Source organism: Ylistrum balloti, unplaced genomic scaffold (genome assembly GCF_031769215.1).
Source record: "Ylistrum balloti isolate Yb309-2 unplaced genomic scaffold, AGI_CSIRO_Ybal_v1 Utg371088, whole genome shotgun sequence".
Classification (NCBI taxonomy): Eukaryota; Metazoa; Mollusca; class Bivalvia; order Pectinida; family Pectinidae; genus Ylistrum; species Ylistrum balloti.
The window spans coordinates 494,604-638,782 of record NW_026782600.1 but is presented as its reverse complement, the minus strand read 5'-3'; the positions used below and the strand labels follow the sequence as shown (position 1 = coordinate 638,782).

The window sequence follows — 144,179 nt, the reverse complement described above, 5'->3', positions numbered from 1 at the left end:
ACCCCAAACTTACAGGTAACTTTCTGTATCTCCTGGTAACCTCAAACATACAGGTAACTTTCCATATCTCCTGGTAACTCCAAATTTATAGGTAACTTTCTACATCTCCTGGTAACCCCAAACTTACAGGTAACTTTCTGTATCTCCTGGTAACCTCAAACGTACAGGTAACTTTCCATATCTCCTGGTAACTCCAAATTTATAGGTAACTTTCTATATCTCCTGGTAACCCCAAACTTACAGGTAACTTTCTATATCTCCTGGTAACCCAAAACTTACAGGTAACTTTCTACATCTCCTGGTAACCCCAAACTTACAGGTAACTTTCTGTATCTCCTGGTAACCTCAAACCTACAGGTAACTTTCCATATCTCCTGGTAACTCCAAATTTATAGGTAACTTTCTATATCTCCTGGTAACCCCAAACTTACAGGTAACTTTCTATATCTCCTGGTAACCCAAAACTTACAGGGAACTTTTCTAGATCTCCTGGTAACCCCAACTTAACAGGTAGCTTTCTATATCTCCTGGTAACCCCAAACTTACAGGTAACTTTCTATATCTCCTGGTAACCTCAAACTTACATCTCCTGGTAACCCCAAACTTACAGGTAACTTTCTACATCTCCTGGTAACCCCAAACTTACAGGTAACTTTCTACATCTCCTGGTAAGCCCAAACTTTACAGGTAACTTTCTACATCTCCTGGTAACCCCAAACTTACAGGTAACTTTCTACATCTCCTGGTAAGCCCAAACTTTACAGGTAACTTTCTATATCTCTCACCCTCCCAAGTTCTGGTTACCTTCTATATTTGCTAGTCACATTCTGAATTGATTTGTCACATCTTAGCTTCACTTGTCACCTTTTACTGGTAATTTTCTAATCAATCTCAGTGTTTAATAAGATAGATTGATTGCAGAAGGGATAACACTTTAGCTATCATTTTTATGACAATTGTAATCCTGTAATTTATTTGCTCAGCCGAGAGCAGCAATACCATTGCCTTCCGGGGTATTAAAATGACAATCCATAAAGATACTACAAACATTACAACTAGCCATCGATTGCTTGAATAGGGAAATGATATTATATCTAAGGAATTACCTAAAGCAAGCTAACACTAAAACTACATTAGTAACAGGATTATCGTTTCCATGCATTTACAACACATTTAACTCCTTCTAAACCTTGTCCACTACAACATAATGATATACAGACTTCAATGGGTTTTTTTTACCTGCTCCAGTGTTTTAAGGTCACTGGTGTAGTTATCCTGATCATTATATTGACCAGGCAAACAGGTAAGGACCTGTACTATAATGAATGGACCTCTCCTTGCCACACTTTACAGGACAATGGCCTGAGAGGGTAAGTATGGAACTACCACACTCCAGTGTATACACACATCTCCTCTTTCATCCAGTTCCTGTAATTTGTATCTCACTAATTATCCCAGTAAAGAGTAATTACTTTGGTCAAACATGTGATATCATCTGATAGCCAATCACTATACATGTAAAACTTCATGGGTAACCATGGTAATTAGTATCCATGGGGCATCAGACTACACTTATCGGGTAACCACAGTGACCAGGAGGGCATCAAAGTACAATTATGAAGTACCCAAAATGACCAGGTGGCATTGAGGAACACTTATTTGGTAGCCACAATGACCAGTGGCATTAGGGGAAAACTTATTGTGTAACCACAGTGACCAGTGGGCCTAAGGGGTAACCACAGTGACCAGTGGGCCTAAGGGTATATCTATCTGGTAACCACAGTGACCTGGGGACAATGTATTAGGGTACATTTATCAAGTAACCACATTGATTAGGGGCACTAGGATACATTAGGTAATCACAGTGGCAAGGAACATAAGGGTACTCTTAAGCAAGTACACAGTGGCCTCTATTGAACTATCACCAACAGGGGAGCTAGTGTAATATTGAGCCGAGTTATATCACCAACAGAGGGAGCTAGTGTACTATTGAGCCGAGTTATATCACCAACAGAGGGAGCTAGTGTACTATTGAGCCGAGTTATATCACCAACAGAGGGAGCTAGTGTACAATTGAGCCGAGTTATATCACCAACAGATTGAGCTAGTGCACTATTAATCTTATCAAGTACACAGTGACCTGGGGGCATTAAGTACACACAGTGACCTGGGGCCATTAGGGTACTCTTATCAAGTACACAGTGACCTGGGGCCATTAGGGTTTTATTACCAAGTACACAGTTACCTGGGGCCATTAGGGTATTCTTATCATGTACACAGTGACCTGGGGCCATTAGGGTATTCTTAACAAGTACACAGTGACCTGGGGTCATTAGGGTATTCTAACCAAGTACACACAGTGACCTGGGGCCATTAGGGTACTGTTATCAAGTACACAGTGACCTGGGGCCATTAGGGTATTCTAACCAAGTACACACAGTGACCTGGGGCCATTAGGGTACTGTTATCAAGTACACAGTGACCTGGGGCCATTAGGGTACTCTTATCAAGTACACAGTGACCTGGGGCCATTAGGGTACTGTTATCATGTACACAGTGACCTGGGGCCATTAGGGTAGTCTTATCAAGTACACAGTAACCTGGGGCCATTAGGGTACTCTTATCATGTACACAGTAACCTGGGGCCATTAGGGTATTCTTATCATGTACACAGTGACCTGGGGCCATCAGTACACAGTGACCTGGGGCCATTAGGGTACTCTTATCAAGTACACAGTGACCTGGGGCCATTAGGGTACTGTTATCAAGTACACAGTGACCTGGGGCCATTAGGGTACTGTTATCAAGTACACAGTGACCTGGGGCCATTAGGGTACTGTTATCAAGTACACAGTGACCTGGGGCCATTAGGGTACTCTTATCAAGTACACAGTGACCTGGGGCCATTAGGGTACTCTTATCAAGTACACAGTAACCTGGGGCCATTAGGGTACTCTTATCAAGTACACAGTAACCTGGGGCCATTAGGGTAGTCTTATCAAGTACACAGTGACCTGGGGCCATTAGGGTACTCTTATCATGTACACAGTAACCTGGGGCCATTAGGGTACTGTTATCATGTACACAGTAACCTGGGGCCATTAGGGTACTGTTATCATGTACACAGTGACCTGGGGCCATTAGGGTACTGTTATCATGTACACAGTAACCTGGGGCCATTAGGGTAGTCTTATCAAGTACACAGTAACCTGGGGCCATTAGGGTAGTCTTATACACAGTACCTGGGGCCATTAGGGTAGTCTTATCAAGTACACAGTAACCTGGGGCCATTAGGGTACTGTTATCATGTACACAGTGACCTGGGGCCATTAGGGTAGTCTTATCAAGTACACAGTAACCTGGGGCCATTAGGGTACTGTTATCATGTACACAGTAACCTGGGGCCATTAGGGTAGTCTTATCAAGTACACAGTAACCTGGGGCCATTAGGGTAGTCTTATCATGTACACAGTAACCTGGGGCCATTAGGGTACTGTTATCATGTACACAGTGACCTGGGGCCATTAGGGTAGTCTTATCATGTACACAGTAACCTGGGGCCATTAGGGTACTGTTATCATGTACACAGTGACCTGGGGCCATTAGGGTAGTCTTATCATGTACACAGTAACCTGGGGCCATTAGGGTACTGTTATCATGTACACAGTGACCTGGGGCCATTAGGGTACTGTTATCATGTACACAGTAACCTGGGGCCATTAGGGTAGTCTTATCAAGTACACAGTAACCTGGGGCCATTAGGGTACTGTTATCATGTACACAGTGACCTGGGGCCATTAGGGTACTGTTATCAAGTACACAGTGACCTGGGGCCATTAGGGTACTGCTATCAAGTACACAGTGACCTGGGGCCATTAGGGTACTCTTATCATGTACACAGTGACCTGGGGCCATTAGGGTAGTCTTATCAAGTACACAGTAACCTGGGGCCATTAGGGTACTCTTATCAAGTACACAGTAACCTGGGGCCATTAGGGTACTGTTATCAAGTACACAGTAACCTGGGGCCATTAGGGTACTGTTATCAAATACACAGTGACCTGGGGCCATTAGGGTACTGTTATCAAATACACAGTAACCTGGGGCCATTAGGGTAGTCTTATCAAGTACACAGTAACCTGGGGCCATTAGGGTACTGTTATCAAGTACACAGTAACCTGGGGCCATTAGGGTACTGTTATCAAGTACACAGTGACCTGGGGCCATTAGGGTACTGTTATCAAGTACACAGTAACCTGGGGCCATTAGGGTAGTCTTATCAAGTACACAGTAACCTGGGGCCATTAGGTACTGTTATCAAGTACACAGGTACTGTTATCATGTACACAGTAACCTGGGGCCATTAGGGTAGTCTTATCAAGTACACAGTAACCTGGGGCCATTAGGGTAGTCTTATCATGTACACAGTAACCTGGGGCCATTAGGGTACTGTTATCATGTACACAGTGACCTGGGGCCATTAGGGTAGTCTTATCATGTACACAGTAACCTGGGGCCATTAGGGTACTGTTATCATGTACACAGTGACCTGGGGCCATTAGGGTACTCTTATCATGTACACAGTAACCTGGGGCCATTAGGGTACTGTTATCATGTACACAGTGACCTGGGGCTATTAGGGTACTGTTATCATGTACACAGTAACCTGGGGCCATTAGGGTAGTCTTATCAAGTACACAGTAACCTGGGGCCATTAGGGTACTGTTATCATGTACACAGTGACCTGGGGCCATTAGGGTACTGTTATCATGTACACAGTAACCTGGGGCCATTAGGGTAGTCTTATCAAGTACACAGTAACCTGGGGCCATTAGGGTACTGTTATCATGTACACAGTGACCTGGGGCCATTAGGGTACTGTTATCATGTACACAGTAACCTGGGGCCATTAGGGTAGTCTTATCAAGTACACAGTAACCTGGGGCCATTAGGGTACTGTTATCATGTACACAGTGACCTGGGGCCATTAGGGTAGTCTTATCAAGTACACAGTAACCTGGGGCCATTAGGGTACTCTTGCCACATAACAACTGTGATCAAGGAACATAAAGGTTTATGTCTCAGATAACTTTGTTCCATCATGTATCTAAAATTGGTTTTGCTTTCTGAACGATTCTTCAGATTGAATTTGGTAAAATTATCTGCAAAGTCATGATGAGACTGGATAATTATAAGAAAAATGGTTGGTAGACCACAAATGCCAGATCATGGCATTAGCTCACTGGGTCAAATTTCTTCACAATATCAGACCTTAGAATATTAAAGTAATGCATTCCTGTAGAAGACAATTTTGAATGTCAGTTATTTTGTTTACTTCCCTTTACAATCTCAATAAAAGATGTCTAGTAATTGCAGTAAGCAACCTTACATATGAAGGGACTTCTCATTGCCATGCCCATTGAAAATACTGATAGGAAACTTATCTGGAACTTGTCACAATTTAATTTCCAATCTGATGTTTGAACATCTAACTGGAATCCCTGCTCTTTCATATCCAATACACACCAATATTCACCTGTTGTATCCCCATGATATTGAACAGTCATGTCATTAAGTCTATCTGTAAATTGATCTTATTGAGTATACAATGTAAATCTCAATATGTTAGCAGTTTTACAAATTAATTAATTGGTTCACATATAAAACATATCACACAGATTAATTTGAATGGCATAATTCAATTTCAGTAGAAGAGTTGATTGGTAAATAAGGACTATAGAGAGGTTTGTCCTGATGGGCCTGGCACTCCCTGGAAATTGATTACATAAACACAAATGAGAATGGGAAATGAGAACTCCAGGAAGTAGATAGGATTGTGTGTTAAGGTGGTAGGGGACACCTTGGCACTGTGTTTGGTATCTGGTTGGTAAATGTAATAAGGCTGCCTACTACTGGACTTCTCCAGAATATGATATGTACTTTATCCATGTAGTGGTATTCCTACATTCATGACCTTATATGAAAGCTGTTAGGAAATTTTTTCAAAGAGACTTTTATAACTTGATGCATGCAGTTCTTGTAGAAATGACTTGTGTGGTGCTTGTGCTAATTTTAGATCATGTAGTGCATTTCCAATACTTTGTTTATATAATGTTGATCCAGTACATTGTTTAATGGTGTTGTTCCAATACTATGTTTAATGGTGTTGTTCCATACTTTGTTTAATGGTGTTGATCCAGTACATTGTTTAATGGTGTTGTTCCAGTACTTTGTTTAATGGTGTTGTTCCAGTACTGTGTTTAATGGTGTTGTTCCAGTACGTTGTTTAATGGTGTTGTTCCAATACTTTGTTTAATGGTGTTGTTCCAGTACTGTGTTTAATGGTGTTGTTCCAATACTTTGTTTAATGGTGTTGTTTCAGTACTGTGATTAATGGTGTTGTTCCAGTACTGTGTTTAATGGTGTTGTTCCAGTACGCTGTTTAATGGTGTTGTTCCAGTATTTTGTTTAATGGTGTTATTCCAATACTTTGTTTAAAGGTGTTGTTCCAGTACTTTGTTTAATGGTGTTGTTCTAGTACTTTGTATAACGGTGTTGTTCCAATACTTTGTTTAATGGTGTTGTTCCAATATTGTGTTAAATGGTGTTGTTCCGATACTTTGTTTAATGGTGTTGTTCCAGTACTGTGTTTTTATGGTGTTGTTCCAGTACTTTGTTTAATGGTGTTGTTCCAATACTGTGTTTAATGGTGTTGTTCCAATACTTTGTTTAATGGTGTTGTTCCAATACTGTGTTTAATGGTGTTGTTCAAGTACTTTGTTTAATGGTGTTGTTCCAGTACTGTGTTTAATGGTGTTGTTCCAGTACGTTGTTTAATGGTGTTGTTCCAATACTTTGTTTAATGGTGTTGTTCCAGTACTGTGTTTAATGGTGTTGTTCCAGTACTTTGTTTAATAGTTGATCCAGTACATTGTTTAATGGTGTTGTTCCAATACTTTGTTTAATGGTGTTGTTCCAGTACTGTGTTTAATGGTGTTGTTCCAGTACTTTGTTTAATAGTTGATCCAGTACATTGTTTAATGGTGTTGTTCCAATACTTTGTTTAATGGTGTTGTTCCAGTACTGTGTTTAATGGTGTTGTTCCAGTACGCTGTTTAATGGTGTTGTTCCAATACTTTGTTTAATGGTGTTGTTCCAATACTTTGTTTAATGGTGTTGTTTCAGTACTGTGATTAATGGTGTTGTTCCAGTACTGTGTTTAATGGTGTTGTTCCAGTACGCTGTTTAATGGTGTTGTTCCAGTATTTTGTTTAATGGTGTTATTCCAATACTTTGTTTAAAGGTGTTGTTCCAGTACTTTGTTTAATAGTTGATCCAGTACATTGTTTAATGGTGTTGTTCCAATACTTTGTTTAATGGTGTTGTTCCAGTACTGTGTTTAATGGTGTTGTTCCAGTACTTTGTTTAATAGTTGATCCAGTACATTGTTTAATGGTGTTGTTCCAATACTTTGTTTAATGGTGTTGTTCCAGTACTGTGTTTAATGGTGTTGTTCCAGTACGCTGTTTAATGGTGTTGTTCCAGTACTGTGTTTAATGGTGTTGTTCCAGTACGCTGTTTAATGGTGTTGTTCCAATACTTTGTTTAATGGTGTTGTTCCAGTACTGTGTTTAATGGTGTTGTTCCAGTACTTTGTTTAATGGTGTTGTTCCGATACTTTGTTTAATGGTGTTGTTCCAATACTTTGTTTAATGGTGTTGTTCCAATATTGTGTTAAATGGTGTTGTTCCAATACTTTGTTTAATGGTGTTGTTCCAATATTGTGTTTAATGGTGTTGTTCCAATACTTTGTTTAATGGTGTTGTTCCAATACTGTGTTTAATGGTGATGTTCCAATACTGTGTTTAATGGTGTTGTTCCAATACTTTGCTTAATGGTGTTGTTTCAGTACTGTGATTAATGGTGTTGTTCTAGTACTGTGTTTAATGGTGTTGTTCCAGTACGCTGTTTAATGGTGTTGTTCCAATACTGTGTTTAATGGTGTTGTTCCAGTACGCTGTTTAATGGTGTTGTTCCAATACTTTGTTTAATGGTGTTGTTCCAGTACTGTGTTTAATGGTGTTGTTCCAGTACTTTGTTTAATGGTGTTGTTCCAATACTTTGTTTAATGGTGTTGTTCCAATACTTTGTTTAATGGTGTTGTTCCAATATTGTGTTAAATGGTGTTGTTCCAATACTTTGTTTAATGGTGTTGTTCCAATACTGTGTTTAATGGTGATGTTCCAATACTTTGTTTAATGGTGTTGTTCCAGTACTGTGTTTAATGGTGTTGTTCCAGTACGCAGTTTAATAGTGTTGTTCCAATACTTTGTTTAATGGTGTTGTTCCAGTACTGTGTTTAATGGTGTTGTTCCAGTACTTCGTTTAATGGTGTTGTTCCAATACTTTGTTTAATGGTGTTGTTCCAATACTTTGTTTAATGGTGTTGTTCCAGTACTTTGTTTAATGGTGTTGTTCCAGTACTTTGTTTAATGGTGTGAATATAGTAATGTGTTTAATGGTGTTGTTCCAGTACTGTGTTTAATGGTGTTGTTCCAATATTGTGTTAAATGGTGTTGTTCCAATGGTGTTGTTCCAGTATTTTGTTTAATGGTGTTGTTCCAGTACTGTGTTTAATGGTGTTGTTCCAGTACTTTGTTTAATGGTGTTGTTCCAGTACTGTGTTTAATAGTGTTGTTCCAGTACTGTGTTTAATGGTGTTGTTCCAATACTGTGTTTATATATTGCTGTGTCAATACTTTGTTCTGGTGGTTCTGGTCAAAACCATGTGATACCTACATATATATGCTTATGTGAATACCATACTTGTGCCTTCTGTGCTCATCTTCTTGTCAATACTACACTAGCTCACTCTATTGGCGATAGTTCAATATTTGTATTAATACTACTCTAGCTCCCTCTGTTGGTAGTAGCTCAATATTTGTATTAATACTACACTAGCTCCCTCTGTTGGTGATAGTTCAATATTTGTATTAATACTACACTAGCTCCCTCTGTTGGTGATAGTTCAATATTTGTATTAATACCACACTAGCTCCCTCTGTTGGTGATAGTTCAATATTTGTATTAATACTACACTAGCTCCCTCTGTTGGTGATAGTTCAATATTTGTATTAATAGTACACTAGCTCCCTCTGTTGGTGATAGTTCAATATTTGTATTAATACTACACTAGCTTATTCTGTTGGTGAATCTATATTTGTATTAATACTACACCAGCTCCCTCTGTTGGTGGTAGTTCAATATTTGTATTAATAGTAACTAGCTCCCTCTGTTGGTGATAGTTCAATATTTGTATTAATACTACACTAGCTTATTCTGTTGGTGAATCTATATTTGTATTAATACTACACTAGCTCCCTCTGTTGGTGGTAGTTCAATATTTGTATTAATAGTACACTAGCTCCCTCTGTTGGTGGTAGTTCAATATTTGTATTAATAGTACACTAGCTCCCTCTGTTGGTGGTAGTTCACTATTTGTATTAATACTACACTAGCTCCCTCTGTTGGTGATGATTCAATATTTGTATTAATAGTACACTAGCTCCCTCTGTTGGTGATAGTTCAATATTTGTATTAATACTACACTAGCTCCCTCTGTTGGTGGTAGTTCAATATTTGTATTAATACTACACTAGCTCCCTCTGTTGGTGATAATTCAATATTTGTATTAATACTACACTAGCTCCCTCTGTTGGTGATAGTTCAATATTTGTATTAATAGTACACTAGCTCCCTCTGTTGGTGATAGTTCAATATTTGTATTAATACTACACTAGCTTATTCTGTTGGTGAATCTATATTTGTATTAATACTACACCAGCTCCCTCTGTTGGTGGTAGTTCAATATTTGTATTAATAGTACACTAGCTCCCTCTGTTGGTGATAGTTCAATATTTGTATTAATACTACACTAGCTTATTCTGTTGGTGAATCAATATTTGTATTAATACTACACTAGCTCCCTCTGTTGGTGGTAGTTCAATATTTGTATTAATAGTACACTAGCTCCCTCTGTTGGTGGTAGTTCAATATTTGTATTAATAGTACACTAGCTCCCTCTGTTGGTGGTAGTTCACTATTTGTATTAATAGTACACTAGCTCCCTCTGTTGGTGATAATTCAATATTTGTATTAATAGTACACTAGCTCCCTCTGTTGGTGATAGTTCAATATTTGTATTAATACTACACTAGCTCCCTCTGTTGGTGATAGCTCAATACGCGTGTCAATAGTAGACTCGCTCACTCTGCTAAAAGGCTGGAGGTAACTCAATGCACCCATTGTTTGAACACTTGTATCATCTACAAGTGGAACACTAGTACTTAGCTGGTGGTTTCCTGTGTTCCTTCTATCTACTGGTTCTCCAATGCACCTGTCAGTTGCCTTGTACATATCCCTCTCAGCCAAATCTTGCCTGATATCACCAGTATGACACAACCAATTTGGCAGCATTTCCAAATTATACCAATCCATATGGACAAATGTTCAGGTCTTGTACTTGCCATGTACTAGACAGAGTGCATTATGTTTGCAACACTCTGAGATATTTCTTTGCAAGTGCAGTTTTGAGTCCAAGACTGAAGTAACTTGAACTGCTGTAAAATATTAGATTTAATTTTCAAACTTTTCAAGAATAGTAAACCATTCACCAATTTCTAGTTATCCATACATATCAATATCTAAGAGTGTGACGTAGGTCATCAGACATTATAATGATGGTTCTCACTGTGATGTCTGCTGGGTTAGCTTTTCCCCCCATAGGGTTTACTCCTCAAACACCCAAAACAATATTATTCATTCCCTTAGCAACATCCGAAGCTCTACAGAGCTAATGATCAGCACCTTGTTAAGCTTAGAATCATACTCTTTTTCATTATCACTATTATATTTTTCAAGTCACCCAGATCACAAGCAGATTGATTAGATAATATCTTTTTCAATTAAAAAGGAAGGCGAGCAACTTTCAAGCTGTATGTTCTTTTTCTTCTGGAATTTTTCCAACTGAAGATTTTCCACATGTGGTTTTGAATGATATTTTTGATAGGATGTGATACTAGAATGATACCCAGTGACAACATGATGGCACGCTATAGCCGGAAGCGTTTACCACAATGAAATCATATTTCTTAAAACAACATCATTGCGCTGATTGGCTATCACCTGATCACTGATTGGCAGTTAACCTGACACATTACTTTTTCAATTGTGACAGGTGGCACTGTTTACATTAGCACCACATTAACCGTCATTGCTATGGCAACATCGGAAAGGAGGTCTTCTGTATGTTTGCATTGGTGGTGTATCACGGTAGAATCAGCAATCTTCTTATCTACCTAGACTATACAAATGTCTTCGCACGCAATTGTGACGTTAGCCTGATAGTTATATTCGATTCAATCATAGGAAAACCATTTCAAATCAGAAGTGTGTGTGACAGGCTATCATAATCACAATAGAAACATCAGATACACTGATAACACCACTGGTCCCTTAAATAGCGCAAAATTGTCACATCGGGACTATAGAGCTTATAACTTTATATTGTACTTTAACTGTTGACCTTGTTATTACATCAACCACCTGTCTATAACAACAATTGTTTGCCTACTGCAACAATGGGCTTCTTAAAGTTGTTCAATAAAGTAGCCTTGAGCTGCCACATGCAAGGAGACTCTGATTCAAAAATGACCCTAGCTGTTCACATGGCAATAAATCCTGCAGAACACCTAATACAACAACCAAAGTCTGTTTCTAGTCTCTAAATACCACCTGTCTATAACAACTTCCTTTCTATTACCGCTTCCTGTCTATAACAACTTCCTGTCTATTACCGCTTCCTGTCTATAACAACTTCCTGTATATAACAATTACCTGTCTATTACAACTTCCTGTCTATAACAACTTCCTGTCTTTAACAACTACCTGCCTATAACAACTACCTGACTATAACAGCTTCCTTTCTATTACCATTTCTTGTCTATTACAACTTCCTGTCTATAACAACTACCTGTTTATAACAGCTTCCTTTCTATTACCACTTCCTGTCTATTACAACTTTCTGTCTATTTCAACTACCTATTTATTACAACTACCTGTCTATAACAACTATCTATTTATAACAACTACCTGTCTATTACAACTACCTGTCTAATACAACTACCTGTCTATAACAACTACCTGCCTATAACAACTGTCTGTCTAATTCAACTACCTGTCTATAACAACTACCTGTCTATTACAACTACCTGTCTAATACAACTACCTGTCTATAACAACTACCTGCCTATAACAACTGTCTGTCTAATTCAACTACCTGTCTATAACAACTACCAGGCCATCACAACTACATGTCTATAACAACTTCCTATCTATTAAAACTACAAACATCGAACACTTTTCTATTGCAAGCACCTGCCAATGACACATGCAACACTGCTGGACATGCTGAATAATAAACAGGTCATATCTATGAATTCACTTGCTCAAATTAACCAAAACAAGACTGGTCATTTAAGTAAATATTACAGGCTACAGGTTATCACAGGCCAAAAAGTGTTGAGAAAACTAGCAATCCAAAATTGTTTTGATGAGTATATATAAGTTATCCAATCTAAACACGATTAAGGCCAGCAATGACAAGTATTGGAAGATTTTTATTATGTTTCAAAAAATATCTCTTTTGAAAACATGTGCATACAGCTGAAAATCAGGAAGCAGTTTTCAGTTTTCAGATAGCATAACATGCAGTCAAAAGTTGATAAGAACAATTTTCTCACATAGTGAAGCATCATAAAGTCCTTTGAGAATGTAGTTTTCTCTTGACTAGCCTTTCAATATTTGTACAAACATATCCTCTGGGTACCTTTCTGTCCTTTTTTCCCACTGTTATAAACTGTTTGATTACAAAAATGATCTTAGTAATTAACAAATACAATTTTCTATAATGGACAATATCTAATGCACCAACAACAGAGGATTTAATCCGTAAAGATGATTGCAGTACAATTAACATATTGAGAGATAATCTTTTACTGGTTAAAAATAAAGGGCTCAATGAGAATTTAAACTTATCAATTATATCATACTACACTTACCTCTAATGATGATTGCACTTATCTCCAATAATAATTACACTTACCTCTAATGATGACTACAATTACCTCTAATGATGATTACAATTACCTCTAATGATGATTACACTTACCTCTAATGATATTACACTTACCTCTAATGATATTACACTTACCTCTAATGATGACTACACTTACCTCTAATGATATTACACTTACCTCTAATGATGACTACACTTACCTCTAATGATGACTACACTTACCTCTAATGATGACTACACTTACCTCTAATGATATTACACTTACCTCTAATGATATTACACTTACCTCTAATGATGATTACACTTACCTCTAATGATGATTACACTTACCTCTAATGATATTACACTTACCTCTAATGATGACTACACTTACCTCTAATGATGATTACACTTACCTCTAATGATTACACTTACACTTACCTCTAATGATATTACACTTACCTCTAATGATATTACACTTACCTCTAATGATGATTACACTTATCTCTAATGATGACTACACTTATCTGTAATGATGATTACACTTACCTCTAATGATATTACACTTACCTCTAATGATATTACACTTACCTCTAATGATATTACACTTACCTCTAATGATGATTACACTTACCTCTAATGATATTACACTTATCTCTAATGATATTACACTTATCTCTAATGATATTACACTTACCTCTAATGATATTACACTTACCTCTAATGATATTACACTTACCTCTAATGATATTACACTTACCTCTAATGATATTACATTTACAATGATATTACACTTACCTCTAATGATATTACACTTACCTCTAATGATATTACACTTACCTCTAATGATATTACACTTATCTCTAATGATGATTACACTTACCTCTAATGATGACTACACTTACCTCTAATGATATTACATTTACCTCTAATGATATTACACTTACCTCTAATGATATTACATTTACCTCTAATGATGATTACACTTACCTCTAATGATATTACATTTACCTTATGATGATTACACTTACCTCTAATGATATTACACTTATCTCTAATGATGATTGCACTTACTCTAATGATATTACACTTACCTCTAATGATATTACACTTACCTCTAATGATATTACATTTACCTCTAATGATGAGTACACTTAACTCTAATGATATTACAATTACCTCTAATGATGATTACACTTACCTCTAATGATATTACACTTACCTCTAATGATGATTACACTTACACACTTACCTCTAATGATGATTACACTTACCTCTCATGATATTACACTTATCTCTATTGATATTACACTTACCTCTAATGATATTACACTTACCTCTAATGATATTACACTTACCTCTAATGATGATTACACTTACCTCTAATGATATTACACTTACCTCTAATGATGACTACACTTACCTCTAATGATATTACACTTACCTCTAATGATATTACACTTACCTCTAATGATATTACACTTACCTCTAATGATATTACACTTACCTCTAATGATATTACACTTACCTCTAATGATATTACACTTACCTCTAATGATGATTACACTTACCTCTAATGATGATTACACTTACCTCTAATGATGATTACACTTACCTCTAATGATGATTACACTTACCTCTAATGATATTACACTTACCTCTAATGATATTACACTTACCTCTAATGATATTACACTTACCTCTAATGATATTACACTTACCTCTAATGATGATTACACTTACCTCTAATGATATTACACTTACCTCTAATGATATTACACTTACCTCTAATGATATTACACTTACCTCTAATGATGATTACACTTACCTCTAATGATGATTACACTTACCTCTAATGATATTACACTTAATGATATTACACTTACCTCTAATGATATTACACTTACCTCTAATGATATTACACTTACCTCTAATGATATTACACTTACCTCTAATGATGATTACACTTACCTCTAATGATATTACACTTACCTCTAATGATGATTACACTTACCTCTAACGATGACTACACTTACCTCTAATGATATTACACTTACCTCTAATGATGATTACACTTACCTCTAATGATATTACACTTATCTCTAATGATGATTACACTTACCTCTAATGATATTACACTTACCTCTAATGATATTACACTTATCTCTAATGATATTACACTTACCTCTAATGATATATACACTTACCTCTAATGATATTACACTTAATCTTACCTCTAATGATGATTACACTTACCTCTAATGATATTACACTTACCTCTAATGATGATTACACTTACCTCTAATGATATTACACTTACCTCTAATGATATTACACTTACCTCTAATGATATTACACTTACCTCTAATGATATTACACTTACCTCTAATGATGATTACACTTACCTCTAATGATATTACACTTACCTCTAATGATATTACACTTACCTCTAATGATATTACACTTACCTCTAATGATGACTACACTTACCTCTAATGATATTACACTTACCTCTAATGATATTACACTTACCTCTAATGATATTACACTTACCTCTAATGATATTACACTTACCTCTAATGATATTACACACTTAATGATATTACACTTACCTCTAATGATATTACACTTACCTCTAATGATATTACACTTACCTCTAATGATATTACACTTACCTCTAATGATATTACACTTACCTCTAATGATATTACACTTACCTCTAATGATGACACTTACACTTACCTCTAATGATATTACACTTACACACTTACCTCTAATGATTACTACACTTACCTCTAATGATATTACACTTACCTCTAATGATATTACACTTACCTCTAATGATATTACACTTACCTCTAATGATGACTACACTTACCTCTAATGATGACTACACTTATCTCTAATGATATTACACTTACCTCTAATGATGACTACACTTATCTGTAATGATGATTACACTTACCTCTAATGATGATTACACTTATCTCTAATGATGACTACACTTATCTGTAATGATGATTACACTTACCTCTAATGATATTACACTTACACACTTACCTCTCTAATGATATTACACTTACCTCTAATGATGACTACACTTATCTCTAATGATATTACACTTATCTCTAATGATATTACACTTATCTCTAATGATATTACACTTATCTCTAATGATATTACACTTACCTCTAATGATGACTACACTTACCTCTAATGATATTACACTTACCTCTAATGATATTACACTTACCTCTAATGATGATTACACTTACCTCTAATGATGACTACACTTACCTCTAATGATATTACACTTACCTCTAATGATGATTACACTTATCTCTAATGATATTACACTTACCTCTAATGATGATTACACTTACCTCTAATGATATTACACTTACCTCTAATGATGATTACACTTATCTCTAATGATGACTACACTTACCTCTAATGATATTACACTTACCTCTAATGATGATTACACTTACACTTACCTCTAATGATGATTACACTTACCTCTAATGATATTACACTTACCTCTAATGATGACTACACTTACCTCTAATGATATTACACTTATCTCTAATGATATTACACTTATCTCTAATGATGACTACACTTACCTCTAATGATATTACATTTACCTCTAATGATATTACACTTTCCTCTAATGATGATTACACTTATCTCTAATGATATTACACTTACCTCTAATGATGATTACACTTACCTCTAATGATGATTACACTTACCTCTAATGATATTACACTTACCTCTAATGATGATTACACTTACCTCTAATGATATTACACTTACCTCTAATGATATTACACTTACCTCTAATGATATTACACTTACCTCTAATGATGATTACACTTACCTCTACTGATATTACACTTATCTATAATGATATTACACTTACCTCTAATGATATTACACTTACCTCTAATGATATTACACTTACCTCTAATGATATTACACTTACCTCTAATGATATTACACTTACCTCTAATGATGATGACACTTATTCTACACTTATCTCTAATGATGATTACACTTATCTCTAATGATATTACACTTACCTCTAATGATGACTACACTTACCTCTAATGATGATTACACTTTCCTCTAATGATGATTACACTTTCCTCTAATGATGATTACACTTTCCTCTAATGATGACTACACTTACCTCTAATGATGACTACACTTATCTCTAATGATATTACACTTACCTCTAATGATGATTACACTTACCTCTAATGATATTACACTTACCTCTAATGATGACTACACTTATCTCTAATGATATTACACTTACCTCTAATGATGACTACATGATGATTACACTTACCTCTAATGATATTACACTTACCTCTAATGATATTACACTTACCTCTAATGATGATTACACTTACCTCTAATGATGACTACACTTACCTCTAATGATGATTACACTTATCTCTAATGATGACTACACTTACCTCTAATGATGACTACACTTACCTCTAATGATATTACACTTACCTCTAATGATATTACACTTATCTCTAATGATGATTACACTTACCTCTAATGATGACTACACTTATCTCTAATGATATTACACTTATCTCTAATGATATTACACTTACCTCTAATGATGACTACACTTACCTCTAATGATATTACACTTATCTCTAATGATATTACACTTATCTCTAATGATGATTACATTTACCTCTAATGATGACTACACTTATCTCTAATGATGATAACATTTACCTCTAATGATGACTACACTTATCTCTAATGATGATTACATTTACCTCTAATGATATTACACTTACCTCTAATGATGATTACATTTACCTCTAATGATATTACACTTACCTCTAATGATGATTACGTTTATCTCTAATGATATTACACTTACCTCTGATGATATTACACTTATCTCTAATGATATTACACTTTCCTCTAATGATGATTACATTTACCTCTAATGATATTACACTTACCTCTAATGATGATTACACTTACCTCTAATGATGACTACACTTACCTCTAATGATGACTACACTTATCTTTAGTGATGATTAAATCAAGGAAATGTCATTAATTGTGTCAGATCAGACAAGTTTAACAAGAACTGTAGCTAGAAACTTTTATCTATATATCAAAGGTAGTCAGCTTAATCAGATATATTTATCTATTGATTATTAATTCAGATTAGACAGGTTTAGCTTTACTTCCTCAGGGAATCAAATTATACAGGTTTATATATAGATCCCACAAGGTGTCAGATTATACAGGTCTATATATAGATCCCACAAGGAGTCAGATTATACAGGTTTATATATAGATCCCACAAGGAGTCAAATTATACAGGTTTATATATAGATTCCACAGGGTGTCAGGTTTATATATAGATTCCACAGGGTGTCAGATTATACAGGTTTATATATAGATCCCACAAGGAGTCAGATTATACAGGTTTATATATAGATCCCACAAGGAGTCAGATTATACAGTTTTATATATAGATTCCACAAGGAGTCAAATTATACAGGTCTATATATAGATTCCACAAGGTGTCAGATTAGACAGTTTTATATATAGATTCCACAAGGTGTCAGATTATACAGGTTTATATATAGATTCCACAAGGAGTCAAATTATACAGGTTTATATATAGATCCCACAAGGAGTCAGATTATACAGGTCTATATATAGATTCCACAAGGTATCAGATTTGACAGTTTTATATATAGATTCCACAGGGTGTCAGATAAGACAGGTCTATATATAGATTCCACAGGGTGTCAGATAAGACAGGTCTATAAACAGATTACACAGAGTGTCAGATAAGACAGGTCTATATATAGATTCCACAGGGTGTCTGATAAGACAGGTCTATATATAGATCCCACAAGGTGTCAGATTAGACAGTTTTATATATAGATTCCACAGGGTGTCAGATAAGACAGGTCTATATATAGATTCCACAGGGTGTCAGATAAGACAGGTCTATATACAGATTCCACAAGGTGTCACATTATATAGATTCCACAGGGTGTCACATTATCATTTGATATCACAGTGAATAAGGTTAGACAAGTTGATATGCTAATTCCATAAAGTCAGAAAAGACAGGTTTATCTTATGACTCCACAAGGGAGCTGCTTATCAGACAGGTTCATCTTTTGATTCTTCAAGGAGTAAAAAAATTGATCCTATAAGATGTCAAGTTAGGTTAGATTTAATTTCCTAGTATATATATATAATCTATGTGTAGAAAACAAGGTGACTGGCTGACCTCTCTTTATATATTAATATATATATATACATTGCTGTAATTTGTGTGTATAATTAGCACTGGGTATTTACTAATCTGCACTGAATGCCTCCACAAACTGGTAGGGAAAGGCAATAACTGTTTTGTTTGGTACCTCCCATCTCCCTCACAGTACCGGTTGTAGTAGAGAACTGAGGGGTTAACTAGAACATTGGAGCCAGTGGACCTCTTTGATTATTAGTACTGTAATAAGTTACATTGGTAAAACTTGTCAGATCGTCTGCTTAGAAAGTCTACAGGATTCTGTTATCAAACATATAAAGTCTATCAATACACTATAACAGACAAATACAACAGCAACATGGAGGAATTCAAAGCTGTCCCAACTGAAAATAAAGGATCTATCCTACAATTAAGACAAAGTAATTTCTAGTATATATCTAGACAGATGCTGTTTGTCTATTCCCCATTCTTCACTGAAACAACATTGATTGAACATGTCTCCTGATTTTCTTCTCTATCCTTTTAACTATAATGGTATATTGCATTTTAATGTGAATTCAATTTGTGTGGCTGTAGCTCTTAATGTGAAATATAATTTACCACAAGCAAAAATATCAAACTATTTTAGAGGAGATGACTATCAACTACAAAATTTGAAATTTTGAATACATTTTCCATCGAATCAATGAAATTTGGGCAAAATGTGCAATCTACAGAAACAATTTATAGTTTCATATCAAGAGATTGTCACTAACATTGGTATTGGATATTGAAATCAGAACAAAACTTTACAACAGATTATAAATGGTTTAATTTGCTACCATAAAACTTGCATAGAAAGTGTGCATTTTTTTTTAACAATAGGCATCTGGGGCCTGTATCGCTCACCTGACATTGCTTGAGAGAAAATGTTTCATTACAACTAAATGAAAAGGAATTCTTAATACCCAAAACATATCTATTTCCCTATTTGACCCCAGGTCTCTGTCTTTAGCAGATCAGTCAAACCATTCATACTTCAGACAAAATCATTCTGACTGGAGAAGTAGGATTTTAAAGCATTCACCCTATATCCTCTATTGGGCCCCACACCTCTCGACACAGGGGGCTGAGACTCCTCATTTACACAAAGTTGATTATCCTGCACACAAAAATGCTTTAGACAAAATATGGACAATATCTAATATTTCCTCCAGAAGGAATAGGAAATTGAAGAATAACTCTATTTATCCTGTTGGGTCTCGCCTCTCCAATCCAAGTTGCTGAGACCCAACGTTTATACAAAATTGGTTCCCCTTCACTCAGGAATGCTTTAGACCAAATTTGGTCAAAATCAAATAATTCCAAACAGCATTTTAAAGAACTTACAAAATTTCCCCATTTGAGCTGCACTCTTCAGGCCCTGGGCACTGAGAAACACCATTTATACAAAATTTCCCCATCTGAGCTGCACTCTTCAGGCCCTGGGCACTGAGAAACACCATTTATACAAAATTTCCCCATTTGAGCTGCACTCTTCAGGCCCTGGGCACTGAGAAACACCATTTATACTAAATTTGTTCCACTTTCCCCTTGATCCCAAGGATGCTTCTGACAGAATATGGTAAAATCCACTTGGTTGTTCATAAATAGTAGTAGAAAGAGTGGACAGACAGGCGATATAAGAACAGAAGGACTACAGAAACAGCAGTACGCCATTAGCTCACTTGGCTTAAATTAAATGATTATTATTTATATTATTGCAAACTATCCGAGTTGATGTCATCCAAAATCAGGACGAAGTGTTTAAAAACCTGATAACAACTAACAAAATCAGGAATTACTGTTCAATAAAGACAGTGGCCTGTGTGGAACATTGAAACATAAGTCAGTTCTACAGGAATTACCGTTCAATAAAGACAGTGGCCTGTGTGGAACATTGAAACATAAGTCAGTTCTACAGGAATTACCGTTCAATAAAGACAGTGGCCTGTGTGGAACATTGAAACATAAGTCAGTTCTACAGGAATTACAGTTCAATAATTACCGTTCAATAAAGACAGTGGCCTGTGTGGAACATTGAAACATAAGTCAGTTCTACAGGAATTACCGTTCAATAAAGACAGTGGCCTGTGTGGAACATTGAAACATAAGTCAGTTCTACAGGAATTACCGTTCAATAAAGACAGTGGCCTGTGTGGAACATTGAAACATAAGTCAGTTCTACATGAATTACCGTTCAATAAAGACAGTGGCCTGTGTGGAACATTGAAACATAAGTCAGTTCTACAGGAATTACCGTTCAATAAAGACAGTGGCCTGTGTGGAACATTGAAACATAAGTCAGTTCTACAGGAATTACCGTTCAATAAAGACAGTGGCCTGTGTGGAACATTGAAACATAAGTCAGTTCTACAGGAATTACCGTTCAATAAAGACAGTGGCCTGTGTGGAACATTGAAACATAAGTCAGTTCTACAGGAATTACCGTTCAATAAAGACAGTGGCCTGTGTGGAACATTGAAACATAAGTCAGTTCTACAGGAATTACCGTTCAATAAAGACAGTGGCCTGTGTGGAACATTGAAACATAAGTCAGTTCTACAGGAATTACCGTTCACATAAGTCAGTTCTACAGGAATTACCGTTCAATAAAGACAGTGGCCTGTGTGGAACATTGAAACATAAGTCAGTTCTACAGGAATTACCGTTCAATAAAGACAGTGGCCTGTGTGGAACATTGAAACATAAGTCAGTTCTACATTTACCGTTCAATAAAGACAGTGGCCTGTGTGGAACATTGAAACATAAGTCAGTTCTACAGGAATTACCGTTCAATAAAGACAGTGGCCTGTGTGGAACATTGAATAAGTCAGTTCTACAGGAATTACCGTTCAATAAAGACAGTGGCCTGTGTGGAACATTGAAACATAAGTCAGTTCTACAGGAATTACCGTTCAATAAAGACAGTGGCCTGTGTGGAACATTGAAACATAAGTCAGTTCTACAGGAATTACCGTTCAATAAAGACAGTGGCCTGTGTGGAACATTGAAACATAAGTCAGTTCTACAGGAATTACCGTTCAATAAAGACAGTGGCCTGTGTGGAACATTGAAACATAAGTCAGTTCTACATGACTACCTTTCTAAACACTTACATTTTTGACTGTTAAGAAACGAAAGGATTCATTTTATTCTCATTCCTGTTGGATATCACAATGGAGAAGCCGTGTTCACTCATCTGCCTGTGTATTGGTGGAAGTTGACATGTATACAACGTCCACATTGGTTGTACGACTACAGATTTTTTACTTATTAAAATCAGCCTTATTGGTGTTTACCAAGCATATCTGTGAGACTTACGGTTGTATAATTACTTATTTGTCACAATAAGGATGGTCTTTGCACTATATCTTATCAAAATGTGTAGTGAAAGCCTGTTAATCTTTGACAAAGTACACTTTCCTACATTCAGGGTTCAGCATACCAATCACCTGTGATACAGCGTTTGTGTCAGCTAGCGTGTGCACAATGTAAATGAAAACTTAGCTCACGGAGCTGGTTATTACCAGGTTTGTGGTTAATATTGTGTGACGAGGAAAACATCATCAGAGACACTTATGTTTTATATATACTGTCATAAAACAATTACTGGATGAATTCTTTCTAGTAATTGATTTTATTCCATGTTAAATCAACATGTAACAAGATGATGCTGGTCTCTAGTGTGAAACAGTTACACATGTGAACCGTTGGAAAATTGATCTCTCCACAAACTCAACCAATTTCACAAATATCAAAATGAAACTCAGAACAAAAAATTATATTAACAATACATCTCTTGATGTCTCTAACTTCTTTGAGTATTTTAGGCTATAGTGTCTGAAGATGCACCACGATTACCCAGGGTGTTTGTAAAAACGGACACATGTGTGCCAAGATGGTCTTGCTGAAGTATGATTGTTATAACTCTGTCAATTTTCATGTATACTGAAACTATGTTTATTAATGTTTTATAATCATGTTAAAAACAAATCTTTTGAAGTCACTTATTTTATTCAGTATTTAAGATATGTGATTATAGATGCTGCCCTCGATTGTGATACACAATGTAACTCTCCATTACTCATGCACTTTTACAAATATAAACAAGAAATTTAGTATTATGATCATATCTATGATATCACTAACTATATCATTCGTTTTGAAATATATTTTCTGAAAAGTCTTATGACTCTTACTGTTGCTAATTATCACTGCAAATGTTTAAGGTAAAATTTACATTGTTGGGAAGTAATTGCCCAATACAAGTAAGATTTCTTTAGGGATTATTAGTTTATGTCTGGTGGTTTTGTTACTATAAACCTGACTCTCATTTTGAGAACCTGACATAACTAGTGTTGACTGAGATTAACAAGGCTTGTGACATTGGTGACAATATTCTCTTATCATTTAATGCCTAACTAAATAAACCAGGTGAATATTTGGTCAATAGAGCCCTCAATGACTTGCTGAATGAACAGGACAGGACCGGGCTGATTGTAGCCAATATGAGCCGATGTGTCATGACTATGATAAGGTTCTAATCCTTGTCTTTAAGTTGCATTTTTACTTACCAAAGATGTTAAACCATAAAAGATAAATTCTAGATATCTATAACACAGGCCTGTTGATTGACATTTTAGGAATGGGGTCAACACACTAATTATGACAGGGGGTGGACTAATTACAGGATAATGTATTTATTTGTAGATCTATAGATCAGCAATAGATATGGGTGGGCTTATTACAGGCCAATGTTAGTAGATCTATAGATCAACAATAGATATGGGTGGGCTTATTACAAACCAATGTTAGTAGATCTATAGAATGCCAATAGATATGGGTGGGCTTATTACAGGACAATGTCAGTAGATCTATAGAACTGCAATAGATATGGGTGGGCTTATTACAGGACAATGTTAGTAGATCTATAGATCAACAATAGATATGGGTGGGCTTATTACAAACCAATGTTAGTAGATCTATAGAATGCCAATAGATATGGGTGGGCTTATTACAGGACAATGTTAGTAGATCTATAGAATGCCAATAGATATGGGTGGGCTTATTACAGGACAATGTTAGTAGATCTATAGAATGCCAATAGATATGGGTGGGCTTATTACAGGACAATGTTAGTAGATCTACAGATCAGCAATAAATATGGGTGGGCTTATTACAGGACAATGTTAGTAGATCTATAGATCAACAATAGATATGGGTGGGCTTATTACAAACCAATGTTAGTAGATCTATAGAATGCCAATAGATATGGGTGGGCTTATTACAGGACAATGTCAGTAGATCTATAGAATGCCAATAGATATGGGTGGGCTTATTACAGGACAATGTTAGTAGATCTATAGAACTGCAATAGATATGGGTGGGCTTATTACAAACCAATGTTAGTAGATCTATAGAATGCCAATAGATATGGGTGGGCTTATTACAGGACAATGTTAGTAGATCTATAGATCAGCAATAGATATGGGTGGGCTTATTACAGGACAATGTTAGTAGATCTATAGAATGCCAATAGATATGGGTGGGCTTATTACAGGACAATGTTCGTAGATCTACAGATCAGCAATAGATATGGGTGGGCTTATTACAAACCAATGTTAGTAGATCTATAGATCAACAATAGATATGGGTGGGCTTATTACAGGACAATGTTAGTAGATCTACAGATCAGCAATAAATATGGGTGGGCTTATTACAGGACAATGTTAGTAGATCTACAGATCAGCAATAGATATGGGTGGGCTTATTACCAAGCAAAGGCTGCTTTTAGAAGAAATGTAACAAGTAAACGGAGATGAAAAGTTGTGTCAGCTATGTTGATAATTGAGTTTGGAGGATGATGGCTAGGTATCCTGGGGTGGGTTGTTTAAAAACTACATAACTCATATGAATAGTGTACTAGCTGTAAGTTACCATTATTAGTTTAATTACATTAAGAGCAAGTCACTTTCATGTTACAAATGCGTTCCTCCTCACTCCAGTGCTGTTTATCTAATTTGCCGTCTTTTTTTTCGCACCACTTTCCATCTCCTCTGCAATATCATCATAAAAAGCATGTGTGATGCAGCTACAGATGTAGTTCTGGGTGTGCAGCCCTTCTACTTCAAACCTATCCCATTGCAGAGATGATGCGGTGAACATATCAGTCAGTCACAGTTGATTGACTACAAACCGATCAACTACAGATATCTGACTAAGTATATAAACATTTTCCTGTTTTTTTTAGATCTCTCACATTTATTTTTACACAATACTTATTACCTGATCTATCACAGATACTGCTGAACATTACACACAACTGCTGACATTGCTTACAGACATCAAGATCAATTTCTATACGAATGTATTATTATCACAAAGTAGGGATTCCTTTGTAAAGATTCCTTATTGTCCCTATTGCTTGACTGCAGACAATCACAAAATCATTATGATAGCTTTGGGCATTTTTTCTTATTTGCCTTCAGTTCTCCTTACACATGCTAACCCAAACAGTCAAATACATTAATAAATTTAGCTTTATCAAAATCACCACTGAATTAAAAAAAATTAGTATAATATTAAAAAGTTGGCCATAAATATTTCAGCGAAATACGACAAAAAATAAAATTAAGATAAAATTTGTTCTTATAGTTCATGTTTCTTTATCATACCAGAGCCCTTTCCCTTTGAGATAAATCTGTACAACGGAATTCAATTTACTGGTACTTTTTCAAAGGGCGTTCTAAAGTATGTGGCAACATCTCGAAGACATCTCTACAAATACTAGTTTTTTTCTATGACTTAAAATCTTTCATATTTTCCTCATAAAGGGCTGATAAGAAGTGCACAAGTTACAATTAAACCATTTTCAGAGGTTTGAAAAGTTAAGAGTCAAACTTGTGTATATTGATGAATAATATTGTTATTCACACTGCCAGCTGTCCAGACTTCACTACTAGCAAGGAGTTCAGGTGTCAGTAAATTACTTGTTTTTGTGTATTTTGTTACAACATCCTTTTTGGATCAATAAAACATCAGAAATTAGGTCAAATCTTAAGCTTTCTCTGTCATACAATAAAACATCCGAAATTAGGTCAAATCTTATGCTTTCTCTATCATACAATAAAACATCAGAAATTAGGTCAAATCTTAAGCTTTCTCTATCATACAATAAAACATCAGAAATTAGGTCAAATCTTATGCTTTCTCTATCATACAATAAAACATCAGAAATTAGGTCAATCTTAAGCTTTCTCTATCATACAATAAAACATTTCAATCTTATACTTTCTCTATCATACAATAAAACATCAGAAATTAGGTCAAATCAGAAATTAGGTCAATCTATACTTTCTATATCTACAATAAAACATCATCATCCAATAAAACATCAGAAATTAGGTCAAATCTTAAGCTTTCTCTATCATACAATAAAACATCAGAAATTAGGTCAATCTTATACTTTCTCTATCATACAATAAAACATCAGAAATTAGGTCAAATCTTATACTTTCTCTATCATACAATAAAACATCAGAAATTAGGCCAAATCTTACGCTTTCTCTATCATACAATGAAACGTCAGAAATTAGGTCAAATCTTAAGCTTTCTCTATCATACAATAAAACATCCGAAATTAGGTCAAATTTTATACTTTCTCTATCATACAATAAAACATCAGAAATTAGGTCAAATCTTAAGCTGTCTCTATCATATATACTAGCGGAAAAAGAAACGCAAGTTCAGTTTTGGTAATATAACTTTTTTATCTGCAGACCAAATGCTGTGAAATGTGACACATGAACACTTCAGTGTACTGTCTAAATAATCGTCAGTTTAAATTTGGTCAACCGTGACCAGGGGCGACGCTGCATGATTTTCCAACAAAGCGTGCGTCCGTAGCACTACCACGTGCTATCAACTTGAAAACCATACCAAATCCAAGTTTTGAACAGCACACATCCAGTGCTCAACATTTCATTCCAAGGCGATTAAAAAGCAGCATGTCGTGAATGTCAGAAGTTGATAGGGGTAAGGCTATTGCCCAAATTCTACAGGGCCAATCACAACGTCTTGTCGCCCAGCAATATGGAGTCCATGAGTCAATGATAGCTTGATTAGTTGGGCACCTCAGGGCCACAGGAAGATTAGCTGACCGTCCCAGGAGCGGACGTCCATATGTTATGACGCCACATCAAGATCAGGGTATACATCTCTCACACCTACGTAACCAATTTCAGACAGCAATGGAGATGGCAAGTCATATTGTAGGCACTCATGGTTGCCGTGTGTGTCCAAGAACAGTTAGGAATCGGTTGCTGGAGTTCAATTTAAGGCCATGACGTCCCTACATTGGTCCGCAACTTACACCCAGGCGATGTCAACGTCGAATGCAATGGCTGCGTGCACATGCACCAAATAGGTTTCGCTTGGCCCGCTGGAGACATGTGTTATTCACGGACAAGTCTCAGTTCGAGTTGTACAGATCAGATGGACGAAAATGTTGCTATTGACGTCGTGGTGAGCGATATTTTGACGCATGCGTTAAAAAAAACAACAGATTCCGGGGAGGGTCTGTTATGGTTTCGGCAGGGATTTCTCATGGCGTGAAGACACCTCTCATGATCATCCAAGGCAATCTTACAATCCTCATGTCCTTCCATTAATCGAAGCGCAAAACCTTACGTTACAGCAGGATAATGCGAGGCCGCACATTGCTAGGGTGTGTCGTAACTTCCTCAACCAAAACAATGTCCCAGTACTCGACTGGCCACCCTACAGTCCAGATCTGTCCCCAATCAAACATTTGTGGGACGAGCTGGACAGGAGGCTCAGGAAGCGTGTCAACGTCCCAATCAACGTCACTCAGCTCACGCAGGCCCTTCTTCAGGAGTGGAATAACATACCACAAAGGACCATAAACAATTTGATGGGGTCAATGGTAAAGAGAGTTAGAGCAGCGACTGCAGCTCGAGGTGGGCACATCCGCTATTGCTTTTAATCAGGAAATGGCGTAGGGTATCCACGTTTATATGCTATCCATGCCAACGCCGTCTGTATTAAGACAACAGAACTTATCAAATTTTAATCAGTAATGAGGAATTAAAATAAACATCTTAACAATGATATAATCATCCATGAAAACATTTGAAATATTTACCACCGGACAAAAACTTGTGTTTCTTTTTTCCGTTGGTATAATAAAACATCAGAGGTCAAATCTTAAACTTTCTCTATCATACAATAAAACATCAGAAATTAGGTCAAATCTTATGCTTTCTCTATCATGGTTCACAGTCCTTGGCACAAAACACTTCCTTACTTAGGAATACTTATGAAAATTCTTTTACCTAAAGATTTTGGATTAAAACAAATTAAATTTCTGTTAATGATTTTGGAAAGTAAAATGGTAACAACTTTTTCTCTGTTATGTGTCGAAGTATAGCCAAAATCTTTAAATCAAACCTAAGGTTAGCTCCTCAGAGAGGAACTAAACATCAAAAGTCAGTATCTACAACATGTACACCCTTAATTATAGAGATAAGGAAAAGTGTATCAAAAGTTTACAATCCAAAAATAGAGCTGAAAATTTCAAATATCTGGATCATATGTGAGTTTGAGTACAACACATCTCGGTAAGTTAAAATAAACAAGCCTCCTACCTACCTGGTGAGCTGGTGGCGGCCATGCAGCCCATTATATAAACAAATGCTGTAATCACCAGCAAGATGTTAGAAGTGATAAACAGGCTGGGACATTCAAGCTACTGTCATTGGAAACTATCCTAGTCGATTTCCTCTTTTCTGATCAGTATCAATCACAACAACATCACTCAACAACCTTCTGTATACAACTTTTTTTTTCAATTAATATGTGTTTATTCAACAAAGTTGATTATAGACATTAAGTCCAGCACCTGGCTTATACAGTACAAAGCTTTGAGGTGTAACATACTCTAAGGGAATGTCTGATGCGCTGATGCCACTCGAAGTAGTTACTAATTAACTAAAGGCAAAAGATATCTAGTTTGGCATTCCATGTCACATGTACACCAAGATAAAAATTAAAATTTTATTTATCACAACAATTGCAAAATACTTGACTCATATCAAATTATATCAATCACTTGCTTGCCAAGAGTGCTGAGAAGGTAAGAAAAAGAGAGGAAACCAGACACCTGGGGAAACCCATATCAGGTAACTGTGTGAAGTTTTACATCTCAAGGAATCAAATCTCAGCTATGTTTGTGAAAGATGCATTTCAGCTGTGCTACCTCATCACCCATACCAATGTTAAGAAAATCCTAACATGTACTTGAGAAGCATTTCGAACAAAACGATCAGCTCCAATATGTTCAAGATTTTCCCAAGAGCACCCAATCACAACTCCTCAAAAATCTTGAGAAACAGTAGAATACTCTAAACACTGTTAATGTTTTATTAAGGTTAATCGGGTCAACATACAGTGTATAGATAATAAAGACATACGTTTGGTACATGACATCATTTTCATTTCAACACATGAATATTGAAGATCATATTATGAAATAAAGTAGTGAATTATGCATCAGATCGATTTAAAAGTCTTTCCTTAAATTTGTCATCAATAAGTCACAGTGACCTACTTCTAGCTAGCTGATGCAACAAAACACTGTCAACCAATGAAAATCTGAAAATTAGTAAAACACATATTCTCCAGAACAGTTTAAACGGTCAGAGACTTAAAAAAAAAAGAAACACCAACTTCTTGATATATATATATAGATACAAATAACAGAGATTCAATAGCATGACATATTTTTCCAGAACCTATTCCAATACGTAACATATTTTTCCAGAACCTATTCCGATATGTAACATATTTTTCCAGAACCTATTCCAATACGTAACATATTTTTCCAGAACCTATTCCGATATGTAACATATTTTTCCAGAACCTATTCCAATACGTAACATATTTTTCCAGAACCTATTCCGATATGTAACATATTTTTCCAGAACCTATTCCAATACGTAACATATTTTTCCAGAACCTATTCCAATACATAACATATTTTTCCAGAACCTATTCCGATACGTAACATATTTTTCCAGAACCTATTCCGATACGTAACATATTTTTCCAGAACCTATTCCGATACGTAACATATTTTTCCAAAACCTATTCTGATACATAACATAACATATTTTTCCAGAACCTATTCCGATACGTAACATATTTTTCCAGAACCTATTCCGATATTTTGAAGATCAAATGTGTAAAACTCTCTGTGACACTTTCCTAAAATGTAAAAAAGAATAAAAGTATGACATAACTGCTGAAATAACATTTTTTCCCCAAGTTTATAATGCAAGGTTGTAATAAATAAGTTCTGTTGCATTACATTTCTCCAAATCTTCCAAAGATTTATTCTGTAATTTCAGCTCGAAATTTGATTTTGAAATCAAATCAAGGATGAACAGATGTACTACTCTTTATAGATTAGGGGAAACATCTTCACTAGAACACTTTGAGACAAGAAATGATAGAGACATGAAGCTTAACATTAACCTATAACTGATCAAAGAAAACTAAGTGCAACGTTAACTGAAGTCAATGAAGAGAAAGTCACCTACAGTCAAACATCTACAAACAAACTGCCATGATTCAATGTATTCAATTTTTTGCTAAGTCGCAAATTTTATTCTTATACAGCACTACTAGCTAGTAGATCAAATCTTTCGATGTTGTATCAAAGTTTTTTTCATAAACAGCAAGCTATGACCGTTCATGTTAAAACCACTTAACTGCAGTGGTTTCATTTTGTGTTTATCCTTGAAATAATGTACCTTTCAGAGTAATAAGTAAACCTAAGCATGCATGGTCCACTTCTTTTTAATTTCTGTCAAAAGTCATCATTTTGTTTCATTAATAAAAACAAAATGTTTTTGAGGTATATATGTCATCAATCAATTCTGGTAATGAAAGTCCACATCAGCTACCACAAAATCTCCATGTCTCAAAGTGTCTTCCTAGTCTTTAGATCACAAATATAGTAACATGGCATCACTGAATACCCAAACAATAAATGATCGAATAAACTTTCTTTACTTTACAACAATTGCGAAACAAGATTTAAACTTATATCAATCACTCTTGTTGTTCCTGTTGGAAGTGGGCAGAAGTCTTAATGTGGGAGGAAACCAGAGTACCCAAGTGATCGGGCAAGTGACCCCTTACCTTGTCATATTCATTCAGGGAATCGAACCCCAGACAGCTAGGTGAGAGGCAAACGCGTTACCAATGTGCCACCCGACAACCCAATAGATGATTGATTGAAGAAAAAGCGATACTTGATGGCTGGACAAGACAAAAGAAAAGGCAACACTTGATGCCTGACAAACAGACAGATAGACAAAAGAAAAGGCAACACTTGATACCTGGACAACAGACAGATAGACAAAAGAAATGGCAACACTTGATGCCTGACAAACAGACAGATAGACAAAAGAAATGGCAACACTTGATGCCTGACAAACAGACAGATAGACAAAAGAAATGGCAATACTTGATGCCTGACAAACAGACAGATAGACAAAAGAAATGGCAACACTTGATGCCTGACAAACAGACAGATAGACAAAAGAAATGGCAACACTTGATGCCTATTAAACAGACAGATAGACAAAAGAAATGGCAACACTTGATGCCTGACAAACAGACAGATAGACAAAAGAAAAGGCAACACTTGATACCTGGACAACAGACAGATAGACAAAAGAAATGGCAACACTTGATGCCTGACAAACAGACAGATAGACAAAAGAAATGGCAACACTTGATGCCTGACAAACAGACAGATAGACAAAAGAAATGGCAACACTTGATGCCTGACAAACAGACAGATAGACAAAAGAAATGGCAACACTTGATGCCTGACAAACAGACAGATAGACAAAAGAAATGGCAACACTTGATGCCTGACAAACAGACAGATAGACAAAAGAAATGGCAACACTTGATGCCTGACAAACAGACAGATAGACAAAAGAAATGGCAACACTTGATGCCTGACAAACAGACAGATAGACAAAAGAAATGGCAACACTTGATGCGTGGACAACAGACAGATAGACAAAAGAAATGGCAACACTTGATGCCTGACAAACAGACAGATAGACAAAAGAAATGGCAACACTTGATGCCTGACAAACAGACAGATAGACAAAAGAAATGGCAACACTTGATGCCTGACAAACAGACAGATAGACAAAAGAAAAGGCAACACTAGATGCCTGACAAACAGACAGAAATAGACAAAAGATAGAAAATGGCAACACTTGATGCCTGGACAACAGACAGATAGACAAAAGAAATGGCAACACTTGATGCATGGACAACAGACAGATAGACAAAAGAAATGGCAACACTTGATGCCTGACAAACAGACAGATAGACAAAAGAAAAGGCAACACTAGATGCCTGACAAACAGACAGATAGACAAAAGAAATGGCAACACTTGATGCCTGACAAACAGACAGATAGACAAAAGAAATGGCAACACTTGATGCCTGACAAACAGACAGATAGACAAAAGAAAAGGCAACACTTGATGCCTGACAAACAGACAGATAGACAAAAGAAAAGGCAACACTTGATGCCTGACAAACAGACAGATAGACAAAAGAAATGGCAACACTTGATGCCTGACAAACAGACAGATAGACAAAAGAAATGGCAACACTTGATGCCTGGACAACAGACAGATGCACAAAAGAAATGGCAACACTTGATGCCTGGACAACAGACAGATAGACAAAAGAAATGGCAACACTTGATGCCTGACAAACAGACAGACAAAAGAAATGGCAACACTTGATGCCTGACAAACAGACAGATAGACAGAAGAAAAGGCAATATTTTATGTCCAAACTGCTAGTGTGACAGGCAACCTGAATTAACAAATATATGACTAATTTATACAATTTTCAGATAAAAAAATAAAACTACTAGCCTAAGTATGACAGGAGAAGGTATAACTAAATGTGACAGAGTCTAAATGATACACCACATGAAAAATGTATGTTACACTCATCCTTAGAGCATGTTTACAGTAGAAATACACAGCTGTAATCACTTATCTATCTGACTGTATACAGGAGGGGTGTTAACTACTAGGGACAACAACTAATTGACCACCCAAAAAAAACTACAACCAATTCACTGATGACAAATGTAGACAGCAACCACTGTTTATCACAACAAAACACTACAGCCAAATTACTGATCAGCTGGGAAAATAACCACTGGCAATAAGTACTTCATACGAGGTCAATGTACAGCAATGTCACCGTGATATTAAAAAGGTAAAGTTTACAACAGTGTCACCGTGACATTACAAAGGTAAAGTGTACAACAGTGTTACCGTGACATTACAAAGGTAAAGTGTACAGCAGTGTCACCGTGACATTACAAAGGTAAAGTGTACAACAGTGTCACCGTGACATTACAAAGGTAAAGTGTACAACAGTGTCACCGTGACATTACAAAGGTAAAGTGTACAACAGTGTCACAGTGACATCACAAAGGTAAAGTGTACAACAGTGTCACTGTGACATTACAAAGGTAAAGTGTACAGCAGTGTCACCGTGACATTACAAAGGTAAAGTGTACAACAGTGCCACAATGAGTTGTCACAACAATACCATGTGTCACAGTGACATCACGAAGGTAAAGTGTACAACAGTGTCACAATGCGTTGTCACAATAACACCATGTGTCACAGTGACATCACAAAGGTAACGTGTACAATAGTGTCACAATGAGTTGTCACAATAACACCATGTGTCACTGTGACATCACAAAGGTAAAGTTGTCACAATAACACCATGTGTCACAGTGACATCACAAAGGTAAAGTGTACAACAGTGCCACAATGCACTGTCACAATAACACCATGTGTCACAGTGACATCACAAAGGTAACGTGTACAAAAGTGTCACAATGTCACAGTAATACCAAGTACTAAAGTGTCACAGTGACATCACAAAGGAATTTCAGTGTGGCAGGCAGAGCCTTGGGGATGATGTCCTGGAAGGCCTATCACTGTTGCAACCCTATAAATGGTCAGTAGAGTCCATGACAATTATCTGACTGACAGGTGAGTTACAGAGTGCTATATAGCAAGTACCGTTGGGATTTCACTGCAATGCGAAAGTTCTCAGCCCGTTGAGTACCAAGACTTCTGACAGTTGATCAGAAGCACACGAGGCAGACTTTGTCACATGATAAGCTGAACCTTTTAGAGGCAAATCCTGCAAACTTTCTGCAGAGGTTTGTGACTATGGATGAAATGTGGGCCAAACAACACTCTTAACAATGGAAGCACCCTGTTACACCCCTGCTAAAGAAGAAAAAGACTGTTCCATCAACTCAAAAGTTTATGGCCTAAGCTCAGTTTTCTGGAATGCTAATGATATTCTGATGGTAAATTATCTGCAAAAGGGACAAGCAATCAATAGCACACATCATGCACCACTTCATAGGCAGTTCAGACAAAATATTAAAGTCAAGACCCAGCAAGGGTGTGTTGTTCCACCAGGACATGACAGACTTTCATCTAATTCCAAAAGGTCGTTTCCAGTATCCTCTTTCAGTCAGATGATGATGTTATAAATGCAGTGGAGGACTTTCTGAACGGTCAAGAAAATTACTTCTTTAAAAGTGGCATTGAGGCCTTTAAACATTGCGGCACAAGTGTAAAACCCTTAAATACAAGGCTAATATGTTTAGCAAATTGAGTTTGAATCATTCAAAATATTCATAATTAACTATCCGCAGATATAAACTATGTGATAAGTACCTCAATTTTCTATAAAATTTCTTCATGGCCTAATTATCTGATTCTCAAAGGATAACAACAGGAAAATATGGTCGTATGATAAATTTCTCTTATGGGTCAACAATTTCAATATGTGATGCCATCCCACACTTTGGATTTTCATCAGGTTACTAAACAAAATTTAATAAAATTATGCTAAAAATATCATACTTAAAAATACATATGTGTATAAACAGATACAAAGTTTCCCCACTCCCCTAAGTAAACAGGTATACTCAAGGACTTTAAGTGTTGAAATTCACAATTTAGGTCAAGCACCACAAGCATTCAGTAAAGCACCACAAGCATTCAGTAAAGCACCACAAGCATTCAGTAAAGCACCACAAGCATTCAGTAAAGCACCATAAGCATTTAGTAAAGCACCACAAGACATTTCCATTTTGTAAAAACACCACAAGACATTTCCATTTTGTAAAAAAACCACAAGACATTTCCATTTTGTAAAAACACCACAAGACATTTCCATTTTGTAAAGTATCAAGAGATATTTCCATTCTGTAAAAACACCACAAGACATTTCCATTTTGTAAAAACACCACAAGACATGTCCATTTTGTAAAAACACCACAAGACATTTCCATTTTGTAAAAACACCACAAGACATTTCCATTTTGTAAAAACACCACAAGACATTTCCATTTTGTAAAGTATCAAGAAATATTTCCATTCGGTAAAAACACCACAAGACATTTCCATTTTGTAAAAACACCACAAGACATGTCCATTTTGTAAAAACACCACAAGACATTTCCATTTTGTAAAAACACCACAAGACATTTCCATTTTGTAAAAACACCACAAGACATTTCCATTTTGTAAAGTATCAAGAAATATTTCCATTCTGTAAAAACACCACAAGACATTTCCATTTTGTAAAAACACCACAAGACATTTCCATTTTGTAAAGTATCAAGAAATATTTCCATTCTGTAAAAACACCACAAGACATTTCCATTTTGTAAAAACACTGAAAGACAATTCCATTTTGTAAAAACACTACATGACATTTCCATTTTGTAAAGTACCATGAAATATTTCCATTCTGTAAAAACACTACAAGACAATTCCATTTTGTTAAAACACTACAAGACATTTCCATTTTGTAAAAACACTGAAAGACATTTCCATTTTGTAAAAACAGTACTACGAAATATTTCCATTCCGTAAAAAAGATATTTCCATCTAAGAAGAACACTGATTCTGACATATCTGAGTCATAGAAAGCAGATTTGATTTATTTTATCTATCTACATATTTTTTTTGTCAAATCTTATTACATTCATATACATGTATATTTTTACAGCTGAAGTTGGAATTTTGAAAGTTTGGCATACAATTACATGTATCAATGTTTTGGAGAGGAACACGTCTGTACACTGTAAATATAAGAATGTAGAGTGGTAATTGTATACTGTAACACTGATGGACAATATCACTGCTATTTAATCACTGTCAGGAAACCCCATCTTGTTGCTCTGATATAAAACTCTTTATTCTGTATAAACAGCTTAACAATGTCTCTAGAACATTAAGCATGATTTTGTGAATTGTACTATAACCGTATGTACATGCTGGCAAATCTTGTAAGTTTCAATACATCTTTAAACAAGTTTTCTTCTCCCTTGACCAGAACAGCCTCAGTCAAGAACAATGTAACATACATTTCATTGTATTGTAAAGTATGTTAAGAAATAAATGAAACTGATTGAAATCACATAAAGAGTCACAATTTTTTTCATTTTCAAATCTTAAATAGGGCATTATATTCTATATCAGGAATGCACACGAATAAAGAAAACACTTTTTGACTTCTTGATGGTTTAAAATGTGACCTCTTAATTAACACAGGTAGAATGATACAGGTAATACAATAATTAACACAGGTAGAATGATACAGGTAATACAATAATTAACACAGGTAGAATGATACAGGTAATACAATAATTAACACAGGTAGAATTATACAGGTAATACAATAATTAACACAGGTAGAATTATACAGGTAATACAATAATTAACACAGGTAGAATGATACAGGTAATACAATAATTAACACAGGTAGAATGATACAGGTAATACAATAATTAACACAGGTAGAATTATACAGGTAATACAATAATTAACACAGGTAGAATGATACAGGTAATACAATAATTAACACAGGTAGAATGATACAGGTAATACCATAATTAACACAGGTAGAATTATACAGGTAATACAATAATTAACACAGGTAGAATGATACAGGTAATACAATAATTAACACAGGTAGAATGATACAGGTAATACCATAATTAACACAGGTAGAATGACACAGGTAATACATTAATTAACACAGGTAGAATTATACAGGTAATATCATAATTAACACGGTAGAATGATACAGGTAATACAATAATTAACACAGGTAGAATGATACAGGTAATACATTAATTAACACAGGTAGAATTATACAGGTAATACATTAATTAACACAGGTAGAATGATACAGGTAATACCATAATTAACACAGATAGTATATTACAGGTATTACAATAATTAACACAGGTAGAATGATACAGGTAATACAATAATTAACACAGGTAGAATGATACAGGTAATACAATAATTAACACAGGTAGAATGATACAGGTATTACAATAATTAACACAGGTAGTATATTACAGGTATTACAATAATTAACACAGGTAGAATGATACAGGTAATACAATAATTAACACAGGCAGAATGATACAGGTATTACAATAATTAACACAGGTAGTATATTACAGGTATTACAATAATTAACACAGGTAGAATGACACGGGTAATACAATAATTAACACAGGTAGAATGACACAGGTAATACATTAAGTAACACAGGTAGAATGACACAGGTACTACAATAATTAACACAGGTAGAATGACACAGGTAATACAAGTAAAACATCTAATCAAATCTGAGATTTAGCAAGGATGGTCCCTGAACACCAGTAGTCCCTAAAGAAGGCTATATTTTTAATTTTGTAAATTCTCATATTTTATCAAATCTTAATTTGCTATATTAGAAACTGAGTAAGGAAGAAACTGTATCTTTTAATGTTATGGTAATTAAAAGATAGTATATTTTACCCAATTTATAACTATTTAGACATTTAGAAAATTAACTTGTTAGGTAAAACAATGATATGTTCAGACCCATTATGATAATATGTTAACATGTTGTAAATAATCACTATGATGGCATTTACAAAGAGAGCTACATTGTTTTAGGGGGATCATCCCATGTGTTTGATAATTTATTGAAAACACGAAAACAACCTGAAGCCACCTAATAAATCCTCAATTAGAATATTGAATGGAGAGAACAAGAGAGTAATTGTACCAGAAGGAAAGGCCAGAGGGATTGTTTTGTTAATGAAACTCAGCGTAGTAAGCTACCATGTTGATGTGTTGATGCCATTCGTATGGTACAGAGGCTGAGAAACACTAGACTCCCCCACACTGCACAGCTTACGTCACCCCAGGCCTGGTATAAAGGCCCAGTACATGTCAGTCAGAAACCTATACATAGTCCCTCCTCCACTGGTCAATATACTTAATGCTGTCACACTACTAGCTAGGTGCCTGTAGCTTGTTAAGCATAAGTGATCAACAGAACTAAAAAAAGTGTTTTGTCTGGATATTTCATCAAGGATTACTTACCTGGGCTAAATTTTCCACCAAATATATTGCTTGTTAATAAGGTAAGTAAAATCTAAATATCAACCATTTGTGCAAGGTTTTAAATCTGGCTTGTTTTTTCTTAAAAGGTTTCAAATTCAGATTCAAGTTAAAAACAAATTTATTTTTTTGTTATCAAAGACATGGTTCTAAAGGAACAATACTTTAAAGGCCATATAAAATGTGCTGATTTTTTAATTCTGTAAAAGAGAAGGTTGATGTGAGGCAAAAGTCATAATGTCCTATAGATGGTAGGTCTTTGTATCAATTCTGTGCATGCCTTGACCTGTATCCCTTACAGGTTATTGAATTAAATAATTTCATATCATAGTCATAACTGTTTGATGTCAAATAGGTGCAAAAAAAATAAACAAACCTAGTAATACACAGTAATTAATACAGACATTTTCTCAGACCTAGATTGATTAATATCTGGACCACAAGCATATAGCTCAGTAGGTAGCTAAACCTCTATCATTTAGCCAAGACATAGTTTTATACCTGGTGTCTAGTAGCCCAGACATAGTTTTATACCTGGTGTCTAGTAGCCCAGACATAGTTTTATACCTGGTGTCTAGTAGCCCAGACATAGTTTTATACCTGGTGTCTAGTAGCCCAGACATAGTTTTATACCTGGTGTCTAGTAGCCCAGACATAGTTTTATACCTGGTGTCTAGTAGCCCAGATATAGTTTTATACCTGGTGTCTAGTAGAGACATAGTTTTATACCTGGTGTCTAGTAGCCCAGACATAGTTTTATACCTGGTGTCTAGTAGCCCAGACATAGTTTTATACCTGGTGTCTAGTAGCCCAGACATAGTTTTATACCTGGTGTCTAGTAGCCCAGATATAGTTTTATACCTGGTGTCTAGTAGCCCAGACATAGTTTTATACCTGGTGTCTAGTAGCCCAGACATAGTTTTATACCTGGTGTCTAGTAGCCCAGACATAGTTTTAAACCTGGTGTCTAGTAGACAAGACATAGTTTTAAACCTGGTGTCTAGTAGCCCAGACATAGTTTTATACCTGGTGTCTAGTAGCCCAGACATAGTTTTATACCTAGTGTCTAGATCTCTATCATAAGCATAGTGTTTCCTGAACCGGAGTGTAGATCAAGATAAGGTTTTATCTGGATTTAACATTCGTGATGTGTGATTATATAATATAAACCTTGGCATATCTACATAGAACATAATCTCTTTAATTGCTTTTACAATATTATGAGCTACAAACTAAGAGCCGCAATGAATGATAATTCAAAATTGTGATAATTGAATAAAAGTTACCTTTCTGAAATTCAACTACAATCCATTATTGTTATAAAAGACAAACAATGCTGTTAAAAAAATATACAAAAATCATGTTTTAAAAAAACCAGACCAAATAATTCTATAAAACATGGTGCAGATTGTATTGGGTAAGCGTCCTGGTGTTGACTTTGATAATACATCAAAGAACCTGCAGGCTTGTATTAGTTAAATGTTAATGAATTCCATCACAGAATCTGACAAACTTCTAACCTAAATCACTCCATCTTGATTAGGTATTCAAAAAAACTAACAAACACGCTCTACTTTAGATTTTTACCTTTAAGATGTAAAATTGTTGTGTAGTTTGTCTTTGCCCACACCAGCATCATGATCCCTGATTAAAGAATATCATATCATGGAAACGCATGTCTGCCAAATATTTAGTATCATGACAAGGTGTAATTTTACAGTGGTTGAAAAACTTGGCAGTGATTTAAGAGGTCCAGTTCTCAGTGTTAATGATGTGTGCAGCCATGATATTAGGACTCGAGACAGAGATCAAGGATAAAATTATTTCAGTGTTATGGCATTAGACTTCACTCAGGTACTAAACAACTTGGTATTTATTTTGTGTTAAAATGAAAAATTACAGAACCTCTGGAACAGTGTTCCTCCAGTAGGTTGCTTACATTAGATGATGAATCAGAGGAGAAAATAACTTGTGACAATAGTATCTATATGTCAAAATACATCAATCAAAATTAGAGAAAAGTCTATTAGTAATTCTTCATATTCTATGTCAAGTTTAAGGTATACAGCCTGTTACATCTGTGTTGTAACCTCCAACTAAGGAGAGTTCTAAATGGGAATTTATCCTATCATACCCTGGTATTTATATTTTTTTATCATTATAACATCTCTATTGCTGCCAATCAGTTATGTTCCCCAAACTTTTTCACTACAAACATGGTAACTGCCCACTGCACTATCATTATTGATTCTTCCGAATTTTGTTGGCTCCCTCGAAGATAATATTTAAGAAGCTTTCCATCTATAGAGCTGTATACAGTGGAAATCCTGAAGCTTTCTTCTTTGACAGGAAAATATCTGATCTATGTCTAGAAATAGGTGTTCTTTACCTGTTTCTTCTATAATGACACTGTACACAACTACGCTGCAACAGAGTAATCCCAGTTTCCCTGCAATATTCTAAAGATTTAATTAAACTGTGACATTCTACTAAAGCTTACCTATTATACAACACCTAACAAACAAAATCTTTTTTTTAAAGCTGAGTGTCAACATAGATAATTACAACAAATCTATTTCAATTATTGTGTTTCATAACTAGGTGCGAACAGACAATAAAATTGGCCTGTGTCCATGAGAGACGTTCTAACAGCAGTGTTTACACAGTGCATGTTTGCCTAGTACAAAGTAATTAAGTTCAAACAATTTAAGGTTAGATTTCTGCATTGATTTCACTTTCAATTAACATTAGATATTAGTATGTCTCTTCATTACCAAGCAGTAAAGTGAAGTCTCAAAGTAGTTCACTCATTCTCCTATTTAAGGACATATGCTACATAAAACTGGGTTATCTCCCTTAGAACTTTTGCTTGAGTTTAATTTCACAATTTAGAATTGATTAAAAAAAACCATACAGTTTTTATGACTTTTTGCCGATGACTTAATCATCATTTATCTGAAATGTGAGAGTTAATAATCATCTGCATATATCCAAACCAGTTAAAGCAGGATTTGTAAAGAATAGTAATGTTGTGATGGTTTTTGAGCTTCATGATAATTTTCAGTGATTGTCTGTAGGGAATTAATATATTCTGTTCAAGAAGGGGAGTTGTTTTTATAAATACATCTATAGGAATTATGTATTTACATTCATTTGAAATTTTTCAAACAGTTTTGAAGTTGGTTAATATTTTGATACATAAAAATTTTTTTGGCATTATTCTCTAGACAAAAAGTTCAGTTAAAGGAAGCCAACATATGTGTCTTCTGATTAACTGCTTCAGATGTGGATTTTCATATACAGTAAACCTCATACTGGTAATCTACATATTGTAAAGTTTTGTTTGATAGGGTGGAAGTTTACAATAAGTATGTTAGCAGTCAGTACCCTGTCAATCTGCCTTTGTTCTGCTCCCCCTCCCCTTTCCTCACTAACCCCCAAAGGAATGTAATTACTATAACGTAATAAGACAACTATTTCAAAGAGGTGTACCTATGTACATTATTAACTCAGTGTGCTACATACCTCGTGTGGAAGTGGAATTTTTCACTCCACGAAAACGGACAGATGGGGTAAAAGGTATAGAGATGGTGAGGACGGGCTTCTTATAGGGGTGTACTGTGTACATAGCAGTCAACTTGTTTCTATGAATTCTAGTGACAACTATAACATAATTCCTTTCTATAAATTAATATAACATATGCCTTAATTACTACATAAAAGGAATCTGGTTCTTGATCTGTATATTAAGTTTCATAAAATTAACAGAGGGTCACAACTCTGAATAAAGAATTGTTAACAAAATGCAAAACAAAAAACAGACCACAACACTATTACAAATTTCACAATATTAATACAGAGCTATAACTTTGCTTCAAAAACTTCAGAAAAAACAATACAAAATTAACAAAAAGTCATATCTCTGAAAAAAAAGTTTCACAAAACTCACAAAGGGCCATAACTCTGTATAAAAATTCAGAAAATTAATAAATGGTCATAACTGTGATTTCAGCAAGCTGATATCACCAGATATACTAGCAGACAGAATGAGATGATTGTTGGTGAGAGATTCAGAGTTTATATAAATAAGCATGAACAGCTATTAGAGCAATTCATCTTTCCAAAACTGATTCTGTCATTTCAGACTTATTTAATTCAAGTGGTTTAATTATCACAAAAAAAATAATGAAATACAGAGCACTAGTTTTACCTAATTGACACCATCATTTGGTAATCATTATAATTTCTTTCAGTTTCTTTTAAGGTTAACTGGAGTCTGACAATCAACTCATGTTTTCTTACACATAAAATCTGTACTATCACAATCTATTGGCTGTTGAGTGTAGTGACCTTACACTCCAAATCTCCTGTAATAATACCAGTTTGATAGATCTGCTACTCAGCCAGAAACACTCTAAATCTTGGCCTAAAACTTGCTTGCTCTTTAATGTAAGTGGAACCAAACTGCAATAAAAGGTTTCCACAAGTTGAAGTATACTTCAAAGTAACGAAAATGATTTTCATGTGAAGCTTCCGAAAAGTAATGTGAAAAAACTCCACTTTTTGATGTTTTTAAGTACACAGTTTTGATGTTTAACAATTACAGGTATTTCATATTGCTTCATAACACTCAAAGTTCTTGTTGCTGTGAAAATAAAATGTGTCTCACGTGAGTTTATATGTGGTACTGTGATAGGTGTACATTATTTCCTGCCCCACCCCACCCCACCCCACCCCATCTGCCCTTACAAACAGGACGCTAAAACTCTGTCAGTGGTACTGAGTGACAGTACATACTAGGATTCTCTCCACCCCTCTCCCAGATTTCTGTCATGTTTATGGCACACATGTGCATCACATTGTCTGACAGACAACACATGCTTGTACTGATCTGTGTGACTAGACATACCTTCCATCACCCTGTTGGCACTTACTCATTATCAGTACAATGCTGTGATTAGATCTGAGCCTCCTTGTTAATTTATATATATAGCTAGCCAACACTACTACAGTTGTTTTAGGATCACTATTATCCTGATAAGCTAGTCATCGTCCAACTAGACCAGAGGTCTATACATTGGTCCTATAACAGAGGTGGTCTCTTGTAAAGTGATTCTAAGTCTTTTGCTGGGAATACAGATAAATGATCCGAAGCTGACTTTACCTCCTTGTAGTAGTTAAGACTTAAAAAATTAGAAAATGTGACATTATCATGCATTTTCATTCCCACTTTACAAAAAAAACAGTGTTTTAAGCAAATTCCAACGAAAAACTTTGTCTCAAATTTTGTTCCTAATTTGAATGTATAACCTCAGGAATGAAAATGTCATGGAAAAGAAAACTACTTACTGGAAAAATACAACAAAGCATAACCTCAGAAACAGAATGAAAATGTCATGGAAAAGAAAACTACTTACTGGAAAAATACAACAAAGCATAACCTCAGAAACAGAATGAAAATGTCATGGAAAAGAAAACTACTTACTGGAAAAATACAACAAAGCATAACCTCAGAAACAGAATGAAAATGTCATGGAAAAGAAAACTACTTACTGGAAAAATACAACAAAGCATAACAACTACCATATTTTCTGGGCTATAAAGCACACCTGAGTATAAACTGCAGCGCTTGTTGTTATCTGATTCACATATAAGGCACAACAGCTCTTTCTCATCATGTGGTAACCTTTATGTTGACCAAAATTTGTTCATATAACAACAGAAGGCAATTTATCAAGATCATCAGTGAAATATTTAAGTTTGCAAATGAATTATACAAATAATCCTCTATTTTATTGATGTGTTTGATAGCAATTATCGAACTTGTTTGGCTTGGGAGCCTTCAAAGATTGTCTACGCACAGGTATAGGACCTGAAGTTATGTATGGTTTACTTAACAATAGTTTTCAACTGACCATCTAGCCATCTTTGTTTCCAAAAGCCATCCAACCATTCTTGTTTCTACAAGAACATCCAGCCTTTCTTGTTTTCACAAGGACATCCAGCCATTCTGGTTTCCAAAAGGACACCCAGCCATTCTTGTTTCCATAAGAACATCCAGGCATTCTTGTTTCCACAAAGACATCCAGCCATTCTGGTTTCCACAAGGACATCCAGCCATTCTGGTTTCCACAAGGACATCCAGCCATTCTTGTTTTCACAAGGACATCAAGGCAATCTTGTTTCTACAAGAACATCCAGCCTTTCTTGTTTTCACAAGGACATCCAGCCATTCTGGTTTCCAAAAGGACACCCAGCCATTCTTGTTTCCATAAGAACATCCAGGCATTCCTGTTTCCACAAAGACATCCAGCCATTCTGGTTTCCACAAGGACATCCAGCCATTCTTGTTTTCACAAGGACATCAAGGCAGTCTTGTTTCTACAAGGACATCCAGCCATTCTTGTTTCTACAAGAACATCCAGCCATTCTTATTTCTACAAGGACATCCAGCCATTCTTGTTTCTACAAGAACATCCAGCCATTCTTGTTTTCACAAGGACATCCAGCCATTCTGGTTTTCACAAGGACATCAAGGCAGTCTTGTTTCTACAAGGACATCCAGCCATTCTTGTTTTCACAAGGACATCAAGGCAGTCTTGTTTCTACAAGGACATCCAGCCATTCTTGTTTCTACAAGGACATCCAGCCATTCTTGTTTCTACAAGGACATCCAGCCATTCTTGCTTCCACAAGGACATCCAGCCATTCTTGCTTCCACAAGGACATCCAGCCATTCTGGTTTTCACAAGGACATCAAGGCAGTCTTGTTTCTACAAGGACATCCAGCCATTCTTGTTTTCACAAGGACATCAAGGCAGTCTTGTTTCTACAAGGACATCCAGCCATTCTTGTTTTCACAAGGACATCCAGCCATTCTTGTTTTCACAAGGACATCCAGCCATTCTTGTTTTCACAAGGACATCCAGCCATTCTTGTTTTCACAAGGACATCCAGCCATTCTTGTTTCCACAAGGACATCCAGCCATTCTTGTTTCTACAAGGACATCCAGCCATTCTTGTTTTCACAAGGACATCCAGCCATTCTTGCTTCCACAAGGACATCCAGCCATTCTTGTTTTCACAAGGACATCCAGCCATTCTGGTTTCTACAAGGACATCCAGCCATTCTTGTTTTCACAAGGACATCCAGCCATTCTTGTTTCTACAAGGACATCCAGCCATTCTTGTTTTCACAAGGACATCCAGCCATTCTTGTTTTCACAAGGACATCCAGCCATTCTTGTTTTCACAAGGACATCCAGCCATTCTGGTTTCTACAAGGACATCCAGCCATTCTTGTTTTCACAAGGACATCCAGCCATTCTTGTTTCTACAAGGACATCCAGCCATTCTTGCTTCCACAAGGACATCCAGCCATTCTTGTTTCTACAAGGACATCCAGCCATTCTTGCTTCCACAAGGACATCCAGCCATTCTTGCTTCCACAAGGACATCCAGCCATTCTTGTTTCTACAAGGACATCCAGCCATTCTTGTTTCCACAAGGACATCCAGCCATTCTTGTTTCCACAAGGACATCCAGCCATTCTTGTTTCTACAAGGACATCCAGCCATTCTTGTTTTCACAAGGACATCCAGCCATTCTTGTTTTCACAAGGACATCCAGCCATTCTTGTTTCTACAAGGACATCCAGCCATTCTTGCTTCCACAAGGACATCCAGCCATTCTTGTTTTCACAAGGACATCCAGCCATTCTTGCTTCCACAAGGACATCCAGCCATTCTTGCTTCCACAAGGACATCCAGCCATTCTTGCTTCCACAAGGACATCCAGCCATTCTTGCTTCCACAAGGACATCCAGCCATTCTTGTTTCTACAAGGACATCCAGCCATTCTTGTTTCCACAAGGACATCCAGCCATTCTTGTTTCCACAAGGACATCCAGCCATTCTTGTTTTCAGGAAATTACTTCAGCAATATTTGTCCTCAGTAGAATTATTTAATTTTTCAATTGAATCAAATATCATTTGTCATTACATACATCATGTGATATATCAAAGCAAACTTTACAAAACACGAAATGAAGCGGAAGTTGTATCACCTAAAATCATATCATTATATCCTTCCAAATAATTTCTACAAACTCTATTACAATTGGCTAGAACAGAACTACCTAATTATAATCAATCAATAATCAATATTGTAGATTGTGATATCTTAACTTAATTATTTTACATTATTGATAGAACTGAGTTTAAACACAAGTTGAACCTCCTGCTGTGGTTTTAAAGCTAACCGAGTTTCAAAATAAAACGTGAGGGAGGAGACATCTGGACTAGATAAAATAGCTATAGCAATAAGACTTCCCAAAATAGTAAAACCACAATACCATAAAGGAAAACACAATGTTCTGTAATGATTAAAAAACCTATCAAGTTTCAGAGAAATTGGTAAAAAACCTGAAGGAAAAAATTTAAATTAAAGTTCTAAAAAAAACAGAAGGCAATAACTCCTTTGAAAATTGTTGAATCAAACTGCTGCACAGGAAAAGCAAAACCTCATGTCACGATGATTTAGCCTAGCGTGTATTAAAACAAAAATATTGTGGGAGGAGAGATCCACAGAAATATAAGTCAACAATGGATGAATAATGACATCACACCTTATCAATATTTTGAAGATGTACAGAAAAGCTAGTCTTAAAGACTGAAATCATAGATCCTGGAATGAAGGTCCTGGTAATAAGGACAGATCCTGTGGCACCTTGGAATTGATGACTGACCTAGGCTCGTCATGGTCTTAATCATAATGGCATTTTCTGCATCTGTCGGTCTAAATGGTGTTACCTGATCACTTTTGGCTCTGATGTAGGGTACTGCTGATTTGCCTATCTGGGTCAAATCAGCCAGGTATGAAATCTGCAGCAGTATTCCAAAGTGGTCTTTGTTCTCTTACTACGATATCGATTTGCATTATACTTTTAGAGTATCAAATATCCTCCAATTCTCCACACAAACACTTGCTGTAGTTTGAGATAAAGTCATTGTTTTGTGATCCATTTAACCTTAACTGTAAACAGAACAGAGGGGGACTGTATCAAGCTATGACCTGCCACCAGATATAGGTCTATAATAGGGGAGTTACCGAGTATAACAACTACTCAATATACCACAGTTCATACTGACATCCCCAACCTCTCACCTTCCTCGTCCATTCCTGACACTACCATTCTTCACAATCCATCTACATAACAATTTTCTGTTTTCCCGCACTCATAAGAAAATTTTCTAGTTTCCTTCCCTCAGACTACAATTTTCTATTTTCTCTCCCTTAAAATAAAATTTTTTAGTTTCCTTCCTTCTATTTTCCCATCCTCAAAATAAAATTTTCTAGTTTCCTTCCCTCAGACAACAATTTTCTATTTTCCCTCCCTCAAAATAATTTTTTTTTCAAATTCTCTCGCTAAAGACTATATTTTCCTGTTCTTCTGCCCCTGCAAGACAATCTTCTATTTCCATTCCAACATACCAAATTTCCATTTCTCCTCCCTTACACTTAGTAACGTTACATCTCATGTCTAATTTTCTAGTATAGAAGCCATGATAAAAATTCATCAAATTATGTAAAGCTGATATCAGCTTGAACACCGGAAAGAATTAGATTTATTTTTTCATTGCGTATCTCACAACATTTTGATAACATGTCTTTGATTTAGAAGTGACCCACTTTACCAGTTAGGATAAATCTCCGACCCCGACAGTTAAAATCATATCCCTGTTAACTGTTACGATCTGGGAACGATTGAAATAACGTATCATTATGACCTGATAAAGAATTCCACTCTTAATGAATCCCTATCTCCTGGATGTTTGTACTCATAAATTAATATCATAACAGTCATCTGTCATTGGCTTGATATATCAAACCAATTTAATTGAATTTATGAAATAATGTAGAATTTGACAATACACAGATATGGGCATATCTTAATGTGATACATATTTTCTGAAGATATGATGGGTTGATGGGCTCAAACTTATTAATTTTGACTGCATGTCAATCAAAAACTTAATCAAAGTTCTTATTCAATAGGAAGGAACTGCCAGTGTATTTACTAATAGTAGTAAAAATAACAGATTTCACAAAGTGCTGATTTAGCAAATTCAGTAATTTTGACAAATTTTAGCAAAACCACAACTACTAAACTGGTCTGTGTTTGTGTGGTTGTGTCACTTATATATAGGAACTCTAATTTTTCGGACATTATGTGGTGGGCCTCCTGTGTGTTGTTCAGTGAAGTAGCCACCAGCTACTAAAAGAAAACCACACTTCAATATGACCTGGCTGTCCACTATAAGCACACCAAACAACCACTAATTCTGTAAATCTGAACTCTACGGTTAAATGTCCTCATGGTGATAACACTTGTTGTCATATCAACAACCACTAATTCTGTAAATCTGAACTCTAAGGTTAAATGTCCTCATGGTGATAACACTTGTTGTCATATCAACAACCACTAATTAATTAAATCTGAACTCTAAGGTTAAATGTCCTCATGGTGATAACACTTGTTGTCATATCAACATCCACTAATTCTGTAAATCTGAACTCTACGGTTAAATGTCCTCATGGTGATAACACTTGTTGTCATATCAACAACCACTAATTAATTAAATCTGAACTCTAAGGTTAAATGTCCTCATGGTGATAACACTTGTTGTCATATCAACATCCACTAATTCTGTAAATCTGAACTCTAAGGTTAAATGTCCTCATGGTGATAACACTTGTTGTCATATCAACATCCACTAATTCTGTAAATCTGAACTCTACGGTTAAATGTCCTCATGGTGATAACACTTGTTGTCATATCAACAACCACTAATTCTGTAAATCTGAACTCTAAGGTTAAATGTCCTCATGGTGATAACACTTGTTGTCATATCAACATCCACTAATTCTGTAAATCTGAACTCTAAGGTTAAATGTCCTCATGGTGATAACACTTGTTGTCATATCAACAACCACTAATTCTGTAAATCTGAACTCTAAGGTTAAATGTCCTCATGGTGATAACACTTGTTGTCATATCAACAACCACTAATTAATTAAATCTGAACTCTACGGTTAAATGTCCTCATGGTGATAACACTTGTTGTCATATCAACAACCACTAATTCTGTAAATCTGAACTCTAAGGTTAAATGTCCTCATGGTGATAACACTTGTTGTCATATCAACAACCACTAATTAATTAAATCTGAACTCTACGGTTAAATGTCCTCATGGTGATAACACTTGTTGTCATATCAACATCCACTAATTCTGTAAATCTGAACTCTAAGGTTAAATGTCCTCATGGTGATAACACTTGTTGTCATATCAACAACCACTAATTCTGTAAATCTGAACTCTAAGGTTAAATGTCCTCATGGTGATAACACTTGTTGTCATATCAACAACCACTAATTCTGTAAATCTGAACTCTAAGGTTAAATGTCCTCATGGTGATAACACTTGTTGTCATATCAACAACCACTAATTAATTAAATCTGAACTCTACGGTTAAATGTCCTCATGGTGATAACACTTGTTGTCATATCAACATCCACTAATTCTGTAAATCTGAACTCTAAGGTTAAATGTCCTCATGGTGATAACACTTGTTGTCATATCAACAACCACTAATTCTGTAAATCTGAACTCTAAGGTTAAATGTCCTCATGGTGATAACACTTGTTGTCATATCAACAACCACTAATTCTGTAAATCTGAACTCTAAGGTTAAATGTCCTCATGGTGATAACACTTGTTGTCATATCAACAACCACTAATTAATTAAATCTGAACTCTACGGTTAAATGTCCTCATGGTGATAACACTTGTTGTCATATCAACATCCACTAATTCTGTAAATCTGAACTCTAAGGTTAAATGTCCTCATGGTGATAACACTTGTTGTCATATCAACAACCACTAATTCTGTAAATCTGAACTCTAAGGTTAAATGTCCTCATGGTGATAACACTTGTTGTCATATCAACAACCACTAATTAATTAAATCTGAACTCTAAGGTTAAATGTCCTCATGGTGATAACACTTGTTGTCATATCAACATCCACTAATTCTGTAAATCTGAACTCTAAGGTTAAATGTCCTCATGGTGATAACACTTGTTGTCATATCAACATCCACTAATTCTGTAAATCTGAACTCTACGGTTAAATGTCCTCATGGTGATAACACTTGTTGTCATATCAACAACCACTAATTCTGTAAATCTGAACTCTAAGGTTAAATGTCCTCATGGTGATAACACTTGTTGTCATATCAACATCCACTAATTCTGTAAATCTGAACTCTACGGTTAAATGTCCTCATGGTGATAACACTTGTTGTCATATCAACAACCACTAATTAATTAAATCTGAACTCTAAGGTTAAATGTCCTCATGGTGATAACACTTGTTGTCATATCAACATCCACTAATTCTGTAAATCTGAACTCTACGGTTAAATGTCCTCATGGTGATAACACTTGTTGTCATATCAACAACCACTAATTCTGTAAATCTGAACTCTAAGGTTAAATGTCCTCATGGTGATAACACTTGTTGTCATATCAACATCCACTAATTCTGTAAATCTGAACTCTACGGTTAAATGTCCTCATGGTGATAACACTTGTTGTCATATCAACAACCACTAATTAATTAAATCTGAACTCTAAGGTTAAATGTCCTCATGGTGATAACACTTGTTGTCATATCAACATCCACTAATTCTGTAAATCTGAACTCTACGGTTAAATGTCCTCATGGTGATAACACTTGTTGTCATATCAACAACCACTAATTAATTAAATCTGAACTCTAAGGTTAAATGTCCTCATGGTGATAACACTTGTTGTCATATCAACATCCACTAATTCTGTAAATCTGAACTCTACGGTTAAATGTCCTCATGGTGATAACACTTGTTGTCATATCAACAACCACTAATTAATTAAATCTGAACTCTAAGGTTAAATGTCCTCATGGTGATAACACTTGTTGTCATATCAACAACCACTAATTAATTAAATCTGAACTCTAAGGTTAAATGTCCTCATGGTGATAACACTTGTTGTCATATCAACATATAAATCACAGGAAAAATAAATCAAAGCTGATTTAAATAACAACTGAATATGTAAGACATTTTCATATTAGATATCTGTGATCAGAAATATTCACAAAACTTTATTTCTCTCATCCAAATAGCTAATACAGAACATAAATGTGTCATTTCTGATAATCAAACTTTATGTATAAAAGAGAAAACACACATCCTTATCAAGTTAAGCTCTACCAACTCAGCGACATATTTAATCCTATATAAAAACCACACCTACCCACTCCTTTCACTATGTATATTCTTGTTCAATGAGAGCTATTAATTGATTCACTGGATTAACAACATCCTTTGATTCTGTGTTACAGTTATTTTGTCTCCATCAGGTGAAGTTTTGTGTTACAGTTATTAAGTATTAAATATTGTCTCCATCAGGTGAAGTTTTGTGTTACAGTTATTAAGTATATTGTCTCCATCAGGTGAAGTTTTGTGTTACAGTTATTAAGTATATTGTCTCCATCAGGTGAAGTTTTGTGTTACAGTTATTAAGTATTAAATATTGTCTCCATCAGGTGAAGTTTTGTGTTACAGTTATTAAGTATTAAATATTGTCTCCATCAGGTGAAGTTTTGTGTTACAGTTATTAAGTATTAAATATTGTCTCCATCAGGTGAAGTTTTGTGTTACAGTTATTAAGTATATTGTCTCCATCAGGTGAAGTTTTGTGTTACAGTTATTAAGTATTAAATATTGTCTCCATCAGGTGAAGTTTTGTGTTGCAGTTATTAAATATTGTCTCCATCAGGTGAAGTTTTGTGTTACAGTTATTAAGTATTAAATATTGTCTCCATCAGGTGAAGTTTTGTGTTACAGTTATTAAGTATAAATTTGTCTCCATCAGGTGAAGTTTTGTGTTACAGTTATTAAGTATTACCATCAGGTGTTTTGTGTTACAGTTATTAAGTATTAAATTTGTCTCCATCAGGTGAAGTTTTGTGTTACAGTTATTAAGTATATTGTATCCAACAGGAGAAGTTTTGTGGTACAGTGATTATGTATAATGTCTGCATCAGGTGAAGTTTTGTGTTACAGTTATTAAAATATTGTCTCCATCAGGTGAAGTTTTGTGTTACAGTTATTAAGTATATTGTCTCCATCAGGTGAAGTTTTGTGTTACAGTTATTAAGTATTAAATATTGTCTCCATCAGGTGAAGTTTTGTGTTACAGTTATTAAGTATTAAATATTGTCTCCATCAGGTGAAGTTTTGTGTTACAGTTATTAAGTATTAAATATTGTCTCCATCAGGTGAAGTTTTGTGTTACAGTTATTAAGTATCAGGTGAAACAGTTGTCTCCATCAGGTGAAGTTTTGTGTTACAGTTATTAAGGATTGTCTCCATCAGGTGAAGTTTTGTGTTACAGTTATTAAATATTGTCTCCATCAGGTGAAGTTTTGTGTTACAGATATTAAGTATTAAATATTGTCTCCATCAGGTGAAGTTTTGTGTTACAGTTATTAAATATTGTCTCCATCAGGTGAAGTTTTGTGTTACAGTTATTAAGTATATTGTCTCCATCAGGTGAAGTTTTGTGTTACAGTTATTAAGTGATTTTGTGTTATTATTAAGTATTATTGTCTCCATCAGGTGAAGTATTAAATATTGTCTCCATCAGGTGAAGTTTTGTGTTAAGTTATTGTGTTACAGTTATTAAGTATATTGTCTCCATCAGGTGAAGTTTTGTGTTACAGTTATTAAATATTGTCTCCATCAGGTGAAGTTTTGTGTTACAGTTATTAAGTATTATATTGTCTCCATCAGGTGAAGTTTTGTGTTACAGTTATTAAGTATTAAATATTGTTAGGTGAAGTTTTGTGTTACAGTTATTAAGTAAATATTATCAATTATTGTCTCCATCAGGTGAAGTTTTGTGTTACAGTTATTAAGTATTAAATATTGTCTCCATCAGGTGAAGTTTTGTGTTACAGTTATTAAGTATTAAATATTGTCTCCATCAGGTGAAGTTTTGTGTTACAGTTATTAAGTATTAAATATTGTCTCCATCAGGTGAAGTTTTGTGTTACAGTTATTAAGTATTAAATATTGTCTCCATCAGGTGAAGTTTTGTGTTACAGTTATTAAGTATTAAATATTGTCTCCATCAGGTGAAGTTTTGTGTTACAGTTATTAAATATTGTCTCCATCAGGTGAAGTTTTGTGTTACAGTTATTAAGTATATTGTCTCCATCAGGTGAAGTTTTGTGTTACAGTTATTAAGTATTAAATATTGTCTCCATCAGGTGAAGTTTTGTGTTACAGTTATTAAGTATTAAATATTGTCTCCATCAGGTGAAGTTTTGTGTTACAGTTATTAAGTATTAAATATTGTATCAATCAGGTAGTAGTGTTGTGTTACAGTTATTAAGTATTATTGTCTCCATCAGGTGAAGTTTTGTGTTACAGTTATTAAGTATTAAATATTGTCTCCATCAGGTGAAGTTTTGTGTTACAGTTATTAAGTATATTGTCTCCATCAGGTGAAGTTTTGTGTTACAGTTATTAAATATTGTCTCAATCAGGTGAAGTTTTGTGTTACAGTTATTAAGTCTCCATCATCAGGTGAAGTTTTGTGTTACAGTTATTAAGTATTAAATATTGTCTCCATCAGGTGAAGTTTTGTGTTACAGTTATTAAGTATTAAATATTGTCTCCATCAGGTGATGTTTTGTGTTACAGTTATTAAGTATATTGTCTCCATCAGGTGAAGTTTTGTGTTACAGTTATTAAGTATTAAATATTGTCTCCATCAGGTGAAGTTTTGTGTTACAGTTATTAAGTATTAAATATTGTCTCCATCAGGTGAAGTTTTGTGTTACAGTTATTAAGTATCAGGTGAAGTTTTGTGTTACAGTTATATTGTCTCCATCAGGTGAAGTTTTGTGTTACAGTTATTAAGTATTAAATATTGTCTCCATCAGGTGAAGTTTTGTGTTACAGTTATTAAGTATTAAATATTGTCTCCATCAGGTGAAGTTTTGTGTTACAGTTATTAAGTATTAAATATTGTCTCCATCAGGTGAAGTTTTGTGTTACAAGTATTATATTGTCTCCATCAGGTGAAGTTTTGTGTTACAGTTATTAAGTATTAAATGTCTCCATCAGGTGAAGTTTTGTGTTACATCAGGTGAAGTTTTGTGTTACAGTTATTAAGTATATTGTCTCCATCAGGTGAAGTTTTGTGTTACAGTTATTAAGTATATTGTCTCCATCAGGTGAAGTTTTGTGTTACAGTTATTAAGTATTAAATATTGTCTCCATCAGGTGAAGTTTTGTGTTACAGTTATTAAGTATTAAATATTGTCTCCATCAGGTGAAGTTTTGTGTTACAGTTATTAAGTATATTGTCTCCATCAGGTGAAGTTTTGTGTTACAGTTATTAAGTATTATTGTCTCCATCAGGTGAAGTTTTGTGTTACAGTTTGTGTTACAGTTATTATTAAATATTGTATATTGTCTCCATCAGGTGAAGTTTTGTGTTACAGTTATTAAGTATTAAATATTGTCTCCATCAGGTGAAGTTTTGTGTTACAGTTATTAAGTATATTGTCTCCATCAGGTGAAGTTTTGTGTTACAGTTATTAAATATTGTCTCCATGTCTCCATCAGGTGAAGTTTTGTGTTACAGTTATTAAGTATATTGTCTCCATCAGGTGAAGTTTTGTGTTACAGTTATTAAGTATATTGTCTCCATCAGGTGAAGTTTTGTGTTACAGTTATTAAGTATAAATTTGTCTCCATCAGGTGAAGTTTTGTGTTACAGTTATTAAGTATTAAATATTGTCTCCATCAGGTGAAGTTTTGTGTTACAGTTATTAAGTATATTGTCTCCATCAGGTGAAGTTTTGTGTTACAGTTATTAAGTATTAAATATTGTCTCCATCAGGTGAAGTTTTGTGTTACAGTTATTAAGTATTAAATATTGTCTCCATCAGGTGAAGTTTTGTGTTACAGTTATTAAGTATTAAATATTGTCTCCATCAGGTGAAGTTTTGTGTTACAGTTATTAAGTATTAAATTTTGTGTTATTATTAAGTCTCCATCAGGTGAAGTTTTGTGTTACAGTTATTAAGTATTAAATATTGTCTCCATCAGGTGAAGTTTTGTGTTACAGTTATCAAGTATTAAATATTGTCTCCATCAGGTGAAGTTTTGTGTTACAGTTATTAAGTATTAAATATTGTCTCCATCAGGTGAAGTTTTGTGTTACAGTTATTAAGTATTTTGTGTTACAGTTATTATTAAATATTGTCTCCATCAGGTGAAGTTTTGTGTTACAGTTATTAAGTATATTGTCTCCATCAGGTGAAGTTTTGTGTTACAGTTATTAAGTATTAAATATTGTCTCCATCAGGTGAAGTTTTGTGTTACAGTTATTAAATATTGTCTCCATCAGGTGAAGTTTTGTGTTATTATTGTCTCCATCAGGTGAAGTTTTGTGTTACAGTTATTAAGTATATTGTCTCCATCAGGTGAAGTTTTGTGTTACAGTTATTAAATATTGTCTCCATCAGGTGAAGTTTTGTGTTACAGTTATTAAGTATATTGTCTCCATCAGGTGAAGTTTTGTGTTACAGTTATTAAGTATATTGTCTCCATCAGGTGAAGTTTTGTGTTACAGTTATTAAGTATTAAATATTGTCTCCATCAGGTGAAGTTTTGTGTTACAGTTATTAAATATATTGTCTCCATCAGGTGAAGTTTTGTGTTACAGTTATTAAGTATTAAATATTGTCTCCATCAGGTGAAGTTTTGTGTTACAGTTATTAAGTATATTGTCTCCATCAGGTGAAGTTTTGTGTTACAGTTATTAAATATTGTCTCCATCAGGTGAAGTTTTCAGTCTAAGTAACAGGTGTCATTTTTAATGAGTCAAAAATCATAAAGGATGTTTTTTTCACAGAAATCAATTAATTAGACTATGTCTTTATAAATCTGTGATTCTACCATCCTCAGAGTAACTATGTGTTTTATAATGCCGAATGTTGAAAGTGCCAGCTATTTGACAACCAACAGCACTCTTCCGTTGTCACACGAGAACTTCAGTACTTTACATAGTATGTTAGTGTCTCCTAATCACAGATTTTGTCATTCAATCCAAACATTTGAATGTATATGGTTCATTGAATAAGTGTCAAATGTCTATAACAGATACCTCTTAATTTCAAAATCAATCTCATTCATACCAAAGCTGTGATGAGTTCCCAGTGGGATACTGAAACCTAATTACCTAATAGCACCTATACAACCTGATCTACATCCTACACAGACCCAAAATCAGTCAAAGACACTCCCTGAGACTGGCAATAATACACATCCCTTCTCAGACTACTGTCAGAAGTAAGTAAACACTAACACAGGGGCTGGAAATAATACAAACCCACACACACCACTGTCAGAAGTAAGTAAACACTAACACAGGGGCTGGAAATAATACAAAACCCACACACCACTGTCAGAAGTAAGTTAACACTAACACAGGGGCTGGAAATAATACAAACCCACACACCACTGTCAGAAGTAAGTTAACACTAACACAGGGGCTGGAAATAATACAAACCCAAACACACCACTGTCAGAAGTAAGTAAACACTAACACAGGGGCTGGAAATAATACAAAACCCAAACACACCACTGTCAGAAGTAAGTTAACACTAACACAGGGGCTGGAAATAATACAAACCCAAACACACCACTGTCAGAAGTAAGTTAACACTAACACAGGGGCTGGAAATAATACAAACCCAAACACACCACTGTCAGAAGTAAGTTAACACTAACACAGGGGCTGGAAATAATACAAAACCCACACACCTCTGTCAGAAGTAAGTAAACACTAACAAAGGGGCTGGAAATAATACAAACCCAAACACACCACTGTCAGAAGTAAGTAAACACTAACACAGGGGCTGGAAATAATACAAACCCAAACACACCACTGTCAGAAGTAAGTTAACACTAACACAGGGGCTGGAAATAATACAAACCCAAACACACCACTGTCAGAAGTAAGTTAACACTAACACAGGGGCTGGAAATAATACAAACCCACACACCACTGTCAGAAGTAAGTAAACACTAACACAGGGGCTGGAAATAATACAAACCCACACACCACTGTCAGAAGTAAGTTAACACTAACACAGGGGCTGGAAATAATACAAACCCACACACCACTGTCAGAAGTAAGTAAACACTAACACAGGGGCTGGCAATAATACAAACCCACACACCACTGTCAGAAGTAAGTAAACACTAACACAGGGGCTGGAAATAATACAAACCCAAACACACCACTGTCAGAAGTAAGTTAACACTAACACAGGGGCTGGAAATAATACAAACCCACACACCTCTGTCAGAAGTAAGTAAACACTAACACAGGGGCTGGAAATAATACAAACCCACACACCACTGTCAGAAGTAAGTTAACACTAACACAGGGGCTGGAAATAATACAAACCCACACACCACTGTCAGAAGTAAGTTAACACTAACACAGGGGCTGGAAATAATACAAACCCACACACCACTGTCAGAAGTAAGTTAACACTAACACAGGGGCTGGCAATAATACAAACCCACACACCACTGTCAGAAGTAAGTTAACACTAACACAGGGGCTGGAAATAATACAAACCCACACACCACTGTCAGAAGTAAGTTAACACTAACACAGGGGCTGGCAATAATACAAACCCACACACCACTGTCAGAAGTAAGTAAACACTAACACAGGGGCTGGAAATAATACAAACCCAAACACACCACTGTCAGAAGTAAGTAAACACTAACACAGGGGCTGGAAATAATACAAACCCAAACACACCACTGTCAGAAGTAAGTTAACACTAACACAGGGGCTGGAAATAATACAAACCCACACACCTCTGTCAGAAGTAAGTAAACACTACCACAGGGGCTGGAAATAATACAAACCCAAACACACCACTGTCAGAAGTAAGTAAACACTAACACAGGGGCTGGAAATAATACAAACCCAAACACACCACTGTCAGAAGTAAGTAAACACTAACACAGGGGCTGGCAATAATACAAAACCCACACACCACTGTCAGAAGTTAGTAAACACTAACACAGGGGCTGGCAATAATACAAAACCCACACACCACTGTCAGAAGTAAGTAAACACTACCACAGGGGCTGGCAATAATACAAACCCACACACACCACTGTCAGAAGTAGGTAAACAATGCCACAGGGGCTAGAAATGATACACAATGAGAACAATTTTTCCAATTGAAAGTATTTGCTCCATCCTCCTGCCTGGAGGTATCTGTGTTGCATGATTAAATTCCATTTACCTGCTGTTAAGGATGCCCTGGTCCATTCAAATGTTTGTCTCTTTATTTGTTCTGGATAAATAGTCTGCAACTGATTGATTGGGCAGAAACCACATCACTGAATATACTTATTGGAGAGTTGTTGTTTGTAGTCAATATAGAGACCTAAAAACAAGGAAACATTGTCTTTCCAAGTAGATTGCTACCTTCCTCTGAATATGTATGAACAAGATATACCAATTCTGGAGACATCAAAATATTCTACATTTAAAAGCAGGAAGCTTTGTCTACTGATCCACAAAACAGGGACTTTAGCCATTAGTCTTACTTGTAGATGTTAAAGTGGCCAAGTATCAGCAAGGATCAGAGATCCATACAAACAATTATCTCATACATTATCCTAGCAGTCATGGCCAGCTTAGTGATTCCAGGACAATATCATACCACAAGGATACCAAGGCTGATCCACACCAGGGCAGCTGTTGATATTTCAGTATATACTTATCTATTCTGTAATAACCTTGAGTGACAACGTCTTCCTTCTTACTAAAACTCAGCCACGAGTGGGCTTATTATAACAGAACAACGAAATAGTTCATAATTTTACTAAACAGCAAATATAAGTAAGTTTGTTACGAGACATGAATTTATGAAACTTATGGCAAATGCTGGATTAATTCCTTATATTTATAAAATTGGTCCTGATTCTGAAAATAAGAACAAGTTATAAGAACTATGATTAGAATATAAAGCTGGATCAAATAAGATAATTGGAAGACCTGACACGGACTTTCTAGCATCCTCATAATTCTTAAGATCAGTAAGGATGGTATATGGAATCTTTTGTGTATAAGGGATGGAGTTATAGAAATATCTGTTATACACACACATGTACTAGTAATTCATTAGTCATCATAGAAAGACTTTCGTGTTGATGATGTTTCAAAACTAGACCAGTCAATAGGATTTTAAAAACACCCTGTTGCCTCAAACACACTAGCATTTTAACAATACCTCACAATACAAGCCCACACCCGTAACATAAACAATAACTACACAACAATATCTGTACACTTGGATATGTTTTTGTCCTCGCTTACCTCTCATTTAACTCTAGTCTATATCCTTTGTAGTACAAACTAAACCTTAAACAAAGGAAGGTATTATAGGATGTAACACAATCATTTCCTATTGTAAAACAGCTATGATAACTTTTCTCACGACCAAATCATTATTTCTTATATACATGAGGTGTTGTTATTTCATCATTTGAATTTCAAATGTAAAAATTTCATCAAACAAATATCGGAGGTGTTAATGATATATGTTGTTCTTATAAATACAGTAATTCTATTTCTTTTTTACCATTAAAAAGGATTCCATTGCGAAGGATAGTCAATTCAGTGTAGATATGATTTAAGGACTGTTTTAACATCCAATTAGTGGCGGAGTGGATGATACGGCCCCGTAACTGTCAACAGAGTAAGAGAGCAATGGGGACGAAATTGAGTCATGACTATCTGTCAGCTGGTCATTACAGTTTTATCTGTTTGATGAAAAGTGAACTGCTGTCATTATTAGACTAAGTCATTTGCACTCTTTGCTTGATGAAGGAAACAGGTATTTCCAAAGGCTTGCAGAAATAGTTTTTATAATCACATTTTACATTAAAGAAAAAATCTTCTTCAACTGAAAAGGTCTAGTTTAAAAGCACAAATAATCATGTTTCAATACATATATATTTTAAACAAATTCTTGAAAAGAAAATCCAATATTTTTCATTCTTTTATTTTCTATTCTTCACAGATCAGTGGAATATTGCTTTACACGGGAAACAGAATGACATGTATCTGTGAAGCCTTACAGAAATCACGGCAAAAATTTCAATATTCTATTCTCATTACTGATTCATGAAATCCTTGTTCCATTTCATTTGTTCGTTAATCAGAATGATAAGTAAATAACCAATCAGTTGCTCTTAGATGTAGAGGTACCCACTTTCTAATACACATTTAAGCACAGTGTGCTGATTCAGAGGAGAGTATATAGGTGGTCCTGATTAAGTGTTAATAATCCAGTAATACCAGATGACTTTCACAGCCACACACACGTACTGGACATTAGATGGCTGATAATCATTCTCAACAACCATTGGCTATTACACACCACCCTCCAACATCACCCCACTACATAACAGTATACTTATGTGTACCATAAAGAACCAATGAACAGCTTTTCACCAATTACATACTAAATTTGCTTTTAAATATTCATTTCTGCACTTGAGGTGTTTTCAGGGTGAAACTTTAGCGTGACCTTCGTGTGGCTTGTATAGGCAATACACAGTAATCGACCAAAAGACTAACGGGTCATCAACATTTAAAACCCACAAGTTATAGGTTTTTGGTTACGATAAGAGGAAATGAAAGAATGAGTTGATTGTCTTACTCATAAGGTTGTAACGTAGATTTTCCGTAAGCAGTCCACATGTAATATGTCCTTTGTGTGGGTGTAACATACAGGTTGTAAAGACTTTTAGGTACTACATAGTTCTGTCGCTCAGTACTCTTTGTCCTCAAAGGTATTATTGAATAAGGAAGCACAACACCACATTATTACACTGGGATTTACTCACTAGAATGACAATTTATATCTGACACACACTGAGGAAAGAAATAACACAAGGTAAGCAAAGAGAACTCTTTAATTTCAGATAAGTCACTAAAACATGTATGTGTTAAATTTCAAGTTGATTTATTTTTAAATATTGATATCTATCTAAATTTCTTTAAGTTGGACTAATCAAACATTTTTAAATTTCTAACATATACTTTCCCTGTGAGAAAAAGGTTAGAAGTTTTAACACTTGTGTCCATCATGAATTTCCTGTGAATTTTTCCTCATGAAACTTTAACTGATATCATGTTTTTCCAAATGTCAGTTTCCTCGATATTTATATCTGAGCATATATGCTTGTTTTTCTTCAAAGTGAAAGACCATAACATTGTTAATTAATCAAATTTCAACAAAGAAACACAGATTTCAAATCACAACATATGCACAGTGCATGATATTAAGCTCAACTCCATTACTTCTAAAAGCCAAAAAGAGTTATGTCCCCTTCTAACTGTTGAATTATAACATTGGCCAGTTTGAGTACATGCGGGTAACCAGTAGACAAGCTGTATAGTTAACTATCCCACAGGGGACACAATAAAACCTGTGATTTCTGTAACTTCAATCAGGATCAATAGTTATAGAAAGATGATATTATATGTCATATTTATAGATAACATAGAGGACACATACTTGGCACCTTTCTCCAACCCAGTTAGTTTGATTCAATCAAGTGTACAATGGACATAAATTTTCAATAACATTCCCCCTCCTCCTGAGTATTGTATGATGTTACCATGGATCCGTCTAGTGAAACACCCAACATTCAGAAACTCAATGATAACAAAACCAAACATATACTACTTTCAGAATCCTGACATCTGACAAAGGTTTGACTGATTTGATTCATCTCAATTATTCAGATTTGATTTGGATACAGAATAAACATCAGTATTGTATCATTATCTACTCTGACCCCTTAAAATAATACTTAAAAGAAAGGATAACATAATGACAATTTTATAACAATGAAAGAAAACCAGAGTTACATCAATCAACCTGATAAAAAGGAAAGTTTCTCATACACACACTGACTATACACTAACCTGAAATTATCTAACATACACTAACCTGAAATTTCCTAGTATACATTAACATGATATATTCTAACATACACTAATTTGAAATTTTCTGACACTAACCAGAGATTTTCTAACTTACACTAACCAGAAATTTTCTAACATTCACTAACTCAAAATTATCTAACATACACTAACCTGAAATTATCTAACATACACTAACCTGAAATTTCCTAGTATACATTAACGTGATATATTCTAACATACACTAACCTGAAATTTCCTAGTATACATTAACGTGATATATTCTAACATACACTAATTTGAAATTTTCTTACACTAACCAGAATTTTTCTAGTATATACTCACTCAAAATTTTTTAGTATACACTGAATTGAAATTTTCTGACACTAACCAGAGATTTTCTAACTTACACTAACCAGAAATTTTCTAACATTCACTAACTCAAAATTTTCTAGCATACACTGAATTGAAATAGCATACACTGAACTGAAATTTTCTGACACTAATTTGAAATTTTCTAGCATAAACAACTTTAAATTCTAGCACACATTAATTTGAAATTTTTGAAGTTCAAATTTTTGAGAAAAGGGTTATAGAATTTACGTTATTCTACAGATACTGTATTACACCTAAAAATGTAAAAGGCATAAAATCAAAAGAAATTTTGACATTTTAAACAATTAAAATTTTAATTAACATTTCCAAAAATGATCCAGTTGTCAAGCTGTTTCCTCAGTACTTTCCAGTACCTTCCCAACACGGCCCAAACTATTGAACTAATCCTCCCAAACTAAAACAGGTAGATGATGGAACAATTACTGTATTTGATCAACCATTGAATTCGTTGCTACGAAATAAACGTTAAACAATGTTTACTATCAACCTGTGCAGAATACTCTGGCAATGATTGAAACAACACTGTGGATCTGTTTGAAGCTAAATTTTGTAAATAAAACAGATTTTTGTGAAGGAAACACAAGATCTAAATTTAAACATTCCTGATACAAGATTTCAACCTTTTCCTTTTCATAACTGACTTAACAACTGAACTAAATATAACTGAGTTAAAGTTAGTATCATCTGTCTACAGATAAAAAATGAATGAAATTCAAACTCGTTATTAAAACAAATTCAAAACTACTATATATATATATAGGCATAATACATTTAGCATATCCATCTTGCATTAAGTGCAAGCTGGGGACAGAAATATTAACCTGTCAATGGAGTAGGGAGGTGGGCTTATTACAGGGTAGTATTATCTTACTAAAATATTAACCTGTCAATGGAGTAGGGAGGTGGGCTTATTACAGGGTAGTATTATCTTACTAAAATATTGACCTGTCAATGGAGTAGGGAGGTGGGCTTATTACAGGGTAGTATTATCTTACTAAAATATTGACCTGTCAATGGAGTAGGGAGGTGGGCTTATTACAGGGTAGTATTATCTTACTAAAATATTGACCTGTCAATGGAGTAGGGAGGTGGGCTTATTACAGGGTAATATTATCTTACTAAAATATTGACCTGTCAATGGAGTAGGGAGGTGGGCTTATTACAGGGTAGTATTATCTTACTAAAATATTAACCTGTCAATGGAGTAGGGAGGTGGGCTTATTACAGGGTAGTATTATCTTACTAAAATATTGACCTGTCAATGGAGTAGGGAGGTGGGCTTATTACAGGGTAATATTATCTTACTAAAATATTGACCTGTCAATGGAGTAGGGAGGTGGGCTTATTACAGGGTAGTATTATCTTACTAAAATATTGACCTGTCAATGGAGTAGGGAGGTGGGCTTATTACAGGGTAGTATTATCTTACTAAAATATTGACCTGTCAATGGAGTAGGGAGGTGGGTTTATAGCAGAACAGTATTATCGCTTTTTAAGATTTCTATAGAAAATGCAATTTATAAGGGTAACTTATAACCACTCATGGGCTTTAATTTCTGAATACATGTAAAATGTCATACTAAATAAAAATCTAATGCTCGCACCAATACTCTGCTGCCAAATGGTAACACGGTCAAATTTCTGACAAGACATCCAAAAACAGGCTTATGTATTTACAATGTTAATCAAAGTATATCAGATGGTAAACGGTCCACAGTATCGACATCTTGTTTATAATGTTGAAGACAACAGATTGATAATGATTAAAACCTAGAGCTTCTCTAACGCCATAGAAGTATAACTTGTCTACCAAAGTCAACAAATCAAAAATCAATGCCAAGATCATTTTAGTCATCGCTGAGATCATTTTAGTCATCACTGAGATCATTTTAGTCATCACTGAGACCATTTTAGTCATCACTGAGATCATCACTGAGATCATTTTAGTCATCGCTGAGATCATTTTAGTCATCACTGAGATCATTTTAGTCATCACTGAGATCATTTTAGTCATCACTGAGATCATTTTAGTCATCGCTGAGATCATCGCTGAGATCATTTTAGTCATCACTGAGATCATTTTAGTCATCACTGAGATCATCGCTGAGATCATTTTAGTCATCACTGAGATCATTTTAGTCATCGCTGAGATCATTTTAGTCATCACTGAGATCATTTTAGTCATCACTGAGACCATTTTAGTCATCACTGAGATCATCACTGAGATCATTTTAGTCATCGCTGAGATCATTTTAGTCATCACTGAGATCATTTTAGTCATCACTGAGATCATTTTAGTCATCACTGAGATCATTTTAGTCATCGCTGAGATCATTTTAGTCATCGCTGAGATCATTTTAGTCATCACTGAGATCATTTTAGTCATCACTGAGATCATCGCTGAGATCATTTTAGTCATCACTGAGATCATTTTAGTCATCGCTGAGATCATTTTAGTCATCACTGAGATCATTTTAGTCATCACTGAGATCATTTTAGTCATCGCTGAGATCATTTTAGTCATCACTGAGATCATTTTAGTCATCACTGAGATCATTTTAGTCATCGCTGAGATCATTTAAGTCATCGCTGAGATCATTTTAGTCATTGCTGAGATCATTTTAGTCATCGCTGAGATCATTTTAGTCATCGCTGAGATCATTTAGTCATCACTGAGATCATTTTAGTCATCACTGAGATCATTTTAGTCATCGCTGAGATCATTTAGTCATCACTGAGATCATTTTAGTCATTGCTGAGATCATTTTAGTCATCACTGAGATCATTTTAGTCATCACTGAGATCATTTTAGTCATCGCTGAGATTATTTTAGTCATCGCTGAGATCATTTAGTCATCACTGAGATTATTTTAGTCATCGCTGAGATCATTTTAGTCATCGCTGAGATCATTTAGTCATCACTGAGATTATTTTAGTCATCGCTGAGATCATTTTAGTCATCGCTGAGATCATTTAGTCATCACTGAGATCATTTTAGTCATCGCTGAGATCATTTTAGTCATCACTGAGATCATTTTAGTCATCGCTGAGATTATTTTAGTCATCGCTGAGATCATTTTAGTCATCGCTGAGATCATTTTAGTCATCGCTGAGATTATTTTAGTCATCGCTGAGATCATTTTAGTCATCGCTGAGATCATTTTAGTCATCGCTGAGATCATTTTAGTCATTGCTGAGATCATTTTAGTCATCACTGAGATCATTTTAGTCATCACTGAGATCATTTTAGTCATCGCTGAGATTATTTTAGTCATCACTGAGATCATTTTAGTCATCGCTGAGATTATTTTAGTCATCGCTGAGATCATTTTAGTCATCGCTGAGATTATTTTAGTCATCGCTGAGATCATTTTAGTCATCGCTGAGATCATTTTAGTCATCGCTGAGATCATTTAGTCATCACTGAGATCATTTTAGTCATCGCTGAGATCATTTTAGTCATCGCTGAGATCATTTTAGTCATCGCTGAGATCATTTTAGTCATCACTGAGATCATTTTAGTCATCGCTGAGATCATTTTAGTCATCGCTGAGATCATTTTAGTCATCACTGAGATCATTTTAATTTTTTGTTTATATATCAACGCTGAATGTTGGATAATTAATAAATATGAGAAACTTAAATTTTTTATTCTGAAAAATTATTCTAAAAGAACAATTAGAGTTAATAAGAGAGAGAAGAGAAGTCTATACTTTTATTTTCTGTGAGACTTCGGGGCTGTCTTCTCCATATGAAAACACCATACAACACCTTAATACAAGGAGTTTATTGACACAGGGATTTCTCAACTGTTGTACCGAAGACTATCACAAATTAAACTGTACTTTGTAATGTTGATATGAGCCATGCCTATTTCAAGGTAAAACACTGAATTATCCTGTGTATTTAAAGTTTACCTGGATTTGCCTGTGTTTTGTATCATTATTTAGGAATGAGGTAGTACATACACATATATCTGAACCTTATGTTGGAGGTAGTACAGACTTCAACTTCTCATGATGTGATGGTATTTCAGCCCAATAATAAACACATGATCAAAAGGCTTTTGCAAATTACATAAGTGAGTTATCTGCTCCTGGCCAGTCTGTTATGCTATCGTTTGATATCTTATTGTTTGAGAAAGTATCAGACAGTGTAGCGGAGCCTGCGTAATGTTGATGGAGGAGAAAATGTGTGTTAACCTGCAGGGTGGAATCCAGGAATACTGATAGTGTTACTGATTGTAGTATGTTCAACACAGCAGGAACAGGTGCCATCAAACCTATACTTACGAAGGTAGGGCTTTTACTAAAATAAAAAAGAATACAGGAATAGGGCATTCAACTTCAGGAGAAATTGGAGATCTTGATCAAACTAGTAAGAAACTGTCTTCTGCTGCAAAATCGGTTTGATTCCACACTCTGTGGAACTGGCCAGATTATACCTATCTTCTCTGAAACCCCTGAGGAAGCATCATATCGATCAGATTGTCACGCTCAGGACACTGAACATACTAGTTTTGGTCAGATTAATCTGTCCTATCTGACACCTGAGGAACAGAAAATATTGATCAGGTTATCTTTTATAATATAACAAAAAATGAAAACTTATGATGGAGAGAGTAAAAACAATAAGATATTTTACCAAAACTTTTATCAGCTGCTTGTACATCTTCAATGCAGAAAGTCAATATCTGGATTTAAAACACAATACAAGCTCTTTAGTCAAGTTCTTTACTTTATCAACAACAAATGTGTTAGCTAACTATTTTGGTATTCAGGAGACAGCGGGTTTTTTGTAACAAAATTTTCCTCAAGGATGCTTCAGATCAAATTTGATTAAAATCCGCTCAGTCATTCATGAATAGTTGCAACATATAGTAAAAGTTGACAGACAACGAATGATGGACAGAAGACTGACAGATGCCGGACGGACCACAGACGCCGCTGTAACTCTATAGCTAACTTGGCCCTTTTGGCCAGGTGAGCTAAGAAAAAATGTAGGAAATGTAGTTTACAACGGGTTTCGACAATTAAAAGCAGATTTACTTTACTTAAAAGATTGTTATAAAGACACTTTGTGAAAAATATTGTACACACCACATTTATCCCAGAACAAAAATCCCAGAGTATTACCAAGGGAAATTTGTACAAAAAAGCTAATCCATTTAACTAATTCATTTAACTACTATCTTTAATATAATCAATATTTGTTCAATATAACTGATTCAATGCTGAAAATTAAATCAGATTATCTGAATTAACGACAGAAAAATCAATATTTAAATCTGATTTCCTTAATAGGATGTTCTTCATTATATTACGTGTTAAGTGGTAACATTTATTTTATGTCAATGGTGGTTTCAGCTTCTTCTGATCCAGATCAATACTAAAGCAACACACAAGGCAATTTCACCAATGTAAATCTCATGGTTTAATTGCTCAATATTTCGAATTGCATTTTTATTTTCCTCACAATTCATCCATGAAACCTGATCAAGATCTTGTTTAAGAAGTGTATAGGAGAAAAGCAGAAATGAAAAGATCAGGTCCATACAGGTGATTGAGGCAAGTGTCCAACACCAGTTTAGTATTAAGCCTTAAGTTCAAATCCAAGGTAGTTTTATCCCTGATAGAGAAGCATTATTTCTAGCGTAAGAAGGGTATAGCTGTGGTTATGCTGTGAATGATGAGGAGCTGACAGGATCCACAACCTGTTGGGAATGTCTAAGATACACACAAAGATGTTGTTGTATAAGTTAGCTAATGATGAAAAGTGAAATATTTCTACCAAGTTATTTTTTACTGGTGATGATAGCTGTGAAGATTTATACATTAAATGATTACCAAGAACAAGTTCTAGTATAGAAAAGGAGCCCTTATGTTATGTTGTGTACACAATCTGCTGGTTGTATTCTATATTTTATTTTTTCTAAAGTTATTTTGATGTCAGTAAACTTTAAAATTTACTTCAAAGAATGTGGGAGATTGATCTATACCATCCACATTGCATCAAATATTGAAGGCCATTTAAGATTGTACAGAAGACATACAAGTGAATTAAGCACTTTCAAATCAAAATGTAATTTAGAATTCAATATGATAGTGTCAAACGATGAACTGAACAGCATCATACAGCTGTTTTATCCTTCTAGACTCAACAGTGATGCTGAGGGCCTATATTTTAAAACTTAGGGGGCAACTAAGGAAAATCAAAAGAGATAGAAAGAAACGTCAGTATCGTAACAGAAAGTACAAGGTGCAATGGCTGCATACTTAAATCAAGTCTGTAATTGTCATATATCTGACAAGTTCTGAACACAGTCAGGTAAATGTGTATAAACTTCAACATGACATTATGATCACCAGCAGTGTCTACCAACTGCTATCTTTAAGATTGTACAACAGAAATACCTTTCCATACAATTTTAGGATTTAAGATATAATAGAGACCAGTAATTATTTAAGAACTTAAAATATTAACTTAATTTTTATAAAGTAGGGATTGATATTGTGTAATTAGGTAACTCTAAAGGAAGTCTGTCACTCATAGACAATACTCTAATACAATAAGTATAAATATACAACACAGTACATAACAAATGCTAAATCATTTATGACTTTGCAAATGATGTGACATCTGAACACTTAAATAACTTTGTAAATTACATAACATTTTTACGAATAAATTCCTAAATTATGTGATATTTCACCTCAAAATTAATTTGTAAATTATGTAACATTTTAAGTCATAAATTAATAATTTGTGAATTATGTTACATTGTAACTTGTAAATAAAACTTTGTAAATTATGTATCATTTTGACTCATAAATAAAATTGAAACTGAAAAGTAATTTATCTGTAATTTATTTAATTACGTAACATTATAACTCATACGTAACTCGTTCTAAGTAACATTATAACTCATAAGTAACTCATTTTAAGTAACATTATAACTCATAAGTAACTCATTTTAAGTAACATTATAACTCATAAGTAACTCATTTTAAGCAACATTAAAACATAAGTAACTTATTCTAAGTAACACAACACTATAACTCATAAGTAACTCATTTTAAGTAACATTATAACTCATAAGTAACTCATTTTAAGTAGAATGGTAAGACACAAGTAACTCATTCTTAAGTAAATGTTAAAGTAAATATGTGAGTAATATATTTTTTACTTCAAATAGCCTGTATGCAATGATGATATTAAAAAGAAAAGTCATTTTGATAACTTTTATATATATTTGTTTCCAAATTAGATGTTAATTTGCATATTTCTGTTTCTTGCAGATCTGTATCAATTGATGTAGACACCTGGAAGAGAGATGTAAACATAATTGCAGACTTTTGATACAGTATGACCAACATACTGGATACTATGGCAGTAATCAATACTAGTACCACCATGGTGAATGATGCTGCTTCAATTTACCTCAACTACAACACGACAGGAGCGAGCATCCAAGACTGGGCCACGTCTAACACCACTACTGTCCCTCTATCAAATGGGACAACTGTACTGGGTACAACTGCAGCTGATGTTCAATGGGCAAAAGTGATATATACATACTTGGGACCGAGCATATGTGCCTTTGGCATCTTGTGTAACATATTAAACTTGATTGTATTAATGCAACACCAGTTGAAAGAGTCTCCCTACACATATCTCACAGGACTGGCTTTCACAGACCTTGGAGCTCTCCTCCTCTCATTCCTTTACATGGTCTTCTCACACAAAATCCAAGGTGTCTACTTCTGGCGCTTTTTCGAAGCCCACATATTCATTCCTTTTGTGAATATATGCACCAACTCTAGTGTGTGGATAGTTGTACTGCTCACAATTGAGCGCTTTCTCTTTGTGCGCCATCCATTGTGGGCGAAAGCCACATGTGACCGCACCAGTGCTAAGGTTAAAATTGTTTGCATCATACTTGTAATTCTAGCACTAAACATTCCTCGATTTCTGGTGTTTAAAGTGAGCTATGATATAAACGGTACGCCATTCCTGGATGCCACAGTATTCCGTAAAAGTGACACTTTTCATGCCATTAACTGGGTTTACGCACTGGTCATCAATTTTATTCCACTGGTGATCCTCAGCACTGCAAACATCTACCTGGTGGTGGCTGTTAAACGTGCAAGCATTCAGAGGGAGGTGCTACAGATACGAAATAACAAGGAGGCCGCATGGCAACGAGAACAGATGCGACTCACCATAACACTCATAAGCATAGTGTTTCTATTCATAATTTGCATAATTCCATCGGCTTTTGCAGACTTCCCGATTGCATATGCACTCTTTGGAGAAGGTTACACACAGACAGCATTTCGTCATCTTGCAGCATATCGTATCACAGGTTATATCAGCAACCTTCTTGTATGGTGCAATCTTTCCATCAACTTCGTCCTTTACTGCGCATTTAACAACAAATTTCGTCGAGTCATGTGCTGGACATTTCAAAATTTTTTTCACTTTCGTCGCAAGGATGGGTCTTTTTTATTATTAGTCAATTTCAAAAACGGACATTCCATAACCCGCAACAACAGCAGCCAAACCAACAGCATGAGCATGCAGACCAAGGTGTCGTCACTTTCTCCAGATGCCCTGTTGAGGACAGAGAAATTGGATGGCAAGAAGAATTCGATCACAGCAACTCTTTATGAAAAGCCAGAGCCTCTGTCTGACAAAGACGAGGACAACGAAAACGAGTGATTCACACAATCAGGTCGAGTAATATTCTGACTCTGATACTTGAGTTACTATCTACATATCTAATTTAAATGGCTGGAAGTGCAAAGAACTGGATATAACTGTCAGAGAGAATAGCCTTAATATTGAGTCTGTTAAGTGACTGCAGGTTGTTATGTGCAGCAGGAAAATCAGATCAAAAGTGCTATATGGATTACTCCAGTGTTAATCAATGATATACATGGTGATAAGCACATGGAAAAGTCATTTCAGTCTTGTATAAGGGATGCCTATTTTCATTGGATATCAAAACTGTGTATAGCTGATTATCAAACAAAAATGTTTTTTATTGTATGGTGAAATATGTTGATGTCATCAAAATGAGTAAATTGATGGACTATGGACAATAATGATGTCATCAATAAATGTGCGCTGTGATGAAATGTAGACAATGATGATGTCATCAAATAATGTGTACCTGAATGAATTGTGGACAGTGATGATGTCATCAAATAATGTGTACCTGGATGAACTGTAGACAATGACGATGTCATCAAATAATGTGTACCTGGATGAATAGTGGACTACGAAATCATCCATCAATGTGTGCTAATTGATGATCCATAGAATAATGATATCATCAGTATATTGTGTAATATGATCAAATTCAGACAATTACGACAATGATTTGTAGAACATGACAATGTCATTAAAAACAGTGTGCCCTGATGAGCTTTAAACCTTGATGGTGTCATCATTGATAGTGTACCATGATGAACCGGTCATCACTAGTTGTGTATTGTGATGATACAAACAAATCTACCTGTATTCCATGTTAACGTGCCTCAATAACAAATAAAAATCTGACTTTGATTTTATCAATGTAATCTTAGCAAACAAAACAACATTCACATTGGTGCATTTATATAAACATCCAAATGCTTCTCGAGTGTATGTTTGTCAAATTTACCATCAGAATTGTCATGATAATTTATTGCAAAAAATTTCATTTGTATTTGATTAAAACATTTCAGTGTATATATTAAACAGCCCACTGATGTTCTGATGTAATGTATGCTGTATATGCTATATATATATATATGTACATAAGAGTATTTTTATTGTCTATAGATATATATATAATATTCCCCCATTGTTTCACATCCTCTTTGTTGTTATCTTACTTGTGTCCATCATTAGAGTAAATAAAGCCCTTTTGTTGTTCAATTTGTCTACTGTTATCACTATCAATTTCAATAGTAAAAACCAAAAGGTATGAGATGCTCAAGATATCAACTGATCAAGAAACAATAACCATACATGTGTATATGTCCTTGACGAGCTGTCAAACAACAATATCGGAGTCAACTGACATCAGCAAATCAGAAATCAACCAGAACTGTCATCCTAAGGATAAGTCATACCTCCTAGAGATGATAAGATTTTACATATCAATTAGTGTAGTCTTGTAATCTATCAATTAGTGTAGTCTCATACTCAATCAATTAGTGTAGTCTCATAATCTATCAATTAGTGTAGTCTCATACTCTATTAATTAGTGTAGTCTCATACTATATCAATTAGTGTAGTCTCATACTCTATCAATTAGTGTAGTCTCATACTCTATCAATTAGTGTAGTCTCATAATCTATCAATTAGTGTAGTCTCATACTATATCAATTAGTGTAGTCTCATACTCTATCAATTAGTGTAGTCTCATACTCTATCAATTAGTGTAGTCTCATACTATATCAATTAGTATAGTCTCATACTCTATCAATTAGTGTAGTCTCATACTCTATCAATTAGTGTAGTCTCATACTCTATCAATTAGTGTAGTCTCATACTCTATCAATTAGTGTAGTCTCATAATCTATCAATTAGTGTAGTCTCATACTATATCAATTAGTGTAGTCTCATACTCTATCAATTAGTGTAGTCTCATACTATATCAATTAGTGTAGTCTCATACTCTATCAATTAGTGTAGTCTCATACTCTATCAATTAGTGTAGTCTCATACTATATCAATTAGTGTAGTCTCATACTCTATCAATTAGTGTAGTCTCATACTCTATCAATTAGTGTAGTCTCATACTATATCAATTAGTGTAGTCTCATACTCTATCAATTAGTATAGTCTCATACTCTATCAATTAGTGTAGTCTCAATGTCCTTAACATGTGTAACTTGGAATTCAATAATACCTCTTACATAAAGCTGAAATGGCTGATATAATGATCCTGTTTGCTTGCACAAGGAAAGGTAAAACTCCATGAAGAAATGTTGTAATTGAACAAATATCAAAAATCAAATTTGGATACTTCTATATACCAAATTTGTTCAAAACTTCATGAAAACAGTTGAAAATTAATATCGACATTCCCTGATACCTCTGTATATAAGTAAAAACAGACCATATCTACATTTCAACCAATAAGAAGTTATAATCTGCCTCAGCATATTTATCTTGATAAGAAAACCTATGTAGTGACATTTAACTATGATGTACCTAGAGCAACTGATTCACTTGTTTCTGAGGAGTTCCTTACTTGCAGATGACCAGAGGTCCACACAACCAGAAACGGTGATTCCAACCACCACCATGTCACTCCCAACTTTGTTGTTTGGGAGGATGGGGGGTACCGCAATCATTGCATACTGGAATGTGGCACAGCAATTATGTTTTAAACAGAGAGGAGGAGACCATTAGAGCACTTCTATGGCAAAGTTTTAAACAATGTGTTGTTGTATTGTCTGTCTTGGAATATTACATCATCTAAGGCAGACTAATGAAAGATCAGCAACCTGTTTACCCTACAATCTTATCGTCATTATGTCACATTACATTCCGAGTACAAGGAATGGTAATATAGACAAAATGTCCTCGTGACTAGTGACAAGTGTAAAACAATTTTAGCCATGAACTTATCTTGGCTCTCTTCATACAAAAAGGCTCTGTATCTAAATAGCTTCGTGCTACCTGCAACCTCTGAGTTTAAATAGCAGTTATTGAGAATGCATAAAGTCATCATTGTGCTAGCATGCTGAAAGTTGATGATGAACTAGAATAAGTATTTTTACAGTGTTTACCATCATGTATAAGAAATATTCATTGTCGATATGCTTAACACTGGTCATTCATATAATGAAAGTGACAGTTAAGTCATTGAAACAATTATTGGTTGTATATAAGAACTCATATCCTATGAAATTCTGAATAACATGAAGCACAAAAAATCACTTCTTTCTATAAAGTAATGCATTGTCTGAAATAAATCTGCCCAACAAACAACCTTTGACCTTTAACATCTGAAAATACCACAATGAAGTCCCCTTTTTTCAGTTTTACAGAATCATCAACTTGATTATAAGCTAAAAATAGTTCCTAAGTAACCCCTTTCCAAACTTTGATAACAAACTTTTACACTTTTAGTTTATTTGATGATAAATATCTCAAGCATTAAAAACTCCCTCCATAAATATATGATAAAGTATTAATTCTTATAGCCCATTGAAACTCCTGATTATAGCACTGGTACCAGTAATCTTGACCTTTGACTTCTGGACCTTAAAATCATTCTCAAGCATGCATTTTATTAAAAAAAATGTCTGAACAGAATTTATGTTATTGCCCAGATATACAGATTGATGAACTGATGGATGGAGTCAACAACAATATCCTCTTCAAATCTTTGATTCAGTGTATAATAATTCAAGGTCAGATATCAACATACCAAGGTCAGATGTTAACAATTGCTGGTTAGATATCAACAAATCAAGCTCAGACATCAACAATTCCAGGTCAGATATCAACAAATCAAGGTCAGATATCAGCAATTTCAGGTCAGATGTCAACAATTCCAGGTCAGATGTCAACAAATCAAGGTCAGATGTCAACAATTCCAGGTCAGATGTCAACAAACAAGGGTCAGATATCAACAAATCAAGGTCAGATATCAACAAATCAAGGTCAGATGTCAACAATTCTTGGTTAGATATCAACAATTCAAGGTCAGATGTCAACCAATCAAGGTCAGATGTCAACAATTGCAGGTAGGATATCACCAATTCATGTCATATAATTCAGGTCACAATAAAATAATTCTATGTCAGATATTACTCCCAAGTCTGTTATTATCACCTGGTCAGGTATCATTCAATGTCAGGTATCATAATATTCAGGTACCATTGCTCTGGGTGTCTCATATATATGATCATCATTCAGCAAAGGATGAGATAAAATTACAGAGGCTTGTTCTGTAAAACACTGCTGTATATCCCTACCACAATTCATCAACACATTTGTCACAAATTGCTTTCATTATTGAGTCAGCTGTATTCAAAATCTTATAAGACACTAAACTGGAAATATAATACTTCATTTCATTCAAATGTGCCACTTTTCCATACAGGTTTATCAAATCTTCTCAAACTCTTGTACAAGATGTCAGCTCTTTTACATAGGTAAATTGCATAAATATATACATTTTCTGTGTATGATGTGATTCTATTACCAAGCAGAGAAACTTTTCAGACAAAAATTTATGATTACACAGTTCCAATATCAGTCAAGATAAGTTAAATACCTGTAAAATGTCTTTTTTAATGTTTTACCTTAAACAGCTGTAATTGGTTTCAGATTTTTGTGAAATCATATACAGTACATGTATTTTCACCAGGGCTCAAGTTTTTGTTGTTTTCAAAAATTCACAACTTCACTGACATCTGATTTCCTGGATAAACACAGTACTATTTAGGTACTCCTACTGATTTTAACAATTGGTGGACAAGAATACCCACAAAATCAACCAATAATATCCCATAGAAGTTTACTATTTTACAGTATTTATAGTCAATTTAAATAAAAAAAAACCCATAAATATCAAAGTACTTCTGTACATGAGAATTTAAACGCTTTTTTCCCCTTTAATAGCAATAAATAGAAAATCCACAGAATATTGAAGTTACCTGTATCATGTTTATCAAAACATAATTGATGAAAGGCACCTTGACTCATGATGTTAACACTTTGATCTTAACAGAAATGTTTCACAAACCATATACCGGTAGTACTAGATATATCCAGGATGTGTGCTCCTTATTCATCCTAACACTAAGTCCCTAAGCTCCTACACCCCTATCTCAACTCTGTACGATAGAATTACAGCCGAACATTGCTGCTCTCCTGGAGATTAATACAGTGCTACTCAAGCTGTCAGTTCAGTCTACATGCATTAAATTTTGTTGATAACTTACATTAATATCTAAGAGTCAGTTACACAAACATCAGTTTTAACATGCTGAAGATGAAGTAAACATCTTATCTACACGAAAAACACCTAAAAAGTGTAAGGCACCAGTTATATGTACTTTATTATAAAAACCTTAATGTGGTTCTATTAAAAATTATTTGGGTTTTTTTATCGTAACCGAGGGATATAAGGAAATTTGAGAATTGGTAACGATAAACATAATGATATTTGCCAACTAATACACAGGCATTGAGATTAAAGCAAACATTTTAAGTACGCTAAAATAGTCTGTGTCCCTGTATCAGTATATATCTACATCACCCAGTGTGTAGTGCATGATCACATTAAAGAAGTATATAAAGAAGCCTTTTTACTTTCAGGTTGTGTCCTGATACACATACCTATAACTAGAAGTTGTTGCAATGGCTATCTCCAGCGTAAAAGTCTGGTCCATAATTCGAGAAAATTGATTACATTTACTTAAATCGTGTAATTTAGAGTTAAACCGAGTTACTTAAAGTTTTATTTAAATAGTGTAATTTGTACTTATACTGAGTTAATTACAGTTTTATTTAAATAGTTTAATTTATACTTACACCGAATTAATTACAGTATGTAAAGTTGTAACAAGAATTTTCAGCACAAGCATGCTTAAACTTAAGTAACATTAACAACAATCGCTAATTTGTAAAAACTGGAGGTCTTTAGGTATAGTTTATCATTAAAGTCTCAGTACAGGTTGGACGTAAAAGGCTGTCTGCTTCATTATTACTGTAAACATGGTTAATTCCACACAGGGGTTTAATTTCGTGATTTCAATAGGTAAGCTATATGCATGGTGCTTATTATTAGAGTATTTTTCAAAATTTCAAAATTTTTTCCCCGATCACTGACCATTCTTATCATTACTTGACCACATGCACATGGCCTTGTCTTGGTGACAGAAACATGACTTACTCTAAAATGTGAGCATATGTCTTGGGAATTATGATTATTGTGTTGTTTTCCAATCTATGACTTGTTTTTTCAGCATAAGTATAGTTAAGTCACAGAAGTCATCAACTTTCATACCAGCTAGAATCAAACTACAATTATCATTTCTAAGCCTGTAATCATTGTTTGTGATTATTAAAGTATTAACTAAAGGTGCTTTCCTTGCAGCTTCTTTACTTATGCTGAAGTTACACAGATAATTAACTTTCTTTTGTTTTTAGCTTCAGGACGTAATATGGTGTTTTGATAATGTTTGTGGATATGCTGGTATATATATATATGTGGCCAGATATTATATCAGTTACATGACAATTCAGTTTCTGTAATCAATTATAGTGTATATGTACCATATCCATGTATGTTCATAAAATATACACAAGGGGAAATTTACTTATATAACCAAATGTCTGCTACATACTTAATGGAAATTTCCAACAAGCATAAATTTCTACGTTTTCAGCAATACAGACATCCAACAACAGGACATTAATTCCAATGGAGTCTAAAATGTGTAACGTCATAAGCTTTTCAAGTGACAGAGTTTTGTTCTATCTGCTAGTTCAGGTACATTGCTGGAGAAATGAATTGGTGATAGTAGTGTATCAATTAGGAAAAACCTAATTAAGTCCTGGTCCAGGAATCAAACCCAGGTCATCGAGGTGAAAGACGACCCCACCATCCCCCAATAGCTTTCTTTTATACAAAAATAAATCCTCATTCAATTTTGTTTCTTGATTTTCCAATAATGATTGACTATGTTATCTCAATCAAATGCTTTAAGAATTGTTAGATGTATACTTTCAAAGACTGTTGGGTAACAGAAGTTAACCAGGCGATGTTTGGAGAGAAAGGTGAAACAAGAAGAGATCTAATGATGTAACTGAATCACTGAGAGTGGTAAAGCTCAACCTTCCTCTTAGGTTTTTGCCAAATCAAAACATCAGAAAAAGTGCCAGGGAAAAGTATATCTACATGGTGCATTGATCATACTGTTAGAAGGTCTACAAATAGAAAGCTTCCTCCTGTGTTCCAATCTATCTGGAGACAAACTGTATGTTGATGGCACGAACTCACGAGGATTAGTCATTATAAACAAGTACAGGTAAACCAAAGCAATTCACAGGTACCTGATTTCTCCAGGTGTTGTGTTACATTTTTGCATGACTTTTATGTAAACAAAAGTACAAGTAACATTCTGTAAGATGTTTACGAAGTACAGGTAACATTCAATTTAACGAAATTTCAGAGTTCATATCTTAATCTGAAACTTCATATCTAAAAACTTTAAAAGTGCATGCACATGCACGCATTTGTGGTATGTAAATTACAGAGGTACACATGAACATGCATAATTCTGGCTCAACGAAAGTGAGTACTCTCTGACACCTCAAGTTACTTAGTGAGGCTAACACAGTAAATAAATTCTATATGTTGTAATACTCTTCATAAGAACTGAAAAATAAGCAATCCACATTACACAAATATTTATGCTTAAGTCTTGTCTTATATGTGAATTATGACCTTTGACCTCTGACCTTACAATGGCTGCTGAACTCTATTTGCATTCAATTTTCAAACAAACTCTAACACAGCATCATGATGGAGTTTTCAAAACACATAAGCTATTCAATACAAAAACCAGAATAGCCAAAGAGTTATCAAAACTAGACCTGTATCTACATTCAAACATGATAATAGCACACGGAATATCATTTCAAAGTTACGTTGTGTTAAATCATTGGATCCCGATACACAACCTCAGACAATACTTGTCTTACGCTGTAAGAACAATTCACAAAAACTGGTTAGGTGCATAATTTCAGGACATGATACATCATTATAAAACAGTACAATACAATAAAGCATTGTAGTAATTTTCTTAAAGTTAAAACTTAAACTGATTCCCCCGAGTTTCTACTGCACTTTTACCAGGAAACATGTCTAATACTGTAATTGATATACATAAAAATTAGATTACTTAGTGTGGGTGGGAAATAAAAACCTAAATAATCTGCTGAAATCATTCTGCTGCATGCTCCCAAACACTTCAGGAATTTATAATGAAAATAATAAGTAAAGATTCTCTCATAGCACTCTTCCAGTCCATCCATGAACTCAATCAGCTAACACAGAGAAAACAAGCAGTTAAAAGTCCACTTTTACGGCATCAACCTTAGAAAAAAAAAAGATTATAATGATAATCTTTTTATTGAAAGATGCTTATATATATATTCACATGAGTGTATTTTATGTAATTTTTAGAAAACAAGCACTATGTTTATTTCCTATCTTAGTGGTATTTTTATTTCAGTGGCACTGCTAACCAACAAATTTTTGCGAGTTTTTATTTCCATGTTCTGTCTGTTACCATGATGACCATCATGAAGAAGTCCGATATAGTGGACGAAACCTGTGGACATCCTACTAAATAAAACCTACATGAACCTGCCTTCTGCCTGATGAGATTGATTCTATTTAGTTTAATTTATCCTAATTAATCAATCCCCTGGATACCTTTGGGAATTCAGGAGGAAGGCGAAGGACCTATTCATAAACCACTTAAGCTGAAATGGCTTTGGCTCTATACATCTAGATATATACATTGAAACTTCTGTAGCTGGGCAGTGAGTTCAATATTGTTACTAAAACAATTAAAACTACACACACTATCCTTTTTATAAATAAAAAGAAACTTTAATGAAGGAGTTACAAGCTTTGGGCATGTAGGACTTTGGGCTTTAACTTTGGAAATGTAGGACTTCGGCCTTGAACTTTTGAAACTTGTTGAAATCCACCCCGGCAGAAAGGAGGAGTAGGGTTTTAAATCTAATTTCAGCACCTCCCCCTTTGGGGCCTTATCCTTCAATCACTAGGGATATTATCAAACTTCTGAATTTAGGAAATGCTTACCATCACCCAATAATGCATATGACCAAATCTGGTTAAAAAATATATACAGGTATGAAGGAGAAGTAGGGTTTTAAAGAAAAAGGTTTATTCACAACGATGGACAAAGCACGATGGCTATAGGTGATCTTGACCCTTTGAGTCAGATGACCTTAAAAAAAAGCTGTCCTAAACAAAATATACAACTACATACCAAGTTTATGTTAGTATTTCCACCCATCACACAGTAAATAAGGGGAAACCAAATCACGACAGAATAGCATGGGCACAGACAGGCATTATAGAACAGCATGGGCACTGACAGGCATTATAGAACAGCATGGGCACAGAGAGGCATTACAGAACAGCGTGGGCACTGACAGGTATTATAGAAAAGCATGGGCACAGACAGGCATTATAGAACAGCATGGGCACAGACGAGCATTATGGAACAGCATGGGCACAGACGAGCATTATAGAACAGCATGGGCACAGACAGGCATTATAGAACTGCATGGGCACAGACGAGCATTATGGAACAGCATGGGCACAGACGAGCATTATAGAACAGCATGGGCACAGACAGGCATTATAGAACAGCATGGGCACTGACAGGTATTATAGAAAAGCATGGGCACAAACAGGCATTATAGAACAGCATGGGCACAGACGAGCATTATAGAACAGCATGGGCACAGACGAGCATTATAGAACAGCATCGGCACAGACAGGCATTATAGAACAGCATGGGCACTGACAGGTATTATAGAAAAGCATGGGCACAGACGGGCATTATAGAACAGCATGGGCACAGACAGGCATTATAGAACTGCATGGGCACAGACGAGCATTATAGAACAGCATGGGCACAGACGAGCATTATAGAACAGCATCGGCACAGACAGGCATTATAGAACAGCATGGGCACTGACAGGTATTATAGAAAAGCATGGGCACAAACAGGCATTATAGAACAGCATGGGCACAGACAGGCATTATAGAACTGCATGGGCACAGACGAGCATTATGGAACAGCATGGGCACAGACGAGCATTATAGAACAGCATCGGCACAGACAGGCATTATAGAACAGCATGGGCACTGACAGGTATTATAGAAAAGCATGGGCACAGACAGGCATTATAGAACAGCATGGGCACTGACAGGTATTATAGAAAAGCATGGGCACAAACAGGCATTATAGAACAGCATGGGCACAGACAGGCATTATAGAACAGCGTGGGCACAGACAGGCATTATAGAACAGCATGGGCACAGACGAGCATTATAGAACAGCATGGGCACAGACAGGCATTATAGAACAGCATGGGCACTGACAGGTATTATAGAAAAGCATGGGCACAAACAGGCATTATAGAACAGCATGGGCACAGACAGGCATTATAGAATAGCATGGGCACAGAGAGGCATTATAGAACAGCATGGGCATAGACAGGCATTATAGAACAGCATGGGCACAGACGGGCATTATAGAACAGCATGGGCACAGAGAGGCATTATAAAACAGCATGGGCACAGACAGGCATTATAGAACAGCATGGGCACAGAGAGGCATTATAAAACAGCATGGGCACAGACAGGCATTATAGAACAGCATGGGCACAGACAGGCATTATAGAACAGCATGGGCACAGAGAGGCATTACAGAAAAGCATGGGCACAGACAGGCATTATAGAACAGCATGGGCACTGACAGGTATTATAGAAAAGCATGGGCACAAACAGGCATTATAGAACAGCATGGGCACAGAGAGGCATTACAGAAAAGCATGGGCACTGACAGGTATTATAGAAAAGCATGGGCACAAACAGGCATTATAGAACAGCATGGGCACTGACAGGTATTATAGAAAAGCATGGGCACTGACAGGTATTATAGAACAGCATGGGCACAGAGAGGCATTATAGAACAGCATGGGCACAGAGAGGCATTATAGAACAGCATGGGCACAGACGGGCATTATAGAACAGCATGGGCACTGACAGGTATTATAGAACAGCATGGGCACAGACGGCATTATAGAACAGCATGGGCACAGAGAGGCATTATAGAATAGCATGGGCACAGACAGGTATTATAGAACAGCATGGGCACTGACAGGTATTATAGAACAGCATGGGCACTGACAGGTATTATAGAACAGCATGGGCACAGACGAGCATTATAGAACAGCATGGGCACAGACGGGCATTATAGAACAGCATGGGCACAGACGGGCATTATAGAACAGCATGGGCACAGACGGGCATTATAGAACAGCATGGGCACTGACAGGTATTATAGAACAGCATGGGCACAGACGGGCATTATAGAACAGCATGGGCACAGAGAGGCATTATAGAACAGCATGGGCACAGAGAGGCATTATAGAACAGCATCGGCACAGACAGGCATTATAGAACAGCATGGGCACTGACAGGTATTATAGAACAGCATGGGCACAGACGGCATTATAGAACAGCATGGGCACAGACGGCATTATAGAACAGCATGGGCACAGACGGCATTATAGAACAGCATGGGCACAGAGAGGCATTATAGAATAGCATGGGCACAGACAGGTATTATAGAACAGCATGGGCACTGACAGGTATTATAGAACAGCATGGGCACAGACGGGCATTATAGAACAGCATGGGCACTGACAGGTATTATAGAACAGCATGGGCACAGACGGGCATTATAGAACAGCATGGGCACAGAGAGGCATTATAGAACAGCATGGGCACAGAGAGGCATTATAGAACAGCATGGGCACAGACGGGCATTATAGAACAGCATGGGCACTGACAGGTATTATAGAACAGCATGGGCACAGACGGCATTATAGAACAGCATGGGCACAGAGAGGCATTATAGAATAGCATGGGCACAGACAGGTATTATAGAACAGCATGGGCACTGACAGGTATTATAGAACAGCATGGGCACAGACGAGCATTATAGAACAGCATGGGCACAGACAGGCATTATAGAACAGCATGGGCACAGACGAGCATTATAGAACAGCATGGGCACAGACGGGCATTATAGAACAGCATGGGCACTGACAGGTATTATAGAACAGCATGGGCACAGACGGCATTATAGAACAGCATGGGCACAGAGAGGCATTATAGAACAGCATGGGCACAGACGGGCATTACAGAACAGCATGGGCACTGACAGGTATTATAGAACAGCATGGGCACAGACGGGCATTATAGAACAGCATGGGCACAGACAGGTATTATAGAACAGCATGGGCACAGACGGGCATTATAGAACAGCATGGGCACTGACAGGTATTATAGAACAGCATGGGCATAGACAGGCATTATAGAACAGCATGGGCACAGACGAGCATTATAGAACAGCATGGGCACAGACAGGCATTATAGAACAGCATGGGAACTGACAGGTATTATAGAAAAGCATGGGCACAAACAGGCATTATAGAACAGCATGGGCACAGACAGGCATTATAGAATAGCATGGGCACAGAGAGGCATTATAGAACAGCATGGGCATAGACAGGTATTATAGAACAGCATGGGCACAGAGAGGCATTACAGAACAGCGTGGGCACAGACAGGCATTATAGAACAGCATGGGCACTGACAGGTATTATAGAACAGCATGGGCACAGAGAGGCATTACAGAACAGCGTGGGCACAGACAGGCATTATAGAACAGCATGGGCACTGACAGGTATTATAGAAAAGCATGGGCACAGACAGGCATTATAGAACAGCATGGGCACAGACAGGCATTATAGAACAGCATGGGCACAGAGAGGCATTATAGAACAGCATGGGAACTGACAGGTATTATAGAACAGCATGGGCACAGACGGGCATTATAGAACAGCATGGGCACTGACAGGTATTATAGAACAGCATGGGCACAGAGAGGCATTATAGAACAGCATGGGCACAGAGAGGCATTATAGAACAGCATGGGAACTGACAGGTATTATAGAACAGCATGGGCACAGACGGGCATTATAGAACAGCATGGGCACTGACAGGTATTATAGAACAGCATGGGCACAGAGAGGCATTATAGAACAGCATGGGAACTGACAGGTATTATAGAACAGCATGGGCACAGACGGGCATTATAGAACAGCATGGGCACTGACAGGTATTATAGAACAGCATGGGCACAGAGAGGCATTATAGAACAGCATGGGCACAGAGAGGCATTATAGAACAGCATGGGCACAGACGGGCATTATAGAACAGCATGGGCACAGACAGGTATTATAGAACAGCATGGGCACAGACGGGCATTATAGAACAGCATGGGCACAGACAGGTATTATAGAACAGCATGGGCACAGACGGGCATTATAGAACAGCATGGGCACTGACAGGTATTATAGAACAGCATGGGCACAGAGAGGCATTATAGAACAGCATGGGCACAGAGAGGCATTATAGAACTGCATGGGCACAGACAGGCATTATAGAACAGCAGGGGCACTGCAGAGGCATTATAGAACAGCATGGGCACAGACTGGCATTATAGAACAGCATGGGCACAGACAGGCATTATAGAACAGCATGGGAACTGACAGGTATTATAGAAAAGCATGGGCACAAACAGGCATTATAGAACAGCATGGGCACAGACAGGCATTATAGAACAGCATGGGCACAGACGAGCATTATAGAACAGCATGGGCACAGACGAGCATTATAGAACAGCATGGGCACAGAGAGGCATTACAGAACAGCGTGGGCACAGACAGGCATTATAGAACAGCATGGGCACAGACAGGTATTATAGAACAGCATGGGCACAGAGAGGCATTACAGAACAGCGTGGGCACAGACAGGCATTATAGAACAGCATGGGCACAGACAGGCATTATAGAACAGCATGGGCACAGACAGGCATTAACCTTCTGTACTCTAAACAGTGAAAATCTTGGTCACTTGAAAGCTACATTTTACAAAAGACATATCTTAATGTGGAAGGTAACATACATCCTTAAGATGTCTTAGTTGATAAAAAATGATCGAAGTATCACATGCAAATAGGTTCAAGAGTGCCTTCATCACATCTCTAATTGACTTAATCTTCCTAAAAATTAAACTGTAAATTCTGGACCCTATCCAACCTTTAGGAGAATCCTTGCCAAACTTTACCCTTGTACATTCTATCAGGCCTAAGTCTTAGTTGCAAATACATTATGTACTATAAATGTTGAATTTCATTAAGCAGTAATGAAACAAAAATGTGTTTCAAGGTTCTTTCTCATTATGAATAATTTACATGGATGCAAAATTTGGCTAGATCAAGTTGACATTAGCAATCTATATAATTAAGTATGATAATTACATTAAAGACTAAAAAAGATGATGATTTACAGCAGTCAACTTTCCTGAACAATGACACTGATGTGTGAAAGCAAAAAATGGAAAGAGAAAAAAAAGGCAATGTGAAGTTTGAGATGTAATGAATCAATTACATGTTGTATGTGATGCGTAGTTGTACAAGATATGATATCAGTGATCCCCATCACGGTATCTGTAAAAAAAATTTCCTGTATAAAAACGTGAGCAGATATTGCCTTACATAACGCACTACAAGTGGCTTGGCAGCTCTACATCGCAAGCTATCCTGTCTGAGAGATAGCCCCCCACCTCCTCCCACCCCAGGACCCCCAAGATGCGGGTCTTGAGCATGGAGGACACTTAGGTGGTTCCAGACACTTAAGTTCTGATGGGCACACTTAACATCAGGAAAAAAAACCAGAAACATGTACGCAGGTGTCAAAAAAATACCCATTTTGTTTCTCATAACAGCCTTGATTTAGGGGTTCTGTTCCCCAGTTATATAGTGTATTTAACCCTACAGTCTATACAAAGACATTCATAACAGTAATTGTACATCCAAGATACCTAGGTGGTCCCTCAAGTTTCTTACTAAAGTCAACACTTCAGAAACAAGAGACAATGTATTCCCTGTTGAGATAACAGAAAAATCAGAAACCAGACCATCAGTTGTGAAATCCTACATTTCATCTTTCATTCTGAATTATAGAACTATCTTTTACCACAGTGACATACAGGAAAGGTATTTCAGTAATGTTTCCATAACATAGGTATACATGATATTGATGGAATTTTGTTGTAAAATGTGAAATTATGCATATCATCAAGCTGTTCTACAATGTCTATTTCCTGTTTGCTAAACGGACGGAATCTAACCCAGTGATGGTATCGATGTCTCCAATATGGGCTCTGAATCACAGTTAAGGACTTTTGAAGAGTTCTGAACAAATTACGCATCTGGAATAATGCATTTGTGTATGTATGATACACCAGAAATATGCAAAAAACAGAAACCAAGAATTTCCAAGTACAGCCTGACAGATTAGGAATATATAGTTTTGTACTATTAGGATCTACCCACAAAAGTCCACGTGCATTCTGAAAGTCAGTCACCTGTACTACACCAATAAGTATGATCATGTAGACAATAGCATCTACCAAAATCCAAGCACAGGTCACAGCAGCTACATACTTCAGTGTACAGGAACTTTCTACCATCACATACTTTAAAAAACAATTCATTTATTTAACAGATAGAAAATTACACTTAAACAAGAAGATAAGAAAAAACATTGAAAGCAAAAACTTAAAGCAAAAAAAAAAAAAAAATAGGTTTGCATAAAAAATGTCATGTTAAAAGTGTTTTTAGATAAAAATTGGAACATGATGCATGAAGCTGAGTACTTGTAAGATTGTGTTGTTGGTCTAGACAGACTACACACTCAGTTACCTTTCCTACAAACCCGGCTATGAGTGCTTTGTCTCAGACTTGGTCATGATTTCCCATTCTAACTTTTCAAATATGAACTTTTGGACTGGATGCAAATAAATATCAGTGTTCAAAACATTTTCTTATAGATACTGAAATTAAGATAGAAATGAAGAACACATTCAGTAGAATATTACTGAAGGACAAACTCTCCTCTATGGAGAATTACACAAGGATAGATCCTGTTTCAGACTGCACAGACAGACCGACACAAAGACAGATAGATCCTGTATCAGACTGCATAGACAGATGGACACAAAAACAGATAGATCCTGTTTCATACTGCATAGACAGACAGACACAAAGACTGAGAGATCCTGTTTCAGACTGCACAGACTGACGGACACAAAGACAGATAGATCCTGTTTCAGACTGCACAGACTGAGTGACACAAAGACAGATAGATCCTGTTTCAGACTGTACAGACAGACGGACTCAAAGACAGATAGATCCTGTTTCAGATTGTATAGACAGACGGACACAAAGAGAGATAGATCCTGATTCAGACTGCACAGACTGACGGACACAAAGACAGATAGATTGTGTTTCAGACTGTACAGCCACATGGACACCAAGACAGACAGATCCTGTTTCAGACTGTACAGACAGATGGACACAAAGACAGATAGATCCTGTTTCAGACTATACAGACAGATGGACACAAAGACAGATAGATCCTGTTTCAGACTGTACAGACAGATAGATCCTATTTCACACTGTACAGGCAGATAGATCCTGTTTCAGACTGTACAGACAGATGGACACAAGCACAGTTAAAACTTGCGTTTCAGAGTGTACAGCTGTACAGACGATAGACATTGACACAGATGGAACCTGTTATCAACTATACAGAATCATGGATACAATTACAGATATAACCTGATTAAGAGGGTATCTATAATACTCCTCACCCGTACCACCAGCACCGCATGGTGGAGAATGATAAGTAAATATATAGTATTTATAAGGGTAATAAATATGATTGTTTGTTTATTTGCTGTGTTTATCATCCCATGAACAGCCAGGTGCCATTTTAAGACAGGACCTCCTTACAGTAGTTGGTGGTTACCTCACTGAACAACATACAGGAGGCCCATCACATGACATCCAGAGTGATTAGGGTGAAGAATCTTGCCCAAGGCACAACCACCACAGCACAGACTGGTCTATTTATAATTTCCTGAAACACAATCTGAAACTGATATTGAATGTGGAAGCTTGGATCATTACCAGAGGTTTGGTAGGGCAACAGTCTAACTATCACTGCCTAAAGTAAATATGAATCAAACAATTTTCTTTAAATTACTAGTGATGCTTTCTTTGAATGTTCCCATATGTTTTAATCATCACACACAGCCTGCTGCATATAAAACAAATAATACATATTGATTGTACTCAATGACCTCTTGACCTTCAATCAACCTTGATTCATCAAAGTGTTTTAAAATCAAAGATCAATATAATAAAAATGTTTGCTACACTTGAGCATGGTGACAGATGCTATTGATAAAGCATGGCCAGTCATCAACTGGAGTTTAGACTTAACATATCCATGGTTATCACATTAACCTCAGCAAATTCAAGGCAAAACACAGAAAATCTTTTTTTTTACCCTTACATACAAACCATTTGACTTCTGTGTTTATACGTTGGTAATTAGCACTTACTTTAACTGTACTTTTTTCAAATTGTCTGCCTACATACTTGAAAAGATACAGATCAACTAGCTTCTGCATAACCAATAATAGTGTAAACCATACTAAACAAAAAATGTCTTTAGAGAGCATTACTTCAACCACTAAACACGGTGAGCATGTCAATCCTTTGTTTTTATGATTTTATGTATATTTGGAAAGATTTTTGGTGTGTTTTGAACATCTAGGATCTAATATTTTGTATGTTTTTATCCATTGTGTTTTCAATATCTAGGATCAGATGTTGGGTAGACACTTGGGTGTGTTTTCAATATCTAGGATCTGAAGTTAGGTAGACACTTGGTGTGTTTTCAATATCTAGGATCTGATGTTGGGTAGACACTTGGTGTGTTTTCAATATCTAGGATCTGATGTTGGGTAGACACTTGGTGTGTTTTCAATATCTAGGATCAGATGTTGGGTAGACACTTGGTGTGTTTTCAATATCTAGGATCAGATGTTGGGTAGACACTTGGGTGTGTTTTCAATATCTAGGATCAGATGTTGGGTAGACACTTGGGTGTGTTTTCAATATCTAGGATCAGATGTTGGGTAGACACTTGGGTGTGTTTTCAATATCTAGGATCAGATGTTGGGTAGACACTTGGGTGTGTTTTCAATATCTAGGATCTGAAGTTAGGTAGACACTTGGTGTGTTTTCAATATCTAGGATCTGATGTTGGGTAGACACTTGGTGTGTTTTCAATATCTAGGATCTGATGTTGGGTAGACACTTGGTGTGTTTTCAATATCTAGGATCAGATGTTGGGTAGACACTTGGTGTGTTTTCAATATCTAGGATCAGATGTTGGGTAGACACTTGGGTGTGTTTTCAATATCTAGGATCAGATGTTGGGTAGACACTTGGGTGTGTTTTCAATATCTAGGATCAGATGTTGGGTAGACACTTGGGTGTGTTTTCAATATCTAGGATCAGACGTAGGGTAGACACTTGGGTGTGTTTTCAATATCTAGGATCTGAAGTTGGGTAGACACTTGGTGTGTTTTCAATATCTAGGATCAGATGTTGGGTAGACACTTGGTGTGTTTTCAATATCTAGGATCTGATGTTGGGTAGACACTTGGTGTGTTTTCAATATCTAGGATCAGATGTTGGGTAGACACTTGGTGTGTTTTCAATATCTAGGATCAGATGTTGGGTAGACACTTGGTGTGTTTTCAATATCTAGGATCTGAAGTTGGGTAGACACTTGGTGTGTTTTCAATACCTAGGATCAGATGTTTGGTAGACACTTGGTGTGTTTTCAATATCTAGGATCTGATGTTGGGTAGACACTTGGTGTGTTTTCAATATTTTGCTGGTATTTTTCATTATACCCTGCTCTGCTTTACCTGGTAACCCAATTATTCTTTCTTTTTTTTCTTCCATTCTTTCCTTTTTTTCTAAGTTTTCAATTTATGTTTCCATTTCATTGTTAAGCCATTGTCGGCGGTGAAGAACAATTTTATGTAGTTATATCAGGTCCACTAGAATGACCTAAATAAGAGACCAATGCTGATGAAGCTTAATTATGAAACATTCCATTCTTAATCAGTTACACATACTTTATAATTACAATATCAATAGAAGAATAGGCTAGAGATGTGTCCAATGAAAGCCTTCCTCATCATCACAGAGGCAGGAGGCCACTTTGGCAGGGTTCAATTAATTTGATTTAATTGGTACCAGGTATTAAAGTCTAAATATCTTAGATATTTAAGACGCCTAAAACTTTCAACAAGAATTAGAGTGACGTTTACATAGAAAATACAAACTTGTTCCCACAGAGTAGGTGTATTGAAGATTTGACAATCTAGGCCAACCTGCATCATGTTGGAAATGAATCATATTTTCATTTCAGTAATAATTACCATAACTTTAGTATGCAAATATGGTACCTACACCCATATACTATACTAAAGTTATGGTAAGTATTACCTCATGAAAATTGGTTTTACATTAAAAAACCTCAAGTTCACACTGTAGATTTTTTTGTCCACATATAAGCCACATCAGTATACAAACTGTCGGACCACAGAGCTGTGGCTTATAACCAGGAGATACAGTACATTGATATAAGATATACACAACAAGCTCGGGAACAATCACGATAGGTGATCAGATCTGTAACCTTAAGATCAACAATAGTACCTACATATCTCACTATAGGTGTGAAAATTTATCATATCACTGTTTTTTCCTTTTCCATGATGGGTCAATTTTAAATATTCCAACATTGTTTAAACATCATATTAACCCGAAATCAGTACTTCAAGTCATTTGAACAATCTAATAACACAATTTTATAACAAAGTATAAACACAAGTTTCAAGTTTTCAAGGTAGAAATACCACTCTGACAACACTAGCTCATACCCTAATGTAACAAGTGATTTCCATGATGTCAGAACATCACCTGCTGATGACATTTGTTGATGAAATGGCTAACAATTGGACATCTGACATGATAAAACAAGGAATAATTTAAAAGTTTACTGAAAGGAAAAGCTCCTAAAAATACACAGGCTGGCAACTGCAGAAAAAGCAGTGAAGATTTTTCATTCTTTTCTAATGAAAAGAAGGATTCAACCAATTTCGCAAACCTTTTAAGCTCTGATTTAGATAGATTGTCGTGTGAATCTAAATATAGTTTTAATTTTAACAAAATGCTTAATAATCTAACGTCTTTTCTTGTACTAAATCTGACCAACTGAACAGAGAGCACAGAAAATTTTAATTTCACATGAGCATATGTTGTGCTAGATGAGGAATTTATTTTGTTACTAAGTTTTCTGTGTATCTCATTTCGATGCGTTTGTTGCCATTAAATGAAATGGTGTTGTACACTGTGAATAATCATACCACAAGTATCCTACTGGTTCTGTGGTTTTTATTGTAGCAGGGATGTATCATGGAATGTTTATTTGTCATGTTCTATCTAATGACAGAAAATTTTCATTTATTTTCATTTATTTTCATTTAGCACAATGAAAATGTTGGGGAAATGTCATATAATAATCGTTATCAACTTCAGCCTTTAAAAATATCACTTTCTCATAATATTGACCTGAAAACTGGCCAATGATTGTATATTACACTACATTCAGATACACATATTTATTACAACTTTTGCCAATGAAATGAAGGAATTCATCATTTGACAAGAGATCCCAGAGGGATCTTGACGTCCATCATTGTTTGACCTTTATATGCTCTTTGAAAGTTGAATCTTTTCCCTTCTTTTCTCTTCACTGTGTTTGCTCTTAACGATAAGACATTTGAACAATCCTTTGAAGAAACAAATGATAATCTTAACCTGCCAAATCCAAAATGGCCAACTGTAAGCCATTTTGTTTCTTCTGATCTGTCCCAAAATTCAAACAAGCACAAGGAGAGATTAAAGGGAACATACTTATAAAATTTGAGAGATATCCATTCAGTACTTCTTCAGAAATAGCTATAACAATCTTCACTTGGCAAAACCCAAGATGGCCACCTTTCGGCCATTTTTTTTCCTGATCAGACCTGAATTTACATTGACACAACTAGAGACCAAGGGAAACCTACATTTGCAATTTAAGAAAGACCCATGCAGGACTTCTCAAGAAATAGCAATAACAAACTTTCAAAGTCAAAATCCAAGATGGTCACCTTTCGGCCATTTTTTTTTTCCTGATCAGACCTAAAATTACAATGACACAACTAGAGACCAAGGGAAACCTACATTTGCAATTTAAGAAAGATCCATGCAGGACTTCTCAAGAAATAGCAATAACAAAATTGTTTAGGGACGGACGGATGATGGACAGATGGATGAATAATGGACCATGGACACAGAATGAATTGAATAGCCGACCATCTGATGATGGTGGGCTAATCAAGACACTATATCCATATTTTTCAACTGTCGCACATGAAAATATAAATATTCTGGAATACTTATATATGTTATCACAAAGGAAGCCATTTAATATCCTCTACATCCCACCACAGGTAAACACTTAGTATTTTCCACTGTCCTGGTCTAATTAATTTCACATCTAAAGGACCTGAGAAAGCTTTAGTTATTAATTGACCTAGATTTCAGTAGATGATATAAACTGCTGGGCTACACACCTGTACCACCATTAAAAGTCTATAACCTTGATACACCCTGGTGCTGCAAGTCCTGATCAAGTCTAACACCTTCCCTTTTTATTTCAAACATCAGGAATTTTCATGATGTGATAATGAAGCAGCCCAAGTTGTTTTCACGCCATAAAATAGCATGATACAAGTTTGTTTTCCTTCAGATATTAACTATATTGTCCTAGATTCTCCTTACACCTGGCTTTTCCTAGTTAGATATTTACCTATCATGAATGATTTATAGCCAGACCAGCCCTTAATCTCCCGTCTGTAGAGTTTCCTCTATTCAACACCAATCAAGTTTCTATGTAAAAATTATAACATGCAGCTGCCAAGGCAAGGTGCATTCCATGTCATGGAAAAGCACATGGAGATAAAATCTTTAATAGTTAGCATGGAAAGAATTTGAAATAGATAAGTCATCTATTACCCAGTCATCTGTTATGGAAACAACAAGAAAATACCAACATGTCAACATAATCACAATCCAAACTCATATTCGATAAAACTGGGGCAAACAAATGAAAGATTTACATGAAGACTCCTCAAAAAAATTAAAGAGAATTAGACTTTTCAATAAAATACTTTAATTTTCTTGTTACCAATCTTTTAATCTAAGATAGGTTCTCTAACGGAATTCTTGTTACAAAACTTTTTAAAAAAATATTTCAACTTTTATGATAGGATCCTGCCAAAGAGACTTGTTTCTCCGACAAAGATGGTTGTTATCAAACTACCAAACAGCCTTGTACCTGAACCTGTATCTTTAGTTTGTAATCTAGTTTTATTGATAGGATGGGTGTACAGCATTGACAAAGTTGTCTTTTTACCACCCAAGTTTTCAGTCTTCCATGAGCATCTTCAGCTTTAAAACCTTCACTCGAAACTGTGATAGTTGACATAACAGGAAAGATAACTCCTGCTGAAATAAAACACATGCAGACGAAAGACTACAAAAGTTGCCTACCTTCACAGGATACCATAGGAATGTTGAATCTGGTGAGGAGTCGTGTTAACTGGTCACGGATCTGTACAGCTCGGGTGAGGCCCTTGTAGTTCAGTAAGAACTCATGGCACCATTTCTTACTACTGCCATACTGTAATTATAAGATCTGTCAATTCTAGTACCTACACAAAGAACAGACCTTCAACACTATTAAGTTAATTTTTTTTAAAAAAACTTAGTTGTCATCTTTGCAGCATTATCTGTGATTAAGGATGGGTGAATTTTTGAAGTACGAAATGCAATTCAATCGTCTGTTTAAACGAATGAAAATCATTTTGACCCAAACTGTAAAACACTTGGGTTCTCTATAATTTCCTTCCACACCAAGTGTCCTGACCACTCAACATCTAGACACATTAATATAGATATAACTTTTAGTGAGATAGTCATCCTTTTGTCACCTCTTGAGAATCACCATACTGTGACATTCATTTTACTGTAGAAAGGATGAGTAATTACGTGTCATACTACTCGTTTCTAAGTTTCTAACTTTACTGACCTTGAGAAAAGCAGCCAGAACATTAACCAGAGTCACATGATCACCTTCTTCGACAGAAAATTTTCTTTTCATCTTGTCCTGTCAATCAAAGATTTAACAAAATGTAGCATGGTCTATCACAAGCTGTGCTCAATCTTAAATCACCATCTATGTGTTTTGTTAGATTCTGTTAATGCTACAGATTGTCTTGACAGCCAAAACTACAGTTAATCCCACTATACCTGATTCTTTTTTTCAATGCAAACAAATATCAAATATGATCTTTACATTTCTAACTGATCCTGAGAACCTTGAAATCAAATTTGGAAATAATCCCCTACAATGCTTTTACTCATCTGTATATATCTACACCTGGAAACAACAGATATTGATTCGATAATATCTAATACATTTTAGGTGTTCGTAGTATATTGTTATTGATAGGAGTTTAAGATATGAAAACCAAAGCAGTCAAACAATCGTTAGTTATGTTGCTGATATATCTAATGAAAGCAAATACTACATCATTTTCATCTTGTCATTAGCTGAAAGATCTGGACTGACCAACAGCCAGATATGATTCAAATCTACCAAATAAAACATTATTGGCCTTTAAATTACAACCAAAATCTACCAAATAAAACATTACTGGCCTTTAAATTACAACCAAAATCTACCAAATAAAACATTACTGGCCTTTAAATTACAACCAAAATCTACCAAATAAAACATTATTGGCCTTTAAATTACAACCAAAATCTACCAAATAAAACATTATTGGCCTTTAAATTACAACCAAAATCTGTCTTATATTTGTTCAAATACCATTCTGGTTTGTTGTACAATTACTCTTTGTTACAGCACCAGGGCCTACAGTATTGTTGCTAAGTTTGGCAGTGTAACCATAATGACTTAGCGAATGTGTTCCTTTGACCAGAAGGATAGTGTATTGATGTGATGCTGTAACCATGGTGACTTACTTAATGTGTTCCTTTGACCAGAACGATAGTGTAATGATATGATGCTGTAACCATGGTGACTTACTTAACGTGTTCCTTTGACCAGAACGATAGTGTATTGATGTGATGCTGTAACCATGGAGACTTACTTAATGTGTTCATTTGTCCAGAAGGAGAATGTATCAATGTGATGCTGTAACCATGGAGTCTTACTTAATGTGTTCCTTTGACCAGAAGGATAGTGTATCAATGTGGTGATGTAACCATGGTAATTTTCTTATGTGTTCCTTTAACCACATAGTTTGTGTAATAATGTGATGCTGTAACTATAGTAACTTACTGATGTGTTCCGCTGACCAGAAGGGGTTACAAACACATTCTGTATTTGGGTCATTGCTGCCACAGCAACAGCTTCCACAGAACACTGGTACTCGCCTTTGAATGGAACAACACCATATGTATAGTTTTACATAGAATGTTAATCACAGAGTGTCATTATTGGCTAGTAATTTTTAGAATATATCAATCAAAATGATACTGTCCACATTTTAGAATATATCAATCAAAGTGATACTGTCCACATTTTAGAATGTATCAATCAAAGTGATACTGTCCACATTTTAGAATGTATCAATCAAAATGATACTGTCCACATTTTAGAATGTATCAATCAAAGTGATACTGTCCACATTTTAGAATGTATCAATCAAAGTGATACTGTCCACATTTTAGAATGTATCAATCAAAGTGATACTGTCCACATTTTAGAATATATCAATCAAAATGATACTGTCCATATTTTAGAATGTATCAATCAAAGTGATACTGTCCACATTTTAGAATGTATCAATCAAAATGATACTGTCCACATTTTAGAATATATCAATCAAAGTGATACTGTCCACATTTTAGAATGTATCAATCAAAGTGATACTGTCCACATTTTAGAATATATCAATCAAAGTGATACTGTCCACATTTTAGAATATATCAATCAAAGTGATACTGTCCACATTTTAGAATGTATCAATCAAAGTGATACTGTCCACATTTTAGAATGTATCAATCAAAGTGATACTGTCCACATTTTAGAATGTATCAATCAAAGTGATACTGTCCACATTTTAGAATGTATCAATCAAAGTGATACTGTCCACATTTTAGAATGTATCAATCAAAGTGATACTGTCCACATTTTAGAATGTATCAATCAAAGTGATACTGTCCACATTTTAGAATGTATCAATCAAAGTGATACTGTCCACATTTTAAAATGTATCAATCAAAGTGATACTGTCCACGTTTTAAAATGTATCAATCAAAGTGATACTGTCCACATTTTAGAATATATCAATCAAAGTGATACTGTCCACATTTTAGAATATATCAATCAAAGTGATACTGTCCACATTTTAAAATGGATTCTGGCAAGATCATGCTTCCAATGTTTTTCAATTGCAATCATGAAGTTGTACAACAAGTCTAAAATTATCATTCCTTACACTCAAGTAACAAATTCAGTTGTAAGGTATGAAACAATAGAACCTAATAAGGCAACATATAGCTATTTCATAAATCTATTATATTGAGGCAAAAGAGTAAAAACAGTATGTATGCAAGTCTTTTAAGGTCTATTTAATCAAAAGAGTAAAAACAACAAGTATGCAAGGCCATAGCAATATAATGGTTTATGGTTCTATCTCAAACTTATCAACACCTTGTCAGGAGTACAAAAAAAAAACAAGAAAATACCAACATAATCATAATCCAAACTCAAATTCCATAAAACTAGACCAAAACATGAACAAAATATAGATGATTTATATGGAGACTTCTGAAAAAAGTTCAAGGGCAATAAGACCATGTGTTTCAAAAGAGTAAGTGTCTTCTGCTTCATTAATGACAAATGTCAAGAAACCATGGTCAAGCCAAGTAAATAATGTCATGTCCTCAAAATGAGAACAAGGTATACAACAACAGAACTAACAGGCAAACTAATGATCAACAAAAGTTTTATTTTATATACACACCATCTTCATTCCCTTGCAAAATGTCTTAGCAACATTAAAGACTCCTTAATAGTCATTTGATTAATTTGTTTCTGACAAAATAATAGTCAATGGCTGTACTGACAACAGTTCCATGAAGATTACAAAAGGGCTCCACCAAAACCAATGTTGGTAACATTGAAATTATGCTACTGTACATGATGGACTCACATCATCTTTATCAAAGAGATCACAGATGTGAAATCTTCTATTTAATGTTTCCAAACTAGAAAACCTCATGTCCACATAAAGATGCCTACATTTTACTCTTATGGCACAGAGAAGATATAAGTGTGAATTGCTGAGTTCATCAGAGAACAGCAAGGGCCATTTCAAGGCAAGGTTTCCTTATTCAAACTGGTTGCTACATCACAGAATGACATATGGGAGGTTCGTCACCAGATATTAAAAGCCATTGAGGTAAAGTGTTTTGCCCAATGACACAACCCCAATACCACAGACCACAGAAGAAATATGATCGACTTTGGTTTTGGAGCTTTTAATTACACAGCTAGAATTTTCACTTGATGTTGCATTGACCAGTACACTACTGACCAAGCTATAGCCAGTAAAGGAAGATGGATTTTGAGACTTTCACCATGTTCCAGCGTATCTGCATTACCATTCTCGAAATGTCAACATTGCTTTAGGTTTTCTTAGACTAAATCAAAACAACAGGGCCGTAGCGTGTTAGTTCTGTGACGAATGACGTAATTAACTCACCAGATACAAGCAACATCTTGGCGAACATTGGAGACAGTGGAAACTCTGCCATTTGTAGTCCTAATGGTGAGGTCAGCATGCCATTGTCATCCATGGCTGTTAATACAAACATGTCTACATCATTTCCTTCTATTATTCAGAAATCAAAAGTTTCATTCTTGTCAGCAAATTTTTCAAATTTTAAAATGTGAAGTAATCTCAATATGAAGTATGATGTTAATAAAATCTTGTCCATTAGAAGCTGATATTAATGAACTAATGAAAAGAATAATTATTTACAAATTAGTAGGGTCCTGTATGATTTCCATAAACAGCTGATATTAATAAACTAATGAAAAGAATAATTATTTTACATATTAGTAGAGTATTATATGATTTTTTCCTTTATCCCTCCAGATTTATGCTCAATATACTTACCACCCAGTGCATACAACAGCTCCAGCCCTCGAACCATGTTCTGAGCTGGTGGTGGAGACAGGAAATTAAAACGTAGAACATTGCCGACACCGAGAGCTTTCATTTGTAGAACGACTGGGGCCAGGTCACTACGCTGCATCTCTGGAACAGTGGCTGCAGGCAGGTCATCAAAAGCTTTTTCTGTAGATAAATGGTAAAGATGTATATAAAAATCTACAGAATCTGTCCTTGTCAACTGAATTGATTTTAATGAATTTTCCTTTTCATGTATTTGAATCATCTTATCCATGCCTCATTCCATGGAAAGTATATATAATGACACATCGGATATCAGCTCATAAATAAACAACATCATTTACAATTGTTAATTCCTTTTAAGGGAAATTAATTGAAGGCTGATATCATACACATTATCAAATTTGTTCACCAGATTCAAAACTAACACAAATGTAAAACCCTATATCTACAATATGTTGATAATACCTGTGTAAAGTCTGAAGGCTTTCCCGGCACGCACCCTGCCAGCTCGCCCTGCACGCTGATTGGCTGATGCTTGTGAAACAGGAATTATCACCAATGATTCTGCGAGAAACAGATCAAGATAGATATGACTAAGTACAAAACAGACAGGACTCTTTTTTATAAACAGTAACAGTTGCTAAAAATATACCTCAAAAACAGTTGTTTTACGGATTAAAATATGACACTAGATTTGACACAAACAAGAAAGTGATAATTTTGACTCAAGTTTCAACTTAAAGACCATTTATTAAAATAATTTAATGAAATAGTTGCTGAGTAAGAACTAACATTCATCATGCTATAAGCTTTGGAGATCAACGGAGAACTTCAGCCTCAATAAAGACAGATGAGCTTAGTATTGGGAAAGGAAACCTTGGTTAGGTTTCTACTGAATTACAATGGACATGTCACTGTGAGCTGGCTCTTTACCAGATATAACCTCTGCTTATCACAAATTACACAATTTATATCATACATGATATTTCTACATGTATCTGTATATAAGGCATATTTTAGATAACCAAAATAGGTTGTTTAAAGCTCAATTCTCCATAATGATATATAAATATAATGACAACATATTTTTACCAAAATGAGAACGACTGCCAGTACATTGTAATATACAGAACTTAATTCTGAATCACTGTATAACAATAATAATAAAAGTGAGATACCTTACCTATCCCAGTCTTGGGATTATAAGCCACCAATTTCACAAATCCACAGTCTACAACTGTCAAAATAATACAAAAGTGAACCACTGGTAACTAAGGGGGCTGCATGTAGAACCTAAAAATTAGCATTTACTGAAAAATATGGTCAGATAGAACACTGAATTTTATAACAATTTTACTGTTAGACTGTTATAGTCAATGAATTCTGTATTTCACCATGTTCTAGGAGAGAAAAACAGAAAAGATGGATACCTGTGCAGAAGGATATAATTTTTGACAATGTACAAACGCATTTTTTCAAACTTTTGAAATATGAATTATGAAAAATTATCTTGAAAAAAATTCAAATTACATTAATGTGATGTGGAAATTTAAATTACTACAAGTGTAAAACAGCTGGAGTCACATAAAGGAAGAGTATATGAAGGTCTGAACTTACTGTATACGATACCATCTATTGTTATAGACGCCTCTGCTATATTTGTTGCTATCACGATCTTTCTTGTATTAAATGGTGTCCTTTGGAAAACCTTCATCTAAAATAATATTTTACAGACCATGATTAATTAAGTTCAACAAACTGAAAAGAAATTTCAATATTTTTCACGTTTCTGATTTTTTTCACTTTCAAATTTTGTAGCAGACACATGTGTATGCGTCAGAGAACTTTAACAAAACAATGAAAAACCATACAGCACATACAGTTGAACCTTGTTATTTCAAACTCAGCAGGACCACGGGAAAACTTCCAGATATCTTATTATTCAATTTTAGTTAGTTTGAATGTTTTGTGTCAAGTTAGGCAGGCAAAATGCTTGGATTTAAACAGGGTCTTCCAGTCATACGAGTTCAAGACAACAAGCTTCAACTGTACTTACATTTGATATTATGCACCGGGGATGAAGTTCTGAAAATATTTATAGACAGGAAATCCCAGAGGGCTTGTGGTGCCCATCAAATCTTTGACCTTTATTTTTTCTTTTAAAAAATTCAATCTTTTTCCTTCTTTTCTCTCCTCTCCTCTGTTTTTGCTCTTTATGATAAAAAATTTGAACATTTTCTAGCAGAAATAGCAATAATAATCTTTAACTGCCAAATCCAAGAAGGTCCCCTTCCACCATTTGGTTTTCCTGATCACTCCCAAAATCAAACAGACACAGCCAGGGAACAAGGGAACCTACATTGGAAATTTGAAAGAGTTCCATGCAGTACTTCTCAACAAATAGTCATAACAAACTTTCATTGTCATAATCCAAGATGGCCTCCTGCTCCCCGTTTTGATATTTTCAGAATACTCATAAAATCGAACTGGCAAAACTTGGAACCAATCAGAACCTACATATGAAATCTGAAAAAGATGTATCCAGTTCTTCTCAAGAAATAGTGATAACAAACTTTCTTTTTCAAAATCTACCATAACAAACTTTCTTTTTCAAAATCTACCATAACAAACTTTCTTTTTCAAAATCTACCATAACAAATTTTCTTTTTCAAAACCAAAGATGGTGAACTGTATAGCTAGTTTACTTTTCTGAACAATCTTAAAATCAAAGAAGACAACTAGAGAGAGACCAAGGGGCAAGTGCATGTATATGAAATTCAAGAAAGATCCATCCAGTACCTCTCAAGAACTAGCAATCACAAATCTAAAAGTGAAAATCAAATATGTTTTATACAGTAAAGTCAGACAGGCACAACTAGGGACTATGGGGAACCTACATACGAAATTTGTGATAGCTCCATAAAGTGCTTCTCAAGAAATGGTGAAACAAATATATCTTATGGACAGATGGACCACTGACCATGGACATCTGATAATGATGGGCTAAAATGCACATTAGATAAAGATATAAAAGAAAAAATGATAATGTCTGTAAGAGTACATGAATGTCCCAGCTCCCAGGCCTAAAAATTACTCAACTACTCTACTGCTTTCAAAGAAGATGTTGTTGGTTCATCAAAATGTTTTCCGCAAACTTGAAATCATATTCTTAAAATACACAATTGTCATTGCTCTGGACATTTTGCTTTTTGAAAAAGATATTTAAAGGTATCAACTCATTTGAACCAAGAAACCTTAAATATAGGTCAAGATCAATTACTCAAATTAATTTTGTAGCCCTTCATCCACTGATGTTAAAGAACCAGTTTATTATTGAAAAGAGGAAGTCCAAAGATTTAAACATATTTGACCCCAGTGACCTTTAAAAAAAAGAAAAAAGTCAATCACATGATTGATAACCCTTCATACCAGCATGTGACAGGCCCATTATAAGCAACCTAAGTCTTTTGGTTATAGAGAGAAAGTTGCTTAAACATGTTAACACATTTTACACATCTGACCTTGAAAGCAGGTAAAGGTCATTCCTATCAACAAACTTGTTAGTCCTTCATCCCAGGAATCAAAAGGACTGATGTCGACACCCTAGACATTTTGGTTATTGAAAAGAAGACATTTAAAGATATTAATACATGTGACTCCTGTGACTGTGAAAGTTGGTTAAGGTCATTCATTTTAACAAACTTGGTAGACCTTCATCCATGCATGCTACTCCATGCATGCCTCCAAGCATGCTACAGTCCCAATATCAGCAACCAGGCATACTAAAGGCCCAATATCAGCAACCTGGGCCTTTTGATTATTGAAATAAAGTTGTTTAAACATTTCAACATATTTCATGCTTGTGACCTTGAAAGATGAGTCAAGGTCAATTATATAAACAAACTTGGTAGCCCTTCACCCCAGCATATACAGGCTGAATATAATCGCCCTGGGCCTTTCGATTATTGAGAAGAAGTCATTTAAATATTTTAGCATACTTGACACCTGTCACCTTGAAAGTGGGTCAAGGTCATTCATTTTTACAAGCTTGGTGGGTCTTCACTCAAGCATGCAACAGGCCCTAATTACACAGAAACTTTTTGTCAGAAAGGTAGACAATGCTCAGATAAAATGATCTGTAGAGAGCACTTTTTCAGAAAACAAACAGGATTTGAATGTAAGGAGAGGTGTGTCCAGAAAGTATCACCTGTTCTGATGCTGGCAGGCTGCCATACATTGGTACAACTTTCATCTTTTGTCTGTCTTTTGGGATACGTTTAGCTTCATCTCTACAATACAAACACACCATCAGGACATCGTGTACTGTACTATAGACTTCAGAACACATCCATCAACATGCTTTCTATAATTAGATACAATAAAATATGGACCAAATGAAATATTCGACTTAACTTTGACTTGTTTCTATGAACGGAGACATTGTGCATCAAAGACTTACCTTATTTACATAGGATCTTTACTTGATATTTGTTTTGAAGCATGTCGTGACAGCAATGATTAAGTAATGAATAAATAAAAACATTCCATATTTTTATACACTCATACGGCTAACCAATCACACTCAGTCATTTGGACCAAAGCCAGGGAATTTTTACCTGAGACAAGGTAATGCCTGAACGTTTGACACAAAAAGGAAATATCATAGAATTTAGAGGGTATGGGCCACCAAATATATTCCCACAAATGCAGTATATGATTCAACCGTGTTCAAATCATCCATGTTTAATTCACTACGATAAAGGAAAGATAAAAATCTGGACCTATCAAAATATTCATCCCATGTATTCGTTTCAAGCATGTTCAACACAAGTTTTACTGTACATAACAATTAAAACTACTTTGTGCAGAAAATAAACCATATCAGAACTCATAACACCTTAATTCTATCATACATAAGTAGATGCATTAAAACGTAACTCTTTCAAAAAGGAGATACAATCTACATACAACTCTTGTGTCACATACATCTTTAAGTAAAGTATACTTACATCAGAAGTTGTACCACCTTCTGGACCTCATCCTGAAAATAAGTTCTATCAGATATCACCAGTTTCAACACCAATCAGAGCATCAGAAGATTATTTTCATATCAAATGTTGACTTTGCTAAGCACTTTTTTTTAATTCAAAACACTTTTATTCTTTAGCAAAATATTTAACAAGCTTTCTACCACATCAAAATCATACTTATTACATGTTGATTAAGGAAGTGACATCAGTGCCCTAGTAGAAAACCTACCTGTCCAGTGAGAAAAGCCAGCACATCTCCTTGTTTCTCTCCATGATGGATCTTCATAATTGTATCAACTGTCGCCTTCACATAATCTGGTACTGGACTGTAACCACAGAATGTGTAAAGCTACATGGTATAACATTCCTGGATAAGGCAGTAATATACCCTAAACATGTGTCTCAGTCTACATCAGTGTTAACACATTGGGATGTATTTGTTTTTCTTGACGTGCATTTAAGTTTCTGACGCATTGAGGAAACTACATCCCTGAACCAAGTAAACTATGAAGTTACACAGAAGCATTTTACTCTAAGGTACCAGAAAGTAAAAGAAAACAATTCTTGTATTTACATGTGGTAACCAAGAAATTTCATCAATATAATAACAAATAACCTTATATACATTATTCCTTAAACAGCCCCTATCTCTTTTGAACACCTTTTTTGTACCAGCAATAGTACAGGGCATTACCGTCAGAAAACTAGAGATTCAAGAGGGATCTTGGTGCCCACCATTATCTGAACTTTATTTGTTCTTTAAAAGTTGGATCTTTTCCCTTCTTTTTGCTTTTCTTCTCTGTCTTTGCTCTCAATGTGAGAAATTTGAACATTCTTATGCAGAAATAGTAATAATAATCTTTAAATGCCAAATCAAAGATGGTCACCTGGAAACCATTTTTTTCTGACCAATGAAAAAATATAATGGACACAACTAGGGGAACCTACAAAGGGGAACCTACATATGAAATGTAAGAAAGATCCATGCTGTAGTTCTCAAGAAAGAGTGATAAAAAATTTCTAGGTCAAAATCCAAGATGTCCATTTGTAGTCTATTTTGTTTTCTATTCAGTGCGGATGTCTCAAACAGGCACAACTAGGAACCACGGGAAACCTACATATGAAATGTGACAGAGATCCAAGTAGTACTTTTCAAGAAATAGAGATAACAAACTTTACTTGGTGAAATCAAAGATGGTTGTATGTCGGTTAGTTTTAGTTTTTCTGATCAATCCAAAATTTAAACAGGCACAACCTAATATGAAATTTTATGGGAGATTCATCTTAGACTTCTCAAGAACTAACAATAACAAACTTTATTTTGCAAAATCCAAGATGGCCACCTGTCAGCCATTTTGTTTTTCTGATCAGTCCCAAAATCAGACACAACAAAGAATCAATGGAAACCTACGTACGAAAATTTAAGAGAGATCCATCCAGTACATCTCAAGAAATAGGGATAACAAACGATACTTGGTGAAATCCAAGATGACCATTCGTCGTCTTTCTCAAGAAATTGCGATAACAAATTTCATTGTGAAAATCCCAATTGGCCACATGTCAGCCATTTTGTTTTTCTGATACGACCCAAAATCATATAAGCACAACTAGAGACCAAGGGAAACCTATATATGAAGTTTGAGAAAGATCCATCTAGTATAACACCAGATGATGGTGGGCTAAAATCATGCTAGTTAGAAGTGTAGATTTTTTAGTTAAGAAGGTTTCCAAATACTTTTTGTAGTTCTTCCATAAATAATTTTTTTTTTTTTTTTTTAATTTATTTGAACTTTTTCAAAATGATTTTCCTCAGCTGGAATGTTACCCAAGATATACACTTAAAATGCTATGAATATTTTATACTGTATAGTAATAAAACCCTCAGGAAACATCCCATCGTCTATGGAAAGTATGGTGACTTTGTCATATCTACATAATGACTTACTCTATACTGTAGTGAATATCCACTGGAAATGTCCTACCCTCTATGGACAGTATTGTGGCTTTGTCCTGTCTACAAATGCATTACAAAAAATACTTTAGAACAATACTGATACTTACAAATAAGGTAGATATTTGGAACCTGAAATCAATATTCAGAAACCACATGGCAAGTATCAATACATAATTTGTTGTATGAAATAATTCAGTCATGGCTTAATAAATAACATGGAATTTTTTTCTCAAAATAAGAGGCAGTTATCAAATTTTGGTTTGTGCTGTAATTGCCAATTTAGAATTTAGAAGCATAGAAATTAAAAAGGACCCTAGTCATTTAAATTGAAAAGGGGTCCTATTTATAAAATACCATATGCAAACCCTGAAGTAATGTTACACTAAACTACACGTTTTATCAAAAATAATGTGAAATTTTTTCCCAATGTTTTGCAAAGTTTTTTTTTTAATATACAGTAATTGGTTTGCATGGGTACCATAGTCCCAACAACAGTAAGGTTGTATAAAGATAAATTCTATAGATGATGGGGCCACCCGGTCAAAACAATATTGGCTGATGAAAAAGGGTGTTTCAATACCAAAAAAGACAAATTGTGGCAAATGTATTTTTGGGGGGGAAAATAATAGCATTAACACAATAGTTTTCATATATTAATCAGGTTAAAAAAGGGATCAAGCGTATCTATAAAATATTTAATTTTAATTTTTGCAAGAATTAACCCCTCTAAAATAAAACTTAATTGGCAGTGCAATAAATTTGTAAACAATTAATGTCTATCATAAACAACAATTTTACACTAGAAGACCCCTTACCTTCTATCTCCAGTGTCATTGTTGTTGAAGAATGTCTTCATTTCCTGTAAATAAAGTTCTTTACTTTAAAAGGCAAATTCAGCATATTAGGTAATGACACACTGATGATTTTAAAACTGATTTAGCTTAATTGTCTTCCTGTGAATCTCTGCATTGTTCACCCGTTAACTTTAGAACCTACTGTTCTTTTGCTACTATTCCATAAATGATTGTATAACGGCAGTTTACATCATCATTGGATAATTCATAAAAAGACATGAGAAATAAATTGGATAGAGATCAATACTAGTTTTTCTACCTCTAACAAATACATTCATTCTAGTCGAGGCACCATATTTCTGAAATCTCCTCACCTCAGCATTAAGCGTGGCAGAAGCCACTATGATTCGGAGGTCTTCCCTTTTCTTCATTATCTGTAAATGTAACAAGATATGCTGTCAGTCCTATTTCATTCATCGTTCAAGACAAACAAATTTACAGTTAATGTTTCAGTTTGCCCCCAACCCAAATTAATTCCAGTCCTAAAACATCATAATGAATTTAGCTCCATTGATTGAAAAATATTAATTTCTGCAGCAAGAAATATCTTTTAAAAACTTAAGTCTGGTGAACAACTGAGCTTCATTTCTAAACACTAAATAATTTGTATACCTGTAGTTGAGAAAATTACCGGTATATATAGTAAGATCAGCATTAATTTTAGTTTATTTTATCCATTTTCTAAGGATTTATTTCTAATCTAATACCATATAACTGGTCATTTTCATGTGGATAATATTTTCGTGTGACTGAAAATTTACTCCATGAAATCTTCTCCATCCGATTACAAAATTGTCATTCATTTAAAAATAATTAAACCATTTTATCAGAAAATTGTGAAAATTTTCATATATGAAGATACCAATTCTACAGTAATCACCGTAAATAATGATCATACCAATCAGTTTAAATATATTACCAACCTTCCTCAAAAGTCCCATCACAATATCTGTGTTCAGAGTCCTCTCGTGAGCCTCGTCTAACATTAAAACACTGAAACAAATGTTGTCTGTTAAGAGAGTGAACGTCAATCTTATTTTTCATAAACATTACACTCAATGTTAAGCTGGGAGTTACATTTAATACCCTGACACCCATCAGTTTTATAAAACAATGCAGCATAAGGTTTACATGATACAATGACACCAATTTGCATGTGACATATACACCACTAGACTTTATACATGTATTACATGAAGTTTTGGGCAAAAGGCAGGTAGCATGGAGAAGGTGGTAGTGTGGAGAAGGTGGTAGCGTGGAGAAGGTGGTAGCGTGAAGGTGGTAGCGTTGATAAGGTGGTGCAGTTGTGAGACGGAGGTTGGATGGAAAGGGAAGAATTCATAGGTGAAGAGGGAGGTGGTATTGAGGGGCATGTGGGGTGTAGAGGATGGTGAGGTGGAGGGGGGTGGGATGGAGGGGCAGATGGGGTGTAGAGGCTGGTGAGGTGGAGAGGGAAGTGGGATGCAGGGGCAGGTGTGGTGTAGAGGCTGGTGAGGTGGAGAGGTGTAAAGGGAGGATGGATGGAGGGGCATATGGGGTGTAGAGGATGGTGAGGTGAAAAAAGGAGGTGGAATGGAGGGGCATGTGGGGTGCAGAGGCTGGTGAGGTGCAGAGGGAGGTGGTATGGAGGGGCAGGTGGGGTGTAGAGGCTGGTGAGGTGAAGAGGGAGGTGGTATGGAGGGGCATGTGGGGTGTAGAGGATGGTGAGGTGGAGAGGGAAGTGGGATGGAGGGGCAGATGGGAAGTAGAGGCTGGTGAGGTGGAGAGGGAAGTGGGATGGAGGGGCAGGTGTGGTGTAGAGGCTGGTGAGGTGGAGAGGTGTAAAGGGAGGATGGATGGAGGGGCATATGGGGTGGGGAGGAGGCTGGTGAGAGAGGCTGGAGATGGAGAGCTGGTGGAATGGAGTGGCAAGTGGATGGAGAGAAGAAACCTGTGACCCAGAGGTAAAGGGCTAATGATAAAGACATTCAGATGCCTTAACCAAGGAAGAGAAGTAGGTGGGATGATGTTGTGAGTTGTGGGGAGGGTAGTCAAAAGGAGATGGTGGGAATTTTTTCCTGGTACTACTTTTAAACTACTTCAACATCACTCAGAGATATCAACTATGATTAAAAAAACTCTCATTATTAACCTTTGTTACAATACACATTATACGCAATACCTGTATTTTTGAAGGAGGGGGTCTTCCATTATTTCCCGTATCATCATACCATCTGTCATAAACTGTTAACAAGATGTACAGATAGTAAATAACAAAATGAAAGATAGATTCATCAGGTCACTTCATCACACCAAATAAATTGTATTTCAATTATTTGTAAAAAAAAATTCAATTTTTGGTTTTTAAAGTAAAAAATACAATGAGAATAAAAGAAATTTTTGAACAATCACTGATATTTGACCACACCTTGATGCGTGTTCTGGCTTTGTCTGAGCAGTCATCAAATCTGATGGTGTAGCCAACCTCATCTCCAAGTAGAGATCCACGTTCTTCAGCAATACGCGTAGCCACCTGGTATCAAAATACAGGAAACAATGAGTTCTCTACCAACTACATGTATTTATAAAGTAAGATTATCCAATTAAATAAAAAAAACACCTTCAACTTTCAATTTGAATTTCAAATTAAAATAAAGGGTTCAATAAGGAGAGGAAAAGACATCTGATGTTAAAAATTTCAATAACATGAAATTTCTCCTCACTTAACATGAAGTTGGAAAAATTTCTTTGAATGTCTTTCGATAAATAATTGACGATCCTTCTGATGTTTTTGTAATTGTGTAATCTTCAGGGCAATACATAACCTGGTGACTGATATGACTCTATTTAGTATACTTACAGTGACTGCTGCGACCCTTCGAGGCTGTGTGACTCCTATCACATGACCTTCTGACCCCCAGCCAGCCTCCAACAGGTACTGTAGATGAATTATATTATTTGGGTACAGCGGGACATTTTCATTTTTCAAAACTACAAAAAGCCAGTTATTTATGACATTGCAATATAATGTTTGAATGAAATCAAATCCTAAATGTGTTAGTAACACAGATTTTATTAGAAAGGATTCTCCCTAAAGCCAATAATTATCAGAGAACTCTAATTTTAGTGGTGGCCAACATGAATATTGATTCAGAAAAAGCTACACATGACTTTTTCATTTGACACAACATTATGTTTTTCTGTCTTGTTTTAGTCATGATTTTAACATGATTTGTTTTGCTCTGTATTTTTTGGGGGAGGATGGGGGGGGTGAGGGGGGGGGGCTTGGTTGCGAGGGGAAGTATGATGGTCTCATTAGAATTAGAAAAACATGATAAACTACTGAACTTTCAACATTTTAGCATTTCTGACTCTGATGCTCTGAGCTCTGATTTTAAAAGTTGATATATTATGCAGTTTCTGTAACTTCTGACCAGCAGACCTGAGGAATCTGTGTACTATTCTAAAAACCCAGTCTCCAAAATCAATGACCTATCATCTGAAAAAACTGTGCACTTTTCCCACACCAGTCCCTCAAATAATGACCTCTTATCATAAGAATCTGTGCTCTTTTCCCACACCAGTCCCTCAAATAATGACCTCTTATCATAAGAATCTGTGCTCTTTTCCCACACCAGTCCCTCAAATAATGACCTCTTATCATAAGAATCTGTGCTCTTTTCCCACACCAGTCCCTCAAATAATGACCTCTTATCATAAGAATCTGTGCTCTTTTCCCACACCAGTCCCTCAAATAATGTCTTCTTATTATTATGATCTGTGCTCTTTTCCCACACCAGTCCCTCAAATAATGACCTCTTATCATAAGCATCTGTGCTCTTTTCCCACACCAGTCCCTCAAATAATGACCTCTTATCATAAGAATCTGTGCTCTTTTCCCACACCAGTCCCTCAAATAATGACCTCTTATCATAAGAATCTGTGCTCTTTTCCCACACCAGTCCCTCAAATAATGACCTCTTATCATAAGAATCTGTGCTCTTTTCCCACACCAGTCCCTCAAATAATGACCTCTTATCATAAGCATCTGTGCTCTTTTCCCACACCAGTCCCTCAAATAATGACCTCTTATCATAAGAATCTGTGCTCTTTTCCCACACCAGTCCCTCAAATAATGACCTCTTATCATAAGAATCTGTGCTCTTTTCCCACACCAGTCCCTCAAATAATGACCTCTTATCATAAGAATCTGTGCTCTTTTCCCACACCAGTCCCTCAAATAATGACCTCTTATCATAAGAATCTGTGCTCTTTTCCCACACCAGTCCCTCAACTAATGACCTCTTATCATAAGAATCTGTGCTCTTTTCCCACACCAGTCCCTCAACTAATGACCTCTTATCATAAGCATCTGTGCTCTTTTCCCACACCAGTCCCTCAACCAGTAATGACCTCTTATCATAAGCATCTGTGCTCTTTTCCCACACCAGTCCCTCAACTAATGACCTCTTATCATAAGCATCTGTGCTCTTTTCCCACACCAGTCCCTCAACTAATGACCTCTTATCATAAGCATCTGTGCTCTTTTCCCACACCAGTCCCTCAAATAATGACCTCTTATCATAAGCATCTGTGCTCTTTTCCCACACCAGTCCCTCAACTAATGACCTCTTATCATAAGCATCTGTGCTCTTTTCCCCACACCAGTCCCTCAAATAATGACTTCTTATCATAAGCATCTGTGCTCTTTTCCCCACACCAGTCCCTCACCTCTTAATGACCTCTTATCATAATGACCTCTTATCTGTGCTCTTTTCCCACACCAGTCCCTCAAATAATGACCTCTTATCATAAGACTGTGCTCTTTTCCCACACCAGTCACTCAAATAATGACCTCTTATCATAAGAATCTGTGCTCTTTTCCCACACCAGTCCCTCAAATAATGACCTCTTATCATAAGAATCTGTGCTCTTTTCCCACACCAGTCCCTCAAATAATGACCTCTTATCATAAGAATCTGTGCTCTTTTCCCACACCAGTCCCTCAACTAATGACCTCTTATCATAAGAATCTGTGCTCTTTTCCCACACCAGTCCCTCAACTAATGACCTCTTATCATAAGCATCTGTGCTCTTTTCCCACACCAGTCCCTCAACTAATGACCTCTTATCATAAGCATCTGTGCTCTTTTCCCACACCAGTCCCTCAACTAATGACCTCTTATCATAAGCATCTGTGCTCTTTTCCCCACACCAGTCCCTCAACTAATGACCTCTTATCATAAGCATCTGTGCTCTTTTCCCACACCAGTCCCTCAAATAATGACCTCTTATCATAAGAATCTGTGCTCTTTTCCCACACCAGTCCCTCAAATAATGACCTCTTATCATAAGCTCTTTTCCCACACCAGTCCCTCAAATAATGACCTCACACAGTCCCTCAAATAATGACCTCTTATCATAAGCATCTGTGCTCTTTTCCCACACCAGTCCCTCAAATAATGACCTCTTATCATAAGCATCTGTGCTCTTTTCCCACACCAGTCCCTCAAATAATGACCTCTTATCATAAGCATCTGTGCTCTTTTCCCACACCAGTCCCTCAAATAATGACCTCTTATCATAAGCATCTGTGCTCTTTTCCCACACCAGTCCCTCAAATAATGACCTCTTATCATAAGCATCTGTGCTCTTTTCCCACACCAGTCCCTCAAATAATGACCTCTTATCATAAGAATCTGTGCTCTTTTCCCACACCAGTCCCTCAAATAATGACCTCTTATCATAAGCATCTGTGCTCTTTTCCCACACCAGTCCCTCAAATAATGACCTCTTATCATAAGCATCTGTGCTCTTTTCCCACACCAGTCCCTCAAATAATGACCTCTTATCATAAGCATCTGTGCTCTTTTCCCACACCAGTCCCTCAAATAATGACCTCTTATCATAAGCTGTGCTCTTTTCCCATCTGTGCTCTTTTCCCACACCAGTCCCTCAAATAATGACCTCTTATCATAAGCATCTGTGCTCTTTTCCCACACCAGTCCCTCAAATAATGACCTCTTATCATAAGAATCTGTGCTCTTTTCCCACACCAGTCCCTCAACTAATGACCTCTTATCATAAGCATCTGTGCTCTTTTCCCACACCAGTCCCTCAAATAATGACCTCTTATCATAAGAATCTGTGCTCTTTTCCCACACCAGTCCCTCAACTAATGACCTCTTATCATAAGCATCTGTGCTCTTTTCCCTAAGGGCAACCGACTGGCCTCTGACCTGTTCTTTTCCCAATCCCAGTCTCCTGAACAATGACCTCTAATCTGAGGGGTCAGTCTACTGCCCCACACCCAGTTGACCACTGACCTGAGGAATTTGTGTACTCTTTCCACATCCAGTCTCCCCAACAATGACCACTGTCTGGTACGTCTCACACAAGTATAGGATGTGGTTCCGAAGCTGCAAAATAAAAGACGCTAAAATGAAATTATGTCACCATTGCGACAAAATTTATTTTCATTTTTTTTCCTGTATGAATCTAAAATGTAAGATTTAGCATTATGATCCCATTTCTCTGATGTACTAAATACAGAAATAATGTGTTATATTTGTAGGTCTCTATCTTCAATTTATCTGTGGAACCAAGGAAAGAAAGTCTCTGACAGGTTGGAAGAAAGCATCTATTTTACTTGGTTGCATATTTCTCTTACCCTGAACAGGTGCGTGAAGTAGAAATAGCAATAGTACTAGTCCAGCTAGATCTCCATAAATGGATTAAGGTAATTGTTTTTGTAAGACAAATTTTACAACCAAAAAGGAATAATATTCCCAAGTGGTATTTTTCCAACTCTGAATATAAACAAATTCTCCATCAAGAAAATATATTGAAAACATAATGAGAAATTTCCCAAAAATAGGAATAAGCTTAACCTATGATTCCACATAGCTATTCTTGTTTACAATTATTTTTGTAAGTGTCGACAAATAAAGCTGATCCAGATATTTTCTTTGATGTTTGGTCGTCAAATTTTGTCCTTTTATACTTATTATATAATCTGTATCAGCAGATTTTGAGAGACAAAATTAATTACATATGTATTACACATGTGCTGTACTGATCATCACACCATATATTATCAACAATAAAACTGACTTAACATTTACAGAAGGATTGCGATAAGGTACCTTTAAACGGTGTATATGTATATAAAATTGTAAACATTAATCAAAACAACATTTCAGTTGCAATATGACATCAACATCACTTTATGACCTGGAAAACTGGCAGTTTCTGACGCTGTTGTTCAATGGATTTGGATATATCTGGGTTGTACACAAATGCTGTAGCTGCTTCTTCTGTTGTTGTCTTTCTCTCCTCTTCTAACGGGGTTGCAGGTGCATCAGATCCTGAAAGTATGTATCAACCAAATTTCTGATGAGCATGTAGTTTGGTTTAGTTTATTACCAGTGCAGGATCGTTTAGAGAGATTTTATATAAATTTTCACGTTCATTACTTTGAATTTTCAGATTAATTACTAGAAACCTTAAATAATATCAGTGCATTTCACAACATTGATGATCTTGCATACAATTTACAATAGGCTGTATAACGTAAAGTAGCTTTACAACAAATAACCATCAAAATCTAGTATAGACAGACTAGACAATTAAAAAGTTATATGTCAATTAAATAAGCTGCAAACCTGGCTTCCAAAATTTTGGGGTAAATTTCTGAGCCATAGCTATCTTGTCAGAACCGAAAGTGCATGAGCAGCTTTATTTGGTTTCTCAGCTTCCGAAACACCCGCCAGAGAACGTCGCCTAACGTTGTATTGGTATTTCCGCTTCCGCTGTAAACAAAATACATGTGGTTTCACTTTGCAATATAGAAGCGAACGTAAATTGTAATTTTGCCGATGAATGAATTAGTGATATACATATTCAAAACAGGTTTTTTTCAAAAGGAACTGTTCATTAGTTTCAAATGTCAAATATAAAGACTTCATCAATGAAATAACGTGAAAAATGCGAAGAGGAACTCTTTAAGATTAGAGATAAGAAATTGTCTGTTAGTCAGGTGAGATGGGCATCGTAGTCATGTGCCGATAGGGGGTTCCCCATTTATGTTACCAGGTCATGTGAGGTTATTACACAAGAGTTAGAGACAGAGATCGTTTAAGGAACGGAGCTGAATTATTTACATGTAAGTGTTTTGCAACAATACATTTACTGTCACGTGCAAGCGTATTAGTTCGAGCCCCATAACAATCAGTTTTTGCTAGCTACGCTATTGCAAACGTTTAAAATAACTTTATATGTATCCTATTTCAAATGACCCTGCAATTGATTAACTTATTGATTATTCGAAGCGGTAACTATTTTTTCTCAAGAGGTTCCTCTTCTTCTAGAGGGGTTGTAACATTATTCAAACGGGGTTTAAAGTAAAATCAAGTATTTAGTGAAACTGATGAAGATGGTAGATATATCCTTTCCTTTGAGCTTGAGAATTCCAACATAACATTATACAACATATATGCCCCCAATGATACTAAAAGTAAACAAACATTTTAATACAATTAAACAGAAACTGTCAAGTGAAAGATATAGAAATAGTTTCATTATCATAGGCGGAGATTTTAATTGTGTTCTTAATAAGGATTTAGACAGAAATAACTGTACATCAGATGGGGTAGAGGACAGGAAGTTAGAACTCAATCATGTAATTCAATCACTACAATTAGAGGATGTTTGGAGAAGGAGAAACTTCGACAAAATACGCTTCACATTTAGGAGAAGTAATAAACAATCGAGAATAGACAATTTTTTAATTTCTTCCTCTTTAGACAGTAAAGTTACTAAAACTAGTATAGAGTTAAGTCCCTTTACAAAAGATGACCATTATGGCATGCCTTGTATAACAATTAACATGTCTAAAGTTAACAGAGGCCAAGGGTACTGGAAGAAGATCAGAAATGGTATCAAATCTGACATATTTAGAGACATATTTAAAAATTTTTTATAATGAATGGAAAAACAAAATAAATAAATTTATTTTAGTAAAAGAGTGGTGAGAGATTACCAAAACAAAAATAACAGATATCACCATGTTTGTAAGAGTGGTGAGAGATTACCAAAACAAAAATAACAGATATCACTATGTTTGTAAGAGTGGCGAGAGATTACTAAAACAAAAATAACAGATATCACTATGTTTGTAAGTAACTTACTTAACGCTAAATATAAAAATATTCAACAGCTTGAAAATGAATTAAAAAATGGTAATGCTAATTATGAGATAATTCAACATTTAGAAAATCCAATAAGTTCATACTATGAACAGAGGACAAACGCTGCAAAGGTAAGAAGTAGAATAAAATGGTATTAGGAAGGTGAGAAATCTACTGCTTATTTCCTAGGTCTTGAGAAGTGTAGAGTACTAAACAAACAGTGGACTTCGATTAAATGTGAAGATGGCGACTATAAAAATAATATAACTGATATTCTTAAGGAACAAGTGAAGTTTTACAGTAATCTCTTCACGACTGAAGGGATAGATGTTGATGAAGCAAATATCTTACTACAAAATGTAAATGTATCAATTACAAACGACGTTAAAAATAACCTTGAGAAACTGCCTACTGAAAATGAAATTTATTTGTCTGTTAAACATTTGAAAGCCGATCGATCACCAGACATTGATGGTATTATTGCTGAGTTTTATCAGACTTACTGGAATTTGATAAAGTATCAGTTTATAAATATTGTTATAAATGTATTTGGAACTAGAGAGCTATGCCCATCTCAATATAAGTGTTTGATAACTCTTTTTTATAAAAAGGGGGAAAGGGAGGATATAAAAAAATGGTGACCAATCACTCTCTTGAACACAGACTATAAAATTATAACAAACATTATTGCAGAACGTATTAAAAACGAACTACCAAAAAATAATTCATAGCGACCAAAAGGGATTTGTACAGGGAAGAAACATAGAAGATGGTATTCATTTAATCCAAGATATTATTGAATACTCAAATACAGAAAACAAAGGTGGAAGCATTATTTTCTTAGATCAGCAAAAAGCATTCGATCGAGTTGAATGGGAATAGGTGGAAATGTGTCTTAAAAAATTTGGATTTGGTACACAATTTATTGAATGGATTAACATGACATACATACATTCGTCTAGTCATATACTTACAAATGGTTTCATTTCAAAACCCTTCAAGCTTTCTCGTTCAGTAAAACAGGGGTGCCCAATAGCACCTGCTGAACCCATGACATGTTCTATTAGGAAAAATGCTTCAATAAAAGGAATTGAGATACCAGGTACCATTTAGTAACAATGAAAAACATGAAGCCAAAATTAATATGTTTGCTGATGATTCGCAGCTATTTGCAGCGGATGAAAATTCTATGCCAATAATTTTTAGTGTTTTACACCAATATGAAAAAGCATCTGGTGCCAAAATAAATAAGAAAAAAACTAAAGGTATGGACATAGGAACATGGAAACAAAGACCTAAATTTAAGGAAATTTGTTTGGTAGAAAGGGTTAAGGTTCTTGGAATAATACATGGTTATGGAATAAACTTTGATGAAATTTGGGGGAAAATGATTAAAAAGATTGAAGCAACCATACAAATCTGGAAAAATTGATATCTTACACTTAGAGGTAAAATTCTGATAATAAAGTCATCAATACTTACTTTAATTAATTATGATATATCAAGTTTACCACAGAAATATAAAATAAAGAAAGAAAGCTGTTATAGAGACATTGATCTTGGAGGGCTAAATATGATTGATCAAGATTTAATGGAAATATTTAAAGGTATCAAAAATCTATACAAGATAATTCATTCGAAGTTCAGTGTTGGAATGCATTAAGGAAATATTGGCTTAAAAGATATGATTCTACCTTCTCATAGGAGCTCTTTATATGTAAATGTAGTACTACGAAATCATTAGCATTGAATCGTATTCCACAGTTTTATAAGGTCTCTCTCAAATGTTGGCAGGTCATGTTAAAACACCATCCAGTTAAGACAAAAAACAAAATACTCACTCAAAGGATATTTGGAAACACCAATATCACATTCAGAAAAAAAATCATGTTTTCTTTAAAAATTGGACTAAATCAAATATAACAAAAATAAAAGATATATGGAGTGAAGGAAGAAAGGATTTTATTAATTCACAAGAATTATGGGAGAAATTGTTATCTAAGCATAACTGGATATCAGAATTCTCCATTGTAAAGAAAGCAATTTCGTCATGTTGCAATTGGATACAAGAGCTTAAATCAAGAAATCAAGAAATACCAATAACGGAACCAATAGCTGTAACAGAAGAATTATATATTAAAACAAATAAAACAATGAAGTAATGCAACCAACAAAGCTAACAAATGAAACTTTAAAAGTATTAGTTTTGGATACAAACTATTATCCCAAATCACAAAATACCTGGGATACAGTATATCGAGATGACATAAATTGGGTAAAGATTTGGATTTCGTTAAGTAGGTCTATAACAAATAGGAAATGAAGCAATTTCCAATGGTAATGTTTGCATAATATCTTTTCTGCTGAGGCAAAATTATTGAAAATGAAAATGTCTCGTGGATTATGTACATTTTGTCATTTACATGATGAAACTCAAAACCAATTCTACACATATTGTAGAATTAAAAATATTTGGAAGACAATTGAATCATGGATAATAAATTTGTTTGTTTTTATTATAAAGTGACAGATATGGAAAGAAAAAAAGAAAATAAAATTTGATGTTGATTATGAGATGAATGACTTGTTAAAACACATTCTAAAATGTGTAAGGCAAGAAAGTGTTTTAATGATTGATGCATTGCAGAAAAGTGTAAGACATCGATACTTAGGGGAAGTTTTAAAGAGAACTTTCGAAATTGAAAGAGCTGAAAGCAGAAAAAAAGAGTGACAATTGAAAGGGGAAAAAAAGGAAGATTAATACGATAGGAGAGTGACAGTTTAAGGAGAAAGAGTGTGTTGGAAATTATATTATTACCATTGTACAGACATGTATATTTAACTTGAAATAAAAAAGGGCTATATTTCCAAAAGAGTACTGCTTAAATGATCAAGTGAAATTAATACAACACATATGAGAGGTGCCTGTTAATTACTGACATTTTCTAGCATGATATATTTATCTTAATTTTTATTTGCTGATGATGGCACATCAATGTCCTTTTAACATTTCGTGTGTCTGTTGATCAAAATTGATCAATTTTATTCTGATGTATATATTCATGAATTATATAAAAAAAAAAGTTTTTGTCATAATATTGTTACTCAGAAGATGTATATGAAAACGTTTCCCCACTCTAGTGTGGAAGGATATGCTGCCTAAAGTCTATGTATCTTTCTTACTTCATTCAAATTATAACTTTGTCTTTACAGTGTGCTATTACGCTAGAAAAGATATCCCCAATATTAGCAGAAACTTTGGTTTGTTCTCTTTACAGTACAAAACAAACTCCTGATATCCTCAACTACCAACATGATGGGGATTCTGTCCCTTCTCCTCATCTCCTGTCTTATTGTGTCACCTGTCAACTCTGCGCCTGCAGAGGATGAGATTCTGTTAATGCCAGGATTGCAGAAGCAGCCATCATGGAAACAGTATTCTGGATATCTTAATGCCACGGGCGACAAAAAACTTCACTACTGGTAACCAATATAATATACAGTCCATTAATGGGAGGGATTTCTCTACTGGTGACCAATACAATGTACAGTCCATTAATGGGAGGGATTCCTCTACTGGTAACCAATACAATATACAGTGCATTAATGGGAGGGATTCCTGCACTGGTAACCAATATAATGTACAGTCCATTAATGGGGGGGATTCCTCTACTGGTAACCAATACAATATACAGTGCATTAATGGGAGGGATTCCTGCACTGGTAACCAATACAATATACAGTGCATTAATGGGGGGGATTCCTCTACTGGTAACCAATACAATATACAGTCCATTAATGGGAGGGATTCCTCTACTGGTAACAAATATAATGTACAGTGCATTAATGGGAGGGATTCCTCTACTGGTAACCAATATAATGTACAGTCCATTAATGGGAGGGATTCCTCTACTGGTAACCAATATAATGTACAGTCCATTAATGGGAGGGATTCCTCTACTGGTAACCAATATAATGTACAGTCCATTAATGGGAGGGATTCCTCTACTGGTAAACAATATAATGTACAGTCCATTAATGGGAGGGATTCCTCTACTGGTAACCAATATAATGTACAGTCCATTAATGGGAGGGATTCCTGCACTGGTAACCAATATAATGTACAGTCCATTAATGGGAGGGATTCCTCTACTGGTAACAAATATAATGTACAGTCCATTAATGGGAGGGATTCCTCTACTGGTAACCAATACAATGTACAGTGCATTAATGGGAGGGATTCCTCTACTGGTAACCAATATAATGTACAGTCCATTAATGGGAGGGATTCCTCTACTGGTAACCAATACAATATACAGTCCATTAATGGGAGGGATTCCTCTACTGGTAACCAATATAATGTACAGTCCATTAATGGGAGGGATTCCTCTACTGGTAACCAATATAATGTACAGTCCATTAATGGGAGGGATTCCTCTACTGGTAACCAATATAATGTACAGTCCATTAATGGGAGGGATTCCTCTACTGGTAACCAATATAATGTACAGTCCATTAATGGGAGGGATTCCTCTACTGGTAACCAATATAATGTACAGTCCATTAATGGGAGGGATTCCTCTACTGGTAACCAATATAATGTACAGTCCATTAATGGGAGGGATTCCTCTACTGGTAACCAATATAATGTACAGTCCATTAATGGGAGGGATTCCTCTACTGGTAACCAATATAATGTACAGTCCATTAATGGGAGGGATTCCTCTACTGGTAACCAATATAATGTACAGTCCATTAATGGGAGGGATTCCTCTACTGGTAACCAATACAATATACAGTCCATTAATGGGAGGGATTCCTCTACTGGTACCAATACAATGTACAGTCCATTAATGGGAGGGATTCCTCTACTGGTAACCAATACAATATACAGTCCATTAATGGGAGGGATTCCTCTACTGGTAACCAATATAATGTACAGTCCATTAATGGGAGGGATTCTACCCATTAATGGGAGGGATTCCTGTACTGGTACCAATATAATGTACAGTCCATTAATGGGAGGGATTGCTCTACTGGTAACCAATACAATGTACAGTGCATTAATGGGAGGGATTCCTCTACTGGTAACCAATATAATGTACAGTCCATTAATGGGAGAGAATATAATGTACAGTCCATTAATGGGATTCTCTACTGGTAACCAATATAATGTACAGTGCATTAATGGGAGGGATTCCTCTACTGGTAACCAATATAATATACAGTCCATTAATACAAAATGATTAATGGGATTCTTACCCAATAATACTGTTGTGAACCAATAAAATGTACAGTCCATTAATGGGAGGGATTCCTGTTGTGATTTATAATCTGGTACCTCTTAATAAAATATACAGTCCATTAATGGGAGGGATTCCTCTACTGGTAAAATATTGTACAGTTCATTAATGAGATTGTACAATATACAGTCCATTAATGGGAGGGATTCCTCTACTGGTAACCAATATAATGTACAGTCCATTAATGGGAGGGATTGCTCTACTGGTAACAAATATAATGTACAGTCCATTAATGGGAGGGATTGCTCTACTGGTAACCAATACAATGTACAGTGCATTAATGGGAGGGATTCTCTACTGGTAAGGGATTGCTCTAAACCAATACAGAATATTACAGTCCATTAATGGGAGGGATTCCTCATTACTGTACAGTAAACCAATATAATGTACAGTCCATTAATGGGAGGGACTCTACTGGTATGTACAGTCCATTAATGGGAGGGATTCCTGGTAACCTGTTGGTAACCAATATAATGGTACACCTTAATGGGAGGGAGTTCAGTCCATTAATGGGATCTTGGTAACCAATACAATGTACAGTGCATTAATGGGAGGGATTCCTCTACTGGTAACCAATATAATGTACAGTCCATTAATGGGAGGGATTCCTGTACTGGTACCAATAAAATGTACAGTCCATTAATGGGAGGGATTCCTCTACTGGTAACTAATATAATGTACAGTCCATTAATGGGAGGGATTCCTCTACTGGTAACCAATATAATGTACAGTGCATTAATGGGAGGGATTCCTCTACTGGTAATCAATATAATGTACAGTTCATTAATGGGAGGGATTCCTCTACTGGTAATCAATACAATATACAGTCCATTATTTGGGTTGGGGATTCCTCTACTGGTAACCAATATAATGTACAGTTCATTAATGGGAGGGTAATTATCCTTAATGTATGGTAATCAATACAATATACAGTCCATTATTTGGGTTGGGGATTCCTCTACTGGTAACCAATATAATGTACAGTCCATTAATGGGAGGGATTCCTCTACTGGTAACCAATACAATATACAGTCCATTAATGGGAGGGATTCCTCTACTGGTACCAATATAATGTGCTTTCCCTTTATAGGCAGAGAAGGGATGTAAAACATGTCATATTTATACTATCATTACAATATTATTGCTTAAATCAAAATGAATATCTTACCTAATCTGTTGAAATGAAAAGAATTTATTTTTCTGTTGTGATTTAAATCTGATGTATTCCTCTTATAGATATACTTCCATATGTTTATAAAGTTTCCAAGTGAGATTGCTACAAGTTTCTGGTGGTATTTGATTTTTTTGTGAACGTTTCTCCTACTTAGACTTTAACACATGATATTACTAGGTAGAGACAATTTCTAAAACTGTATCAGACTATAGAACTGAGAAATATTTATTTGTGACCATTATTGTAGGTTTTTAGAATCCCAGAACAATCCTAAGACTGACCCTGTTGTCCTGTGGATGAATGGTGGACCTGGTTGTAGTTCTGATCTTGGCTTGCTCAGCGAACATGGGCCATTCAGGGTATACATAATTGAATCATTTTATTTTATGTGAAAAGTCGATGATATGAAGCATTATTGAAATTGTAAGCATTTCTTGGAATTAAGTTTATATTTGTTTAAAGGTTTTATTTTATATGCAAGTTTGATCAACGGGCCAACACACATTGTTTTATTCAAAGAAGGATAGCACTAATGGTCACATTACAGGATTATAAAAACCTTAGATTCAAAGAGGGGAATGGTGATAATACAAGACAATGAAATGAAATGGGTTTGTATTTCTGTAGAAAAATGGGTGGGTTTATTATTATGGTTTATCGCTGTATTAATTAGGTATATATAATGATATATATTTATAATTTGTTTCAGATTAATTCCGATGGAGAAACTGTGGATTACAACATGTACAGCTGGAACACTGTATGTTGGGCTTTTTGTATCCACATATAAACTACACTCTATTTTATTTGTTTCATTAGTTATATAATACACTGTGTTGTTATTTGATCTGGTCCTACTGTCTGGTCCTACTGTCTGGTACTTATTTGATCTGGTCCTACTGTCTGGTCCTACTGTCTGGTACTTATTTGATCTGGTCCTACTGTCTGGTACTTATTTGATCTGGTCCTACTGTCTGGTCCTACTGTCTGGTACTTATTTGATCTGGTCCTACTGTCTGGTCCTTGTGTCTGGTACTTATTTGATCTGGTCCTACTGTCTGGTCCTACTGTCTGGTACTTATTTGATCTGGTCCTACTGTCTGGTACTTATTTGATCTGGTCCTACTGTCTGGTACTTATTTGATCTGGTCCTACTGTCTGGTCCTACTGTCTGGTACTTATTTGATCTGGTCCTACTGTCTGGTACTTATTTGATCTGGTCCTACTGTCTGGTACTTATTTGATCTGGTCCTACTGTCTGGTCCTACTGTCTGGTACTTATTTGATCTGGTCCTACTGTCTGGTCCTACTGTCTGGTACTTATTTGATCTGGTCCTACTGTCTGGTCCTACTCTCTGGTACTTATTTGATCTGGTCCTACTGTCTGGTCCTACTGTCTGGTACTTATTTGATCTGGTCCTACTGTCTGGTCCTACTGTCTGGTACTTATTTGATCTGGTCCTACTGTCTGGTCCTACTCTCTGGTACTTATTTGATCTGGTCCTACTGTCTGGTCCTACTCTCTGGTACTTATTTGATCTGGTCCTACTGTCTGGTCCTACTCTCTGGTACTTATTTGATCTGGTCCTACTCTCTGGTACTTATTTGATCTGGTCCTACTGTCTGGTACTTATTTGATCTGGTCCTACTGTCTGGTACTTATTTGATCTGGTCCTACTCTGGTACTTATTTGATCTGGTCCTACTGTCCTTATTTGATCTGGTCCTACTCTCTGGTACTTATTTGATCTGGTCCTACTGTCTGGTACTTATTTGATCTGGTCCTACTGTCTGGTACTTATTTGATCTGGTCCTACTGTCTAGTACTTATTTGATCTGGTCCTACTGTCTGGTACACATGAGTACATCTTAAAATGAATTGTCATGACGATGTGTATAGACACAAGGATGCCGTCACCAGTTCAAACATGAACAGAAAAGACTCAGACTTTGTTAAGGGAAAGCTCGTAGTTTGAAGTTCTTTGTAAGTATTTGAATGACTTAGGCCCACACTTACTCATACATTTGTAATTCTGTGTTACACAATTTCGTTTTGTCAGGCCTCGAATTTTAGCAAGTGACAAAAAATGTTAAATTTGAGGCCTGTTTTTTCTTTTTTTAATTATTTCCTTTATATGTACCGATTAAATGCTGTACGTTAACTGCTGTTCTAAATTACAGGTAGCAAACATGATTTACCTGGAGGCTCCAGCAGGTGTAGGCTATTCTTATTCGCCCAGCAAAGATTACCGGACTGATGATGACCAGGTAAAATATTGATCATGTGATCTGATTGTTATCCAGTTAATTCACCCAGGTAATATTTTTGTGCATATGTCACTACTGTAATACACTAAGGAGTGTTTTCCATTGGCTTTGTGATGAAGAAATTGATTATAATGTCATAACATTGACAATGACGTTACATCAGGAAAAGATAATGGTGCAACATAATGGATGTCTGTGTTTGGTTTTGTCCTTCGCATTTTTACATTAAAACCTGTCAAAATGTAGCCTATCTGAGTTATATGATAAAACGTATCTTAATCTTGGTTTCACTTCATATGAGACTGTTTGAAACTGGCTTGATACTGAGATTCAGATCTCTAGATTTTTGTCAACTTAGTACTATCCTTGTTAAAAATACATAGTTTTTATTTGTCAATACAGATGGTGTAAATTAATTTTTCCTAATTAAACATACAAACAGTTATCTGATTGCTTCCATTAATTAAAAAAAAAAGAATTGTAAGATTTCATCATGCTGTTGTTCAATTATACTGCCACCATATTTTTGGCACTTAAGTTGAACGTGTGATATTACTAATGGTGTGCTTTTATTGATAATGTTAGGGGTTGTGTCCTCTGATCAAGACAGGCAAATGTCTATAGGTATTTACTGCTTAACTCATTGTCAATATAGTGTGACCTTTTGTGGTTAAGATCTGGGTCAAGTTTCTTGTATTTTAGGTCCATCAGTTTGATGGCACTGTGAGATGGTCGTTAAATAGAACACTCATTCATTGGCTCCATCTACATATTATCTTTATTGCTATTAGTACTGATAAGTCCCTCAAAAACAGTTCAGTTAAAACAGTGTGTTGAAATAGTGTTGATATTTTTAATAGATGTATGAATTTAAAAGACTGTTTGAAGTTGATGTCACTAATTTCAGGTAGCTGAGGATAATCACCTCGCTTTAAAACAGTTCTTTTCGAAATTTCCGGAGTACAAGGCTAATGAATTCTTTGTCACTGGAGAGAGTTATGGAGGAATTTATGTTCCCACACTATCAGCCAGACTTGTGGATGATTCTAGTTTCAACTTTCAAGGCTTTGTTGTCGGCAATGGACTTAGTGACGCGGAAATGAATACAGACTCGTTAATATACTTCGAATACTATCATGGACTGATAGGAGACAAGTATGCTTGTTCTTAAATTCACTTTTAAATCTTGATAAACAAGTAAATTTCCGTGTTTTACCCACACTACTAGACCTTGAATTGTAATATCAAAATCCTGGAAATTAAATTCTAATTAATATTGCTCCAGTTCTAAAAGTTTGTGTAGATAAAAGGCAATGAGATAGGATTCTAGCTGATCTTAGCTCTGGAATGATTTTTTTGTTGTATAGAGTGTGGGCGGACATGACAGAGTTCTGCTGCGGAGGAAATATCACTCGGTGCTCATTTCTGGCTAATGCTAAGAAAAGCCTAGGCTGTGAGCAGCTTGTAAGTACCATCTAACACAAACATTGGAGTTACTCTCATACCAGCCTGTGGCAGATCCAGTCATTTTGCAGAAAAAATACATGAAAAATAAACAATTAGTGAATAAAAGCCTACCCAGCCTTTAAGCTTGTTACTCCTATAAAACCTATTCTTCCAGAAAGGTTACATCTATTTAAAGATCATCTGTCTATAAAGACCTCATGTTTGGTTCCTGATGAAATATAATTCACAATTGGCCCTCTAAACAAAGGCTACCTGTCTGTTAGGGTCACAGCAATTTGCTCCTTTTAGTGGCTTTTATAGACAAGTTTGACTTCATATGTGACATGATTGTAGGTCGAAGGTGTGTTGAATATTGTATACAGCAGTGGCCTCAACGAATACAACCTGTATGCTCCCTGTGAGGGGCAAAATGGTCTTTCGTGGGACGACTCCGGCAAAAAAGTTACATGTACTCACATCAACTGGCCATTCACATTCTTTTCACCAGTACAGAAACAAGCGAAGGTAGGTGCATGCAGGTAAACTAGATTGATGCATCATTGTCGTCATCGTCACAGTCATCATTGTCGTCATCATCACCGTCATTAGTGTCGTCATCGTCGCCATCATCATCGTCATCAAAGAACAAGCCTGGTTTTGTATGTAAAATAGACACTGTCACCATTCTAAACTTTTATTTTTGTATGATTACGAACATCATCTGAAATTCTGATCAGTGTACCAGGTAACTTGAAAATCATTTTAATGATAACTAGTTTTGCAGAAATTTATAAGTGTGCTGAAAAAGAATAGGGGAAGATGGGTACAAAAAATTTCCTGTCAATATCCTGTTCTTCCTGGTGTATGATTCTCTCTCCAGCAATGAATGAGCTTAACTTTGAACTTTGATGGAAAGCACTTGATGTAAAACCATTTATGAAATGTTATAGATGATGCCAATAGGGGCAAAGGGGTCGGGTAGTACGCTTGTTTTTATGTATGTTCTGGAGTTTAGATGGTGAATTTTGACTTTGGTTTTGATACAAGACAAAGTTTTACCTACTGTTATCATATTTATCAACATTATCATCATCATAATGTTTGAGCCAGTCATCTGTCTCAACAGGAAAAATGGCGGCCATATTTGAACTAGCATCCAAATGAGTGTCATGGCAACAACTTTGAAAATCATGAGTATATTTGGGATTAGGTCATGAAACTCATCCTATGAAAATAAACGTTAAGTCAACATTAATTTAGAATTTGTAATAAAGAGTTCTTAGTTGAGCAGGTTCCAGTTTAATGTTGTTATAAATTATTTGATTTTAGTTTCTACAAGAAAATTATGACATTGAAAATAATGTGAGAATGACCCCTCCATGTCTGAACTATGACAATGTTGTGAAGTACATGAATTCTGCAGAGGTGAGGAAAGTCCTACACATACCAGAGCAGGTCCAGAAATGGGATATATGTAGGTAAGTTGTCATGGTGATTGTTAAAATCAGCATAGTTACACACAGTACTTACATATTAACATGTTGTCATTGTTAACACTACCTATTTGAAGCTTGGTTATAATTCTAACATTCAGAACTTGATAGTAAGTAAGGCACAAAAGTGAAATCTGTGAATCTGTGAAAAGTGGATATCTCTCATATCAATATCCATGGAAGGAAAAAGACAAGAGCTGCATCAAAGTCAGCCTACAATTGTACGTTTATTGAAGGACAACTTACTTCACAATTCATTCAGTATGTAAGCAATGAAATTAAATAAGGCAGTTGTTAAAAACAGAAATTCAACTCAGGTGACCATTTAGGTCTATGGGCCTAATTGTCACTAGTACAGTTCTACAGTCAGTTTCAGATATGTCTCTATGCAGATCTGCTCTTCCTAGTACAGTTCTACAGTCAGTTTCAGATATGTCTCTATGCAGATCTACTTTTCCTAGTACAGTTCTACAGTCAGTTTCAGATATGTCTCTATGCAGATCTACTTTTCCTATTACAGTTCTACAGTCAGTTTGTTGTATAAGACTCTCTACAACTCTATGAAGGAACAATACCTCAAAGTCCTGTCACGCAAGGTAGGATTTTTCGTCTTCGTATAAAGCATATAACTTCATTATTTGATTGTTGTATGATCTATTGAGAACATATGGTCTGTGTGATTTCACATCACATTGAATAAAATTGAATGCTGTTTCTATTTGAAAATATAACATATAACAGAATGTTGTGAGTTTGAACAATCTTACACATCAATGTGTGCACGATGACTGCACATGATGGGCATGATGTTTGAACAATGTTAGCACAATAAGAAACCTTGAAACCTGTGTGCAGGTTGTGAAGTTCTTTCAAATAGTTGTGAAGTTCTTTCACAGTGATCGGGCACGCCTCTAGCTGCTCTCTGAGCGATCGGGCACGCCTCTCGCCACTCTCTGAGCGATCGGGCACGCCAATCGCCGCTCTCTGAGTGATCGGGCACACCTCTCGCTACTCTGAGTGATCAGACACACCTCTTGCCACTCTCTGAGGTATGAAACAATGTGCTTGAATGACTTCATTTACAAATTCAGTACTTCTTTAATTTAGAATAATTATTGTTTTATATCTTATTATTATTGAAATTTTTAAAACAAGTACAAATCTGTATTTGAATTAGAAGACAAAGACAAAGAAAGAATTCTATATTAATGTTGAGTTTGAATGGATTCTTCTGTCTTTATCTGTAAGGAAAACTTACTAACACTAGGAAATATATATATAGTTTTAGTAATTTGGACATGCATTGCTAAAATACTTAAAGCTGCTGCAGCTACAAGGGTTATGTCAGGTTGTAATAGAGTAATACAATTAAGAAATAAGCCGTTCTTAATTGAAAGTTAATCCCATATTTTCCCAGTTTCAATTGAAATCTTTCATACAGTGTGATTGTGGTATAAGATATGACACTTTTTAATCCGTATATTAAGTAGAAAATTTAGTAAGTTAAAATAGAATATCAAGTAACGAGCATGAAGTGTTTTAGAAATAGACAAATATTTGTTTTTCAAATACAAATGGCAGTTTCCATTAATACCAAATTAATCATATTTTCCCAATTCCTGTATATGGTCTCTTTTATTGATACAATTTTCTTTGTAGAAACGAGTGATGGTATACAATGGAGATGTGGACATGGCATGTAACTTCCTAGGAGACGAGTGGTTTGTCAACAGTCTTGGACAGAAGGTAAAATTGATTTCTTAAATGTGGTAGAGTGGTTTGTCAACAGTCTTGGACAAAAGGTGAAACTGTTGTTTTGTCAACATTTTCCAACTAATTTTTTACATGTAGTAGAATGGTTTGTCAACATTTTCCAACTGATGTTTTACATGTGGTAGAATAGTTTGTCAACATTTTCCAACGGATGTTTTACATGTGGTAGAGTGTTTTTGTCAACATTTTCCAACTAATTTTTTACATGTAGTAGAATGGTTTGTCAACATTTTCCAAACTGATGTTTTACATGTGGTAGAATGGTTTGTCAACATTTTCCAACTGATTTCTTACATGTGGTAGAATGGTTTGTCACCAGTCTTGGACAGAAGGTGAAACTGATGTTTTGTCAACATTTTCCAACTGATTTCTTACATGTGGTAGAGTGGTTTGTCAACATTTTCCAACTAATTTTTATGCTAAGAGCATTTTGAATGCTCTTCAGCATGTTGCTGTCGCCCCTGAGGCCGAGTATCAGCACTTCGTTTTCATTGGTTCATAAATTGAAAGTTTACTCCTACTCCATCTGCCGGACATTACTGTAATAATTGGATTATCGCCCCTACAAGTTGCTGATGCTAGTCATTAAATGAAACAACCTTATCAACATTTTCTTCATTACTTCTATTAATGATAATCAGACATCAAAATTTGTAAATACAATGACAAAGACTCACGTTTATGGTGGTAAATTTTGCGAGGCGATGCCAATATGGCGGCTTAATTTTCTTTTTCACGCGATGCATTGTTGGTGTCATATACATTTGTATATCTTTCTCTTTTTCTTTTTAGAAAATTTATTTCCCGTTTAATACTGTTGAAAACTATTAAAAATACTGAAATATGTAGTTGAAAATAAAAATGAAACTAAAATAAGAATGATTTAGAGTAGCATAAAATTTTGACGGAAACAGCCGGGGTGCTCTGTGCTGCTGGACCCTGAAAGAAGACGGCGGCAGAAAGAAGATGGCGGGTAACTTATGTAGGTAAGTATCACTATATATATATAAGCTGAATTTAATGTCAATACTTATACTGAACTAGCAATTGCATTTTTTGCAACAATTCATTTGAAATGAGCCTTCGCGTGTATTGAATTTAGGCTCGACGGCGACGCGCAAGCTGGGCACTGCCGCCATGGCACTTTTTTTTCAAAATATTTTCAAGACTTTTCCTTTGAAGCAGTATGCATTTGAAAAATGTTATGTAAGCATCTAGCACATTTTTGTTTCTTCCGTAAAGTATTTCAGTATTTTGAAATGGATTTATTTTTGAATGATCGTTTCATAATGGTCTCATCGCAGTCACTTCTGTCAGTGGCCCAACAGATCGGAAATTAACCAGAAAAAACTTATCCGTAATTTTGTACTGTACTACTTACGCTACCGTGAATAGATCTAGGAATCTATCTGTGTAATATATCGATTTTACTTTAAAATATCGGTCACTGTCCGCGCTATTGTAGATCTAGCACTTTCAAATTTCTGATCGGAGATAATTTATAAGTACCCCAATGCCAGGGTATGAAATTGTACGGGAACTCTACAGCTATGCTAATTGTAAGGTTTACATGTGAAGTGAATATATATAGTTTTAGCTTAAATTTAGTTTTTGTCTTTCTGACATGATGTCTCGTTGATTCTGTTGAAGAGTGATGCATGTGAATGATTACAATATGAAGATTGGGAATAATGAAGATGTCAGTTAACATCTGAATCCCGGAAAGTGTTTTAATAAAGATTAGGATAAACATAGCAAAGTGTAAGGTCCCAGTGTGAATGTGTAAAGTCCCAGCGTGAATGTGTAAAGTGTAAGGTCTTAGTGTGAATGTGTAAAGTCCCAGCGTGAATGTGTAAAGTGTAAGGTCCCAGTGTGAATGTGTAAAGTCCCAGTGTGAATGTGTAAAGTGTAAGGTCCCAGTGTGAATGTGTAAAGTGTAAGGTCCCAGCGTGAATGTGTAAAGTGTAAGGTCCCAGTGTGAATGTGTAAAGTCCCAGCGTGAATGTGTAAAGTGTAAGGTCCCAGTGTGAATGTGTAAAGTGTAAGGTCCCAGTGTGAATGTGTAAAGTGTAAGGTCCCAGTGTGAATGTGTAAAGTGTAAGGTCCCAGTGTGAATGTGTAAAGTCCCAGCGTGAATGTGTAAAGTGTAAGGTCCCAGTGTGAATGTGTAAAGTGTAAGGTCCCAGTGTGAATGTGTAAAGTGTAATTGGTACAATTGAACTTTTAATGTATGTACTGTATCTCAGAAATTTTAGTATTATGTCAACTGCGTCCACTTTCAGTTCAACACTTTTGATTCATCAATTTTACCCAGCTCTAGACTCAATATTTGTCATTAATTGTCGACTGTTTTTTAGCGTTTTAGAGTTTTCGTGGTGAATGGAATGAAATGAGATAAATAGTCTAACCAATACCCTTCGAGAGCTAATTAAGACATTGCAGTATTATCACTTTGGGCCTTATTAAAAGTCAAATTGAAACTTTAAGAAACTCAAGTGGCCGTAAGTACAACAATAAGATGTCAATAATCAATGAAATTGATTAATTGAGAGGACATTTTCTTAGTGCAGTTAACCAGGCTTTGTAGTGGTTTGTTCAGAACTGTAGTTATGGTTAAGTAACCATTAATTGTGTCCTTTCAGTTACAATGACATACATTTTTGAAATACCTCTACTGTACCAAAATGTGGCATTTGTAATAGACAGCCAAAGTTAATTTTGTGATAGACGTAGCCAAAGTTAATTTTAGGATCAGTTAGGACAGCTACTGTTTGTAACAGGCATGGGTTCAATTACACGATGATGTAATTAATTAAATTACAATTACATTATGAAAATGGCATTGCCAATACATGACGGTCCAATGTAATTAATTAAATTACACATTACTTTTCAAGTCATAATGATTTTTGAAATACAAACGTCAAAATAAATTATCATACTGCACAGATTTATCACACGAATTTAACTTTATGATTCAATCTCTGTATGACTATGGTCAAGATATTATTATTTTTTAGCTGTCCATCGCTTAATAATTTGACAGTCCTGAACGTCAAAGTAATTAATTACAGTATATTTAATATAGACTCCTATTGGGAAGTTCAAGACTATAAGCTTATACAGAAGTGTATATTTCTTGCACATAATCATAGCAATAAAGAAATATAGTTATTTATTTCCCTTACTCTCTTTCAGCAGGTGGATGTCCCTGAAGAAATGAAATCTGGAATGGTAGAAGGTATCTCTATTGATTCTTCTAACTTGGAATTGGCCATTGTGACCAACAATGGATTTGAGGACCTTATGGTGGAGAAAAACGTCCTTCTTTCTGACCTCCAATTAGATGTTGAAGATGATTAATCACTTGAGGAGATGCTAACAACCATGTTGCCTTTTAAGGTCACAGTACTCTCTAAAGGCGGCAATATATTTACCATCACAAAAGAAGAATCAACAAATGGCGGAAACTAAAAAAATGTGGAAAAGATCATTGTATACTGCATTTGTTGTAAATTTGTATACAATCTTCAATTTACTTGAGTAGAAAGATTCACTAGATATACCATGTTTGTGTAGAAAGGATCACTGTATACTGAGTTTGTAGTGTACATAGAAAGGTTTACTTATTTTTTTTCTGTGTTTAGTGTATACAATATATAAAAAAAAACTTTTTGTAGAAAATATCACCGCATACTGAGTTTGTTGTTTACAAATGTGTAGAAAAGATCGATGTATACCAAGTTTATAGTTTACAATTGTCTAGCAAAATCACTGTATACTGAACATAATACCACTTCTGTTTAAAACCTTCATTTAAACTTAGACATGTATTTTTTTTATTTATCTTAAAAATCTACCTACAACAATTTTGTGTATGCAATCTTGTACTAGGATATTGACATGACAAGATTACATTGCTGATCAAAGCATGGAAAGAATACTGTATCTAAAAACTGAATAAAACAAGATATAAGCATCTTTATCATGTTTTTATTTTTATTATTATCATTATTATTTTCCCATGATGTCTGTCCACATGGAATTTGTAAGCACTCTTGTGCATTCTTATACCACCAAAAAGGTGGGTAAATTGAATCAAGTTGTCTATCTGTCCATCCATCTGTTTGTCTGTCTGTAGACACATCTTGTCTAGACAACTCCAATGAAACTTTACAGTAATATTCGGGACAATGTGTAGATGTGCATGCACCATTTTCCCCTCGAAATATTGATTGCCATGGCAACTGGTCAATATAGACAGGTTTTGCATGTCGGTCAACTTCTAAACCTGTGGACCAATTTCAACAAAACTTCGCAGGAATATTAGGGAACATGTGCACATGCCGCTGTGTTTCAGAGGATGTTTCTGTGCAAAAGGTCACCATGGGGAGATAACTAAGGCTGTGGGTGTAGGGGGTATTAGTTAGCATTTGGATTACAGTTTCAGTTATCCCTGGGCAATGTGGAGAGGATATAGTAATGATTTTGAGAATTGAATGTAGAGGTCACAGTACTTGCATAAGTACTATATGATTACCTTGTAAACACATTGAGACCAAGACAGTTAGTATACCTTAATCAAATTTGGAACATGTATCCCTTATGAGGAGAAGTCGGTTTCTTTAGAAATTCAGGGTCAGATGTCAAAGATCAAGGTCACAGTCAAAAAACGGATAGTTGCATGGGGGTGTTTTTCCTCTGCATTACCCTCGTTTTTCTATCAAATTTCACAACCTAAAAGATATTCACATCTTGCAAATTTCAAGGTTCAAGGTCACTGTAAGGATGTTAAAAAATGAGAACACAAGAGGAATAAAATATCTTGCGACAAGTTTTAGAGAACAAAGAATATATAAACATGAAGAATTGGAACAAAGACAATATCTACTTGAAGATTCCCTGAAAAAGTACAAGGAGAATAAGACCAGGTTTTCCGGAAGAATAGGCATCTTCTATTTTAAGTTATGGTGACAAGTCATGTTTGTTTTAGAAAGTTGGTACTCTTATGCAGTCATTTACAAACAATCTGGAAAATGAAGCTGCCCAATATTTGTATGTAGCATGTTATTTGCATGATGGTCTAACTAATGGTCTTAAACCAATAAGATACCCAGTCTTTAAAGTGATAATATGGTGTCCAAGATCAACATTCCCTACAATGTATCCAAAGAAATGGACAACTTCCCTATCATTGCATCCTGGAGCCTACTTGGGACATGTATTACATAAGTAATACTACTATGCTTGTTATTTCTGATACCTGCTGGTCATTTTTATGGGCTGCAATGATTTACTGCTTGCATATAGTTGGTTTCAGTATATAGCAAGCTAATAACAAAGAATTTATTTTTTAATGGTCTTAGCATACCAGTACTTTCAGTACATTGATTTACATGTGTTAGAATGGTTTGTCAACATTTTCCAACTGATGTTTTACATGTGGTAGAATGGTTTTTCAACAGTCTCGGACAGGATGTGAAACTGATTTATTACATGTGATATAGAGTGATGTGTTAACAGTCGCCAACAGAAGGTGAAACTGATATAGAGTGATGTGTTAACAGTCGCCAACAGAAAGTGAAACTGATTTATTACACATGAAAGAACATTCCAGCCCAAGATGGACAAAAGTTGTTAAATGAATGGTCCCCTTTCGTTTAGAAATCTGACCGAAATTTTAAAAATTGTCTCAAGACCCAGATACATTATGTTAAAATCAAATTTTCTTTTTGAATGAAAGTGTATTAAGTTGCATGTGCTTAATGCACAGTATGAATCCATGACCTCCAGGTTGAAAACCTCCCCCAAGGCCAGAGGAGTAAAAACATCTCCCCCAAGGCCAGAGAGGAAGTAAACAAAGTCTCCCCCAAGGCCAGAGAGGGAGTAAAGACTTTTAGTTTATACAGGATAAATAAATTTTTGACATTCTTTGTTTCATTCTACATCGTGGTTAGAATTGTTTGTGTGGGTTGATAGTTGCAACTTTCCCTGAAGAGGTTAAATTTACTATTGTTTATGTAGGTTAAAATACTTCAGTGTTCATCTTGTTACATTTCCATTGGAAATAATTAAATTTTGTTGGAATTATTGACATGGTTTGGTAGTCAATTGTTATGCATCCTACATATTTGCAATATTGTATGTGCATTTGTATGTACAATGTATTTTAAGTTATATATCTTGCTTTGTAAACAAGACAATTTATATAACATCCTCACCACAACAAAAAGTCTTTATTGAACTCAACAGTAAAGTCTGGTGGCCTCTGGTTCTGTTCCATTAACAGGTGATGAAGCAGAATTATTTCTGATAACTGAATATTTTATCCTACTCCCTTTCAGTAAAGGGGGATCGTATGTTAATGGCTTTGTCTGTACAGCTGCATCCATCCATCCCCAGCACAAACCATGTCCACAAGATGTCTTATCAAACCCTCAACAGATATACTTCTTATTTATGCCTTTTAAAACACAAATGCAAGTTCTACACATGATTTGATTTTGGTGGTCATCATGGTTAAAAGGTCAAAAGTGACACTTGACCACTTTGGAAATGAGAAGATCGGGGTGTGTGAGCATATCTTTATGGAGCCTTGGTCATCTTGACCGATGATCATTCAGATATATGGGTCAGTGATTTTTCTATTTCATTTACAGGTTATAACAGAGAGAAGTCTGTGGCACATCAAGAAAGGTACTGATCAACAGGTTGCAGGATTTGTCAAACAGATGGAAAATATTTCTCTTGTGACCATAAAGGTAAGTCCATCTGTCATATTCTTTTGTCCTTGGCAGCATTAAACTACCTCCCTTTGAAATGATCATCAATTTAGTTCCTTAGTTGTGTGGTATCATCTTGTACCATAAACAATGTTTTAAGGGGTTTATGTTTTTGTCATTTTCAAGGATATTGTGAGAAAAAGATAAGGATAGTCTTAAGGGTTCTGACTCTGAATGCAACCTTCACAAAGATAAGATTGTGGATTGATATGCAGAACCCTTCAGACTGGTGGATCTACAGTGATATCCTCAAAGTACTATTGATAAAGATGAACAATTTTCATGACTTTCTTTAAACAATAATTGTATTTGCTGCAAGCTTTTGGTAAAAGAAGAATCTTTACAGTAGAAATAATTGTAAATCATTTGATGAATATTGGTGAATAAAACCTGTAGTATGGATGTGAACAGCCTGAGATATTGTTTTAAAGGGAGCTGGACACATGGTACCCACAGACAAACCAGGAGCAGCCTTACTCATGTTCTCAAGTTACCTAAAAGACCAGCCATTAAAGTAACAGAACAAGTCCACACTTCATCCTGCTGTCATAATTGAGATGAGTTTGACATACAGAAGACTTGGCTTAGATTTTTATTCTCTTGGCCAGGAATACATGGTTCCAGATAATTAGATCTTAGAAAATATGGCGGAGATCCCATTATAATCCTTCCATCTGAAGTCACTTGGTGTTCGTTTCTTTGTTAATCTTCTAAAACATCTATCCTGCAATAAGTCCAGGGGACGGTACATGACCTCTGACACAAAGTTGCGTGATGGGCTGATTGCAGGACAGTGTTATCACATTTCAGTGCTGTAATATGCAACGGTACTTTTTGGGCTGAAAATGGTAAAAAAACAGCTTCTACTTGCATAATGTTCACACTCCAAAATTCTGTCAAAATCCATCTCAGGGAACCAAAAAATTGATCTTGGAATGTTCAGCTAACATGTCAGACCAACGATATAAAGTCTGAAACTTGAAAGTATTCTCTTCAAAACTTGTACTTATCTCAATTACCGACTTAGAATAACCTAATGTTTGTGCATCTTCTAGCTTGTTTTGCTGTCATTACCTATCCACTTATCCCTTATTTATTTTGAGTACACATGCACTTGTCTTCACACTAGCCCTAATCAGCAGTGTTCAGGGTTATAATCACAGGTACAAGTCATTATCTACCTATTCATGACCAAACCAAGTAAATACGATCTCCACATGTCAACTTTTCTTTCATGCTCATCAAGTGCATGCCAGATGGCAAATTGAGGCCCCAACTCTGTATATGTTAGCAACTGGTATAGGGAACACAGAATGGAATCAAGAATGGGCTTAGTGTTAATTTTATGACACACAAAAATGTAAGAAATATTCCCTAATATGCTGTATGTTCTAGATGAATACAGTATTGCTGTAGTCATAGAACCCCATTTTTAACAAATTGAACTGTAGCTCATGCTGAAATAGATCTGTCCGTGATGAGTGACTGGTCAGTCTTGGATGAAGGACTGGTCAATCTCAGCTGAGGGACTGGTCTGTTCAGGATGAGTGACTGGTCAATCTCAGCTGAGTGACAGGTCTGTTCAGGATGAGTGACTGGTCTGTTCAGGATGAGTGACTGGTCAATCTCAGCTGAGGGACTGGTCTGTTCAGGATGAGTGACTAGTCAATCTCAGGATGAGTGACAGGTCTGTTCAGGATGAGTGACTGGTCAGTCTCAGGCGAGGGACTTCGTCTGTTCAGGATGAGGGACTGGTCAGTCTCGGGTGAGGGACTGGTCAGTCTTGGATGGAGGGCTGATCCATTATGTGGGACCAGTCAGTTCAGGATTAAGAGCAAAGTTCGAAACATTGGTTCTGTTCCATTTAAATGGGAGGATCAGATGGGAGTTTCAAGTTCATTCCAAGACTTTTAGGGAAGGTATCCAGATAGCCTGTTTATTTTTACAATCAACTGGACACCTTTATCAGAGCATTTATTTTTTATCTGTTGAGAAGTCTGCATTCATTTGATGTGTATGATGTTGAAATCAATCTTTAAAAGTTTGTATATCATATTCGTGATGTCTCCTATGTGCTCTCTACTTATATTTTTTCTTGACTTTTTTTTTTCTGATGCCAACCAGAAGTTACTAATATTTATGTAACACTGGTCATTAGAATAATGCTAACAGAAAATCAATAACTACAAAGTTCAACTTTTGGATACATGTTTATCTTTTGCCAATCATGCGCTCTACAGATGGTATAACTGTCGCCAAAACATGTACTTTATCCATGGTATATATTTTCTCATCTCTGTGCTCTACAGATGGTACATCCTTTGCCAATTAAATCCTCTACAGATGGTACATCCTTTGCCAATTAAATCCTCTACAGATGGTACATCCTTTGCCAATTAAATCCTCTACAGATGGTACATCATTTGCCAATTAAATCCTCTACAGATGGTACATCCTTTGCCAATTAAATCCTCTACAGATGGTACATCTTTTGCCAATTAAATCCTCTACAGATGGTACATCTTTTGCCAATTAAATCCTCTACAGATGGTACATCTTTTGCCAATTAAATCCTCTACAGATGGTACATCTTTTGCCAATTAAATCCTCTATGTTATGTCTGTTGCCTATTTTACCCTTTACAAATGTTGCTATATTAAAGAGTTGAACTGTAGAGCATCAAAATCAGAGATAATTACTTATCAAGGGATGTAACTTTAAAAATTCCATTATCTACATGAACATTTCTTACTGATACATGTGAACTTGATTAAAGGAGTGACACGTTAGAATTTCCTTATGAAGAATATTTTGGATTTTTGACACTTTTACAAGATATATAACATTCCTCCATTTTCATTCTGTCTTAAAGTATACATGTTTTTATTTAGATATGTAATGTTTGCTATCTGTATATGTTTAGTGTATAAGATCTCCTTGTTAGCTGGATGTTGTGTGTACCATAGACATGGAAATATTCACTCAGGGTTAAACTTCCATGTTCACCCAGTGTTAAATTCACCCCAAAATACATTAATGTATGGGTTAGGTTTATGACACCAAGTATTAGCTCATTTTATAGCCTATTTTTACCCTATTTGTGAAGCTTCTCAATAAACAGTGTATGTATCTCTGTGTGAATCATGGCATATCTCTTGTTGATGTGAGTATGAGAGCCAGTTAAGAGTGGTAAAGTCATTTGATTTAGTTAAAGTCTTACAAACTCTGTTATAAAACTATGTTTACATTTGATACAAACTTTGTTTTGTTTTAAAACTGTGCTTACAGTTAATATATACTCTGTTTAGTTATAACACATCTCACCACTCCTAAGTCAAGAGTTTTTTCTTTACAATATCAAGTGTTTGCTGTGTATTACAACTGTTGTTACCATTTTGGTTTTTTTTTGTATTTTTAGATTACGGGTATACTTAAACAAGTAGCCAGGTGAAAAACCAACAAGTTATGAGAAAAGTTGACATATAACACGAGGAATGTATTTATCTCCAAAACATAATCATGCTCATGGTTCAAATGTAAGAAAGAAAGATTTTTGTTTAATTTGAAATCTGAAGTAAAAAAAGTTTGGATTTGGTACTATACACAGAAACCATTTTACTGCACTGTATGTCCATTCAAACAACCTTGGAAGTATCAGTGTTATGCAAATTAGAAAAAATATAAGACTTCTTTATCTTGATAGCTGTTTCGAAATATGAAGGTGATAACCATTAACTATCATATCAAGTTTGTAATTCTGATAGAAATAACTCCTTCATATGCATAAGAATATTGTGTTATATAAACTTATTTGGTATTGTTAAATGAGTTGCTCTAAGAATAGATATTGCTTGCTTTAAGATAAAATAAATCATTTTCATGAATATATAAAGAGGTTTGTTTCTCATTTATTACCTACCAGGGACAGCATTCAAAGCTAGCTGATTAGACCTGTTGTCACATCACATATGTATCTCCCATCATAAAGTAACCTGATACTTTTTCCCCAATCATGAAAGTACTCTGGGATACAATTAGAAACCACCCTGTACAGGTGTATATAAGGATACTTCTACAGGTAACTGATTACACCTGGTCAGGTATGATTACACCTACAGCTATAGCCAGTGTTGATGGAGCAGGCTCAGGTGTCTACAGGTGTATAGTTATATAAGGATATTCTACAGGTAACTGATTACACCTGGTCAGGTATGATTACACCTACAGCTATAGCCAGTGTTGATGGAGCAGGCTCAGGTGTCTCTACAGGTGTATAGTTATATAAGGATACTTCTACAGGTAACTGATTACACCTGGTCAGGTATGATTACACCTACAGCTATAGCCAGTGTTGATGGAGCAGGCTCAGGTGTCTATACAGGTGTATAGTTATATAAGGATACTTCTACAGGTAACTGATTACACCTGGTCAGGTATGATTACACCTACAGCTATAGCCAGTGTTGATGGAGCAGGCTCAGGTGTCTATACAGATGTATAGTTATATAAGGATACTTCTACAGGTAACTGATTACACCTGGTCAGGTATGATTACACCTACAGCTATAGCCAGTGTTGATGGAGCAGGCTCAGGTCTATACAGGTGTATAGTTATATAAGGATACTTCTACAGGTAACTGATTACACCTGGTCAGGTATGATTACACCTACAGCTATAGCCAGTGTTGATGGAGCAGGCTCAGGTGTCTATACAGGTGTATAGTTATATAAGGATACTTCTACAGGTAACTGATTTCACCTGGTCAGGTATGATTACACCTACAGCTATAGCCAGTGTTGATGGAGCAGGCTCAGGTGTCTATACAGGTGTATAGTTATATAAGGATACTTCTACAGGTAACTGATTTCACCTGGTCAGGTATGATTACACCTACAGCTATAGCCAGTGTTGATGGAGCAGGCTACGGTGTCTACAGGTGTATATTTAGCCATTAGGTTGGAGGCAATTACCTGATGATATGATTAAGTGTACCTGCTATTTACATAGATGTACCTATACAATTAATGAAAAATTGATGAATGGACATGCTTCTTAGTTATTTAGACTGATATATCAGATCAATATCCCCCTAGATAATTATCTGATGGCCACCATATATGTGACACATCCTCTCTCCAACTTTATATGTGATAGAGGGAAGATTTACATTGAGACCCTTGAAAAAACTATTAAAGATGACAAGACCAGATGTTTCTGTAGGGTCAGCAATTTCCACTTCATCCATGGCACCCGCCATGTATAGACAATAACAAATAATGTCATGTGCTTAAAATAAAGACTGAGTTACAATTATCAGCAATGAACAATCATACAGAATAGTTCTCAAATATCCCACATGTCATATCATACAATGTATTTCCCACATATTCCACATGTCATATCATACAATGTATTTCCCACATATCCCACTTGTCCTACCATACAATGTATTTCCCAAATATCCCACTTGTCCTATCATACAATGTATTTCCCACATATCCCACTTGTCCTATCATACAATGAAATTCTCACATATTTCCCACAATTTTTCCAATCTTTGTCTGGCCTATGTCTTCATGGTTTATGGAAGTGAATTAAATCAAAACTATATATTCTATTTTTCACAAGGTCAATATAGTTTAAACGATTTTCAGGGACAAACAAGTCTCTAGTATTGTTTATCAAACAATCGTAAACGATGGGAGAACGCACTACAAAACGATATTTAAGTATACAAACGAATAACTGATGAGTTAAATTATATCATACAGGGTTTCCATTGAAGTTTTTAACCAACACAAAAAGTACATCATTTTGCTCATCACAGATATAAAAAAAAATCCTGTCTGTATCAACATCTCTACAAAGCATTTATTGATTCGGAGAGCACAAAAGTAAACAAACTTACAAATATCTCAATGATGAAAGGCCTTAGATTTTAATTTTTTCTGGGATTTCAATCTCAGTCTTTGTAAAAAAGATAATGCATTCAGTACATAGATTAGTGATGTTTCTCTATTGTTATGTTAAACCTTCAAGGTTTTGTCAATTTTCTTCATTAATTATAATGGTGTTTATAACAAGCTGAAGTAATGCAGGATTACAACGTGGAGCCACGAAGAGTCGAGAAGCATGTTATGTAAGACATTTATACTGATGTTATACAGAGGTACTAATAAAACATATGGAACCGAACAAAGTTTGCCGAAGTTTCAGTCTAACTTTTATTTATCCAGTACGGGGTATAAGTCTATCAGTGAGGTTGGTTTGTATGACTGTGCTCGACGTTGTGGTTTGGAATCGGGATGTAAATCCTTCACATACAGTTCAGCAGATTTACGATGTCGACTTATCGAAGATGATACCGACACACAACCAGAATTGTTTGACGCAAATCCTGGGTATATATATGGAAACAGGGACACAGCAATTTTGGTAAGTCAATCACAATTACAGTCCTAGTCGCTATGGCAATTATGAAAAAGCACCATTACCTTTGAATTTTTTCTTATTTTTGTTTATTTGTCTGTGTATTTTTTAGGTCACCCTAAAGTCTCAGGGTGACCTATTGCGATCCCCTTTTGTCAAGCGTCGTGCCTCGTGCGTCGTAAACTTTTAACATGTTCAGCTTCTTATGGAAAACTCCTGAACCGATTAAAATGAAATTTTAGAAAGACCTTCCATGGCAAAGGCGCACAAATACTGTAAATGATATGATCCCCAACCCCAGGAGTCCTGAGGGGCGGGGCCAAAAAGATTCAAATTGATTGAAACATCAGAAATTTTCTTCTCAATGTCTAAGTATGGTAGCATCAAGTACTCTTCGTGGATAGAAATGCCTTCAAATGCTTTACCATGACTGTAAATTTCATGACGCCAAGGTCAGGGGAGAGGGCAAGCTTTACTATCGTTTATATTTGAAAGTCACATTTTTGAACGTTAGTTGTTTATTTTCTGTTGGGAATTATAATGAGATTCTCATATCAACCTCAGTTGACCCCAAAGGGCTGTTGGGCGGGGCCAAAAATGGGTCAATTTTGCTAAAATTTCAAAACTCTTCTGCTCAATTTCCAGGTATGGTAGAATCAAATACTCATGGATGGAAAGGCCTTCAGATGCTTTACCAAAATTGTAATTATCATGACCCCAGGGTCTCACATTCCACCCACGGGGGGGGGGATTATATTTACATAATACATAATACATATTTTATGTAGGAAAATTTCATTTTTTGAGCA

General features: G+C 35.5%; 4 protein-coding genes across 6 annotated transcripts; 3 read left to right on the top strand and 1 right to left on the bottom strand.

Moving 5' to 3' along the window:
- Window positions 1-31,791: 31,791 nt before the first annotated feature.
- On the top strand, window positions 31,792-32,691 carry LOC132560628 (trichohyalin-like). The gene has a single exon (XM_060225291.1). It carries the CDS (start codon window positions 31,792-31,794, stop codon window positions 32,689-32,691), a length of 900 nt encoding a protein of 299 aa, XP_060081274.1.
- Window positions 32,692-32,878: 187 nt separating this feature from the next.
- Window positions 32,879-33,280, top strand: LOC132560627 (uncharacterized). The gene has a single exon (XM_060225290.1). The coding sequence runs from the start codon at window positions 32,879-32,881 to the stop codon at window positions 33,278-33,280; it is 402 nt and encodes a 133-aa protein (XP_060081273.1).
- Window positions 33,281-72,052: 38,772 nt separating this feature from the next.
- Window positions 72,053-115,225, bottom strand: LOC132560633 (probable ATP-dependent RNA helicase DHX35). The gene is made up of 22 exons (XM_060225295.1): window positions 115,179-115,225; window positions 114,748-114,881; window positions 113,841-113,933; window positions 110,375-110,452; window positions 109,943-110,047; window positions 109,697-109,758; window positions 108,459-108,528; window positions 107,850-107,909; window positions 107,497-107,540; window positions 106,673-106,741; window positions 104,957-105,053; window positions 104,707-104,738; window positions 103,905-103,986; window positions 101,315-101,411; window positions 100,881-100,934; window positions 100,163-100,261; window positions 99,680-99,859; window positions 99,263-99,358; window positions 96,832-96,926; window positions 95,554-95,631; window positions 95,016-95,145; window positions 72,053-72,174 (listed from the first exon to the last, which is right to left on the bottom strand). Exons 1-22 carry the CDS (start codon window positions 115,213-115,215, stop codon window positions 72,083-72,085), a joined length of 1,884 nt encoding a protein of 627 aa, XP_060081278.1. The 5' UTR covers window positions 115,216-115,225; the 3' UTR covers window positions 72,053-72,082.
- A 364-nt stretch (window positions 115,226-115,589) lies between these two features.
- LOC132560634 (lysosomal protective protein-like) lies at window positions 115,590-140,832 on the top strand. 3 transcript variants are annotated; one of them, XM_060225298.1, is made up of 13 exons: window positions 115,590-115,678; window positions 119,981-120,185; window positions 123,427-123,538; window positions 123,889-123,939; window positions 125,360-125,446; window positions 126,354-126,601; window positions 126,814-126,910; window positions 127,247-127,417; window positions 128,222-128,370; window positions 128,906-128,981; window positions 130,045-130,131; window positions 136,818-136,919; window positions 140,359-140,832. In XM_060225298.1, exons 2-13 carry the CDS (start codon window positions 120,016-120,018, stop codon window positions 140,389-140,391), a joined length of 1,383 nt encoding a protein of 460 aa, XP_060081281.1. In that variant the 5' UTR covers window positions 115,590-115,678; window positions 119,981-120,015; the 3' UTR covers window positions 140,392-140,832. The 3 variants fall into 3 exon arrangements, 2 of the variants coding, with proteins under 2 accessions (XP_060081281.1, XP_060081280.1); XM_060225297.1 differs by having other exon boundaries at window positions 137,372-140,832; XR_009554665.1 differs by lacking the exons at window positions 136,818-136,919; window positions 140,359-140,832 and adding an exon at window positions 129,282-129,434 and having other exon boundaries at window positions 130,045-130,126.
- The last annotated feature ends 3,347 nt before the right edge of the window (window positions 140,833-144,179 follow it).

Excerpts from the sequence above, each read along its gene's own strand:
- LOC132560634 (XM_060225297.1), top strand. The coding sequence starts at position 120,016 with ATGATGGGGATTCTGTCCCTTCTCCTCATCTCCTGTCTTATTGTGTCA. Across the intron at positions 123,539-123,888 it reads GCGAACATGGGCCATTCAGG|ATTAATTCCGATGGAGAAAC; the intron begins GTATACATAATT and ends AATTTGTTTCAG. Across the intron at positions 127,418-128,221 it reads CAGTACAGAAACAAGCGAAG|TTTCTACAAGAAAATTATGA; the intron begins GTAGGTGCATGC and ends ATTTGATTTTAG.
- LOC132560628 (XM_060225291.1), top strand. The coding sequence starts at position 31,792 with ATGCCTGACAAACAGACAGATAGACAAAAGAAAAGGCAACACTTGATA.
- LOC132560633 (XM_060225295.1), bottom strand. The coding sequence starts at position 115,215 with ATGGCTCAGAAATTTACCCCAAAATTTTGGAAGCCAG. Across the intron at positions 107,541-107,849 it reads CTGCCACGCTTAATGCTGAG|GAAATGAAGACATTCTTCAA; the intron begins GTGAGGAGATTT and ends CTTTATTTACAG. Across the intron at positions 99,860-100,162 it reads AGCCTTCAGACTTTACACAG|AAAAAGCTTTTGATGACCTG; the intron begins GTATTATCAACA and ends ATTTATCTACAG.
- LOC132560627 (XM_060225290.1), top strand. The coding sequence starts at position 32,879 with ATGCCTGACAAACAGACAGATAGACAAAAGAAATGGCAACACTTGATG.